This window comes from Schistocerca piceifrons, chromosome 2, assembly GCF_021461385.2.
Source record: "Schistocerca piceifrons isolate TAMUIC-IGC-003096 chromosome 2, iqSchPice1.1, whole genome shotgun sequence".
NCBI classification, from domain to species: Eukaryota; Metazoa; Arthropoda; class Insecta; order Orthoptera; family Acrididae; genus Schistocerca; species Schistocerca piceifrons.
The window spans coordinates 1,115,603,857-1,115,748,035 of NC_060139.1; the positions used below are offsets into that span (position 1 = coordinate 1,115,603,857).

Consider the following 144,179-nt stretch of genomic DNA (forward strand, 5'->3'; position numbering starts at 1 on the left):
GAGTCAGATCATAACATTTCAAATTGGTCCAAAGATAGGCAACTGAGTTTAAGTTTTCAGAAATGTAAATTGGAGCACATCACAAAACAAATAAAAGACAGTATTGTATGACTACATTATCAAATAATCACAGTTTTAATTGGTCAACTCATACAAATATCTGGATGAAATGAAATGGTGACATAGACTCACTTGTAGGCAAAGCAGAATGCAGACTTCAATTCATTGGTAAGATACTGGAAAATGTAATCAGTCTATAGAGGACATTGCTTACAAAATACTTGTGTGGCCCATTCTAGAATATTGCTTAAGTATGACCCATAACAAATAAGGCTAATGGCAGACATTGAATGTATACAAAATAGTGTAGCATGATTGATCATAGATTTATTTGATGCATGGGAGAGCATCAAGAAGCTACTAAAAATTGGAAATGCCAGACAAGTGAAGATAGACGCCAAATATATGACAAAACCCAACTTATGAAATTTCAAGAACCTGTATTAAGTGAGGTATTTAGGGATTATACAATAACCGCATATGTATCACTCCTATAGGGACCATGAAGGCAAGATTAATTACAGCATGCACAGAACCATTTAAAGCATCATTCTTCCCACACTCCACATGAGCATTGAATGGGGAAAAACCATAATGTGTGGTACAACAATGTACTTTGTCGTACAACCCACAGTGGTTTATACAGTGTGCATGGAGACATGGAATCAGTTGACAGTAGCTGGGTAATGGTTCATATTGATTCCCATTTCCCTGTTGCAGTAGGTGATCTCATGCCTCTAATTATTTTTTCATTGCTATCTTAATTTGCATTCTTCAATTCAGTTTATTAACCCTTCTTATCTCTTTGTATTAGGGCAAATGTACAGTTAACTTTTAAGGAATTTGTATTTTCAATTTATCAACTGGAGTTTTGTTTTATATGCAACAGCAATGTTACAAATTATTTGTTTCAGTTTCTTTAGAATAAATTGCTGTTTCACAGGTGCCTTGAAGAAAATAAAAGATCTCGAAAGTGTCTTAATGACAACCGATGGCCTCATGTTGACAAGACAGCTGGTTGCCTTGCAGAGGGCAGGGCTTGACGGTCTGAACATCAGCTTAGACACACTGCAGTCCCAATGCTACAACCAGATCACGAGGAGGAAAGGCTGGGAGCATGTCATGGCTGGCATAGATCTAGCCTTGCAACTTGAATACGACCCTGTGAAGGTATTACTAGTGCAGCTGTCATCGCATGCAGACTTTCATAAGCAAAAGATATAAATCTGTTGTTAAGAATATCAATACAAGAATCACCATTTTAAAGCAGTACGCCCTCACACTCGCCCCCATCACCGCTCCCACCCTCACCCCTGTCTCCACACTGCAGCTGTAAGTGAAGGAAGGTATATTAAGACAGAAGAAGTAAATTTTAGCTGACGATGCTAACAGTTTCATAGTTTATACAACATAAAAAAGTATGCCTTGCAAGTTTACCAATTAAATATCTTATATTTTCCTCCCAAGAGAGTCTTATGAGACTCAAGATCTTTACAGTTTCTCTTTTTTTCTTTTGTGTCTTTAGTTTAAAATAAGTTTCCTCTATTGTGGTGTTGTTTTGAAAAAATACTCGATTGTTTGGAAAAATTATTCTTAATTCTGTAGTCACACTTTTGTTGTGTCTAAGTACTACTGGTTTCAGTAGCAAGTACCAGCATCAGTTCATCTTATTATCAAAAATTTCTTTGCAAAATAAAAGCTGACCACTGTGGCCAAGCGGTTCTAGGTACTTCAGTCTGGAACCGTGCTGCTGCTACGGTCGCGGGTTCGAATCCTGTCTCAGGCAGGGATGTCCTTAGGTTAGTTAGGTTTAAGTAGTTCTAAGTCTGGGGGACTGATGACCTCAGACGTTAAGTCCCATACTGCTTAGAGCCATTTGAACCATTTTGCAAAATAAAAAGCTTCTGTACAACTGCAAACTAGACATACCATTTTCAGGGTGCAGTTCACATCTATTGAAAGCACAACAGTGACCTTTACTTTTAGTAGATAAGACACCTACTGGGGTAAGTGACTTGATGAGTGCACACAAGAAGTTGTCATTTATTCCATATGTAGCTACCATGCAGACTCATATTTTGTATTAGTTTGTCCTTACTCTTCCAAAAGGTTAAACCTTGTCTCTGCAGCCACAGCTTCCTCTCTTCAGCAGTTGTCTTCATCTCCATGTGTGAAGAAAATCCCATTCATTGATCATATTGTTTAAGTAGGATGTTCTCAGTCATCCCCTTGTTTTCTTACCTACGATCTTGCCTTCAGAAATGTTTTTTAAAAGATTATCATCTCCAGTTAAGTGTCCAGTGTATTTTGCTTTGCCCTGGCCTATAACTTTCAGTGGTTCTTTCTTCTCTCCTATTTCCTTTAGTTTTTCTGTCAATGCAGCTAGTTCTTGTACTTCTCCTCCAGAACCACATTTCAGCAGGTTTGAGGTGAGCTTCCTTTGGCTTTTCTAATGTACAGATTTTGCATCTGTGTGTCAGAACACTCCACACAAAGGTCTTTACAAATATTTTCTTAATGTGGAAGCTGATATGTTTATTCAGTTGCAGCTTCTTCTTATTTTGGAAGGAACTCTTCACCTGTGCTTTTCTTTTCTTGAATGCCTTGAAATATTGATAGTTTTCTTGCAAAATGCTACTGAGATAGTGAATTTCAGTTCCTTTCTTGAGTTGCTCATTGCCAGTTCTTGTGTCAGTCCTACCTCCACCTCCTTTCTTGTCTGTAGCCATAACTTTTGTCTTCTTTGTATTCATTTTTAGCTTTAGTTTTACCACTTCTTGATTTAAGGCCTGAAACATTTTATTTAGTTCCTACTCTGATTTACTATTGCGATGTCGTCAATCTGCAGTGTATATGCATGCAATTAAGTTTCCATATCGACATCATGCTCCAAAAACCACTTAACTGTGTGTGGCAGGGGGTACGTCTCATGCCACCAACTGTTCCCCTCTGCCTTGTTCCACTTGTGAACAGTGCTTGGGAAGAGTGACTGTCAGTACGCTTCTGTATTATCTCTAACTTCTCAAATTTTCTTCTCATGATCATTTCGTGAATTGTATATGAGAGAAACTATTATGTTGTCAGACTCTTCTCGGAAACTACTCTCTCGAAATTTGGGTAGTAAATCTTTCCGTGATGCACAACTGCTCTCTTATTGCATCTACCACTGGAGTTGCTGAGCATATCTGTAATGATGTCACAGCGACTAAATGATCCTGTGACAAAACACTCCGCACTTCATTGGATCTTCTTTCTCTCTTCTGTCAGTCCTACTGGGTAAGGACACAGGTAATTTACATTCACTTAAGATTCTTCCTGTGAATCTTAGTCTGGCATCTGCTTTTCTATTGCTGTTTTATGTGGTCATTCCACTTTAAGGTTGCTCTGGATAGTTACTTCTAGATATTTTATGGTAGATTCTGTTTCCAGCAATTTGTCATTAATAGTGTAGTTGTACAGTATTGGATTTCTTCTCCTGTGTGTGTGTGTGTGTGTGTGTGTGTGATATGTTACATTTATTTATGTGCAGGGTCAACTGCCAGAGCCTGCATCATTCACCAATCCTCTGCAGGTCATTGTGCAAATTGATACTGTCTTCTGTTGTTGCTACTTTCTGATGGACAAGTGTAGTACCTGTGAACAATATTAAGAAGCCTCTGACACTTTCAACTGGATCATTTATATGCATTGTAAATGTAATGGTCCTATCGCATTTCCTTGGAGTATTCCAGAAATTACCTTTTGATTCTTGTCATCTTTTCTTTGTTGTTGTTATTACTTCCTTGATGAACATATTAAGGAAGTAAGGTGATAGAAGGCACCCGTCTCTCACTGCCCTTCTGGTTTTCCTTCTTTCATATCCAGTTCAGTACTCTGACTTTTGTATATACTCAAAATTAATCATCTGTCCTTCCACTTTGGACATTACTTCAAGGAATGATGATATAAAGGTAATCTGTTTATTAAACAATATTTTAAAGATACACTATGCTTTCTGATCATATAGTGGCTTGATGATGGAATTTGATACTGAAATTAGTAATCATTAGACAAAATAAAAGTGAAGCTATAATAAAAGAAAGTAATATTTTGGATCATGTCAGTTGTTGTTCCAAACAACAGCACGTCAGGAATAGGTTCAAATGGCTCTGAGCACTATGCGACTTAACTTCTGAGGTCATCAGTCGCCTAGAACTTAGAACTAATTAAACCTAACTAACCTAAGGACATCACACACATCCATGCCCGAGGCAGGATTCGAACCTGCGAACGTAGCGGTCATTCGGTTCCAGACTGTAGCGCCTAGAACCGCACGGCCACTCCGGCTGTCCAGGAATAGGTACTAAATTATTTGTCCGCTGATGACCTCACAGCTTAGAACACTAAAACACAAATGTTAATTGTTTGTTATGTGCCCTGGTGGAGTTTACAACTGTTTACAGTTCACGATTGGCTGTTGGAGATTGGGCGTTAATCACATAGTGTATTTAGTGCACAGTGCAGAAAAAGGCAGTGTCCAGAAAAGTAAACAAGTGTAAAGGCAAAAGTTTCATGACAGGATGTTGTGTCACCATACTTGGAAGACAATTATAGCCAAAGACAGAAATTTAAAAGAAACTGGCTCATTTGAGCTGCGGAGACCTAGTCGAGGATTCTTAGTAGATAATTGTTAGCACAGTAGAATTTACAAAGAGACAATGTCAGTTCGTGTGAGGGAAGGTTGATTGGTAAGTACCTATCAGCTTTCTCATAAAACTCACAATTTGAAGAATACACATCAAGGAAAAGGTAGAAGTCCAACAGTGTCAAATATAGACAATAATATGGATCATCCAACAATTTTGCAAAATCCCCAGTTGTACTTACTTTACTTAATTACTTACTTACTAACCTACTCAGATTTGCTGTGTACCATACAAGGAACTGGTTTCCACTAGTTCACTCGATCAGCTGCCACGTTCTCACCTTCCTCCAAGTTTGTGTCCATGCATTGAAGATTCATTGCAAAAGTTCCAAATGTTAAAAGGTCTTCCTGTACATCTGTATCTGTCCATTGATTTCCACAACAGTGTTGATTTTGGGATTCTTCCACCTTACATGCATAGAACATAACCTGCAATCTTCAGTCTTCTTTCAACAATAATTTTGTGCAGGCTGTCTAGACGTCGTATTCTCAGCACTTCATTGTTTGTAACTTGGTTGGGTTAACATCTTCAGAATTCATCTCTAGCATTGTTGGTGAAAAATATGGAGACTGTGTGCTGATTTTACTGACATTTTCCAAGTCTCACACATATAAACGATAAAGGAGTACAGTCAAAGCTTTGTTGACATATTACAGACCTAATTGCCATATGGACTGATTTTCCAGTTCTGCTGGTGATTTCTGCATCTGTGACCTCATTATTACATATAAAGCTACCGAGATATGGAAATCTGTCAACATCTTGTAGTATCTTCTATTGCACTGTAATCGGGGAAGAGACGAGTAATTTCCACTTACTTTGCACATTCTGTTTGCCTTATCTCTATTAATTTTCAGCCCTACACAATAGGGCATTTAATGAGAAAGCAGATAAAAATTAACTTGATGCCTTCCAAGGAGACGGTCTCTACTAAGTCTCTACTCCTTCAAGTCTGACTATGTAAGTGTAGACCAGACATGGTTTAAATTCAGACAAATAGTATTGACATCAATTATGAGATATATACCAAATAAATTGAAAGGATACCAAATAAATTAAAAGGGTGGTGCACAAAATATGTAAAAACTCAGCTGCGGAAGCAATGAAAAAAAGCATGTCAAAATTTAAAAGAATGCAAAATCTCCAAGATTAGCGATGTTTTACTGAAGCTCGAAACTTAGGGTGGGTTTCAGTGCAAGATGTGTTTAATAGTTCCCATAGTGAAACTTCGTTTTGAAATCTGGAAGAAAATCCAAAGAGGTTCTGGTTGCATGTGTAGTACACCCATGGCAAGACACAACCAATACCTTCACTGCGCAATAGCTGTGGTAATGTTACTGATGACAGTGCTACTAAAGCAGGGTTACTAAACACGGATTTCTGAAATTTCTTCACCAAAGACAACAAAGTAAATATTGCAGTATTCAAATCAAGAACAACTGCAACTGTGAGTAACTTAGTAGTAGCTCTCCTCAGTGTAATAAAGCAGTTATGTTTCTTTCAGAGAATGCTGATACAATAGCTCCATTAGAAATCATATATTGCCGCTCATTTGATAAAGATCCATACCTAGAGACTGAAAAGTTGCTCAGGTCACACCAATGCTCAAGAAAGAAAAGAGGAGTAATCTACTAAATAACGGACTCATATCACTAATGTTGATTTGCATTAGGATTTTGGAACATATATTGTGTTTGAATATTATGAATTGTCTCAAAGATAATGATTCATTGATAAATAGCCAAGATAGATTCAGAAATATCGACCTTTTAAAACACAGCTAGCTCTTTAGCCACACAAAGTAATAAGTGCTGTCGACTGGGGATCTCAAATTGATTCCATATTTGTAGATTTCCAGAAGACTTTTTGAAACAGTTCCTCACAAGCATTTTCTAATCATATGGCGTATTGTCTCAGTTGTGCAACTGGATGTGTGGTTTCCTGTCAGAAAGGTCACAGTTCATAGTAATTGATGGAAAATCGTCAAGTAAAACAGAAGTGATATCTGACATTCCTCAAGGAAGTGTTATAGACCACCTGCTGTTGCTGATCTACATTAACAATTTAAGAGAGAATCTGAGCAGTCCTCTTAGATGATGCTATCATTTACAGTCTTGCAAATCATTTACTGTCTTGTAAAGTGATCAGATGATCAAAATGAACTGCAAAATGATTTAGGCTACCTATCCATATGATGCAATAATAAAAATTGTTATGTCATCCGCATGAGTAGTAAAAGGCATCTACTAAATTTTGGTTACATGATAATTCACGCAGATCTAAAGGCTGTGAAGTCTACTGAATACTTAGGAATTACATTTACAAATAACTTAAATTGGAATGCTCATATAGATAATGCGGTGGGAAAGCAAACAAAAGACTGTGATTTAATAGTAAAACATTTAGAAGATTAGGATTACTAAAGAGACTATCTACAACTATACTTGTCTGTCCTCTTTTGGAGCATTCTGCATGGTGTGGGATCCTTACCAGATAGGACTGACAGAGGACATCATTTAAAAGTTCAAAGAAGGGCAGCTCATTTTGTATTATTGGGAAACAGGAAAGTGCATGCCACAGATATCGCATGTGAATTGGGGTGGCAGTCATTAAAGCAAAAGCATTTTGCTGGAGCAGGTTCTTAAAATTTCAATCATCAACTTTCTCCTCCGAATGTGAAAATATTTGTTAGAGCCCTCTTACATAGGGAGAAATGATCATTGTAATAAAATAAGAGGAATCAGAGCTTGTACGGAAATATTGAAGTGTTTGGTTTTCCTCAAATGCTGTAGGGGGGTGGAATGGTAGATAAATAGGTTGAGGGTGGTTCTCTGAACCCTCTGCCAGCATTTAATTGTGAATTACAGACTAGTCATGCAGATATAGATAGTGTAGATAGGCTTTCAATATTGTGCACTGATTCTCTAATTTTATACATTGCTCAAATACTTTCGTGGCGCTTTGGAGTGACCCCTTTAAAATAACACTTTACCAGTCTTCTTAATATGTATTTTGGTAACCAGGTTGATAAGAAGTTACAACAATACTCTCTTATTACTCCCCAGTTTTGGGTTATATTAATGAACAAGATCGCCGCAGTGTTCCATAACAATTACGGGCTGAAGTTTGCTGCTGATGGAACCAATATGATTTTCTGTGTTTCTGAGCATACAGGTTGTGTACGCTGTTTGGAGTCTGGTGTATGCTGAATCAAATGTTTTTATTGTTGTGATCTTCCATCTGAAGATTGGTTTCATGGAGTTGCCCATGCTAGCTTATCCTGTGTGAACCTCTTCACCTCTGCGTAACTACTGCAGTGTACAATAACTTGAACTTGCTTACTGCAGTCAGTTTTTGGTCACCTACAGTTGTTACCCCCATTATATTCACAGATGACCACATATTGTGGAAATTGCATATTGTAATGTAGGATGCAATAATAACGTACGGAAAGTTTCTGTTGAAAATTACGAATTGTTTAGGAATAAAGGAGATGGCTCACCAAAAGGCAGAAGCACTGTCTCATCGATAGGCACAAGAACAAAAGGTATGTAGAATGAGATTTTCACCGTGCAGTGGAGTGTGCACTGATATGAAACTTCCTGGCAGATTAAAACTGTGTGCCGGACCAAGAGTCAAACTTGGGACCTTTGCCTTTTGTGGGCAAGTGCTCTACCATCTGGGCTATCCATGCACGACTCACGACCCATCCTCACAGCTTTACTTCCACCAGTACCTCGCCTTCTACCTTCCAAACAAAGGTACGTTGCTTGGCGAGCTTCCAGAATGCACTTTCTTTTTCTAGCTGTAGGGAAAACATGCGCGCGCGCGCACACGTGCGCGCACACTCACACACACACACACACATTCTCACATGCGCATGCATGTCTCCTTATGCTGTGGTCGCTCAACTGCCAGCTCTTTACTGGCCCACGGTGAGTGTTCCGGAGTGAGGTGGGGCTTTAGAGTGGGGTAGGATGGGGTGGGTTGAGGCAATGTGAGAGATGGAGAGAGATGGGAGGGGTTTGGAGGGAAGCATTTAGTGGCTCGTGGGAGAGTGGGGAGCCATCTGTGGGCTAGCTAGGGGTGCAGGTAGAGGGGTCAGGCGACAGACAGCTGGGCACTCATAGACTAGTAGACTAGGGTGTGACGTGAGATAACAGCACACAACTAGCTGATTTGGTGGGGGAGAGGGGGGGGGGGGAGTGGCGTGTGTGTGGGGGGGGGGGAGGCAGGGGGCCTGGGAGTTAACTTGGATTTAGGCCAGGAAGCAAAGGATGTGCTGTATGGCTACGAAAGTTGAGTATTCTTAAATAAGATCAGCTGGTGCCAATGTATTGGAAAGTAACTGGCACACAAAGTGCAATTGTGGCTCCTTTTTCTTTGTGAAAGAAGAAAAGAGAGTGAAATCGTCTCATTAGCGAAACAATGGCAAGAGACTACTATTTCTTGTTACTTACACTGCTGCTTTCTTTGATAATGATCAACAAGAACCAAATAATAGACTGTGTATGAGAGAAAATGTTCTGAACGAGAGTTTGTTTCATTTGTATAACATTTTATTCCATCATAGATGCTGCACTTACAGTTTCATATATGCATTGCAGCAGCAGACACAATAAAAGTAGCAATCAGCAGTGCTTAGTTTGTTGAAAGGGTGAAAAATATGCCACCGTCCCAGTTCCACATATCCCCAAAATTTGATTCTGCCAAATTCTGTACTCTCTGAAATCGAATGTTTAATCCCAAGATGAAAGTGAACAAGTTTGATGCAGTATTGCTAACATTGTTTATTACTCATCTTGCTGAATGAAATGCATACCGTGTCCTTTCTGAAAGGTTTGCAGAAGTAATGCACATACACACATACACACACACACACACACACACACACACACACACATGCGCGCAAATGCAAATCACACATACATGACCACTGTCTCTGGCTGCTAGGGCCAGACTGGGAGCAACTGCGCATCATGGGAGAAACAACGGTCATGTGTGTGTGTGTGTGTGTGTGTGTGTGTGTGTGTGTGTGTGTGTGTGTTTTGTCCACTTTGGAAGAAGACTTTCTGATCGAAAGCTTACGCGTTTAGTAGTCTTTTTGTTGTGCTTGTCTGTGACCTAACATCTCCTGTATACTGTGAATAGCAATGTATCTTTTTTATAATATGGTCATTATTCCAGCCTAGATTTTCTATTGTTTGTTTCCTTTTAAGACCTTATAAAGACAGTTACTGACAATTTCTTTTTTCTTATTGGAGAAAAGTAAAACCATATGGGGGCCAGAATTAGATTGTAAATGAATATGGAATAGAGTATTTTTATTCTCCCTGTATGCAGTGTCACACTTCATTTCTGGCAGCACCACCTTCTCAACACATGACTGTCCCCCACCACCTCACCATAGTCTTCAAGTTATATCCTATAGCACTTCTGTGTGGACAAATAGATGAAGGATGTAGTTTAAAACAGTATAACTAAACTTAAAAGTCAAACTGCCCTTTTATAGAGACTGCCATCATTATTTAAACATACTAAACAATATCAAAACAGTCAAAAGAAATTTTTTTTCAAAAGAGCAGAAAATTGTAGTGAAATTCAGGAAAGGATTGTTTTAAATTGTTATATCTTAAATCAATAAGTATGTCAGCATTTCCCAGGATTTTCTGGCTTAATTAAGACTAGGTCATGCCACCACAGTGGTCAGACAGTGGACTTGCCTTCGAGAGGACAACGGACCCGAGTCCCATCGGGCCACCAAAATTTGGCTTTTCCTCGATTTCCCTAAATGATTTAAGACAAATTCTGGGATGGTTCCTTTAAAAAAGATGACATTTGGCTGAGAAAGCTAATTTCTGTGGCAGGTCTGATGACACAGTGCTGGTGGAAGCACGAGTATTTCAGAGCACACCATTCATTGCACATTGTTAAACATAGGGCTCTGCTGCAGACAACCCCTGTATGTTCCCATGTTGACAACACTGTTGAATTACAATTTCTGTGGCTCAGGAGCATTGAGATTGGGCAGTGAATCAATAGAAATGTGTCATCTGGTGGAATCATTCATGTTTCGCATTACACCTGCTTGGCGGTTTTGTGCACATACACTGTCAACAGAGTGAATTGGTTCTTGAAAGGTGCACTTTGCTACAGACGTAGGCCAGTGGGAGCAATATTATGCTATGGAGGACATTCACCTGGTCTTCTGTGGGTCCTGTGGTAGTAACTGAAGGCTCCATAACAGCTTTGTTCTGTGTGACCATTATTGTGCACTGTCTGCACCCTGTCCCTAATGAAGGTGACATGTTTCAACAATATGACTTTCAGTGTCACGATGCCAGAATCAAATTCACCCCTTCTGAATCTGATGGAATACATCTGCGATGCTATCAGATACCAGTTCTGCACCCAGAAACCACTGATCTCCAATTTATGGGAATTACATGACCTGTGCTTAGACATGCGGTGCTGCATAATGCTGGGAACATACCTCACATAATGCTGGGAACATACCTGAAATTTGTTGAACTTGTCCCACACAAAATCACTGCTGTATAGTGTTCCAACAGTGGACAAACACATTATCAAACAGGAGGTCATAGTGTTTTGTCTCATCAGTTTATATATTCAATGCTTGAATGAAAGGTGTGCTCTTTTCCTTTTTTCTGCCATTGCGTGTGTGTGTAAATGAGGATGTTCTACCATTTGGGCTTGTTTATATGAAGGCTGTCAGTGTTACCACCTGCACAGATACTAAATGCTCCTTCTGTGAAGACCTTTTATCTTGAGAACACTTTTAAATTTGTTTCACAAATGGCAGCACAGTTTCAAGAAAGCTTCATAATTTAATGTAATAGTTAAAATAATACCTTCAGCAAAAGATGTGTGCGTTGGAGTGGGGAAAAAGATTGGAGATGTATGTAGTTTAATTTTCGTAAATTGTTAAGAAGGTTAACAGCTTGGCATGCTAAGATAAATTCCCACATTCTCTAAAAAGAGAGAAAAAGATTAATTTAACAGAATCAGTGAGGTATACAAATATAACAACAGACTTGTAGAATCATTATTTTGTAGGTTAGATTAGATTAGATTCAGCTTTTGTTCCAAGACCCAAAACATGAGATGATTCTCATGGGTGAGTAACATGCCAGAAAGTATAACATAAAAAATATAAAACATTTGAATACCCTGATCATTTGTAAGGAGATTGTCAAACTAGGTGAATACAATACAAACTGGAACAGCTAATATTTTCAGAATTGATACGCTGTCAGACTGAAACATTGTTATGCACTATTAATAAATTTATCAAACAAAAAGTACATAATCTTGACTGTTATGACAAAGTGCTCTCAGAACTGAAATCTAACAGACATTCTTATTTAAGCTGGCCTAACAGCCACTGTTAAGATATTCATCTATAGAGTAGGATGAGTTGCCTATCGAAAAGTCTTTCAAACTCTGTTTAAACCAAGCTTTATCTGATACCAAGTTTTTAATGGTGTCTTTCTTCCACAGATGAATTGTGTTGTAATGCGAGATTTTAATGAAGATGAAGTGTGCAGTTTTGTGGAGTTAACAAAAGAGTAAAATGTTGATGTAAGATTTATCGAGTACATGCCTTTCAGCGGCAACAAATGGAATGATGGGAAGATGGTCTACTTTAGTGAAATGCTCCAAATAATTAGAAAGCAGTGGCCTGATTTTGATCCTCTTCCCAATGGGCCCAATGATACCTCAAAGGTACGTGAAGTATTACATATGAACATACATTGAAAATAATTTAATGTTTATGACTTACTACCAATCACAAGAATACTTCACATCTGCTGGTGGTATGAGAGATGGACTGGTTTAGTTACATATTTCTCATCCCATTCAGTAAGTCTGTCCTGGCCTGGGTTTCTCTGCAGCTTTTCTGCAACTCTCCCCATTTCCTAAACCTTGACAATCCTTTTCTTACTTCCCTTTTCCTTCCCCTTCATTGTTTCTGCCAGAAGAAGAAGCCACTGGCTCCGAAAGCTAGCACATTTCCGTAACTTTAAGGGGAGTTAGAAGGGGAAAACATTCTTGTTCTTTTTTTCGGGTTTTTATCTGATTATAAAATTTGCAATTTTCCAAATAAAATGATATGTATATTACTTATAAACTTGCGTGGGAAGTATTTTATTTTATTTTCTAAAATATAATCTACACCAGTTGAAAATGTTAAAATTTTTACATGCATTACTTCAAGACCTAATAAAATCGGTAATTTTTTATATACAGGGTAGTCCATTGATCGTGACCGGGCCAAATATCAAATGAGAAAACTACAAAGAACGAAATTTGTCTAGCTCGAAAGGGGAAACCAGCTGGCGCAATGGTTGGCCTGCTATAAGGCGCTGCCATAGATCAAACTGATATCAACTGTGTTTTTTTAAATAGGAACCCCATTTTTTATTACATATTCGTGTAATACGTAAAGAAATATGAATGTTTTAGTTGGACCACTTTCTTCGCTTTGTGATAGATGGCGCTGTAATAGTCACAAACATATGTCTCATAATTTTAGACGAACAGTTGGTAACAGGTAGGTTTTTTAAATTAAAATACAGAATGTAGGTACATTTGAACATTTTATTTCGGTTGTTCCAATGTGATACATGTACCTTTGTGAACTTATCATTTCTAAGAACGCATGCTGTTACGGCGTGATTACCTGTAAATACCACATTAATGCAATAAATGCTCAAAATGATGTCTGTCAACCTCAATGCCTTTGGCAATACATGAGTAGTTCGCCTTCCGTAATGTTCGCACATGCATTGACAATGCACTGACGCATGTTGTCAGGCATTGTCGGTGGATCATGATAGCAAATATCCTTCAACTTTCCCCACAGAAAGAAATCTGGGGACGTCAGATCCGGTGAATGTGCGAGCCATGGTATGGTGCTTTGATGACCAATCCACCTGTCATGAAATATGCTATTCAATACTGCTTCAACCGCACGCAAACTATGTGCCGGACATCCATCATGTTGGAAGTACATCGCCATTCTGTCATGCAGTGAAACATCTTGTAGTAACATTGGTAGAACATTACGCAGGAAATCAGCATACATTGCACCATTTAGATTGCCATCGATAAAATGGGGGCCAATTATCCTTCCTCCCTTAATGCCACACCATACATTAACCTGCCAAGGTCGCTGCTGTTCCACTTGTTGCTGCCATCGTAGATTTTCCGTTGGCCAATAGTGCATATTATGGCGGTTTAGGTTACTGCTGTTGGTGAATGATGCTTCATAGCTAAATAGAACGCATGCAAAAAATCTTTCATCGTCCCGTAATTTCTCTTGTGCCCTATGGCAGAACTGTACATGACGTTCAATGTCATCGCCATGCAATTCCTGGTGCATAGAAATATGGTACGGGTGCAATCGATGTTGATGTAGCATTCTCAACACTGACGTTCTTGAGATTCCCAATTCTCGCGCAATTTGTCTGCTACTGATGTGTGGATTAGCTGCCCCAGCAGCTAAAACACCTACTAGGGCATCATCATCTTTTGTTGCAGGTCGTGGTTGGTGTTTCACATGAGGCTGGACACTTCCTGTTTCCTTAAATAATGTAACTATCCGGCGAATGGTCCGGACACTTCGATGATGTCATCCAGGATACCGAGCAGCATACATAGCACACGCCCCTTGTGCATTTTGATCACAATAGCCATACATCAACACGATCCCGACCTTTTCCGCAATTGGTAAACAGTCCATTTTAACACGGGTAATGTATCATGAAGCAAATACCGTCCGCACTGGCGGAATGTTATGTGATACCACATACTTACATGTTTGTGACTATTACAGCAGCTGGCTGGAGTGGCCGAGCGGTGCTAGGCACTACAGTCTGGAAATGCGCGACCGCTACGGTCGCAGGTTCGAATCCTGCCTCGGGCATGGATGTGTGTGATGTCCTTAGGTTAGTTAGGTTTAAGTAGTTCTAAGTTCTAGGGGACTGATGACCTCAGAAGTTAAGTCCCATAGTGCTCAGAGCCATTTGAACCATTTTTGACTATTACAGCCCCATCTATCACAAAGCGAAAAAAGTGGTCCAGCTAAAACATTCATATTTCTTTATGTACTACATGAATATCTAATAAAAAAATGGGGATTCCTATTTTTAAAAAATGCAGTTGATATGAGTTTGACCTATGGCAGTGCCATCTAGCAGGCCAACCATAGCGCCATCTGGTTTCTCCCTTCAAGCTAGACGAATTTCGTTCTTTGTAGATTTTTCATTTGATGCTTATTTCGTGAGATATTTGGCCCGGTCACTATCAATGGACCACCCTGTAGAAAGCTGTGGATTGCTGTGTTATGAAGGTTAAGTTATGTGTTTGTATTGGTAGCAGTGTCAAAAATAGGATCGTATCTTTTCATAGTATAAACATGCTTTGTATATCGAAGTGCTAACGTTTTTCCGAGGAAAAGTGACGAATAGACTGGTAAATCTCTCAAAAAGTATAACTCCAAAATGAAGTGTTTTTAAGAAATGTGGGTTTCATGGTAATAAATTTTTGAATGAAGAGAAACATTGTGTTCAGCATGTGGTGTGTGAAGTTACAGACAATGAAATACTGGCAAACTCATGAGTATCTAGCGAAACACCCATTAGTGCTTCGAAGATTAAAATGAAACATAGTGATAACACAGTTATCTCAAAACAAACCTCATGTAAACGGTAGGTTAGGTTATATTCTGATACATTTACACATCCTAATAGGGATGTTATGTGAATGTGTGTGCTGTATGTATGTGGAGGGCCAGTTAGTTTACATGAAGACATTGAGGTATCAAATGGACAAGCCAGGAAACTTATCATTAATTCTGCCAGTTGCAAATATACTCATTCATTTTGGAATTCTGATAAGTGTAAAGATAATTATTTTGAAATAAATGTTAGGTGGTTTTATGGATTGAGAGCTATTGGCAAAGGACACACTGCAGCAGAAACAATGTGTGTCATGATGTATATGCCACGCCCACTTTGTAAAATGGACAAGTATGCAGGATTTATTGGAGCTGCTGTGAAATCTGCTGCATGTGAGTCAATTAAGGGTGCTGCAAATGAAGCTGCTGAAATAAACGATGGTATGATTGACATATCAGTAGCTTTTGGGGCACTTGGTAGAAGCGCAGCTGCAGTTCTAAGAATTCTGTTGCTACAGTGACCAGTGTGGATACTGGAAAGCTAATAGATTTCCAGATTTTAACCAAACATTGTTATAAGTATAAATCAGGGAATGAAGAAGGGCATATCTGTGACAGAAATTATGAAGGACAACTAGTCGTACGGAGGCCTGTGCAGCTGTTGAAATTTATAATCGATCTGTAAACTAAAGGCGAGTGTGTTACACTAAGTTCTTAGGTTAGGCAGACTCAAATGCATATAACAGTGTAGTAGCCACTCATCCTTATGGTGAGAAGCTTATCACAGAAATGGAATGTGTTGGTCATGTCCAGAAGAGGATGGGTACCAGATTGAGGAAGTTGAAACAAAGTTTGAGAGACAAGAAACTTTCAGGTGGTAAGACCATAAGAAGCAGGCTGACAGACAAAATGATTGATGAACTACAACAGTATTATGAGATTGCCATTAGAAATAATACTGAGGATTTGTTGAAAATGAAGCAGGCAGTATGGGCTACCTTCTTCCAGAGACTGTCAGCTGATGATAAACCAGTACACCATCTTTGCCCTCCTGGATCTGGTTCATGGTGCAATTACCGCAATGCCCAGTACTCAAACAGGTCATACAGCCATAAACATTCTATCCCAGCAGCAGTTGTGGATATCATAAAACCTGTTTACAGAGACCTGGCAATCCTGAATTATTGAAGAAGTGTCTGCATTGTCAGACTCAAAATCCCAATGAGTCGTTCAATAATCTTATAGTGTCAGTGTCATCGTAACTGCCGTCTGCGTCACATCTGCTGTGCAGTGAGCTACGCTAGTTTAAGTTTTAACTCTATTTTTCTTACTTGTCACTTCTTCTTCTGTGTGTTTTTGCTTTTAGGAAGCTTTAATTGTCGAGTGCTAGTAATAGTGTTCCATAGATTTTGTGTTTGTTTTGAATACAGTCAGAGAGAGTCCGTTTAGTCAGCCATAGTGCCAGTAGTGCTAGTGTTTGTTTTCAATACAGTCCAGAGACAGGTAGTGCTATTTTCATTGTTTTCTACAGGAAGTGTCTAGTAACCACAGTTTAGTCAACTATCAGCCGCCTTTAGTGAATTAGCAGTCCAGTTATAAGTTGATTAACTCTCTACAGTAAATTGATTTCTTAGTATGGATAGGATGTGTGACTGCTGTGTACGGACACAGGAGGAGCTGGCCACTGTTCGCGAACAGCTGAACGTGTTGATGGTCACGGTTAGCCGTCTTCAGGCTGTTGCCTTGGAGTGTAGCGGCAGTGGGGAGTCTGGTGCGTTGCATGGTACACCCCAGGTGTTACATGCTTCACTTGCTGACCCTTCTGTCGACACATCTTTGTGGGTACCGGGTGCGGTTGGGCCACCCTCTTCCCAAGGGGAGTGGTGGGTTCAGCGGCATTCGCGGCGCACGAGGCGGAGGGTCAGTGTGGAGGCTGGCCGTGTGGCATCGCCCATTCTGCCTGTGAGTGGACATGTGGCCACTCCTTCAGCAAGGTCCGAGCAGGCACATGGGGGGAGGGGTTTATTAGTTATTGGGAGCTCCAATGTTAGGCGGGTGATGGAGCCCCTTAGGGAAATAGCAGAAAGGTCGGGGAAGAAGGTCAGTGTTCACTCTGTCTGCTTGCCAGGGGTCTCATCCGAGATGTGGAGGAGGCCGTGCTGGCAGTGATAGAGAGCACTGGGTGCACCCGACTGCAAATTGTTGCTCATGTCGGCACCAATGACTCCTGCCGTCTGGGTTCAGAGGTCATCCTCAGTTCGTACAGGCGGTTAGCGGAGTTGGTGAAGGCGGAAAGCCTCGCGGGGTGGAATCTGAGCTAACTATTTGTAGTATCGTTCCCAGAACCGATAGTGGTCCTCTGGTTTGGAGCTGAGTGGAAGGCTTAAACCAGGGGCTCAGACGATTCTGCGGAGATTTGGGGTGCAAATTTCTCGACCTCCGCTATCGGGTGGAGAAAAGTAGGGTCCCCCTGAATAGGTCACGCGTGCACTACATGCAGGAAGCGGCTACAAGGGTAGCGGAGTATGTGTGGAGTGCACATGTGGGTTTTTTAGGTTAGAGAATTCCCTCCCTAGGCCCGACAAGACACCTCCTGAGATGCGGCAAGGTAGAAGTAGACAAAATGCAACAGGGAATAACAATATTAATGTGCTAATAGTAAACTGCAGGAGCATCTATAGAAAGGTCCCAGAACTGCTCTGATTAATAAACGGTCACAATGCCCACATAGTACTAGGGACAGAAAGTTGTCTGAAACCAGATGTAAACATTAATAAATTCTAAACTCAGATTGGAATGTATACCGCAGAGACAGGCTGGACAGTGAAGGGGGAGGCATGTTTAAAGCGATAAGAAGTGCAATAGTATCAAAAGAAATTGACGGAGATCCGAAATGTGAAATAATTTGGGTGAAGGTCACGGTTAAAGCAGGCTCAGACATGGTAATTGGATGTCTCTATAGGCCCCCTGGCTCAGCAGCTGTTGTGGCTGAGCACCTGAAGGATAATTTGGAAAATATTTCGAGTAGATTTGCCCACCATGTTATAGTTCTGGGTGGAGATTTTAATTTGCCGGATATAGACTGGGAGACTCAAACTTTCATAACGGATGGCAGGGGCAAAGAATCCAGTGAAATTTTTTAAGAGCTTTATCTGAAAACTACCTTGAGCAGTTAAACAGAGAACCGACTCGTGGCGATAACATATTAGACCTTCTAGTGACAAACAGACCTGAACTATTTGAAACAGTTAACGCAGAACAGGGAATCAGCGATCATAAAGTGGTTACTGCATCAATGATTTCAGCCGTAAATAGAAATATTAAAAAAGGTACGAAGATTTTTCTGGTTAGCAAAAGTGACAAAAATCAGATTTCAGAGTACCTGACGGCTCAACACAAAAGTTTTGTTTTAAGTACAGATAGTGTTGAGGATCAGTGGACAAAGTTCAAAACCATCGTACAATATGCATTAGATGAGTATGTGCCAAGCAAGATCGTAAGAGATGGAAAAGAGCCAGCGTGGTACAACAACCGAGTTAGAAAACTGCTGCGGAAGCAAAGGGAACTTCACAGCAAACATAAACATAGCCAACACCTTGCAGACAAACAAAAATTACGTGAAGCGAAATGTAATGTGAGGAGGGCCATGCGAGGGGCGTTAAATGAATTCGAAAGTAAAGTTCTATGTACTGACTTGGCAGAAAATCCTAAGAAATTTTGCTCTTATGTCAAAGCGGTAGGTGGATCAAAACAAAATGTCCAGACACTCTGTGACCAAAAAGGTACTGAAACAGAGGATGATGGACTAAAGGCCGAAATACTAAATGTCTTTTTCCAAAGCTGTTTCACAGTGGAAGACTGCACTGTAGTTCCTTCTCTAGATTGTCACACAGATGACAAAATGGTAGATATTGAAATAGATGACAGAGGGATAAAGAAACAATAAAAATCACTCAAAAGAGGAAAGGCCGCTGGACCTTATGCGATACCAGTTCAGTTTTACACAGAGTATGCGAAGGAACTTGTCCCCCTTCTTGCAGCAGTGTACTGTAGGTCTCTACAAGAGCATAGCGTTCCAAAGAATTGGAAAAGGGCACAGGTCATCCCCGTTTTCAAGAAGGGACGTCGAACAGAAGTGCAGAACTATAGACCTATATCTCTAACGTCGATCAGTTGTAGAATTTTAGAACATGTATTATGTTCGAGTATTATGACTTTTCTGTAAACTAGAAATCTACTCTGTAAGAATCAGCATGGGTTTCGAAAAAGACGATCGTGTGAAACCCAGCTCGCGCTATTCGTCCACGAGACTCAGAGGGCCATAGACACGGGTTCCCAAATAGATGCTGTGTTTCTTGACATCCGCAAGGCGTTCGATACAGTTCCCCGCAATCGTTTAATGAACAAAGTAAGAGCATATGGACTATCAGACCAATTATGTGATTGGATTGAAGAGTTTCTAGATAACAGAACGCAGCATGTCATTCTCAATGGAGAGAAGTCTTCCAAAGTAAGAGTGATTTCAGGTGTGCTGCAGGGGCGTGTCGTAGGACAGTTGCTATTCACAACGTACATAAATGACTTTGTGAATGACATCGGAAGTTCACTGAGACTTTTTGCGGATGATGCTGTGGTATATCGAGAGGTTGCAACAATGGAAAATTGTACTGAAATGCAGGATGATCTGCAGCGAATTGATGCATGGTGCAGGGAATGGCAATTGAATCTCAATGTAGACAAGTGTAATGTGCTGCGAATACATAGAAAGAAAGATCCCATATCATATAGCTACAATATAGCAGGTCAGCAATTGGAAGCAGTTAATTCCATAAATTATCTGGGAGTATGCATTAGGAGTGATTTAAAATGGAATGATCATATAAAGTTGATCGTAGGTAAATCAGATGCCAGACTGAGATTCGTTGGAAGAATCCTAAGGAAATGCAATCCGAAAACAAAGGAATTAGGTTACAGTACACTTGTTCGCCCACTGTTTGAATACTGCTCAGCAGTGTGGGATCCATACCAGATAGGGTTGATAGAAGAGATAGAGAAGATCCAACAGAGAGCAGCATGCTTCATTATAGGATCATTTAGTAAGCGTGAAAGTGTTACGGAGATGTTAGGTAAACTCCAGTGGAAGACTCTGCAGGAGAGACACTCAGTAGCTCGGTATGGGTTTTTGTTGAAGTTTCGAAAACATACCTTCACCGAGGAGTCAAGCAGTATATTGCTCCCTCCTACGTATATCTCGCGAAGAGACCATGAGGATAAAATGAGAGAGATTAGAGCCCGCACAGAGGCATACCGACAATCCTTCTTTCCACGAACAATACGAGACTGGAATAGAAGGGAGAACCAATAGAGGTACTCAAGGTACCCTACACCGTCAGGTGGCTTGAGGAGTATGGATGTAGATGTAGATGTAGACCAAAAAATGTTTTTCTCGTAATGAAGACACTAAAGTGGGGGTCAGTTATGCTGTTATTGCTTTTAATGATGGCAACATTGGTAGCGTGAAAGTGCTACAACATATGGGAATTAATTCTGGAGCAAACTGCATCAGAGAATTTGAATGGATGGACAAGGTTTGCATTGGTAAAGCAAAGTATGCAGCACAGTTGGCCACTACGGAGTCCAGAAAGAAGAAAACAAGAAAAAACTTAAAAAAGATCAAGAAGATGATATACAGTATGGTGCAGGGTGCTTCTGAGTGACTAAAAATAAAATGTTAAGCATATATTGAGTTACAGTCTATTAAAACTTTAAAAACTCTTCCTGAAAATTTACATTTTCTCTTGCATTTTTCCCTAAATCTCAGAAACTACTTCGAGTAGCGAATTCAAATTTTCAGGGAGTAATAACATACGTATCCTGAGTCTTCTTAACTAAAAGAAAAACATAATGTTATGTATAAATAAAATTATTTAGAATAACATACAAAAAAGTACACAAAATTTTAACTGTGTAATTAAAAAATTGTATTTCCAAAAGCAGTGGCAGAAATGCAATTATTGTAAGACTCAGAACATATAGTTTAATGTGCTGTAAAAGTTTCTTGTCAATGGCTACAGTTGTTCCTGAAATACGGGAAGTTAAGTCACTAAATTTAACATTGTCAGGATAGGGCGTTCAAACTCCCCTTAATGCACGTTTTCTCCTTCCTCCACTTGGTGAGCAACACATTTATAGTATTTTCACAACAGCAGTAGCTATTTTCTTACAATTTCTTTTTGCAGGCATACCATGTCCTGGGCTTCAAGGGATGTGTGGGATTTATTACCTCAATGAGTGAACACTTCTGTGGCACGTGTAACCGTTTACGGATAACAGCTGATGGCAATTTGGAGGTGTGTCTCTTTGGGAATTCAGAGATATCTCTCAGGTGAGTGATGAAACATAGAATAATCGTGTCCAAGTGAAATTTCATGTGAGGAAACCATAAAATTACTAGAAGACTGACAGACTGATCAGTATTTTACGTTCAAGAGGTGAAATTCCAAAACTTCTTATAGACACATTCGTTCCTCTTGTCCTCACATTAGTCGTGGAGTCCGAGTGACCTTTCAGACCTTCAGGAACTTATCCCTCTTTCCTATCTCATGAAGGAACTGATAGTTCCAAATGCTGAGTATAGAATAATACTTTTAAACTGTTTGCCATGCACATTAGGTATATGGTTGGTATATGGAAGAGATAAACTGCAGTTAAATCCAGCAGGTATGAAATGAGTAATCTTTTCTTGAAGTTTTCAGCTTGCACCCTCCTCCCTCCCAGACATACAAACCAGATACCTCTAGCTAAATAATTTGTGAGTATATATAATTTGCCTCTGTCAACATCATGTTACACTAACCTATTTGTGAGATTAAATTAAAGGAAAGTAATCAGGACTGGAAATTATGTAAAGACATTTTTAGCTATGTCCCTTGTTTGTAATAAAGTTAACACAGTATTTCTGTCCATGTGATGGTAACTATGATTTGCCAGCCACCGTTGCCGAGCGGTTCTAGGCACTTCAGTCCAGAACCGCGCGACTGCTATGGTCGCAGGTTTGAATCCTGCCTTGGCTCAGATGTTAAGTCCCATAGTGCCCAGAGCCATTTGAACTGTGATTCATGATTATCAGAGTCTATATGTTCCAAATAAAAATTGGAACTTCATGTGTATAAATGTACAAATTATTAGACAATGGGACCAACAACTGACACTTTTAAATTGATGACTAGACTAAGAGATTAATAATAGGAAAAAAAACTGCAAGATACTTGGCGATAAGTTTGTTTCAGGACAAGGTAAGGGGGGTAGGGGGTGGGAAGAATCAGCTCTCTCTTTGTGAGCATAACAGAAATCCTTTATCAACCGAAGGTAAAATAAGATATAAAAATACAGGGTCAAACAATTAATTTAAGTATCTTAGAAACCAAATGACTAATGAAATTGGAAGCTAAGAAAAGTAAGTTCGTAGTAAGTAGGGTGAAACAAAGGGGCTGCAACATATTGCCATTGTTGTTTGACTTGTCTATCAAAGAAAAAAGAAATGGATCAAAACAAAATAAAAGTGAGAATGGAAATGTATCAGAAGCAGATAGGAATAAGCAAGGAACATATTCTTTAATAAATAAAAAAAAAAACTGACATGTGAGGCAGATGTTCCTACAATTTTATGTTCAAAGCAGAGCAGTCTGTGAAAGCAAAATATTTATGACATTGAAAAAAGAAAATCAGTGAGTGAAAAGTGTGTGTAGGTGAATTGTGGTGAAAGACTGGATATTGGAACTTCTGTTAGGCTGCCCAGTATTAGTTAACTTGGTAGTAAAGGAGCAAGTTTGCAAGGGCAGATAACTGTTTGACTACGTAAAATAGAGTGGGAATATGGAAAAGCTAGTCCAAGATAGGATGAAAAAGATAACAGCAACTTAAAAAATGAATTGATAAGTTACCATGAACCCCATTCCAATCTAGTGAATGCAGTGGTTGACAATATCTTGTGACATTCGCCTATAAGGCTCAAACAATAATTGCTAAATAAAAATACAAAATGTTGACAAGACTGTATCTAAGCTGTCACTCTCTTCTGAAACAAGGGTGTTTAAACCAACAAACACGCAGGAAAGCAGGGACAACTCGCACACTAGAGAAGGATGGGCAGTATCATTGAAGGAGTGAGCAAAAACTGTGTGGAATATGTGTGGTACAAGTAATGATAGTTAAAAAAAAAAAAAAAAAAAAAAAAAAAAAGGAAGAAGAAGAGGAAAAATGTTTATCTGGAAATAAGGGAATAAAAATTTGCCACGTGAAGAGACAATATGGTACTGTGCTGATGAGTGTGTACAAGTGGTGATATACAATATACATTGATAAAGGAACTCTGCATTGGGCCCAGAAGACCACGCAATGCTCTTCGAGAGATGTCCTCTACTATATATCTATGGAGAGTTAGGGGGTCAGTATACAACTCTCCAGGCTGTTATCAACTTCCAGAAGTTGAAGACACTACTTCTCACTTGAGTAGCTCCTCAGCTGTAACTACAAGCAGAGTGTACCCTATTCCAGTCTGTCCACCGAGCAGAATTTCCCGGCTCTACAAGGAATTGAACCTGATCCCTTTCTATGGCACGCCTGTGGCATACTGACTGCATAGCTGTGGCAAGAGTCATAATATACACTTGTGAACAATTGAGTTATAACTATTCTGTTTATTGGGGAGAGAGTATGTATATTGCCACCGTGAATGAAATAGTTTGGTGTATCGTAACTGGAATGTATTCAGACCTCGTACTTGTGTGAGAGCGCAGTGTCTTAGACACTTGTAGTGTTTGTCTTAGCATGAACTAACCGGTGAGCCTTACTTTCTAGTATTTTTAATTATATATCATTACTGGTGCCTCTGGCACTTTTGTGTTGCAATAGCAATAGCTTGCAATAGCAAACATTGAGTCAACCATGGTTTTTGGATTAGAAGTAGAGGTCAGCTGGGTTGACAGTGGGAATAGAGTGATGGGAAGTGGACAATAAGCAGTTATATTGAAGGGTGCATTATTTGATATGTTAAGGTTAATTACAAAACGTGGATTGGAGAATTTTTCACGTTGAGCAGAAGTAAGTTTACAGGACCAGATGTCAAATTACACATGATCAGTGTGAATCCCTATAGTCAGCATGAACACTGGCACACAGAATAATTTATAGGTAGCCTTGCTGTAAATAAAAAATCAGATTTGTGCTGAACTGTCATGAACAAACTGTCACTTCTCTGGAATAAATAGACTCTGATTTGTTAATTACATCTGTGTAAATGAAAAATATAGGAAAACATAGATTGCTGCTTACTGTAAAGGAGACATGTTACATTGTAGACAGGCACAATTAAAAAGGCACTTACACAAAGCTTTCGGCCACAGCCTTCATCAGCAAAAGAGATACAGAGAAACACACACATTCATACACACAGGCAAGCACATGTCACACACATATGACTGCCAACTCCAGCAGCTTGCCCCTAGCTGCTGGACTTGGCAGTTTTTTTTTCTCTGTGTGTGCGTGCGTGCGTGCGTGCGCACGCAATGTGCTTGCTTGTGTGTTGTGCCTGTGTGCAACTTTATTTTCTTTACGGTAAATAGTGATCTATCTTTCCCTGCACTGTTGATATTCCTACCTGGAATTTACATTGTTTAATCAGTGTAAATAAGAAGGACACCGTTACATATATTCTGTCACTTGGAGACTAATACATGAAGTAAGTGGACATTATTTTTTATTGCAGAGGATCTTTGTCACCACTAATTATTAATTTTGTGTTCCAGTTAATTAGACATGCTTTCATCCTTTCCTGGATGTGCTCTTTTTGTTAAATCTTCCTTCAAAAGATCTGATTTACTTCAAATTAATAAACCTGAGTATTCTGAAAAAGGAGGTGCAGCTTACAGCTGCAGTGTGACAGTTGATCACAGGGTGATTTTATCACTGCCACATCGTGGGTACCCATGGGTCAAGACACATATTCTATAAGGGTGTGTAGTCATTGGGCTTTCTTGTACCACAGTGTCAAAGGTGTACTGTGAGCAGATTTATTCAAGGAAAATACTACCACAATCAGCAGAGTGAACTGCTATGGGCAACAGGATATCATTGACAGGGGTTACCACTGACTAGCATGGCTTTAGCAGTGAACAGGTGGGCCACAATGTAGCAAATGACTCACCAACTCAGTGACAGTCAATAAACAGTAACCATTCATGCCACTGGGAACTGTCACCTCTTTGTGGGATACAAACATGCAATCTGCACACTGCTCGTCACAGTTACAAAGATTAGCATTGGTTCGGAACAGCACCAGGGGATGCTCGAAGCATGCAGGAAGGTCGTCTGTCTGATGATTTGCGGTACATATTGCCAAGGTGGCAGGGTGCAAAATAAGGAGTGATCAAAAAACTTCCATTTGAAGGCTGCATAGTTCAGATCAGTATGCCACACACACACACACACACACACACACACACACACACACACACACACACACATATCCATCCGCACATATACCCTGCTTGTGTCTGTATATGTGCGGATGAATATATATGTGTGTGTGTGTGTGTGTGTGTGTGTGTGTGTGTGTGTGTGTGTGTGTGTGTGTGCACGCGTGAGTGTATACCTGTCCTTTTTCCCCCCTAAGGTAAGTCTTTCCACTCCCGGGGTTGGAATGACTCCTTACCCTCTCCCTTAAAAGCCACATCCTTTCGTCTTTCCCTCTCCTTCCCTCTTTCCTGATGAAGCAACTGTGGGTTGCGAAAGCTTGAATTTTGTGTGTGTGTTTGTTTGTGTGTCTATCAACATACCAACGGTTTCATTTGGTAAGTTACATCATCTTTGTTTTTAGATATATTTTTCCCATTTGGAATGTTTCCCTGTATTATATTATATATCAGTGCATTCCTCTCCCACAACTATCCTGCAGACCTTGTCCACAAACAGATCTCCCAAGCAATACATTCCTCCCCACCCAACAACAATGTTACTACCCCCAGACCACACAGAAGCATCCCCCTTTTCACCCAATATTATCCTGGCCTCGAATACGTCAACTAATTACTCTGCCACGGATATGAATTTTTCAAGTCAAGCCCTGAAGTGAGATCATCCCTTGACAATATTCTCCCCACACCACCCAGAGTTGCCTTTTGCTGACCCCCTAACCTCCGTAACATCCTTGTCAAACCCTACAATATTCCCAGACCACCTTCTCTACCCAGCGGTTCCTACCCCTATAACCGACCCCGATGCAAAACCTGCCCCATGCATCCCCCCACAACCAAATACTCCTGCCCCACTACTGGTATAACATACACAACTCAAGGCAGGGCCACATGTGAGACAACACATCATTTATCAGCTGACATGCCTGCACTGCACAGCCTTTTACTTTGGTATGACGACAACTAAACTGGCTGAGTGCGTGAATGGGCACAGACGAACTGTCCGCCTAGGAGATGTCCAATACCCAGTAGCGGAGCATGCCCTCCAGCATAATTCTAGGGACCTAGGAACCTGCTACACCATATGTGCCATTTGGCTTCTCCCACCCAACACCAGTACCTCGGAACTGCGGAGATGGGAACTTGCACTCCAACACATCCTTTCATCCCGCCATCCCCCTGGACTGAACATATGTTAACCAACCTCACTCCCATTTACTCTTTAGTCTTCTCCTCTTTCCCTTTCCTCTTTAGCCATTCACGCATCTTTTCATCCTACACAGTTGCGTTTATCTTTATACTATGTGCCTCTTTACTTCTGTATTCATCCTCCTTGGTTTGAAGCTGGCACAGTAATTACAGCCACCTTGGCTTCCCTCTGACATCCATGCCTCCATCTTTGCTACCCTTCCTGTTTACCTTTCCCCTGTTGCTTCATAACCTGGGTTGTGAATAACTGAATCCACTTTCCCTTCTTCCCCTTTTTCCCCTCTCTCCTTCCTGATGAAGGAACGAAGTTCCGAAAGCTAGGATACGTCAATTTTCTGTTCTGTTTTGTGTATCTATTGGCTGTACTGAGCTGAGGTAAGTACCGGCCAGGCCCTCTATCTCTTTGTTAGCATTTGTTTCATATATATAAACACACACACACACACACACACACACACACACACACACACACACACACACACACACACACACAGACAGGGTGATGCGTATTATCATTTAAAAGCCTCCAAAGCACTGTATATGACCCTGAGACAAGTAATTTAATACAAGACACATGGGATCACAAATGTTGGATACGATACAAATGTTGGGAAATGTGTCAAAAGCGAATGACAAATGTCACCAGATGATGTACCTTGCCATGCTTGCAGTGGTTGAGCCTCTCGGCCTGTCACACTTGATCATCCCAACACAAGTCAAGTATTCATATCATTGTGGCTACGGACACATGTGTGCGACTTTAGTGATGGTGTTCAGGATTTGAGTCTTGCATCTGGCAGGCAGTATTTTTTCATTGTGTTAAACAATTATGTATTTATATTGAAGTTTATTATTTTATTTACCGGTCTTGCAGTTTCCTTGATTTCTTGCAAAGTACAGTACAATGAAAACCTACCATATTGCATAACAAGTAGATGAGTATAAACTTCAGAATAGCATCATTGCCATTAAATGACCTATGTTTTCTTTACTAACTAATGTCTGTAAACAAAAAGAGAAGGGACAGAAGCAAAGAACACAAAATCAGAACTGCTTTTGCTTGATTACAGCAGGGACAATAATTTTGTAACATCTACATTTACAACAGATCATATTTACAAAATGTTTTCGAAATTTGCTCTGTTTGCTCAAATGAAAGTATTGCACTGCTGAATCATTCCTTTACACTCAGCCCCAACTGCTGCACATGCTGTGGGGTATGTCATCTGGTTACGTCATATGTTCAGTGTTTATCACCAATTTTTGGGGTATTTTGAAATGTATAAAAAGGCAAATGCAGAAAGTTATCACATTTTGCTGCACATTACCTGCATCACAGAAAAATAATGTATACAAACCTTCTCAGATTTGCCACTGAATAACTTTGTGCAAGCCTCACAAGATTTCACCAACACAACTGTTCGTCATCTTCAGGTAGTGGTGGGTCCTGTCATCACTGCTGCAAGATGTGACTGGTGATATTCGCACAGCAGAATTCAAATTTGTCAGGCTAGAAGCAGGAGTACGAATGTGTGGACAGGCACTCCCAGTTGGATGGAAATGCCATTCATAGTAGCCTTCTGCTTATGTGTTGTGGGCAATGACTGCACTTCTGGACACTCGTGTGGTTAAAAGCTGAATTAACTCTCTGCAAGGTGCTGCATCAGGTCATACATTGGAGGATCTGGTTTCTACTGTTTTAGTTTCATGGCAGTCAGTGCTGGATTCTGGGCAGTGCTTAGTCAAAATTCCATATTCCTGTTGGTAAGATTGCCCACCGTATGGATACATGCCTCATTCTTAAAAACACAATCCTAGAGTGATGATGCTGAGGATAAAATTTCAGTCCTCTTGGGAAACGTGTGGTGCCCTGTATTCAGGCAGTGCTCTGCTACCACTAATTTACTGGGTGGCATTTTTGTCAGCGCTGTTGAACACAGTGTTCTTGCACAATGTGAGGTGCCTGCCCTATATAAGATTTCCCATAATGGCATCAGATCTTATATATGATCTGTGTTTTCTAAGGTCAAGATTGTCTTTAACTGAACCCAAACAATTCCTTAGTTTTGCTGGTAGACGAAAAACACACTTGATTCTGTTTCTCTTAGCGATTCTTTCTATTTTTGAAAACATGCCACTGAAATATGGCAAGAAAGCCATTTGCAGTGCTTGTCTAAGTATCTTCATTTACATCCCTACACTGAACTTGCTTTGCTCAGAACACATTGCAAATCTGTTTACAAGAATAAACATTCTGCTGGAACACTGTTCTTAGGTGTTACAGTTCACCAGGCAGACTGTCGGTATCTGAGATCACGTGTGCTCTATGTGCCAGGGGGTGTAAGACACTACCACATTGTGCAGGGTGATGGCAACTTTTGGACCGCAAATATAACTCTGCGTATATCAGTTTGCAGTAGAGACTATGCCCCAGTGTTCTGTCAGCTTTTCTTCTAACCGTGACATCCAGGAATGGTAAGCTGCTATCTTATTGTACTTCCACAGTGAACTGAATATTCAGATGGAGCGAGTGCAAATGCTGCAGGAACATAGGTAGCGTCTGTATTATGTGGGCCACACCACAAATGTCTCTTCAGCATTCTGCCAGAAGGAGGAATGTTGGATATTTACTAAGGGAAATAGAGGGTCTCCCATGGGAACACTGTCCACTTGATCAAAGTAGTTGGTGTTACATAAGAAATAGGATGAGGTATGCACATGTTTAAACAGCACCACAATTTCTTTCTCAAACTTGCTGCTAATAATCTCTAATGAGGGCTGCAGGGGCACTTTTGTAAGTAATGATATAACATTTGAGCTAACTAAAAGATCTGAAAGTTCTAGTTTAAGCATCTTCAGGTATTCTATGAAATCCTCTGAATTCTAAATATGATGGTCATAGTCATCCACATGATAAATTTCAAAGCTGTCACGTGGAAATTGCCAGTTGCATCTTGCAGCAGTGATGGTGGAAATCACCACCACCTGAAGATGCCAAAATGTTGTGTCACTGAAATATTGAGGGAGGGACTTGCATAATGTTATCTGGTGGGGAACCCAAAGTGTTTTTGCAACAGATCTATCAGGCAAGCCTGAAAATTCACATATACTCCAAGCAGTAAGTAGCTGTTGTAAAATGGTCACATTAGTGAGGTTGGCAATTAATTAACAGTTTATCAATAAATTCGGCTTCATTTTGCAAGAAATTGTGCTGTGTTCCACTACTCCCTCTTCAACAAAACTAATGTCAGTTTCTGCTCCACCTCTTCAGCCCAAGATCCTATGTATACTCTTGAGCATTTGTGTAAGATACCTGTTTATTTATAAAAATAAAAGTAACTTCTATCATGACTTTCCCATTCTTGTCCAGTGGGTTTGTTATCCTGCTGTTGCCTACTACAGACTACAAGATTACTGTTGAAGATTTCTGCAAAGTTTTTCTTCCTTTTTAGTGTACCAATATTTCACTGTGTGGTAATTGCCTGGTACTGTTTAACGGGTGTTTTAACTGTTGCTTGCCATGATTGGGGCAGCAGTGAGAAGAAAGAAGTAACAACATGCAGGTAAGATACATTACAGCAAATGTAACTCTATAGATAGAAAGAAAATTTCTGCTTAACAAGTCATAGCAAACATAAGAGCAAAATAGAACGAAAAACAACAGTGATAGAACCTGTGTTTTTGTGTAAAATTGGATTTAATTTTTTATTTAGTATTCAGTCTGATTAATGCCCATTGGTCAACAATACATTTCAGCCCTAGAATTTGGTTCTGCAAGGTCCACCAGATAACCATATATGGCTGTTGTAACTCCTTTATTGGACTTCAGAAGTTTTCCAGCAACAAATCTTTTTTTTTTCTTTTTTTTTCTTTTTAAAAGAGAAGCTAAAATGCAGAAAACATCATAAAGGAAACACTCACAGAAAAGCATCAGTGTCCTTGAAACAATGGAAACTCCAGTAGGAATATCAACAATGTTGGAAAAGACAGATTACTACTTACTGGTGAAGGCTGTGGCTGAAAGCTTTATGTAAGTGTCTTTTAATTCTGCCCATCTGCAGCCTAAGGTATCTTCTTTATGGTAAGTAACAGTCTGTCTTTTCCTTCATTATTCATTAGTGTTCTTTGTTTTTATTGCTGTTTAGCAAGCATCATGTGGTATATAAGGGATGCGAATAGCGTCAGATGTTGAATCATCACTCTGGAGGATATGAAGGTGCTGCATATTGGTGTGAGACAGCACTATCTGATGAGAGTTTGAAAGAAACCTCATTGTGGATGTCCATTTGGTCGCCTGGTTAAACCTTGCAACATCTGTATTTTTGGAGTATTTGGATCTGATAGTGGCCTGATGTTGGAAAGTAAGGGCATACTCAAAATCAATGTTCCAGTTGACTACATCAGACCACTACAAGGGAGCATCACTGTGTAGTGTACTGAGTACATTGTAACCTGTTCACGTCTGTGACTGCCATCTGAGAACAAGTACAGTAAACTCTCGTGCAGCTACACTTTTGGCTAGCTAGATTGACACTTGACAAGTTTCAATTTGCATGCACCTGGAGCCAAGCATTTGCTGGTGTTTTTTGGCAATCTAGTGCTAATCAGTGCACTGGTGCGTGTCAAAAGTCCAAGTATTGTCAATTCGTGCGTGTGTTGGTTGAAGCACTAGTGTGTTTCTTATTCGTATTGCATGGTTTCATGCCACTGACATCTATTGGAACTCCTTGTAAGTACAGTACATACAGTATTGTTCTATGCAGCGCAACGTAGTCCTGTCGAAACTGACAATTAGAGTGCGCCGCCTAACACTTTCCACTTGTTGTCAGTACATCAAAGCTGGTGAGCCACCCACAAAAGTTGCTGCAGAGTAGGAGTACAATTACTAATCGGAAGACAAATCGATCAGGAATTGAAAAATTTTGTTCCATCCAAGCACTGGGCAGCGCAGTGAAATCTTGAAAAACAATGAGAAAAGGTGCACATCCTCAGTTAGAAGAGGCATTATTTTTGTGGCACGAATAAATAAGAGCCAAAGGTGTGTCAGTTTCAGGTCCTCTACTTTGTCAAAATGAGCTGATGAGCTGATTGAAGGAAAGAAGCAAGAATTCCTCGGAAGTAATGGCCGGCAGGATCGTTTCAAGAAGCAGCATGGCATTCATGAAATTGCCATCAGTGCCAAATCATTATCTTGGGATGAAGCTGCTACGCTGATTTTAAGAAGAAACTGCACACAATCATTGACAAAGGAGGTTATACTGGCAATCAACTTTACAAATGTGATGAAACTGGGTTGAATTACAAAATGCTGCCAACGAAAACCCTTGCCTCTAAAGAAGAAGAAATGGCTTCCGGATACAAAAATATCAAAGAAAGATTTACTGTCCTCGCTTGCAGTAATGCCACTGGCAATCATAAACTGTGTCTTACTTTAATTGGCAAATCCAAAACACCAAGAGCATTTAGACACCAACCAACCAGTTTGCCACTGAGGTACACGAATCAGTCTTAAGGCATGTATGAACAGTGCCATCTTCAGAGAGTGGTTCCAGGCAGAGTTTGTTCCAGCTGTAGTAAATTACATGGAAGGAAATGGACTTCCTCGAAAAGCGCTACTTCTTGTGGACAATGCTCCTTATCACCCAGGTGATCTGCAAGATGGGGATATCAAAGTTGTATTTCTCCCACAAAATGTCACATCTCTATGTCAACCGATGGACCAAGGTATTCTTGAGGCGATGGAAAAACATTACAGATGCAAGATGCTAGGTGATTGATGCTGCAGATGATTTTGTGGAAGCTCTTAAAAAATCGATGTTTTAAGTGTCATTCATTGATTGCTGAAGCTTGGAGTCTAATTCCTCCACTTCCTCTTGTTGGGTCTTGGAAAAAACTCTTAGATCGTAAGGCAACCAAAGTGGTGGGAAGGAGGAGGCAACACCGAAACTCAAGCTGACATAAATTTGGTAAATTTACTGGAGAAGCTGGTTGTAAAGACACACACTTCGAAGACATTGAAGAGTGGATGGAAAATGGCATTTTTTCATGTGCCTGAGGATGAAATCGTCCAAATTGTGACCGATCATAAAGTGTCAGAAGACTATGTTTCTGACGATGAATCAGAGAAAAATATTCCTCACATATTCTGTTACGAAGTGATCCAAACTGCCCTGGAGTACATCAGCCAACAGGAGGAGACGATTTATCCTGAAATAGTTTGATTTCAACGTTGGAGTTGTATTGTTGCAGCAATAGTTTCTCAAGCAAAAAAACAAAAAAAAGACATTTGTGACTTCGTTACCAAAAAATAAACTCTAATGAAGCATCCTAGAACTTCTATGTCCATAACTTAAAAAGTTTTTTTTTTTTTTTAATTTTTTTGAAAGTTCCTCTAGACAGACTTTTTGTTCCTTTGAGTAATCTCTAGATTTGTTTCATAATTTTGTTCAGTAGTTTATTTTTTATTCAAAAGAGTAGGTAATAAAATTAAAACTCCTGTTTTTTCCTGCTGCCAAATAAGGGAGATTTTTTTCTGTAAGAATGCAAAATAAACGAGCTTTGTTATACAGCATTTAAGAACTTTGAGTTTTCAATCATAGTTTGGTGCCTTTTTAACATGTCAACACAATTTTTTCTGTAAAAAAGTGCAGGGTTATTTGCAACCATATCAGTAACGTTTTACATACCCTACGCACGTTTTACGATCGTATTTCGCAATATTGATGCAATTTGGAGTGTTCACATGTGAAAACAGGGGGACTTTGATTTATCTGAAATTTTCGTTATCAGAACCGGCCACCGTCCCGATCATTTAGGATAAACAGGAGTTCACTGTAATAGACTCCTTGCAACATGCTGTGTCATACAGCTAGGAGCAGCTAGACTGTGGAATTGCCGTCCTGCGCATAGGCTGCCATTAACACCCAAGCAAATGACTGCATGTGAAGTGGTGCCATGATCAAGAAGTACGGACTGCTAATGAATGGCGTCACATTATGTTCACTAATGAGTCCCAGTCCTGCACTGCTCCAAATGACTATCGTGGAGAAGTTTGACAGTGACCCGGGGAGATGGGGAGAGGTCCCATTCTTCCACATTTGGGGGGGGGGGGGGGGGTCACAAAGCAGTTCCATGGTGTGGGGAGCCATTGGGTATGACTTCAGGTCACGGCTTGTAATGGCCGAGGGAACTCTGATGGTACAGCAGTGTGTAATAGTATTGTGGTGCTATTTTTCAACAGGCCAGTGCTTGTCCACATGTAGTATGTGTCTCTTTAAATTGTCTGCATGATGTTGATATACTCCTGTGGCCAGCAAAATCCCCATATCTGTCCCCGATAGAACATTATGGGACCAACATGGCGTCAACTCCATCCCACTGCCTGTATCCATGATTGCAATGTCCAGTTACAACAGTTGTGGATCACCTTTCTCAGGAGGGTATGCAGCAGCTTTACGACATCCTCCCGCACTGTCCAGGCGAGACAGGGTGCATTGCTGTATTGTTAAGTGGGCTCAAACGGATAAGTTCTGTATAAATTTGACTCTGTTTTGTTATCACTGAAATAACATCACATACGCTCTAAATTCGCTATGTTTCAATTTGTTTTCTCCCTACCTTCTGAGTGTCTCACTTTTTTTCAAGCAGTGTAATTTAAGACAGACATAAGAATATGAAAATGGGATGGCATATCACATTGCTATTCAACTATGCCCCTAAGAAAATTGTAAGATAATGGAGAAGAGCAGGTGCACTATTACACTGACTAGAACGTAAACTTAAAGATAGAATTATATTGTGTAACCTATACCGATGACATAATACTAATTGACAAAAACATCACTGATGTGCTAAAGCAATTTGAAATATTAAGGGAGCAAGCTAGGAAAATTGGACTACTAATTTCACCTGGAGAAAAAATTCTTGGATGATACCAAAATGGCACTGGGTGAACTTATATAGGCAATGACATAGTATTCGGTGTTAAAGAGTTTAAATAGTTAGGTGAAAAAGACCACTGAACATCATAATGAAAAGAAGGCCATAGAATCCAGACTTCAGAAAATACAAACTGTCTCTCAGTTAACTAAAAGTATTTTTCCTGGAACTCTAAAATCTAACATTGTACAACAGTGATCAAATTAGAATTTCTTTATGCATGAGAGAGACTCTTTGTCCAACACAAGACATGAAAACAGCAAACTGAATTAGAAGAATGTAAAATTGTAGTAAAAATCTTAGGTCCAAGAATAAAAGGTGGAATACATTACACAGAACCCAGTGTGAAATCTCCAGGCAAATTCCTAAAAACTCTTGTTACAATGTGTCTCCAAAGAATCCAACTTGTGGGACGTACAGAAAGAATGTATCCAAACCGGCAGCTCATTGGATTCCCACATACTTGAAAAATAAGATCCAACTGATGAAAACAAACAGGAAGAGACCTTAAGGAATTGGAATCACCACATTTACAGTATTCTGATGTAGTGATGAGTCACACAGAGTGCAGTTTCACAGTAGCTTGATCGATGCTTGTACTTGTGTATGTAGTATATGGAAGTGTGTACAGCGTCTCTTCTGTTGTACTCACGATATGCTAATTTAGTGGCCGAGCAGTAAACCGGATCCCTACTCGGTTCCAGTGTGCTGTGCTAATTATTCTTCTTCACCTGACATTTATGCTTGGAGCTGCAAGAGAGGCCATTTTCCAGATAGTGCCACAAAAACAACAAATTCTCAGATATCAGTTTAACTTACACTCCTCAACATCATAGACAACATTTCACATTAATATGATGCAGAACACTAGATTAGTGTTAAAATTGCCAGAGTAAACATTGTTCTCCATGTGACAGATTGTCACCCGACGTCCAAAATCGATAAATTTTATATCTCTGCACAGAGAAGCAGCTGGTTGCTCATTGTCATCTGTGGTGCTAATCAATGGGTCGAGCTCGTTGCTGGCACAGCGCCACCTCAGAGTAAGTGGCCCCTCATCCCAGCAGGTGGCGATGTTTTAACACCCGTATAGCTCCCCAGACGTACCGCGTCTGTGGATAACTCCGTCTCTGCACAGAACTTCACACATTTCCTACACAGTTGGCCCTCGTGTCTTTTACACACAATAAATCTTCAAACTTATTTCATTGGCTAAGTTAAATTTCGAGTGTGACATGCTATTTCGTAAAAAATAGTAAACGGTAGACATGGATGTTATTGTGACTCTTTCCTAAGGCAACATTTGTGTATTACACTTGTAGAAGTGCACTGCAACATAAAACAGTAGACCGTAAGTTCAAACAATGGAAACTCCAGGTTGGAATATCAGCAGTGTAGGAAAAGATAGAGTGCTAATTACCATAAAGATGGCACGTTAAAATGCAGACAGGCACAGTTAAGACACTTACACATAAGCTTTTGGCCACAACCTTCATCAGAAAAAGTAATAGAAATACACACCATTCATTCACACAAGCAAGCACACCTCACACACACATGACCGCCGACTCCGACAGCTCAGATCAGAATGCTAGTCTGTAAGTTTGCTACACAATAAAATAATTATTCTGAGCTACAAGAAAAATGGATTCAAAGAACTAAACTGCTTGAAGAGAAAAAAGGGAAGGTCCCTGAAGCAACATAGTTTCACGAGTGTGCATACCAGTGGTAAATTATGAGAGTCGCAACTCTCTGAAATGGATACAAAGGCCACCAGATTGCATTAGCTTTGTTTGTGTCTCGGATTGTTACCGTGAATGGTAGGAGCTATAAGAGATGTGAAGAGTGTAAGATGTTGAGTGATCCCTGTGAAGGGCACAGATGCCCTGTACTTCTGTGAGTCAGCATTATCAGCACGTAGCAAAATTTGAAGGGGCCTAATTGTGTGTCTCCATTTGCCAGGCTGATTGAATTATGCAATATTCAGATTTGTGAGACATTCAGATGTGGTAGTGGCCCCATGTTATACTGCTTGGGAACGTAAGGGCGGCGTGCTTGTCAGCAAGCTTCCGGTTGACCGTGTCTGACGAGCTCATGGGAGAATTGCTGTAATGTACGCCGAGCACATTGTAACCCTTTGACACCTGCACCTGTCATGTGATCAGCAGTGAGTCACATTCTGCAAGACCCACGATGACAGTTGTCAGTGAGTATGACAACGACATAGGGAGAGGGCGTGTGGGGCAGCATCGGATATGACTTCAGGTCACTCTGACAGCACAGCAGTATGTCATGGACATCCTACATCCTCATTTGCTACCTCCATGTCCAACGGAGTTACAAGAGACAGAGCAGTGAAAACATATCCAGTTGTTGACTCACAAAACGGTTTTGAGGTGTGACGCATGTAGTCTTAAGTGAATCATTCATACAAAAAGAAAAGAAGAAGAAGCTAAAGTCAGAATGTGAAAAAATTGGAGAATGGAATAGATATTTGAAGACTTCACACTTGAAACTCCCAGTTTTCCTATTGTGAAAGTGCCTTTGTGACCATATGCATTTCACTGACGATAAACTTTTTTTTCCCCCCCTGGGTCTTGGCTCCATATTTTTTCATCCAGTTGAGTCAGAATACTTGCATAGTATTTGTGAGGTATTGTTTCAGTCTTGCAAGCTAATCTAAAATACAAATCCCTTTTGCATCCTAGAAAACAATGACCACTCTTTCTCTCCGGTGAAGTCACCTTGGCTATTTTTGTGCAACTGCTGTTTCATTTCAGTCATCTCTCATCCACGGGAACAGATTGGTGCATAGAATCAGTTGTGTGTCAGATTGTCCCAAATTGTTTTTCACATTAGGTTGTAGTCAGGCTTCAACAGACATGCCACTCGCTTTCTGGTACGGCCACGGCATCAACTGTTTTGCACATCTTTTTAATTACTGATCTTGCAATATCACACTGTGTTCTTTCTCAGCATTTTCATATTTGATTGTAATTCTAGGAAGTTGTTCATGAGTCATCTTACAGAGACATATGCCACATATGAATTCAGCCAACCATTCCTTAACTGTTGACTATGAAGGAACTCCCCCCATGAACCATGGACCTTACCGTTGGTGGGGAGGCTTGCATGCCTCAGCGATACAGATGGCCGTACCGTAGGTGCAACCACAACGGAGGGGTATCTGTTGAGAGGCGAGACAAACATGTGGTTCCTGAAGAGGGGCAGCAGCCTTTTCAGTAGTTGCAGGGGCAAGCTTTCAGAGCCAGTAGCTCATTCTTCAGGCAGAAGGGTTGAAGTGGAAGGAAGAGGGGTGAAGGATAGGTCTAGGAAAAAGGATAGATTTTGAGAAAGTTATCCAGAACTGCAGATCAAGGGTGACTTTCCAAATGGGATGAGAAGGAAAGACTGATTCCACATCTACATACATACTCCACTAGCCACCATATGGTGCATGGCAGAAGGTACCCTGTCTCACTACAATAGTCTGAATAAAATTACTTGATAGTTGACATCAATCACTTGCTGCAACAATGTTGCCACATTGGCTGCCAGCTACCGTTTGGTTACAGGTGACAACAAACAAGCGGCTCACTTCACAAATTATGTTAAATGTTTAACACAGAGCAATTTTTCTAGTGGCTGGTGCAAGGTATGTCAGAAATGTTGGATACTCTGTCGACTATTGATTTAAAGTGACCAGTGACTGAACTGGGGAAGACGACTCCTTTTGTATCCCTGACTGTAAACTTGTGTCCTAACCCAGCCGAGAAAATTGTGGTCAACAGTCTGCAGCAGTACTAATATCATGATCACTTTGTTCATGGCGATTAAAGCTAACCCTTAAGGGTAAACTCAAGACAACAAAAACTCAATTTCAGGGCTGAAAGCAAATTGAAATTTCTCCATGTCATTTGTTACCTGTAACTATCCTTACACTAGTTGCACATGCTGCCATGTTAGAAACCAGTGAACTGTCCATGTGGGCACTTGGTCGTGGATTATAGATGACTGAGGCAGATTCCAAATGAAGAAATAATGACAGGAAGACAAATAAGACCAAATAGAACAGTCAAAACAATGATGAAAAATGATGCAGCAAATTATTAAAAATAAAAAAATATATATTTAAAGCAATTAATTGAATGAAAATAATAATCACACTGTTTTGGTTAGATTTAGAAATAAAAATTTTGCTACATTGATGAGATTCAAACCTACGACATGCTACACATTAGATTAATCTGCCAACCATTGTGCTATGCCACAGCACTGCATGAAGTATTTATATATGTGAATGTAGTGACCCAGTTGCAACTATGAATTGCAACCTTAAAAATTTCAGTTTCACGCAGTGTAGTGAAAAGCTTATCTAATGTAAGATGATCTCTGTGAATATGATAACTATATGTATGATACTGAATTACACCTTGTGCTGAGTTATTCGGTAGTGTTTGGTTAGTGCTATGAATGAAATGTGTGTCTTTCATTAGCATTGTTAATGTGTGTTGTTTTTGGTGTAGTTATCGCGTGTCATGAAATACATAATAAAAGTGTCGGGCTCATAATTCGGGATACAAATACATCAAGAAAGAATACTGAACCAGGAATTGGAAGTGACTGGCCAATTTTGGTGGAGTTTGGCAACAGCAGACAGTTCAAGTGTGACGCTGACTACTCTTATTGGCGTTTGAAGTGCCAACTATCAAGTAATTTTAATTCGACTGTAGTCAGTTTCTTTCCCGTTCCATCTGCCAATCGAGTAAGGAAAAAGTGAATGTCTATACGCCTCTCTATGAGTCCTAATTTGTCGTCTCTTATCTTCGTGGTCCTTATGCATAATGTATGTTGGTGCAAGCAGAATTGTTCTGCAGTCAGCACAGTGTTCCTCAAAATCCCTCCAGGGATTCCCATTTGAGTTCCAGAAACATCTCCATAATACTTGTATGTTGTTGTTTCAACCTACTGTTAACAAATCTAGTATCCTGCCTCTGAATTACCTCAATGTCTGCTTTAATTCGACCCCTTGTGGATCCCAGACACTCAAACTGTACTCAAGAAGAGATCACACTAGCATCCTATATGTGATGTCCATCACAGCTGAGCCACACTGTATTAAAATCCACCCAACAAACGAAAGATGATTATTCACCTTCCCTACCATGACCCTCACAAGTTTGTTCCATTTCATATCACATTGCAATGTTATGTCCAGATATTGAAACAATGTGACTTCTTCATTCATGACACTACTAATGCTGGATTCTGGCATTATGGATTTGTTTTTCCAACTCATCTGCAGTAACTTATATTTTTCTACATTTATAGTTAGCTGTCATTTATCACACCAACTGGGAACTTTGTCCAAGTCATCTTTTATCCTCCTAAATCACTCAACGATGACACCTTCCATACACCACATCATCGTCAGCAAACAACCACAGATTACTGTCCACTTTGTCCATCAGGTCAGTTATGCACATAGAAAATATGAGTAATAGCGCTCCTATCACACATCTCTGGAACGATCCTAATGATACCCTAGTCACTGATGGACACTCACCGTCGGGATAATGTAGTGGGTTCTATTACTTCAGAAGTCTTTGAGCCACTCACATGTCTGGGAACCTATTCCATTTGCTTGTACCTTTGTTAAAAGTCTGCAGTGAGGCACTATGTCAAATGCTTCTTGGAAATCAAGAAATATGGAATCTGGGTTTGTGAATTTTGTGATGGCAAAGTTAGAGGAGCAATGCATCTGCATTAAATTTTGCGTGAAACTCAAGAAAACCTTTACAGAGACACACCAAATGATGCAGGGAGCCTATAGCGATGAGTGCTTAAGCCATACTCGGTGTTACATATTATTCACACGTTTTAAAAATGGCTTTACAAAAGTCAAAAATGATCCTTGTTCAGGACGCTCTTAGATGTCCCCTGATGATGCTTGTGTCAGGAACGTCAACGAAATTGTGTGTGCCAGTCGAAGATTCACTGTCCGAGAGATTGTAGAAGAATGTAACATTTCAATTGGATCATGTTATGAAATGACACAGCATCTTGGAATGCATTGTGTTGCCGCCAAGTTCATTCCACGGCTCATGAATCAAGACCAAAAAAACTTTTTGGATCTCACAAATGAGAATGAGATGTTCCTTGCGAGAATAGTATGACCCCTGCAGACTTCTTTTTATTTCCAAAGTTGAAAAGGATGAAGTTTCCAATGGTAGATGAGATAGAAGAAAATTCGCAGATGGCACTTTATGCGACCCAGCAAGAGGTGTGTCAAGACCGCTCCTGGAAGTGGAAATGATATTGGGAGCAGTGTATCAATTGTGGAGGAGAGTATTTCGAAGGAGACAATCCATAGTAACTAAAAGATAAGCATAGAAAATTTTGTGGACAAAGTTCTGGAATTTTTTGAACAGACGTCGTATGACAAAAGGGCATGCTGAGTTGCCCATGAGCGATGCTTTGTACTGATTTGTGGACATAAACTTATTGGTCTCTATGAAACTGATTAGATTCAAACCCAGAATATGTTCAAGAATTCTGCAGCAAACTGATATTACAGGTATTGGTCTGTAATTTCGCGGGTCTGTTCTTTCGCCCTTCGTATATACAGGAGACGCCTCTGTATTTTTTCCCCAGTTGCTTAGGTCTTTCTGCTGGGTGAGAGATTCACAATAAATACAAGCTAAGTAAGGGTCCAGTGCCATATAGCACTCTTTGTAAAACCAAATTGAGATTCCATCTGCAACTGGCGACTTATTTGTTTTTAATTATTTAAGGTGTCAGAGATGCTTACGAGGGTGGTTTGAAAAGTTCTTGAAACAGAATAGAAAAAAAGTACTTGGTCACTGAAACTTTGTTGTTTTTCAATGTACCCTGCTTGTAGATTAATTCACTTGGTCCAACAGTGTTCCAATACCTTGATCCCATCTCGACAATGATTTTCCTCCAGGCCTGCAAAATAGTTGTCAACTCAGGCTATCAATTCTTCATTTAAGTGAATCTTCATCCACAAAGAAAAATTTTCAGTTTAGGGAAGAGGCACGTGTGGCAACAATTCATACCTTAGTTTGTGTAATTTTACCATGGCGATGGCACATGCGTGCGAGCGTGCATTGGCTTGATGCTAGATGACGTTCTTCCTTATTAAACCTGGCCTTTTTTGCATATCTTTTGTTGCAATTTGTCCAGAAGGTTAGCATAGTATTCTCCACTAATTGTTTGCCCAGTGGGGAGATAATGTACAAACAGAATCCCCTTCTCATCCCAGAACAGCAACAGAGCCGTGTCACTGCCACAGCTCTCTTCCAAGAGCACTGACATGGCACGTGTTTACAGGTAACAGTCCAACGAATATCATGTGAACAACTTGTGCTAGCGCTGGCCTCTTGTGGTGATTGTTGTTAGGTGTCTTTGTGCTATTGTTAAATGACGGTATGTTTATATGATTCTCTTGCATGAATGATTTCTTAAATGCAAAATTTAAAACATTTATCTCCTACTGCCACACCAGACTGGTCAAGTGACTTGATGGAAACCTTTGACTCACTTAGTGATTTTACATAGGACAATAATTTCCCCTGCTTCTCAGCCAGATCTTTTGCTGAGGTATGACAGTGGTAGTAACCTTTCCTTGTTGCCATTTGGCATTCTCTTTTGAACCAAGAGTGCAGTAGCTTTTCCTTCCTCAGTATTTTCCGAATTTCATTGTTAAACCACAGTGGCTCTTTTGCATCCTTAATTCGTTTACTAGGTACAGACTTGTTGAGAGTGCAATTCACGATCTGTTTAAGCTTTGACCATAATCTCTCTACGTCCATCTTAATGGAAGTAAGTGATGTCAGTTCTGTCTAAGTGAGATGCTAACATCTGCTTATCTGCTCTTTCTGGCATGAACATTTTCCTAGCATTCTTGACTGATTTATTAATTTTTGTAACCTTAGTTGTTATGATGTTATCATGATTATTAATCCCCATCTCTATGCTGAAGTCATTGATGATATCTGGCCTGTTTGTAACTACAAGGTCTAAGATAGTTCCATTGCATGTGGCATGCCAAACTAGGTGCTCAAGACAATTTTCGAAAACCACATTCAAAAGTGCTTCACAAGATTGACTGCACCCCCTGCAATGAAGCCATAGGCTACCATCTATACTCAGTAGGCTAAATTCACCTCCAACTAGTATTGCATGATCTAGGTATTTACGTGCTACTGTCTGTAGACTTTCTTTGAATGGCTCCAAAACTGTCATAGCAGAACCGGGTGGCTGATTAAAACATCCATTAATTAACGTGATTTCACGTAGACTTGTTATACTTCACTGTCACAATCAGCTTTGACCTCAATAGAGACAATGGACACTCCCTCTCCTACAGTGTCTAACCTGCCTTTCCGATATATATTCCATTAATCACTAAATATGTCAGAGCTATCGACTCTGGGTTTCAGCCAGCTCTCAGTTGCTGAGAATAATTTGAGTGCGAGACATTCCTGGATGGCAGTAAATTCGGAAACTGTGTTACAAGTACTTTGACAACTGATAAAATTTTGACAATCTACACTGGAGTGAATTCAAAAGATAAACCTCAACCAACATTGAATGTATCTTGGTGATAAAGAGCCCAAATAAATAAATTGATGTTTTTATTCCATTTCATCTGATTGAATGAAACACACACAGCATAACTACTCAGAAAACAACTATAGTGCTGATTACATTTACTATCATACATGTAGCACTCTGAGAACATTTCACCTTGTCATAGTAGTCCTGTGTTTTGGAACTAGGCAGTGCTTCATTTCACAAAGCGAAAGGAATGGCTTCTGTAAAAAAAAAAAAAAAAAAAAAAAAAAGAAGAGGAAATAGTGGTTGCTGGTGTTTTTAACACTATCATTCAATTTAGTTCCTATTGTGAACTTTGCAGCTAGGATATGTAAATGCTCTGAGACTGCTATTGATAATATCTTTATGAACAAATCTAGGGGAAAAAAGTCATATCACAAAACCAATAGTAAATGGACTATCTGATCACGACGTGCAGCATCTTGTGTTAAATGTTGAAACTTGTCAGGATAAAAAAATATTAAATCTGAGTACAGGAGGATAATAAATAAGCCAGAAATTGAGGAATTCAGGAAATTCCTCAAAGACATGAACTGGAAAGATGTTTACCTGACTCAAATGGAAAATACAAAGCATTTATTAATAAAGTTACCTCCTCATTCGAAAATTGTTTTCCTCTAAGGTAACTCAAATCACACAGAAGTCAAAAGATAAACCATGGATTACACAAGGAATAAAGATATCATGTGGGGCAAAAAGGAGACTGTATCTACTATCTAGGAACATTTCTGATATTAGCATTGTAATGCATTACAAAGAATACTGCAAAATGTTGAATCAAGTAATCCAGAAATCGAAGTAGCTTTATTAAGAGAAAAAGATAATTGTATCGGGCAACAAAATAAGAACTGTATGGGATATAGTGAAGACAGAGAGAAGTGGGGCCAAAAAGGAAGTGGAACAGATAGTTCTAAAAGTAAATGAGACTTTGGTAACAAGTGCATGTAGTGTTGTAAATCTCTTAAGCAAGACTTAATTTTTGTTACTGACGGCTCGGGGTTATCAGGTTCGGTGAATGGTGCAATGGAGTATCTGGGACCAGTCTTTGAAGAACATCGTGTAGAACCTATTTGAGGAACTTTGAATTCCAACCATTGCTTCTCAGTATACTTACTCCTTAATGAAATTTGTTGCAAGTTATATATCTATATTTCCAACAAATAGCTCAATACATATTATCAATACTAGGAATAAGAACAATCTACATAAAGACCTAAAATCACTTATGTTGGTCCAAAAGGGGGTCCAATATTCAGGAACACATATTTTCAATAAATTACCAGCAACCATTAAAAACTTGGTTTCAGATAAAGCACAGTTTAAACAGAGTTTGAATGACTTTTTGATAGGCAATGCCTTCTACTCTATAGATGACTAACCTAACAGAGACTGTTAGGCCAGCTTAAGTAAAAATATGTTAGATTTAAGTTTGGACAGCACTTGGTTGCAACAGACAATATTAGGTATTTTGTGTATGATAAATTTATTAATAGTGCATAACAATGTTTCATTCTGACAGTGTATTAATTCTGTAAATATTAGCTTTTCCAGTTTACTGTATTGTATTCACCTATTTTGACAATCTCGTGACAAATGATCAGGGTAGTATTCATTATATTAAAATGTTTTGTGTTATACATTCTGACATGTTCCACACCCTCGAGAATCATCTCATTTTTTCAGTGTATGTAACGAAAACTGAATCAAATCAAATCCAATAACCATCTCTCGTCATGTAATAACTTCACTTCTTCTTCTTCCCTTGTCGTCTCCTGTTTTTCCAGTACTCGTCCATCTCCTCCTCATAAATTCTATTCGTGTTGTTCTCAATCCCCTATTTCTTCTGCATCGAAAGCCTTTTATTTTTATTTATTTATTTTTTTTATCGAGGTGAGTCTTTACGGACTGCGTGGTAACAACCGACTTCACTCTAGTGCCAGGTCTTGTTCTTGCTCCAGCTTTGACTTCCTGCCAGTATCTTCTGAGCCCCTCCAAGAAGTGCCTTTTTATGCCCTTCAGATAATGGTCCTCACTGTCTTTCAGATGTTGATGCCATGTTAAAACCTTGGTAGTTGGTCACCAATCTTCTAAATTTGTTCCTTTCAGGAATTTCTCTCTGAGATACCAATCTGCTTAAGATCTTTTTCACATTCTTTGAACCATCTCGGCCTCGTTTTCTTACATAGGATGAAACTCCGTATTCTTTTTGTTATTCGATCACCGTCCATTTTCATGAGATGACCATAAAATAACAATCATTTCTTCGTAATGGATGCTGTGATAGGTTCTGTCTTGCTGCAGGAGTCCTCATTTGCTCTCATTCGCCATTGTCCATCGACCCATCTATTACCTTAGGATTTTCCTTAATATCCTACACTCACGCTTTTCCAGCCGCTCAGCTTGACCTTGCCTATTCGTGGTCAAAGTTTTGGATGCTTATAAGCCCTCAGGTTTTACAACTGTATTATAATGTTGGAACTTGGCCCATATACTCATAGACTTTTTGTTATAAGTATTCTTTGTCAGTTGGTATGCTTGGTCTAACTTCCTCATCCCGACAGTTGCTTCTTCTTTTAATCCATTCTCCTGGTGGATGACTTCACCGAGATACCTGAAATTCTTAACTCATCCGATTTTTTCCCAGGTTGGTTATCATCCATTCAGATCCGTCACAGATGTTCGTCATACATTTTGTCTTTTGAATAGAGATCTGGAGTCTAACTTTTTTCAGCAATTTCTGACAGCCTATTTATCTTGTTGACTGCTGACTCTATGTTGTTAGCAAATATGGCCAGGTCAGCTGCAAAATCTAAGCAGTCAATGCACACCCCTTTGTTCTTAGGACCAAGTCTGAACCACTCTTCATTTGTTTCTTCTTGGGCTAATAACTTTCTCCACTCTCGAATGACCTTTTCCAAGACACAATTGAAAAGGAGAGGGATAGTCCATCTCCTCGTCTTATGTCTGTTCTGATTGCAAAGGGTTCAGATACCTCACCCATAAATTTAATTTTTGACACTGTCTTAGCAAGAGTTTGTTTGATCAGCTTTCTTGATGTATTATCCACCCCAAACTTTTCCAAAATATTCATTAATGCCTGTCAGTCGATGGAGTCATATACTTTCTGAAAATCAACAAACAAGACCACATAGTTATTTCTTCCAATTTTTTTTGTACCTGATGATGTTCTTCAGGTTAAAGATCTGTTCTGCGCAAGAATCGCCCTTTCGGAAACAAGCTTGATAGTCCCCAGTCAGTTGGTTACAATAATCTTCTATTCTATTCTGTATCACTTTGGAGAGAATCTTATATGGAACAGATACTAATGAGGTACCCCTATAGTTATTGACATTCTATATATCACCTTTTTTGTGTAGACGATGGATTAAAGCTGACTGCCATTCAGTTGGTATCATCCTAGCTCTCCAGATCTCCTCAAAAAGTTGGACTAGTATATCTAGAGTTTCATTATTTGCCAGCTTCAGTAGTTCCACCACTATTGAATCCTCTCCAGCTGCCTTATTATTCTTAAAGTTGTTGATGATATCTTTGGTCTCCTCTTTACTAGATGGAGATGAGGGGTAGTTTGTGGATTGGGGCACATACAGGGAATCTTTCTTTCGGTTCATCACAATTAAGTAGGTTTTCAAAGTAACGAGACATTATCTTGCAGTTTTCTTTGTTGGTCAGGCCAAGTGTGGTGTGCGTACTGTAAGACCTTCAGTACACACACCATCAGATTATTTGACTTGTTGCTCTAACGAAGTAAGCAAGTGTCAGCAATATGTCTCGTGGTCTTATCATGGCGTGTTTATCTTCTGCCATTAGGTCAGACGATAGAAATGCCAGTTACACGCTTAGAGTAGCAGATTGACGGTGACCAACTTTAAACAGAACTTGATTAATTTTCACATACATTTATTAAAATAATAACAAATATAAAAATTACTTAACTTGGTTCTGGATGCTATTTACAATTGACAATCTGAAGTTCCTTTGGTATTGGTACGTTAATCTTATTCTCACATATATCTCGGATACTTGACAAAAGTGTCTATACATTTATCTTCATGGCTATGTACAGGAAAATGGTAATCTTATTAGGCGCAGACTGAATCTTGACTATGGACTGGTACAGACAATTGTAGAACTCGTACAGACTGGTACAGACTAATGCAGACTGGTACAGACTAATGCAGACTGGTACAGACTGGTGCAGACAAATGCAGACTGACTGATCGAAGGTCTTAACACTTGTTATAATACCTCGCACATTCATGTATCACTGCGCGAGTGTGATGCGCGAGGAGAAAGTGTTCTATGTTAGCAGCAATCTCATTGGCTGCGTTACATATTAATACGCGGATCGGCGGAAGCAGAATTTGGTCCGTCTCTATGCCAGCGCCATCTCGTAGTGCGGAGATGGACGAGCGCTGCGCCTGCGCTGTTGTGCTTAGCGGGGCGCACTCTAGTGGGAAATTTGTGTACGCGCTGAATACGCGGAACTATGTACACAACACTGAGCTTTCCATTTTCGTCTCTAAAACAAAAACTAGGGGCTTGGTATCCTTTCAAATTCAATTTGAACGTCTGATAGAAGTCTCTGACATTGTTTATCTGGAAACGCTGATCGATCTGTTCTAACTGCTGTTTCTCTGCAATGGCTTAGCCCTTCGTAGAGTTCTGGCTGCATATTTTCGAACTTCATGGAATACATCAAAATCATCAGGTCTCCTGGTAGAGTTCCACTTTTTCCATGCACTTGCTGTTTGGGCCACCACCTCACCACAAACCTCATTCCACCATGTATGATTCCTCTTTTTAGCTGTCCGGATTGTAGTATTAGCTGCTTGTTGGATCATGGAGGCAATGTCTGCCCATTTATGGGATTCAACTGTCAGTTACTGGTGGCATTGTTCCAATATGTTTTGATTGATTTTGAGCTTCGCAATATCATATTTATGAATTTTATTTCCGGTTTTCACGGTCTTATTGAGAGGGATGAAATTAATTTTGATCTTGGAGAGGTGATGATCCTTTTAAATTCAGTATTTTATCTGTAAAAAGGTTTCTTTCTATTATTTCTGATTGTTTGATGTTGTTTCTTTCTTATTTCTGTAATCCATGCTATCATTGATTCCTTCTTCCAGAACTACTCATCCAGTAGAGGTCTCTCAAAAAAGATTAATCTTCTTTTAGCCATTACTTCTGATATTTTCTCAAAATTTTTGTAGATCTCCTCATTACTTCTCATTTTCCAGCCATCTGTAGCTTGTATTGCAACCATTATGTTCTAATAATGCTCCTTTGAGGAACCTCTGTTCTGTCCAGCTTATAGTTCATCATTAGGCATCCTCATCCATATAAACATCCTGGTCTTACCACTGTGGGATAGTGTTTTAGTTTTGTTTTTTTAGTTGTACATCTCTTGTTGTAAATATCCTTTGTCAAACGATTTGCTCTCTCCAGTTTGCTGACTCTTGCATCTACTGTTAATTCTTCTAGTCCATTTTGTTGTACAGTTTGTCCAATATATTTAAATTTACTTACTAATGCTATTTTACATTTTTGTTTTTCTAAGAATGTTGATGCATTGTTTGAAATTGTCATCAATGTTGGTTTTTCGGCTGAAATTTTGGGACCAGCTCTCTTTGCTACTTCTTCCAAAAGATTTCTTTCAATAACTGTCTGTCAGATTTTTTGAAAGTATATCAGAATCATCTGCAGAAGCCAGGCAGTTTACCTTAATTCCATTTGTTTTTCGTCCTAAAATTATTGGTTCAATTTTGTGATTTTTTTTTCTCCAAATTCCAGATACTTTCTATTTTTTCTAGAATGCAGTGTTACAGTAAAGGTGATAAACTGTCCCCTTGTCTAACACCAGTTTTTATTTCAAATGGTTGAGATACTTCTCCCATAAATTTAGCTTCAGTCATCCTATTTGCTAGTGTTTTGAGGATTATGTTTGCTTTAACACAAAATTCTTTGATGATTTTACCTATAATTTCTTTGCCTATCAAATCAAATGTTTTCTTGAAACCAATACGTGATACTATTATAGGTTTGGTGATTAACAGTATGTGAAGAATTATCGATTTTCTAATAAACATCTGTTCTGTGCAGGGTATTCTCTTTCTAGAGCTCCTTGAGATTCTCCCAGTTATTTGTCTAAAGTTTCTACAACTCTGTCCAGAGAATTTTTGATAATATTTTGTATACCACTGGCAGAAGTGAGGCATCTCTGCAATTGTTGACATTTTGTGTGTCCCCTTTTTTTCATAGCTGTGGATTAATGCTTTCCATAATCTCTTCAGCTTTCCAAATGTTCTCAAACAGCAGTTTTAGATCATTTGTGTGTTCTGACTATGTCAATAATTTTGCTGCAGTAGAGTCTTCATTTGTTGCTTTGAAGTTTTGGAATGATTTGATGGCTTCATGAATTTATTGCTCTGTTAGTGGAAAATCTTGCTCCAGATGTTGTGGGACTGCTATTATATATTGCTACAATGTGCTGTTATTGTTGTTGTTGTTGTTGTTGTTGTTGTTATTGTTTGGTTGCCTGTTCTTCAGCACTTTCTTTCTGTTACCCTTATCTATTTGCCGCCATTTTAGCCCATTTACCGGTATTTTCAGCTTGTTCTTCACTTATTTGACCTTTTGGTGGCTCCTCTTGAAGAGATCTTATTTCTCAGCATTTAAAATTACATCATCTGCTGCTCTTTCGCAAATGAATTTCATCATGTCCAGTCTAGTTTTTTCATTCATTTAACCATACATCTTCCATGACTCAAGATCCTGAATTTTTGTCCTTAATTCTTGAACAGTCTCATTTCTCTTTTTACGTTTTCCAGATGAATAAACTTTTGGTCCTCAAAGCTAAGATTAGTATCAGTTTTTTTATTTGTTTCTGCCTATGGCTGCTATATCTCTTTAGTTAGAATATTTTCTCTCTGTGTATTTGATTATAGTCTAAGTCTGAATATTTTTATAAGTACATTTATTGCTGTAGCAATGAGTAAAATAAATTGTATTGCACTGCCTGTAGCATGTAGCACCATTTTGACCGTTAGTCCTCTTGCTGTACAAAAAGTAGCTTTGATGATTACTTAATGCAAGTACTTTGTAAGAGCTGTGGAATGGTTAGTATCTGTTTATATTTTCCTGATTAATTCAAGCTCGTCAATGCACATCCTGTGTTAAGGAATTTACTGTGTGTTAAATATAAGCAGTGGATCTATTGGGGTAGTCTTTTTGGTAGAAATATGTCAAGGTGAACAAAACGGGAGATGGTGAAGGAAGAGAGGGAAAAGATCAACATTTGCTTCTCATCAGCAATATAACTGAGTTGCAACATTCAGTGAAAATTATCTGTGACAGGAAGTTGTCAGAAATACATTTTTTGAAGAAACTTTATGTTTGTACAAGCATTTATTAAATTTAAAAAGTTGGATTTCATCTGTTAATACAAAAGATAATGTTTTGCATTGCAGGCATGATGAACCTGTCAAAGATGAAGAATCAGCCAATGATTCTTATTGGAGGATAACAGTATGTATAACTTAAACTTGAGATTCTTGAAAATAAAGCTAGTCAGTATTTCTTAACAGTACTGATTTAAATACATGTAAAAGATCGCTGTTACCTAAATGAAAGTTGACGAGCAAAGTCTTAGTGGACATTTGTATAAAATTGTCATAGGTGTTATTTACAAGAAGAGTAAATAGTTTCAATAGGAATGTGGTGAGACATTTAACAAATGTCATGACCACACATTAATAGGACCTTATAACACTACCATTATGATATTAGTATGCTTTTACGTAAATAACAGAAACCCTGTCTCTATGTTGCCACGTATAACCCTCTTACTAAAATTTAGTTTAGTTTCCAAATAAAATGCACTATGGAAGGATAGTCCTGTTTATAGGAAAAGATAATCAATAGAGTTATCCTTCTTACTGGATTTACCGTGTGTTACGTCTAATGGATAAGTAAATTGGACTATTCACTTCTTTTCCTAAGATCTTACCCAGTGGCTAGATAGAAACACAGTATGAATAATAATATACTGAAGCTAGGACAACTCATTTCCAAGTTCATTTAGTGGTTTAAAACATGTACTTAATGGTCACCAACCTATCCTGGCAATGAAATAGTGAAGTATTGGAGAAGCAGAAATGTGAATTTTGCCTACTTTCTTGCTACTGTTTAGTTTGGCTCTTCAAATAAATTACCCCACTTAAACAATTTTGGGCTACATCTTTATGTATTATGTTTTTAAAAAAGAAAAAGCCCAGTAGATAACTTCAAGGAAGGTAAAAAAAATTAGCCGGGGTGGGGGGGACAACCTTTAGAAAAGCACTTTCCATAATCAAGAAACTTAAATACTTAGACACTAAAGCACACACTTTTTAACTGAACATTTCACTTAAAGAAAACCTCTTTCTTGGTGGAACTTACTTTCAAAAGCTATTATTCTTTGAATTAGCCATCTAACAGGTTCTAGTAACTTGGCTTCACTCTGATTGAATTTTATGTTAGCAAACTATAACACTTTGGTATAGTTAAGAAAACATTTTTATTATTTACGCTAAAGCAATATAAATGGTGCCTCTTTATTTTAACTTGGCACTTCACTCTGATTGAATTTTATGTAAGCAAACTATAACACTTTGCAATAGTTAAGAAAACATTTTTATTATTTACACTAAAGCAATATAAATGGTGCCTCTTTATATTAACTTGGCATTTCATAAGTCTGTAAAACAGGACACTCGGATTAATCAAACACCAGGAAGGATCCCTATACAGATGTATGATTAGGATGAAATGACAGGGTGAGCCAGTTTCCATAAAGTTCAAGAATGATTATTAAAACACAGTTTAAATTAATGGTTCATGCTGTACAAAGGTAAAAATAGAAAAAAATCTTATCTGGTGGCTGTAGGCTTGGGTGTGGCGAACAGCTATGACGGCTACACTACCCACACTACGGCCTGCAAGTTTCTTGCTGTATGGGCTCAATTTCTCTTCTTGGCTTCATTCAGTTTTACATACAGTAGCTCAACAACTCGCAACTATGCTGTAAGCTGTTTGCAGTCTTCAACCGAGGCATTTTTATGAAAATTTGCAGGCAAAGCTTCTGCTCCACAAAGGAGTTACCTCAATCACTGCTGCCTACAGACTGTGTGACTTACTTCCCGCACTTGCTCGAGGTAGCATGCCAATTCGCCTTTCGCACCTTTTGCACTCCCCACAGCTATTTTCGTTTCAAACAAAAGCACACTGGCTTTTACATAACACCTATTTCTTACATTGTTCCTAAGCATGACCATTTCTTAAATTGTCAAATTTACATCAACATGAACAATTTATACACACAAATATTTTTAAATACAAAATGTTATCAAAACATTATCTAGACCCTTGGTATCCTTTGTAGAAGACTTGGGCAGGTTTGTCCCATCCTAGAACACATTATTTTGTTACTTCCCTTCAGATATTCCATTTAGCTACATCTACAATAATTCCCAATGTTCTGCCTTTTGAGGTGTCCAGTGCGGGTTGCTCTCCACTTCCTAGGTGTATTGTATCGAGTTAGCTCCCAGGAGCCGCTCAAAGCACAAACTCTTAGAAGATTCACTCTTCTTGTACTTAAGTCGGCATTGTGCATTATGTATTCAATTCCGATGCAATTTCTGTGCTTCATGGTCAATGTGAAGGTCCAAGGGATACAGTAAAACAACACTGGTGCATCGGAATCTAATACTGGTCTCCCATGAGCCGCTCAAACCACAATACCCTTAGAAGATTCACTCTTCTTGTACTTAAGTCAGCATTGTGCAATAAGTATTCAATCCCAATGCGAGTTCTGTGTTTCATGGTCAATGTGAAGGTCCAAGGGATACAGTAAACCTGCACTTGTGCATCGGAATCGAATACTGGTCTCCCAGGAGCCGCTCAAACCACAAACTCTTAGAAAATTCACTCTTCTTGCACTTAAGTCGGCATTGTCCCTTTTGTATTCAATCCCGATGCAATTTCTGTGTTTCATGGTCAATGTGAAGGTCAAAGGGATACATTTATCGTGCACTGGTGCATCGGAATCTAATACTGGTCTCCCAGGAGCCGCTCAAACCACAAACTCTTAGAAAATTCACTCTTCTTGTACTTAAGTCGGCATTGTCCCTTTTGTATTCAATCCCGATGCAATTTCTGTGTTTCATGGTCAATGTGAAGGTCAAAGGGATACATTTATCGTGCACTGGTGCATCGGAATCTAATACTGGTCAGCCAGGAGCCGCTCAGACCATAAATTCTTAGAAGATTCACTCTTCTTGTACTTAAGTCGGCATTGTGCGTTTGTATTCAATCCCGATGCAATCTCTGTGTTTCATAGTCAATGTGAAGGTCCAAATGATACAGTCAACGTGCACTGGTGCATCGCAATCTAATACTGGTCTCCCAGGAGCCGCTCAAAGCACAAACTCTTAGAAGATTCACTCTTCCGGTACTTAAGTCGGCATTGTGCCTTATGTATTCAATCCTGTTGCAATTTCTGTGTTTCATGGTCAATGTGAAGGGTCAAGGGATACAGTAAACGTGCACTGGTCTATCGGAATCTAATACTGGTCTCCCAGGAGGCGCTCAAACCACAAACGCTTAGAAGATTCACTCTTCTTGTACTTAAGATGGCATTGTCTCATTTGTATTCAATCCCGATGCAATTTCTGTGTTTCATGGGCAATGTGAAGCTCCAAGTAATACAGTAAACCAGCACTGGTGCATTGGAATCTAATACTGGTCTCCCAGGAGGTGCTCAAAGCACAAACTCTTAGAAGATTCACTCTTCTTGTACTTAAGTCAGCATTGTGCAATAAGTATTCAATTCCGATGCAATTTCTGTGCTTCATGGTCATTGTGAAAGTCCAAGGGACACAGCAAAAGAACAATGGTGCATCGGAATCTAATACTGGTCTCCCATGAGCCGCTCAAACCACAAAACCCTTAGAAGATTCACTCTTCTTGTACTTAAGTCAGCATTGTGCAGTAAGTATTCAATCCCGATGCAATTTCTGTGATTCATGGTCAATGTGAAGGTCAAAGGGATACATTTATCGTGCACTGTGCATCTGAACCTAATACTGGTCTCCCAGGAGCCGCTCAAACCACAAACTCTTAGAAAATTCACTCTTCTTGTAGTTAAGTTGGCATTGTGCATTTTATATTCAATCCCGATGCGATACTTGGGTTTCATGGACAATGTGAAAGTCCAAGGGATACAGTAAACCTGCACTGGTGCATCGGAATCTAAAACTGGTCTCCCAGGAGCCGCTCAAAGCACAAACTCGTAGAAGAATCATTCTTCTTGTACTGAAGTCAGCATTGTACCTTTTGTATTCAATCCCGATGCAATATCTGTGTTTCATGGCAACGTGAAAGTCCAAATCATACAGTCAACCTGCCCTGGTGAATCGGAATCTAATACTGGTCTCCCAGGAGCCGCTCAAAACATAAACTATGAGAAGATACATTCTTCTTGTACTTAAGTCTGTATTGTGCATTTTGTATTCAATCCCGATGCAATTTCTATGTTTCATGGTCAATGAGAATGTCCAAAGGATACAGTAAACCTGCACTGGTACATCGGAATCTAATACTGGTCTCCCATGAGCCGCCCAAACCACAAACTCTTAGAACATTCACTCTTCTTGTACTTAAGTCGGCATTGTGCCTTTTGTATGCAATCCCGATGCGATTTCTGTGTTTCATGGTCAATGTGAAGGTCCAAGTGATACAGTAAACCTGCACTGGTGCATCGGAATCTAATACTGGTCTCTCAGGAGCCGCTCAAACCATATACTCTTAGAAAGTTCACCTTCTTGTACTTAAGTCGGCATTGTCCCTTTTGTACTCAATCCCGATGCAGATTCTGTGCTTCATGGTCAATGTGAAGGTCCAAGGGATACAGTAAACCAGCACTGGTGCATCGGAATCTAATACTGGACTCCCATGAGCCGATCAAACCACAAAACCCTTAGAAGATTCACTCTTCTTGTACTTAAGTCAGCATTGTGCAATAAGTATTCAATCCCGATGCGATTTCTGTGTTTCATGGTCAATGTGAAAGTCCAAGGGATACAATAAACTTGCACTGGTGCATCGGAATCTAATACTGGTCTCCCAGGAGCCGCTCACACCACAAACTCTTAGAAAATTCACTCTTTTTGTACTTAAGTCGGCAATGCCACTTTTGTATTCAATCCCGATGCCATTTCTGTGTTTCAAGGACAATGTGAAGGTCCAAGGGATACAGTAAACCTGCACTGGTGCGTCGGAATCTCATACTGGTCTCCCAGGAGCCACTCAAAGCACAAATTCCGAGATGAATCATTCTTCTTGTACTTATGTCAGCATTGTACCTTTTGTATTCAATCCCGATGCAATTTCTGTGTTTCATGGTCAATGTGAAGGTCCAAATGATACAGTCAACCTGCACTGGTGCATCAGAATCTAAGATTAGTCTCCCAGGAGCCGCTCAAAGCATAAACTCTTAGAAGATTCACTCTTCTTGTACTTAAGTCCGTATTGTGCATTTTGTATTCAATCCCTATGCAATTTCTATGTTTCATGGTCAATGAGAATGTCCAAGGGATACAGTAAACATGCAGTGGTTCATCGGAATCTAATACTGGTCTCCCATGAGCCGCCTAAACCACAAACTCTTAGAAGATTCACTCTTCTTGTACTTAAGTCGACATTGTGCCTTTTGTATTCAATCCCGATGCGATTTCTGTGTTTCATGGTCAATGTGAAGGTCCAAGGGATAAAGTAAACCTGCACTGGTGCATCGGAATCTAATACAGGTCTCCCAGGAGACACTCAAAACACAAAGACTCCGAAGATTCACACTTCTTGAGGTTAAGTTTGCATTGTGAGTTTTGTATTCAATCCCGATGCAATTTCTGTGTTTCATGGTCAATGTGAAGGTCCAAGGGATACAGTAAACCTGCACTGGTGCATCGGAATCTAATACTGGTCTCCCATGAGCCGCTCAAACCACAAACTCTTAGAAAATTTACTATTCTTGTACTTAAGTCGGCATTGTCCCTTTTGTATTAAATCCCGATGCAATTTCTGTGTTTCATGGTCAATGTGAAGGTCAAAGGGATACATTTATGGTGCACTGGTGCATCGGAATCTAATACTGGTCTCCCAGGAGCCGCTTAAACCACAAACTCTTAGAAAGTTCACTCTTCTTGTACTTAAGTTGGCATTGTGCATTTTGTATTCAATCCCAATGCGATATGTGTGTTTCATGGACAATGTGAATGTGCAAGGGATACAGTAAACCTGCACTGGTGCATCAGAATCTCATACTGGTCTCCCAGGAGCCGCTCAAAGCACAAACTCCGAGATGAATCATTCTTCTTGTACTTAAGTCAGCATTGTACACTTTATATTCAATCCCGGTGCAATATCTGTGTTTCATGGTCAACGTGAAGGTCCAAATGATACAGTCAACCTGCCCTGGTGCATCGGAATCTAATACTGGTCTCCCAGGAGCCGCTCAAAGCATAAGCTCTTATAAGATTCATTCTTCTTGTACTTAAGTCGGTGTTGTGCATTTTGTATTCAATCCCGATGCAATTTCTATGTTTCATGGTCAATGAGAATGTCCAAGGGATACAGTAAACCTGCACTGGTTCATCGGAATCTAATACTGGTCTCCCATGAGCCGCCCAAACCACAAAATCTTAGAAGATTCACTCTTCTTGTACTTAAGTCGGCATTCAGCCTTTTGTATGCAATCCCGATGCAATTTCTGTATTTCATGGTCAATGTGAAGGTTAAAGGGATACAGTAAACGTGCACTGGTGCATCGGAATCTAATACTGGTCTCCCAGGAGGCGCTGAAACCACTTTCTCTTAGAAGATTAACTCTTCTTGTACTTAAGTGGGCATTGTACATTTTGTATTATATCCCGATGCAATTTCTGTGTTTCCTGGTCAATGTGAAGGTCCAAAGGATACAGAAAACCGGCACAGGAGCATCGGAATCTAATACTGGTCTCCCAGGAGCCGCTTAAACCACAAACTCTTAGAAAATTCACTCTTCTTGTACTTAAGTTGGCATTGTGCATTTTTTATTCGATCCCGATGCGATATGTGTGTTTCAAGGACAATGTGAAGGTCCAAGGGATACAGTAAACCTGCACTGGTGCGTCGGAATCTCATACTGGTCTCCCAGGAGCCGCTCAAAGCAGAAACTCCGAGAAGAATCATTCTTCTTGTACTTAAGTCAGCATTGTACCTTTTGCATTCAATCCCGATGCAATTTCTGTGTTTCATGGTCAAAGTGAAGGTCCAAATGATACAGTCAACCTGCACTGGTGAATCAGAATCTAATATTGGTCTCCGAGGAGCCGCTCAAAGCATAAACTCTTAGATGATTCACTCTTCTTGTACTTAAGTTGGCATTGTGCATTTTGTATTCAATCCCGATGCGATTTCTGTGTTTCGTGGTCAATGTGAAGGTCCAAGGGATAGAGTAAACCTGCACTGGTGCATCGGAATCTAATACAGGTCTCCCAGGAGACACTCAAAACACAAACTCTCCGAAGATTCACACTTCTTGAGGTTAAGTTTGCATTGTGAGTTTTGTATTCAATCCCGATGGAATTTCTGTGTTTCATGGTCAATGTGAAGGTCCAAGGGATTCAGTAAACCTCCACTGATGCATAGGAATCTAATACTGCTCTCCCAAGAGCCGCTCAAACCACAAACTCTTAGAAAATTTTCTCTTCTTGTACTTAAGTCGGCATTGTCCCTTTTGTATTCAATCCCGATGCAATTTCTGTGTTTCATGGTCAATGTGAAGGTCAAAGGGATACATTTATGGTGCACTGGTGCATCGGAATCTAATACTGGTCTCCGAGGAGCCGCTTAAACCACAAACTCTTAGAAAGTTCACTCTTCTTGTACTTAATTTGGCATTTTGCGTTTTGTATTCAATCCCAATGCGATATGTGTGTTTCATGGACAATGTCAAGGTGCAAGGGATACAGTAAACCTGCACTGGTGCATCGGAATCTCATACTGGTCTCCCAGGAGCCGCTCAAAGCACAAACTCCGAGATGAATCATTCTTCTTGTACTTAAGTCAGCATTGTACATTTTGTATTCAATCCCGATGCAATATCTGTGTTTCATGGTCAACGTGAAGGTCCAAATGATACAGTCAACCTGCCCTGGTGCATCGGAATCTAATACTGGTCTCCCAGGAGCCCCTCAAAGCATAAACTCTTATAAGATTCATTCTTCTTGTACTTAAGTCGGTGTTGTGCATTTTGAATTCAATCCCGATGCAATTTCTATGTTTCATGGTGAATGAGAATGTCCAAGGCATACAGTAAACCTGCACTGGTTCATCGGAATCTAATACTGGTCTCCCATGAGCCGCCCAAACCACAAACTCTTAGAAGATTCACTCTTCTTGTACTTAAGTCGGCATTCAGCCTTTTGTATGCAATCCCGATGCGATTTCTGTGTTTCATGGTCAATGTGAAGGTCCAAGGGGTACAGTAAACCTGCACTGGTGCATCGGAATCTAATACTGGTCTCTCAGGAGCCGCTCAAACCACATACACTTAGAAAATTCACCTTCTTGTACTGAAGTCGGCATTGTCCTTTTGTATTCAATCCCGATGCAATTTCTGTGTTTCATGGTCAATGTGAAGGTCATAGGGATACAGTAAACGTGCACTGGTGCATCGGAATCTAATACAGGTCTTCCAGGACACGCTCAAAGCACAAACTCTTTGAAGATTCACACTTTTTGAGGTTAAGTTGGCATTGTGAGTTTTGTATTCAATCCCGAAGCAATTTCTGTGTTTCGTGGTCAATGTGAATGTTCAAGGGATACAGTAAACCTGCACTGGTGCATCGAAATCTAATACTGGTCAGCCAGGAGCCGCTCAAACCACAACCTCTTAGAAGATTCACTCTTCTTGTACTTAAGTCGGCATTGTGCTTTTGTATTCAATCCCGATGCAATCTCTGTGTTTCATAGTCAATGTGAAGGTCCAAATGATACAGTCAACGTGCACTGGTGCATCGCAATCTAATACTGGTCTCCCAGGAGCCGCTTGAAGCACAAACTCTTAGAAGATTTACCCTTCTTGTACTTAAGTCGGCATTGTCCCTTTTGTATTCAATCCCGATGCAATATCTGTGTTTCATGCTCAATGTGAAGGTCTAAGGGTTACAGTAAACTTGCACTGGTGAATCGGAATCTAATATTGGTCTCCCTGGAGCCGTTCATAGTAGAAACTCTTAAAAGATTCATTTTTCTTGTACTTAAGTCGGCATTGTGCTTTTTGTATTCAATTCCGATGCAGATTCTGTGCTTCATGGTCAATGTGAAGGTCCAAGGGATACAGTAAACCTGCAGTGGTTCATCGGAATCTAATACTGGTCCCCCAGGAGCCGCTCAAACCACAATCTCTTAGGAGATTCACTCTTCTTGTACTTAAGTCGGCATTGTGCCTTTTGTATTCAATTGCGATGCGATTTCTGTGTTTCATGGTCAATGTGAAGGTCCAAGGGATACAGTAAACCTGCACTGGTGCATCGGAATCTAATACTGGACTCCCATGAGCCGCTCAAACCACAAAACGTTTAGAAGAATCACTCTTCTTGTACTTAAGTCAGCATTGTGCAATAAGTATTCAAACCCGATGCGATTTCTGTGTTTCATGGTCAATGTGATTGTCCAAGGGATACAGTAAACCTGCACTGGTGCATCGGAATCTAATACTGGTCTCCCAGGAGCCGCTCAAACCACAAACTCTTAGAAAATTCACTCTTCTTGTACTTAGTCGGCATTGTCCCTTTTGTATCAATCCCGATGCAATTTCTGTGTTTCATGGTCAATGTGAAGGTCAAAGGGATACATTTATCGTGCACTGGTGCATCGGAATCTAATACTGGTCTCCCAGGAGCCGCTCAAACCACAAACTCTTAGAAAATTCACTCTTATTGTCCTTATGTTGGCATTGTGCATTTTGTATTCAATCCCGATGCGATATGTGTGTTTCATGGACAATGTGAATGTCCAAGGGATACAGTAAACCTGCACTGGTGCATCGAAATCTCATACTGGTCTCCCACGAGCCGCTCAAAGCACAAACTCCTAGAAGAATCATTCTTCTTGTACTTAAGTCAGCATTGTACCTTTTGTATTCAATCCCGATGCAATTTCTGTGTTGCATGGTCAATGTGAAGGTCCAAATGATACAGTCAACCTGCATTGGTGCATCGGAATCTAATACTGGTGGCCCAGGAGCCGCTCAAAGCATAATCTCTTAGAAGATTCACTCTTCTTGTACTTAAGTCGGCATTGTGCCTTTTGTATTCAATCCCGATGCGATTTCTGTGTTTCATGGTCAATGTGAAGGTCCAAGGGATACAGTAAACCTGCACTGGTGCATCGGAATCTAATACTGGTCTCTCAGGAGCCAGTCAAACCAGAAACTCTTTCAAACTTCACCTTCTTGTACTTAAGTCGGCATTGTCCCTTTTGTATTCAATCCCGATGCAATTTCTGTATTTCATGGTCGATGTGAAGGTTAAAGGGATACAGTAAACGTGCACTGGTGCATCGGAATGTAATACTGGTCTCCCAGGAGGCGCTGAAACCACTTTCTCTTAGAAGATTCACTCTTCTTGTACTTAAGTCGGCATTGTCCATTTTGTATTATATCCCGATGCAATATCTGTGTTTCATGGTCAATGTGAAGGTCCAAGGGATACAGTAAACCTTCACTGGTGCATCGGAATCTAATACTGCTCTCCCTGGAGCCGCTTAAACCACAAACTCTTAGAAAATTCACTCTTCTTGTACTTATGTCGGCATTGTCCCTTTTGTATTCAATCCCGATGCAATTTCTGTGTTTCATGGTCAATGTGAAGGTCAAAGGGATACATTTCTCGTGCACTGGTGCATCGGAATCTAATACTGGTCTCCCAGGAGCCGCCCAAACCTCAAACTCTTAGAAAATTCACTCTTCTTGTACTTAAGTTGGCATTATGCATTTTATATTCAATCCGGATCGATACGTGGGTTTCATGGACAATGTGAAAGTGCAAGAGATACAGTAAACCTGCACTGGTGCATCGGAATCTAATACTGGTCTCCCAGGAGCCGCTCAAAGCACAAACTCCTAGAAGAATCATTATTCTTGTACTTAAGTCAGCATTGTACCTTTTGTATTCAATCCCGATGCAATACCTGATTATCATGGTCAATGCGAAGGTCCAAATGATACAGTCAACCTGCCTTGGTGCATCGGAATTTAATACTGGTCTCCCAGGAGCCGCTCGAAGCATAAACTCTTAGAAGATTCATTCTTCTTGTACTTAAGTCGGTATTGTGCATTTTGTATTCAATCTCGATGCAATTTCTATGTTTCATGGTCAATGAGAATGTCCAAGGGATACAGTAAACCTGCACTGGTTCATCGGAATCTAATACTGGTCTCCCATGAGCCGCCCAAACCACAAATTCTTAGAAGATTCACTCTTCTTGTACTTAAGTCGGCATTGTGCATTTTGTATGCAGTCCCGTTGCGATTTCTGTGTTTCATGGTCAATGTGAAGGTCCAAGGGATACAGTAAACCTGCACTGGTGCATCGAAATCTAATACTGGTCACTCAGGAGCCGCTCAAACCACAAACTCTTAGAAAATTCACCTTGTTGTACTTAAGTCGGCATTGTCCCTTTTGTATTCAATCCCGATGCAAATTCTGTGTTTCATGGTCAATGTGAAGGTCATAGGGATACAGTTAACGTGTACTGGTGCATCGGAATCTAATAGAGGTCTCCCAGGAGACGCTCAATGCACAAGCTCTTCGAAGATTCACACTTCTTGAGGTTAAGTTGGCATTGTGAGATTTGTATTGAATCCCGATGCAATTTCTGTGTTTCATGGTCAATGTGAAGGTTCAAGGGATACAGTAAACCTGCACTGGAGCATCGGAATCTATTACTGGTCAGCCAGGAGCCGCTCAAACCACAAACTCTTAGAAGATTCACTCTTCTTGTACTTAAGTCGGCATTGTGCTTTTGTATTCAATCCCGATGCAATCTCTGTGTTTCATAGTCAATGTGAAGGTCCAAATGATACAGTCAACGTGCACTGGTGCATCGCAATTTAATACTGGTCTCTCAGGAGTCGCTCGAAGCAGAAGCTCTTCGAAGATTCACTCTTCTTGTACTTAAGTCGGCATTGTCCCTTTTGTATTCAATCCCGATGTAATATCTGTGTTTCATGCTCAATGTGAAGGTCCAAGGGATACAGTAAACTTGCACTGGTGAATCGGAATCTAATACTGGTCTCCCTGGAGCCGTTCAAAGTACAAACTCTTAGAGGATTCACTTTTCTTTTACTTAAGTCGGCATTCTGCCTGTTGTATTCAATTCCGATGCAATTTCTGTGCTTCATGGTCAATGTGAAGGTCCAAGGGATACAGTAAACCAGCACTAGTGCCTCGGAATCTAATACTGGACTCCCATGAGCCGCTCAAACCACAAAACCCTTAGAAGATTCACACTTCTTGTACTTCAGTCAGCATTGTGCAGAAAGGATTCAATCCCGATGCGATTTCTGTGTTTCCTGGTCAATGTGAATGTCCAAGGGATACATTAAACCTGCACTGGTGCATCGGAATCTGATACTGGTCTCCCAGGAGCCGCTCAAACCACAAACTCTTAGAAAATTCACTGCTCTTGTACTTAAGTCGGCATTGTGCATTTTGTATTCAATCCCGATGCGATATGTGTGATCATGGACAATGTGTAGGTCCAAGGAATACAGTAAACCTGCACTGGTGCATCGGAATCTCATACTGGTCTCCCAGGAGCCGCTGAAAGCACAAGCTCCGAGAGGAATCATCCTTCTTGTATTTCAGTCAGCATTGTACCTTTTGCATTCAATCCCGATGCAATTTCTGTGTTTCATGGTAAATGTGAAGGTCCAAATGATACAGTCAACCTGCACTGGTGCATCAGAATCTAATACTGGTCTCCCAGGAGCCGCTCAAAACATAAACTCTTAGAAGATTCACTCTTCTTGTACTTAAGTCGGTATTGTGCATTTTGTATTCAATCCCGATGCAATTTCTATGTTTCATGGTCAATGAGAATGTCCAAGGGATACATTAAACCTGCACTGGTTCATCGGAATCTAATACTGGTCTCCCACGAGCCGCCCAAACCATCAACTCTTAGAAGATTCACTCTTCTTGTACTTAAGTCGGCATTGTGCCTTTTATATTCAATCCCGATGCGATTTCTGTGTTTCATGGTCAATGTGAAAGTCCAAGGGATACAGTAAACCTGCACTGGTGCATCAGCATCTAATACTGGTCTCTCAGGAGCCGCTCAAACCACAAACTCTTAGAAAATTCACTTTCTTGTACTTGAGTCGTCATTGTCCCTTTTGTGTTCAATCCCGATTCAATATCTGTATTTCATAGTCAATGTGAATGTCAAAGGTATACAGTAGACGTGCACTGGTGAATCGGAATCTAATACTGGTCTCCCTGGAGCCGTTCAAAGTACAAATTCTTAGAAGTTTCACTTTTCTTGTACTTAAGTCGGCATTGTGCCTTATGTATTCAATCCCGATGCAATTTCTGTGTTTCATGGTCAATGTGAAGGTCCCAGGGATACAGTAAGCCAGCACTGGTGCATCGTAATCTAATACTGGTCTCCCATTAGCCGCTCAAAGCACAATCTTTTAGAAGATTCACTCTCCTTGTACTTAAGTCGTCATTGTGCCTTTTGTATTCAATCCCGACGCAATATGTGTGTTTCATGGTCAATGAGAAGGTCCAAGGGATACAGTAAACCTGCAGTGGTTCATCGGAATCTAATACAGGTCTCCCAAGAGCCGCTCAAACCACAAACTCTTAGAAGATTCACTCTTCTTGTACTTAAGTCGGCGTTGTGCCTTATGTATTCAATCCCGATGCAATTTCTGTGTTTCATGGTCAATGTGAAGGTCCCAGGGATACAGTAAGCCAGCACTGGTGCATCGTAATATAATACTGGTCTGCCAGGAGCTGCTCCAACCACAAACTCTCAGAAAGTTCACTCATCTTGCACTTATGTCGGCATTGTGCATTTTGAATTCAATCCCGATGCAATTTTTGCCTTTCATGGTCAATGTGAAGATCCAAGGGATACAGTAAACCTGCACTGGTGCTTCGGAATCTATTACTGGTCTCCTATGAGCCGCTCAAAGCACAAACTCTTAGAAGATTCACTCTTCTTGTACTTAAGTCGGCATTGTGCATTTTGAATTCAATCCAGATGAAATTTTGCATTTCATGGTCAATGTGAAGGTCCAAGGGATACAGTAAACCTGCACTGGTGCATCGGAATCTCATACTCGTCTCCCAGGAGCCGCACATAGTACAAACTCCGAGAAGAATCATTCTTCTTCTACTTAAGTCAGCATTGTACCTTTTGTATTCAATCCCGATGCAATTTCTGTGTTTCATGGTCAATGTGAAGATCCAAATGATACAGTCAACCTGCACTGGTGCATCAGACTCTAATACTGGTCTCCCAGGAGCCGCTCAGAGCATAAACTCTCAGAAGATTCACTCTTCTTGTACTTAAGTAGGTATTGTCTATTTTGTATTCAATCCCGATGCAATTTCTATGTTTCATGCTCAATGTGAATGTCCAAGGGATACCGTAAACCTGCACTGGTGCATAGGAATCTAATACTGGTCTCCCAGGTGTCGCTCAAACCACCAACTCTTAGAAGATTCACTCTTCTTGTACTTAAGTCGGCATAGTCCCTTTTGTATTCCATCCCGATGCACTTCTGTGTTTCATGCTCAATGTGAAAGTCCAAGTGATACAGTAAACCTGCACTGGTGCATCGGAATCTAATACTGGTCTGCCAGGAGCCGCTCAAATCACAGACTCTCAGATAATTCACTCATCTTGCACTTAGGTCGGCATTGTCCCTTTTGTATTCAATCCCGAAGCAATTTTTGTGTTTCATGGTCAATGTGAAGGTCCAAGGGATACAGTAAATGTGAACTGTTGCATCGGAATCTAATACTGGTCTCCCAGGAGCCGCTCAAAACACAAAATCTTCGAAGATTCACTCTTCTTGTACTTACGTCGGCATTGCCCCATTTATATTCAATCCCGATGCATTTTCTGCGTTTCATGGTCAATGTGAAAGTCCAAGGGATACAGTAAACCTGCACTGGTACATCGGAATCTAATACTTGTCTCCCAGGATCAGCTCAAACCACCAACTCTTAGATTATTCACTGTTCTTGTACAGAAGTAGGCATAGTCCCTTTTGTATTCAATCCCGATGCACTTTCTGTGTTTCATGCTCAATGTGAAAGTCCAAGGGATACAGTAAACCTGCACTGGTGCATCGGAATCTAATACTGGTCTGCCAGGAGCCGCTCAAACCACAAACTCTTAGAAAATTCACTCTTCTGGCACTTATGTCGGCATTGTCCTTTTGTATTCAATCCCATAGCAACTTTTGTGTTTCGTGGTCAATGTGAAGGTCCAAGGAACAGTAAACGAGAACTGGTGCATCGGAATCTAATACTGGTCTCCCAGGAGCCGCTCAAAGCACAAAATCTTCGAAGATTCACTCTTGTTGTACTTAAGTTGGTATTGTGCCTTTAGTATTCAATCCCCATGCAATTTCTGTGTTTCATGGTCAATGTAAAGGTCCAAGCGATACAGTAAACCTGCACTGGTGCATCGTAATGTAATACTGGTCTCCCAAGAGCCGCTCAAAGCACAAACTCTTGCAAGATTCACTCTTCTTGTTCTTAAGTCGGCATTGTCCCTTTGTATTCAATTTCGAAACAATAACTGTGTTTCGTGGTAAATATGAAGGTCCAAGGGATACAGTAAACCTGCACTTGTGCATCGGAATCTAATTCTGGTCACCCTGGTGCCGCTAAAACCACAAACTCTTAGAAGATTCACCTTCTTGTACTTAAGTCGGAGTTGTGCCTTTCGTATTCAATCCCGATGCACTTTCTGTGTTTCATGCTCAATTTAAATGTCCAAGGGATACAGTAAACCTGCACTGGTGCATCGGAATCTAATACTGGTCTGCCAGGAGCCGCTCAAAGCACAAACTCTTAGAAGATTCACTCTTCTTGTACTTAAGTCGGCATTGTGCATTTTGTATTCAATCCCGATGAAATTTTTCGTTCCATGGTCAATGTGAAGGTCCAAGGGATACAGTAAACCTGCACTGGTGCATCGGAATCTAATACTGGTCTGCCAGGAGCCGCTCAAACCACAAACTCTTAGAAAATTCACTCTTCTGGCACTTATGTCGGCATTGTCCCTTTTGTATTCAATCCCATAGCAACTTTTGTGTTTCGTGGTCAATGTGAAGGTCCAAGGGACACAGTAAACGAGAACTGGTGCATCGGAATCTAATACTGGTCTCCCAGGAGCCGCTCAAAGCACAAAATCTTCGAAGATTCACTCTTGTTGTACTTAAGTTGGCATTGTGCCTTTAGTATTCAATCCCCATGCAATTTCTGTGTTTCATGGTCAATGTAAAGGTCCAAGCGATACAGTAAACCTGCACTGGTGCATCGTAATGTAATACTGGTCTCCCAAGAGCCGCTCAAAGCACAAACTCTTGCAAGATTCACTCTTCTTGTTCTTAAGTCGGCATTGTCCCTTTGTATTCAATTTCGAAACAATAACTGTGTTTCGTGGTAAATATGAAGGTCCAAGGGATACAGTAAACCTGCACTTGTGCATCGGAATCTAATTCTGGTCACCCTGGTGCCGCTAAAACCACAAACTCTTAGAAGATTCACCTTCTTTTACTTAAGTCGGAGTTGTGCCTTTCGTATTCAATCCCGATGCACTTTCTGTGTTTCATGCTCAATTTAAATGTCCAAGGGATACAGTAAACCTGCACTGGTGCATCGGAATCTAATACTGGTCTGCCAGGAGCCGCTCAAAGCACAAACTCTTAGAAGATTCACTCTTCTTGTACTTAAGTCGGCATTGTGCATTTTGTATTCGATCCCGATGAAATTTTTCGTTCCATGGTCAATGTGAAGGTCCAAGGGATACAGTAAACCTGCACTGGTGCATCGGAATCTCATACTGGTCTCCCAGGAGCCGCACAAAGCACAAACTCCGAGAAGAATCATTCTTCTTGTACTTATGTCAGCATTGTACCTTTTGTATTCAATCCCGTTGCAATTTCTGTGTTTCATGGTCAATGTGAAGGTCCAAATGATACAGTCAACCTGCACTGGTGCATCAGAATCTAATACTGGTCTCCCAGGAGCCGCTCAAATCATAAACTCTTAGAAGATTCACTCTTCTTGTACTTAAGTCGGTATTGTGCATTTTGTAGTCAATCCCGATGCCATTTCTATGTTTCATGGTCAATGAGAATGTCCAAGGGATACAGTAAACCTGCACTGGTTCATCGGAATCTAATACTGGTCTCCCATGAGCCGCCCAAACCACAAACTCTTAGAAGATTCACTCATCTTGTACTTAAGTCGGCATTGTGCCTTTTGTATTCAATCCCGATGCGATTTCTGTGTTTCATGGTCAATGGGAAGGTCCAAGGGATACAGTAAACCTGCACTGGTGCATCGGAATCTAATACTGGTCTCTCAGGAGCCGCTCAAACCACAAACTCTTAGAAAATTCACCTTCTTGTACTTAAGTCGGCATTGTCCCTTTTGTGTTCAATCCCGATGCAATTTCTGTATTTCATGGTCAATATGAAGGTCAAAGGGATACAGTCAACGTGCACTGGTGCATCTCAATCTAATACTGGTCTCCCAGGAGCCGCTCAAATCCCAAACTCTTAGAAGATTCACTCTTCTTGTACTTAAGTCGGCATTGTGCCTTATGTATTCAATCCCGATGCAATTTCTGTGTTTCATGGTCAATGTGAAGGGTCAAGGGATACAGTAAACGTGCACTGGTGCATCGGAATCTAATACTGGTCTCCCAGGAGGCGCTCAAACCACAAACTCTTAGAAGAGTCACTCTTCTTGTACTGAAGTTGGCATTGTCCCTTTTGTTTCCAAACCCTACGCAAATTCTGTGTTTCATGCTCAATGTGAAGGTCCAAGGGATACAGTAAACTAGTACTGGTGAATCGGAATCTAATACTGGTCTCCCTGGAGCCGTTCAAAGTACAAACTCTTAGAAGATTCACTTTTCTTGTACTTAAGTCGGCATTGTGCAATTTGTATTTAATCCCGATGCAATTTCTGTGTTTCATGGTCAATGTGAAGGTCGAAGGTTCAAATGGTTCAAATGGCTCTGAGCACTATGGGACTCAACTGCTGAGGTCATTAGTCCCCTAGAACTTAGAACTAGTTAAACCTAACTAACCTGAGGACATCACAAACATCCATGCCCGAGGCAGGATTCGAACCTGCGACCGTAGCGGTCTTGCGGTTCCAGACTGCAGCGCCTTTAACCGCACGGCCACTTCGGCCGGCGAAGGTCGAAGGGATACAGTAAACCTGCACTGGTGCTTCGGAATCTAATACTGGTCTCCCAGGAGCCGCTGAAAGCACAAACTCCTAGAAGATTCATTCTTCTTGTACTTAAGTCGGCATTGTCCATTTTGTATTCAATCCCGATGCAATTTCTGTGTTTCATGGTCAGTGTGAAGGTTCAAATGATACAGTCAACCTGCACTGGTGCATTGGAATGTAATAGTGGCCTCCCAGGAGCCGCTCAAAGCACAAACTCTTAGAAGATCACTCTTCTTGTACTTAAGTCGGCATTGTGCCTTTTGTATTCAATCCCGATGCAATTTCTGTGTTTCATGGTCTATGAGGAGGTCCAAGGGATACGGTAAATCTGCACTGGTTCATCAGAATCTCATGCTGGTCGTCCATGAGCCACTCAAACCACAAACTCTTAGAAGATTCACAGTTCTTGTACTTAAGTACACGTTGTGCCTTTTCTATATAATCACAATGCGATATCTGTGTTTCATGGTCAATGTGAAGTCCAAGGGATACAGTAAACATGCACTGGTGCATCGGAATCTAATACTGGTCTCCCAGGACCCGCTGAAAACACAATGTCCTAGAGGATTCATTCTTCTTGTACTTTATTCGGCAATGTCATTATGTATTCAATCCCGATGCAATTTCTGTGTTTCATGGTCAATGTGAAGGTCCAAATGATACAGTCAACCTGCACAGGTGCATCGGAATCTAATACTGGTCTCCCATTAGCCGCTCAAAGCACAATCTTTTAGAAGATTCACTCTTCTTGTACTTAAGTCGGCATTGTGCCTTTTGTATTCAATCCCGATGCGATTTCTGTGTTTCATGGTCAATGTGAATGCCCAAGGGATACAGTAAACTTGCGCTGGTGCATCGGAATCTAATATTGGTCTCCCAGGAGCCGCTCAAGCCACAAACTCCTAGAAAATTCACTCTTCTTATACTTGAGTCGGCATTGTGCCTTATGTATTCAATCCCGATGCAATTTCTGTGTTTCATGGTCAATGTGAAGGTCCCAGGGATACAGTAAACCTGCACTGGTGCATCGGAATCTAATACTGGTCTCCCAGGAGCAGCTCAAACCACCAACTCTTAGAAGATTCACTCTTCTTGTACTTAAGTCGGCATAGTCCCTTTTGTGTTCAATCCCGATGCACTTTATGTGTTTCATGCTCAATGTGAAAGTCCAAGTGATACAGTAAACCTGCACTGGTGCATCGGAATCTAATACTGGTCTGCCACGAGCCGCTCAAAACACAACTCTCAGAAAATTCACTCATCTTGCACTTATGTTGGCATTGTCCCTTTTGTATTCAATCCCGACGCAATTTTTGAGTTTCATGGTCAATGTGAACGTCCAAGGGATACAGTAAATGTGAACTGTTGCATCGGAATCTAATACTGGTCTCCCAGGAGCCGCTCAAAACACAAAATCTTCGAAGATTCACTCCTCTTGTACTGAAGTTGGCATTGTGCCTTTAGTATTTAATCCCCATGCAATTTCTGTGTTTCATGGTCAGTGTGAAGGTCCAAGGGATACAGTGGACCTGCACTGGTGCATCGGAATCTAATACTGGTCTCCCAGGAGCTGCTCACAACACAAACTCTTAGAAGATTCACTCTTCTTGTACTTAAGTCGGCATGGTGAATTTTGTATTCATTCCTGATGCAATTTTTGCGTTTCATGGTCAATGTGAAGGTCCAAGGGCTACATTATACCTGCACTGGAGAATCGGAATCTAATACTGGTCTCCCAGGAGCCGCTCAAAGCACAAACTCTTAGATGATTAACACTTCTCGTACTTAAGTCGGCAGTCCCTTTTGTATTCAATCCCGATGCAGTTTCTGTGTTTCTTGGTCAAAGTGAAGGTTCAAGGGATACAGTAAACCTGCACTGGTGCATCGGAATCTAATACTGGTCTCCCAGGAGGCGCTCAAACCACAAACCCTTAGAAAGTTCACTCTTCTTGTACTTAAGTCTGCAATGTGCCTTTTGTATTCAATCGCGATGCAATGTCTGTGTTTCATAGTCAATGTGAAGTTCCATATGATACAGTCAACCATCACTGGTGCATCGCAATCTAATACTGGTCTCCCAGGAGCCGCTCAAGCACATAGTCTGAGAAGATTCACTCTTCTTGTACTTAAGTCGGCATTGTCCCATTTGTATTCAATCCCGATGCTACTTCTGTGTTTCAAGGTCAATGTGAAGATCCAAGGGATACAGTAAACGCGCACTGGTGGATCTGAATCTAATACTGGTCTCCCAGGAGCTGCTAAAAGCACAAACTCTTAGAAGATTCACTCTTCTTGTACTTAAGTCGGCATTGTCTCTTTTGTATTCAATCCCGATGTAATTTCTGTGTTTCATGGTCAATGTAAAGGTCCAAGGGATACAGTTAATCAGCACTGGTGCATCGGAATTTAATACTGGTCTCCCAGGAGCCGCTCAAAGCAGAAACTCTTAGAAGATTCACTCTTCTTGTACTTACAACGGCATTGCCCCATTTATATTCAATCCGATGCAATTTCTGCGTTTCATGGTCAATGTGAATGTCCAAGGGATATAGTAAACCTGCACCGGTGCATCGGAATCTAATTTTTGTCTCCCAGGATCAGCTCAAACCACCAACTCTTAGATTATTCACTCTTCTTGTACTGAAGTCGGCATAGTCCCTTTTGTATTCAATCCCGATGCACTTTCTGTGTTTCATGCTCAATGTGAAAGTCCAAGGGATACAGTAAACCTGCACTGGTGCATCGGAATCTAATACTGGTCTGCCAGGAGCCGCTCAAACCACAAACTCTTTGAAAATTCACTCTTCTTGCACTTATGTCGGCATTGTCCCTTTTGTATTCAATCCCAAAGCAACTTTTCTGTTTCATGGTCAATGTGAAGGTCCAAGGGATACAGTAAACGTGAACTGGTGCATCAGAATCTAATACTGGTCTCCCAGAAGCCGCCCAAAGCGCAAAATCTTCGAAGATTCACTCTTCTTGTACTTAAACTGGCATTGTGCCTTTAATATTCAATCCCCGTGCAATTTCTGTGTTTCATGGTCAATGTGAAGGTCCAAGCGATACAGTAAACCTGCACTAGTGCATCGGAATCTAATACTGGTCTCCCAGGAGCCGCTCAAAGCACATACTCTGAGAAGAGTCACTCTTCTTGTACTTAAGTAGGCATTGTCCCTTTTGTATTCACTTCCGATGCGGTTTCTTTGTTTCATGGTCAATGTGAGGGTCCAAGGTATACAGTAAACCTACACTGGTTCAATGGAATCTAATACTGGTCTCCCAGGAGTCGCCCAAAGCACAATCTGTTAGAAGATTTACTCTTCTTGTACTTAAGTCGGCATTGTCCCATTTGTATTCAATCCCGATGCAATTTCTGCGTTTCATGGTCAATGTGAAGATCCAAGGGATACAGTAAACGTTCACTGGTGGATCTGAATCTAATACTGGTCTCCCAGGAGCTGCTCAAAGCACAAACTCTTAGAAGATTCACTCTTCTTGTACATAAGTCGGCATTGTCCCTTTTGTTTTCAATTCCGAAGCAATTACTGTGTTTCATGGTCAATAAGAAGGTCCAAGGGATACAGTAAACCTGCACTGGTGCATCGGAATCTAATTCTGGTCACCCTGGAGCCGCTCAAACCACAAACTCTTAGAAGATTCACTTTTCTTGTACTTAAGTCGGAGTTGTGCCTTTCGTATTCAATCCCGATGCAATTTCTGTGTTGCATGGTCAATGTGAAGGTCCAAGGGATACAGCAATACTGCACTGGTGCATCGGAATCTAATACTGGTTTCGCAGGAGCCGCTGTAGGCACAAACTTTTAGAAGATTCACTCTTCTTGTACTTAAGTCGGCATTGTGCAATTTGTAATCAATCCCTATATAATTTCTGTGTTTCTCGGTTAATGTGAACGTCCAAGGGATACAGAAAACCTGCACTGGTGCATCACAATCTAATACTGGTCTCCGAGAAGCCGCTCAAAGCACAAACTCTTATAAGACTCAGTCTTCTTGTTCTGAAGTAGGCATTGTCCCATTTGTATTCAATCCCGATGCAATATCTGTGTTTCATGATCAATGTGAAGTTCCAAGGAATACAGTAAACCTGCACTGGTGCTTCGGAATCTAATACTGATCTCCTATGAGCCGCTCAAAGCACAAACTCTTAGAAGATTTACTTTTCTTGTAGTTTAGTCGGCATTGTGCATTTTGTATTCCATCCCGATGAAATTTTTCGTTTCATGGTCAATGTGAAGGTCCAAGGGATACATTAAACCTGCACTGGTGCATCGGAATCTCATACTGGTCTCCCAGGAGCCGCTCAAAGCACAAACTCCGAGAAGAATCATTCTTCTTGTACCTAAGTCAGCATTGCACCTTTTGTATTCAATCCCGATGCAATTTCTGTGTTTCATGGTCAATGTGAAGGTCCAAATAATACAGTAAACCTGCACAGGTGCATCAGAATCTAATACTGGTCTCCCAGGAGCCGCTCAAAGATAAACTCTTAGAAGATTCACTCTTCTTGTACTTAAGTCGGTATTGTACATTTTGTATTTAATCCCGATGCAATTTCTATGTTTCATGGTCAATTAGAATGTCCAAGGGATACAGTAAACCTGCACTGGTTCATCGGAATCTAATACTGGTCTCCCATGAGCCGCCGAAACCACAAAATCTTAGAAGATTCACTCTTCTTGTACTTAAGTCGGCATTATGCCTTTTGTACTCAATCCCGATGTGATTTCTGTGTTTCATGGTCAATGTGAAGGTCCAAGGGATACAGTAAACCTGCACTGGTGCATCGGAATCTTATACTGGTCTCTCAGGAGCCGCTCAAACCACAAACTCTTAGAAAATTCACCTTCTTGTACTTAAGTCGGCATTGTCCCTTTTGTGTTCAATCCCGATCCAATTTCTGTATTTCATGGCCAATGTGAAGGTCAAAGGGATACAGTAAACGTGCACTGGTGCATCGGAATCTAATACAGGTCTCCCAGGAGACGCTCAAAACACAAACTCTCCGAAGATTCACACTTCTTGAGGTTAAGTTTGTGATTGTGAGTTTTGTATTCAATTCCGGTGCAATTTCTTTGTTTCATGGTCAACGTGAAGGTTCAAGGGATACAGTAAACCTGCACAGGTGCATCGGAATCTAATACTGGTCAGCGAGGAGCCGCTGAAACCACATACTCTTTGAAGATTCACTCTTCTTGTACATAAGTCGGCATTGTGCTTTTGTATTCAATCCCGATGCAATCTCTGTGTGTCATAGTCAATGTGAAGGTCCAAATGATACAGTCGACGTGCACTGGTGCATCGCAATCTAATACTGGTCTCCCAGGAGCCGCTCAAAGCGCAAACTCTTAGAAGATTCACTCTTCTTGTACTTAAGTCGGCATTTTGCCTTATGTATTCAATCCCGATGCAATTTCTGTGTTTCATGGTCAATGTGAAGGGTCAAGGGATACAGTAAACGTGCACTGGTGCATCGAAATCTAATACTGGTCTCCCAGGAGGCGCTCAAACCACAAACACTTAGAAGAGTCACTCTTCTTGTACTGAAGTGGGCATTGTCCCTTTTGTTTTCAAACCCTATGCAATTTCTGTGTTTCATGCTCAATGTGAAGGTCCAAGGGATACAGTAAACTTGCACTGGTGAATCAGAATCTAATACTGGTCTCCCTGGAGCCGTTCAAAGTACAAACTCTTAGAGGATTCACTTTTCTTGTTCTTAAGTCGGCATTGTGCCTTTTGTATTCAATGCCGATGCAATTTCTGTGTTTCATGGTCAATGTGAAGGTCGAAGGGATACAGTAAACCTGCACTGGTGCATCGGAATCTAGTACTGGTCTCCCAGGAGCCGGTGAAGGCACAAACTCCTAGAAGATTCATTCTTCTTGTACTTAAGTCGGCATTGTCCATTTTGTATTCAATCCCGATGCAATTTCTGTGTTTCATGGTCAATGTGAAGGCCCAAATGATACAGTCAACCTGCACTGGTGCTTTGGAATGTAATAGTGGCCTCCCAGGAGCCGCTCAAAGCACAAATTCTTAGAAGATCACTCTTCTTGTACTTAAGTCGGCATTGTGCCTTTTGTATTCAATCCCGATGCAATTTCTGTGTTTCATGGTCTATGAGGAGGTCCAAGGGATACGGTAAACCTGCACTGGTTCATCAGAATCTAATGCTGGTCGTCCATGAGCCGCTCAAACCACAAACTGTTAGAAGATTCACTGTTCTTGTACTTAAGTCCACGTTGTGCCTTTCCTATACAATCCCGATGCGATTTCTGTGTTTCATGGTCAATGTGAAAACCAAAGGATACAGTAAACATGCACTGGTGCATCGGAATATAATACTGGTCTCCCAGGAGCCGCTGAAAACACAATGTCCTAGATGATTCATTCTTCTTGTACTTTCGTCATCAATGTCATTATGTATTCAATCCCGATGCAATATCTGTGTTTCATGGTCAATGTGAAAGTCCAAATGATACAGTCAACCTGCACAGGTGCATAGGAATCTAATACTGGTCTCCCATTAGCCGCTCGAAGCACAATCTTTTAGAAGATTCACTGTTCTTGTACTTAAGTCGGCATTGTGCCTTTTGTATTCAATCCAGACGCAATTTGTGTGTTTCATGGTCAATGAGAAGGTCCAAGGGATACAGTATACCTGCACTGGTTCGTCGGAATCTAATACAGGTCTCCCAAGAGCCGCTCAAACCACAATCTCTTATAAGATTTACTCTTCTTGTACTTAAGTCGGCATAGTGCCTTTTGTATTCAATCCTGATGCAATTTCTGTGTTTCATGGTCAATGTGAATGTCCAAGGGATACAGTAAACCTGCACTGGTGCATCGGAATCTAATACTGGTCTCCCAGGAGCCGCTCAAGCCACAAACTCCTAGAAAATTCACTCTTGTTATACTTAAGTCGGCATTGTGCTTTATGTATTCAATCCCGATGCAATTTCTGTGTTTCATGGTCAATTTGAAGGTCCCAGGGATACAGTAAACCTGCACTGGTGCATTGGAATCTAATACTGGTCTCCCAGGAGCAGCTCAAACCACCAACTCTTAGAAGATTCACTCTTCTTGTACTTAAGTTGCCATAGTCCCTTTTGTATTCAATCCCGATGCAGTTTCTGTGTTTCATGCTCAATGTGAAAGTCCAAGTGATACAGTAAACCTGCACTGGTGCATCGGAATCTAATACTGGTCTCACAGGAGCCGCTCAAACCACAAACTCTTAGATTATTCACTTTTCTTGCACGTATGTCGGCATTGTCCCTTTTGTATTCAATCCCGAAGCAATTTGTGTGTTTCATGGTCAATGTGAACGTCCAAGGGATACAGTAAATGTGAACTGTTGCATCGGAATCTAATACTGGTCTCCCTGGAGCCGCTCAAAACACAAAATCTTCGAAGATTTACTCTTCTTGTACTGAAGTTTGCATTGTGCCTTTTGTATTCAATCCCGACGCAATTTCTGTGTTTCATGATCAACGTGAAGTTCCAATGGACACAGTAACCCTGCACTGGTGCTTCGGAATCTAATACTGGTCTCCTATGAGCCACTCAAAGCACAAACTCTTAGAAGATTCACTCTTCTTGTACTTAAGTCGGCATTGTGCATTTTGTATTCAATCCTGATGCAATTTTTGCGTTTCATGGCCAATGTGAAGGTCCACGGGCTACATTAAACCTGCACTGGCGAATCGGAATCTAATACTGGTCTCCCAGGATCCGCTCGAAGCACAATCTCTTAGATGATTAACACTTCTTGTACTTAAGTCGGCAGTCCCTTTTGTATTCAATCCCGATGCAATTTCTGTGTTTCTTGGTCAATGTGAATGTCCAGGGGATACAGTAAACCTGCACTGGCGCATCGGAATCTAATACTGGTCTCCCAGGAGCCGCTCAAACCACAAACTCTTAGAAAATTCACTCTTCTTGTACTTAAGTCGGCATTGTGCTATTTGTATTCAATCGCGATGCAATTTCTGAGTTTCATAGTCAATGTGAAGTTCCAAATGATACAGTCAACCATCACTGGTGCATCGCAATCTAATACTGGTCTCCCAGGAGCCGCTCAAAGCACAAACTCTTAGGAGATTCACTCTTCTTGTACTTAAGTCGGCATTGTGCATTTTCTATTCAATCCTGATGAAATTTTTCGTTACATGGTCAATGTGAAGGTCCAAGGGCTACAATAAACCTGGGCTGGAGGATCCGAATCTAATACTGGCTTCCGAGAAGCCGCTTAAAGCACAAACTCTTAGATGATTAACTCATCTTGTACTTAAGACGGCAGTCCTTTTTGTATTCAATCCCGATGCAATATCTGTGTTTGGAGGTCCATGTGAAGGTCCAAGGGATACACTGAACCAGCCAGGTGCATCGGAATCTAATACTGGTCTCCCAGAGGCCGCTCAATGCACATACTCTGAGAAGATTCTCTCTTCTTGTATTTAAGTCGGCATTGTCTCTTTTGTATACAATCCCGATGTAATTTCTGTGTTTCATTGTCATGTGAAGGTCCATGGGATACAGTTAATCAGCACTCGTGCATCGGAATCTAATACTGGTCTCCCAGGAGCCGCTCAAAGCACAAACTCTTAGAAGATTCACTCTTCTTGTACTTAAGTTGGCATTGCCCCATTTATATTCAATCCCCATGCAATTTTTGCGTTTCATGGTCAATGTGAAAGCCCAAGCTATACAGTAAACCTGCACTGGTGCATCGGAATCTAACACTTTTCTCCCAGCAGCCGCTTAAACGACAAACTCTTAGAAAATTCACTCTTCCTATACTTAAGTCGGCAGTCCATTTCGTATTCAATCCCGATGCAATTTCTGTGTTTCATGATCAATGTGAAGGTCCAACGGATACAGTAAACCTGAACTGGTGCATCGGAATCTAGTACTGGTATCCCAGAAGCCGCTTAAAGCACAAGCTCTGAAGAGATTCATTCTACTTGTACTTATGTCGGCATATTCCCATTTGTATTCAATCCCGATGCAATATCTGTGTTTCATGGTCAGTGTGAAGGACCAACGGATACAGTAAACCTGCTCTGGTGCGTCGGAACCCAATACTGGTCTCCCAGTAGCCGCTCAAAGCACAAACTCTTAGAAGATTCAGTCTTCCTGTAATTAAGTCGGCATCGTCTCTTTTATGTTTAATCCCGATGCAATTTCTGTGTTTGATGGTCAATGGGAATGTCCAAGGGATACAGTAAACCTGCACTGGTGCACCGGAATCTAACACTTTTCTCCCAGGAGCCGCTCAAACCACAAACTCTTAGAAAATTCACTCTTCTTATACTTAAGTCGGCTTTGTCCCTTTTGTATTCAATCCCGATGCAATTTCTGTGTTTCATGGTCAATGTGAAGGTCAAAGTGATGCAGTTAACCTGCACTGGTGCAACGGAATCTAATACTGGTCTCCCAGGTGCCGCTCAGAGCAGAAATTCTTAGAGGATTCACTCATCTTGTACTTAAGTCGGCATTGTGCCTTTTGTATTCAATCCCGATGCTATTTCTGTGTTTCATGGTCAATGTGATGGTCCAAGGGATACAGTAAACCTGCACTAGTGCATCGGAATCTAATACTGGTCTCCCAGGAGATGATGAAAGCACAAACTCTTAGAAGATTCACTCTTCTTCACATAATTCGGCATTGTTCGATTTGTATTCAATCCCGATGCAATTTCTGTGTTTCATGGTCAATGTGAAGGTCAAAGTGATGCAGTTAACCTGCACTGGTGCATCGGAATCTAATACCGGTCTCCCAGGAGCCGCTCAAAGCACAAACTCTTAGAAGATTCAGTCTTCTTGTACTTAAGTCGGCATTGTCTCTTTTGTATTCAATCCCGATGCAAATTCTGTGTTTCATGGTCAATGTGAAGGTCCATGGGATACCGTTAACGAGCACTGGTGCATCGGAATCTATTACTGGTCTCCCGGGAGCCGCTCAAAGCACTAAATCTTATAAGATTCACCCTTCTTGTACTTAATTCGGCATTGCCCCATTTATATTCAATCCCGATGCAATTTCTGCGTTTCACGGTCAATGTGAAGGTCCAAATGATACAGTAAACCTGCAGCGGTGCATCGGAATCTAATACTGGTCTCCCAGGATCAGCTCAAACCACCAACTCTTAGATTATTCACTCTTCTTGTACTTAAGTCGGCATAGTCCCTTTTGTATTCAATCCCGATGCACTTTCTGTGTTTCATGCTCAATGTGAATGTCCAAGGGATGCAGTAAACCTGCACTAGTGCATCGGAATCTAATACTGGTCTGCGAGGAGCCGCTCAAACCACAATCTCTTAGAAAAATCACTCTTCTTGCACTTATGTCGGCATTGTCCCTTTTGTATTCAATCCCAAAGCAATTTTTGTGTTTCATGGTCAATGTGAATGTCCAAGGGATACAGTAAACGAGAACTGGTGCATCGGAATCTAATACTGGTCTCCCAGGAGCCGCTCAAAGCACAAAATCTTCGAAGATTCACTCTTCTTGTACTTAAGTTGGCATTGTGCCTTTAGTATTGAATCCCCATGCAATTTCTGTGCTTCATGGTCAATGTGAAGGTCCAACGGACACAGTAAACATGTACTGGTGCATCGTAATCTAATACTGGTCTCCCAGAAGCCGCTCGAAGCACAAACTCTTGCATGATTCACTCTTCTTGTTCTTAAGTCGGTATTTTCCCTTTTGTATTCAATTCCGAAGCAATTACTGTGTTTCATGGTCAATGTGAAGGTCCAAGGGATTCAGTAAACCTGCACTGGTTCGTCGGAATCTAATACTGGTCTCCCAAGAGCCGCTCAAATAACAAACTCTTAGGAGATTCACTCTGCTTCTACTTACGTTAGCATTGTGCCTTTTGTATTCAATCCCGATGCAATTTCTGTGATTCATGATCAATGTGAAGTTCAAAGGGATACAGTAAACCTGTACTGGTGCTTCGGAATCTAATACCGGTCTCCCATGAGCCGCTCAAAGCACAAACTCTTAAATGATTAACACTTCTTGTACTTATGTCGGCAGTCCCTTTTGTATTCAATCCCGATGCAATTTGTGTGTTTCATGGTGAATGTGAAGGTCCAGGGGATACAGTAAACCTGCACTGGTGCATCGGAATCTAATTCTGGTCACCCTGGAGCCGCTCAAACCACAAACTCTTAGAAGATTCACTTTTCTTGTACTTAAGTCGGCATTGTGCCTTTTGTACTGACTCCCGATGCAATTTCTGTGTTTCATGGTCAATGTGAAAGTCCGAGGGATACAGTAAACCTGCACTTGTGCATCGGAATCTAATACTGGTATCCCAGGAGCCGCTCAAAGCACAAACTCTTAGAAGATTCAGTCTTCCTGTACTTAAGTCGCCATTGTCTCTTTTGTATTCAATCCCGATACAATTTCTGTGTTTCATGGGCAATGGGAAGGTCCAAGGGATACAGTAAAGTTGCAGTGGTGCACCGTAATCTAACACTTTTCTCCCAGGAGCCGCTCAAACCACAAACTTTTAGAGAATTCACTCTTCTTATACCTAAGTCGGCATTGTCCATTTTGTATTCAATCCCGATGCAATTTCTGTGTTTCATGGTCAATGTGAAGGTCCAAGGGATGCAGTTAACCTGCACTGATGCAACGGAATCTAATACTGATCTCCCAGGAGCCGCTCAGAGTAGAAACTCTTAGAAGATTTACTTGTCTTGTACTTAAGTCGGCATTGTGCCTTTTGTATTCAATCCCGATGCAATCTCTGTGTTTGATGGTCCATGTGAAGGTCCAAGGGATACATTAAACAAGCACAGGTGCATCGGAATCTAATACTGGTCTCCCAGGGGCCGCTCAAAGCACATACTCTGAGAAGATTCACACTTCTTGTACTTAAGTCGGCATTGTTCCATTTGTATTCAATCCCGATGCAATTTCTGTGTTTCATGGTCAATGTGAAGGTCCAAGGGATACAATAAACGTGCACTGGTTGCATCGGAATCTAATACTGGTCTCCCAGGAGACGCTCAAAGCACCAACTCTTAGAAGATTCACTCTTCTTGTACTTATGACGGCATTGTGCCTTTTGTATTCAATCGCGATGGAATTCTGTGTTTCATGGTCAATGTGAAGGTCCAAGGGATACAATAAACGTGCACTGGTTGCATCGGAATCTAATACTGGTATCCCAGGAGCCGCTCAAAGCACAGAATCTGAAGAGTTTCACTCTTCTTGTACTTAAGTCGGCCTTGTCAGTATTGTATTCAATCCCGATGCAATATCAGTGTTTGATGGTCAATGTGAATGACCAAGGGATACAGTAAACCTGTTCTGGTGCATCGGAATCTAATACTGGTCTCCCAGGAGCCGCACAAAGCACAAACTCTTAGAAGATTTACTCTTCTTGCACTTAAGTTGGCATTGTCTCTTTTGTATGCAATCCCGATGTAATATCTGTGTTTCATGGTCATTGTGAAGGTCCAAGGGATACAGTTAATGAGCACTGGTGCATTGGAATCCAATACTGGTCTCCCAGGAGCCGCTCAAAGAGCATACTCTTAGAAGATTCACCCTTCTTGTAATTAAGTCGGCATTGTCCATTTTGTATTCAATCCCAATGCATATTCTGTGTTTCATGGTCAATGTGAAGGTCCATGGGATACTGTTAACCAGCACTGGTGCATCGGAATCTAATACTGGTCTCCCAGGAGCCGCTCAAAGCACAAAATCTTATAAGATTCACCCTTCTTGTACTGAAGTCGGCATTGTTCCTTTTGTATTCAATCCCGATGCAATTTCTGTGTTTCATGGCCAATGTGAAGGTCCAAGGGATACAGTGAACTTGCACTGGTGCATCGGAATCTAATACTGGTCTCCCAGGAGCCGCTCAAACCACAAACTCATAGAAAATTCACTCTTCTTGTACTTAAGTCGGCAGTGTCCCTTTTGTACTCAATCCCGACGCAATTTCTGTGTTGCTTGGTCAATGTGGAGGTCAAAGGGGTACAGTAAACCTGCACTGGTGCAATGGAATCTAATACTGGTCTCCCAGGAGCCGCTCAAAGCACAATCTCTTAGAAGATTCACTCTTCTTGTCCTTAAGTCGGCATTGTCCCATTTGTATTCATTCCCGATGCAATATCTGTGTTTCATGGTCAATGTGAAGATCCAAGGGATACATTAAACGTGCACTGGTGGATCTGAATCTAATACTTGTATCCCAGGAGCCGCTCAAAGCAGAAACTCTGAAGAGATTCATTCTTCGTGTACTTAAGTCGGCATTGTCCCTTTTGTACTCAATCCCGATGCAATATCTGTGTTTCATGGTCAATGTGAAGGACCAAGGGATACAGTAAACCATCACTGGTGCGCCGGAACCTAATACTGGTCTCGAAGAAACCACTCAAACCACAAACTCTTAGAAGATTCAGTCTTCTTGTACTTAAGTCGGCGTTGTGCCTTTTGTATTCAATCCCGATGCAATTTCTGTGTTTCATGGTCAATGTGTTGGTGCAAGGGCCACAGTAAACCTGCACTGGTGCATCGGAATCTAAAACTGGTCTCCCAGGAGCCGCTCAAAGTTCATACTGCGAGAAGATTCACTCTTATTGTACATAAGTCGGCAATGTCCGATTTATATTCAATCCCGATGAAATTTCAGTGTTTCATGGTCAATGTGATGGTCTAAGGGAACAATTAGCCTGCAGTGGTGCTTAGGAATGTAATACCGGTATCCCAGGAGCCGCTCAATGCACAAATTCTTAGTAGATTCACTCTTCTTGTAATTAGGTCGGCATTGTCCCATTTGTATTCAATCCCGATGCAATATCAATGTTTCATGGTCAATATGCAGGTCCAAGGGATACAGTAAACCTGCACTGAAGCATCGGAATCTAACACTTGTCTCCCAGGAGACACTCAAACACAAACTCTTAGAAGATTCACTCTTCTTGTACTTAAGTCGGCATTGTATCTTTTGTGTTCAATCCCTATGCGGTTTCTGTGTTTCATGGTCAATGTGAGGGTCCAAGGTATACAGTAATCCTGCACTGGTGCATTCGAATCTAATACTGGTCTCTCAGGAACCGCTCAAAGCACAAACTCTTAGAAGATTCAGTCTACTTGTACATATGTCGGCATTGTCTCATTTGTATTCAATCCCGATGCATATTCTGTGTTACATGGTCAATGTGAAGGTCCAAGGGATGCAGTAAACGTGCACTCGTGCATCGAAATCTAACACTTTTCTCCCAGGAGCCGCACAAACCACAAACCCTTAGAAAATTCACTCTTCTTGTACTTAAGTCGGCATTTTCCCTTTTGTATTCAATCCCGATGCACGTTCTGTGTATCATGATCAATGTGAAGGTCCAAGAGATACAGTAAACCTGCACTGGTGCAACGGAATCTAATACTGGTCTCCCGGGAGCCGCTCAAAGCACATACTCTGAGAAGATTCACTCTTCTTGTACTTAAGTCGGCCTTGTCCCATTTGTATTCAATCCCGATGCAATTTCTGTGTTTCATGGTCAATGTGAAGGTCAAAGGGATACTGTAAACCTGCACTGGTGCATCGGAATCTAATACTGGTATCCCAGAAGCCGCTCAAAGCACAACTTCCAAAGAGATTCACTCTTCTTGTACTTAGTTCGGCATTGTCCCTATTGTATTGAATCCCGATGCAGCATCTGTGATTCATGGTCTATGTGAACGACCAAAGGATACAATAAACCTGCACTGGAGGATCGGAATCTAATATTGGTATCCCAGGACCCGCTCGAAGCACAAACTCTGAAGAGATTCACTCTTCTGGTACTTAAGTCGGCATTGTGCCTTTAGTATTCAATCCCGATGCAATTTCTGTGTTTCATGGTCAATGTGAAGGTCCAATGGATACAGTAAATCTGCACTGGTTCACTGGAATCTAATAGTGGTCTCCCAAGAGACGCTCAAAGCACAAACTCTTAGAAGATTCACTCTTCTTGTACTTGAGTCGGAATTGTGCCTTATGTAATCAATCCCGATGCAATTTCTGTGTTTCATGGTCAATGTGAAGGGCCAAGGGATACAGTAAACCTGCACTGGTGAAACGGAATCTAATACTGGTGCCCCATGAGCCGCACAAAGCACAAACTCTTAGAAGATTCACTCTTCTTGTACTTAAGTCGGCATTGTGCATTTTGTATTCAATCCCGATATAAGTTCTGTGTTTCAAATTCAATGTGAAGGTCCAAGTGATACAGTAAACCTGCACTGGTGCATCGGAATCTAATACTGGTCTCCCAGGAGACGCTCAAACACAAACTCTTGGAAGATTCAATCTTCTTGTACTTAAGTCGGCATTGTCTCTTTTGTATTCAATCCCGGTGGGGTTTCTGTGTTTGATGGTCAATGTGAGGGTCCAAGGGATACAGTAAACCTGCACTGGTGAAACGGAATCTAATACTGGTGTCCCATGAGCCGCACAAAGCACAAACTCTTAGAAGATTCACTCTTCTTGTACTTAAGTCGGCATTGTGCATTTTGTATTCAATCCCGATGCAATTTCTGTGTTTCATGGTCAATGTGAAGGTCCAAGGGATACAGTTAACCTGCACTGGTGCATCGAAATCTAATACTGGTATGCCCGGAGCCGCTCAAACCACAAACTCTTAGAAAATTCACTCTTCTTGCACTTATGTCGGCTTTGTCCCATTTGTATTCAATTCCAAAGCAACTTTTGTGTTTCATGGTCAATGTGAAGGGCCAAGCGATACAGTAAACCTGCACAGGTGCATCGTAATCTAATACTGGTCTCCCAGGAGCCGCTCAAAGTACAAACTCTTGCAAGATTCACTCTTCTTGTTCTTAAGTCGGCATTGTCCCTTTTGTATTCAGTTCCGAAGCAATTACTGAGTTTCATGGCCAATGTGAAGGTACAAGGGATACAGTAAACCTCCAATGGTGCATCGGAATCTAACTCTGGTCACCCTGGAGCCGCTCAAACCACAAAATCTTAGAAGATTCACTTTTCTTGTACTTAAGTCGGCATTGTGCCTTTTGTGTTCAATCCCGATGCAATCTCTGTGTTTGATGGTCCATGTGAAGGTCCAAGGGATACACTAAACAAGCACAGGTGCATCGGAATCTGATACTGGTCTCCCAGGAGCCGCTCAAAGCACATACTCTGAAAAGATTCACTCTTCTTGTATTTAAGTCGGCATTATTCCATTTGTATTCAATCCCGATGCAATTTCTGTGTTTCATGGTCAATGTGAAGGTCCAAGGGATACAATAAACGTGCTCTGGTGCATCGGAATCTAATACTGGTCTCCCATGAGAGGCTCAAAGCACACACTCTTAGAAGATTCACTCTTCTTGTACTTATGGCGTCATTGTGCCTTTTTGTATTCAATCGCGATGGAATTCTGTGTTTCATGGTCAATGTGAAGGTCGAAGGGATACAGTAAACGTGCACAGGTGCATCGGAATCTAATACTGGTATCCCAGGAGCCGCTCAAACACAGACTCTGAAGAGTTTCACTCTTCTTGTACTTAAGTCGGTCTTGTCCCTATTGTATTCAATCCCGATGCAATATCAGTGTTTCATGGTTAATGTGAAGGACCAAGGGATACGGTAAACCTGCGCTGGTGCATCTGAAGATGATACTGGTCTCCCAAGAGCCGCTCAAAGCACAAACTCTTAGAAGATTCACTCTTCTTGTACGTAAGTCGGCATTGTGCCATATGTATTCAATCCCCACGCAATTTCTGTGTTTCATGGTCAATGTGAAGGGCCAAGGGATACAGTAAACCTGCACTGGTGCATCGGAATCTAATACTGGTCTCCCAGGAGCCGCTCAAACCACAAACTCTTAGAACATTCACTCTTCTTGTACTTAAGTCGGCAGTGTCCCTTTTGTACTCAATCCCGATGCAATTTCTGTGTTTCTTGGTCAATGTGGAGGTCAAAGGGGTACAGTAAACCTGCATTGGTGCAATGGAATCTAATGCTGGTCTCCTAGGAGCCGCTCAAAGCACAATCTCTTAGAAGATTCACTCTTCTTGTCCTTAAGTCGGCATTGTCCCATTTGTATTCAATCCCGATGCAATATCTGTGTTTCATGGACAATGTGAAGATCCAAGGGATACATTAAACGTGCACTGGTGGATCTGAATCTAATACCTGTATTCTAGGAGCCGTTCAAAGCACAAACTCTGAAGAGATTCATTCTTCTTGTACCTAAGTCGGCATTGTTCCTTTTGTACTCAATCCTGATGCAATATCTGTGTTTTATGGTCAATGTGAAGGTCCAAGGGATACAGTTAACCTGCACTGGTGCAACGGAATCTAATACTGGTCTCCCAGGAGCCGCTCAGAGCAGAAACTCTTAGAAGATTCGCTCTTCTTGTACTTAAGTCGGCATTGTGCCTTTGGTATTCAATCCCGATGCAATTTCTGTGTTTCATGGTCAATGTGATAGTCCAAGGGCCACAGTAAACTTGCACTGGTGCATCGGAATCTAATACTGGTCTCCCAGGAGCCGCTCAAAGCTCATACTGTGAGAAGATTCACTCTTCTTGTACATAAGTCGGCAATGTCCGATTTATATTCAATCCCGATGCAATTTCTGTGTTTCATGGTCAATGTGATGGTCCAAGCGATACAGTAAACCTGCACTGGTGCATCGGAATCTAATACTGGTATCCCAGGAGCCGCTGAAAACACAATCTCTGAAGAAATTCACTCTTCTTGTATTTAAGTCAGCATTGTCCCTTATGTATTCAATCCTGATGCAATATCAGTGTTTCATGTTCAATGTGTAGGGCCAAGGGATACAGTAAACGTGCACTGGTGCGTCGGAACCTAATAATAATCTCCCAGGAGCCGCTCAAAGCACAAACTCTTAGAAGATTCAGTCTTCTCGTACTTAAGTCGGCATTGTCTCTTTTGTATTCAATCCCGATGCATATTCTGTGTTACATGGTCAATGTGAAGTTCCAAGGGATACAGTAAACGTGCACTGGTGCATCGGAATCTAACACTTTTCTCCCAGGAGCCGCTCAAACCACAAACTCTTAGAAAATTCACTCTTCTTGTACTTAAGTCGGCATTGTCCCTTTTGTATTCAATCCCGGTGCAAGTTCTGTGTATCATGGTCAATGTGAAGGTCCAAGGGATAGAGTAAACCTGCACTGGTGTTACGGAATCTAATACTGGTCTCCCAGGAGCCGCTCAAAGCACATACTCTGAGAAGATTCAGTCTTCTTGTACTTAAGTCGGCATTGTGCCTTTTGTATTCAATCCCGATGCAATTTCTGTGTTTCATGGTCAATGTGAAGTTCCAACGGATACAGTAAATCTGCACTGGTTCACTGGAATCTAATAGTGGTCTCCCAAGAGACGCTCAAAGCACAAACTCTTAGAAGATTCCTTCTTCTTGTACTTGAGTCCACATTGTGCCGTATGTAATCAATCCCGATGCGATTTCTGTGTTTCATGGTCAATGTGAAGGGCCAAGGGATACAGTAAACCTGCACTGGTGCATCGGAATCTAATACTGGTCTCCCAGGAGACGCTCAAACACAAACTCTTAGAAGATTCACTCTTCTTGTACTTAAGGCGGCATTGTCCCATTTGTATTCAATCAGGATGGAATTTCTGTGTTTCATGGTCAATGTGAAGGTCCAAGGGATACAGTGAACCTCCACTGGTGAAACGGAATCTATTACTGGTCTCCCAGGAGCCGCTGAAAGAACAAAATCTTCGAAGATTCACTCTTCTTGTACTTAAGTTGGCATTGTGCCATTAGGATTCAATCCCCATGCAATTTCTGTGTTTCATGGTCAATGTGAGGGTCGAAGGTATACAGTAACCCTGCACTGGTGCATTCGAATCTAATACTGGTCTCCCAGGGGCCGCTCAAAGCACAAACTCTTAGAAGATTCACTCTTCTTGTACTTAAGTCGGCAGTCCCTTTTGTATTCAATCCTGATACAATTTCTGTGTTTCATGGTCAATGTGAAGGTCCAGGCGATACAGTACACCTGCACTGGTGCATCGGAATCTAATACTGATATCCCAGGAGCCGCTGAAAGCACAATCTCTGAAGAAATTCACTCTTCTCGTATTTAAGTCAGCATTGTCCCTTATGTATTCAATCCTGATGCAATATCAGTGTTTCATGTTCAATGTGAAGGACCTAGGGATACAGTAAACGTGCACTGGTGCGTCGGAACCTAATACTAATCTCCCAGGAGCCGCTCAAAGCACAAACTCCTAGAAGATTCAGTCTTCTTGTACTTAAGTCGGCATTGTCTCTTTTGTATTCAATCCCGATGCATATTCTGTGTTACAAGGTCAATGTGAAGGTCCAAGGGATGCAGTAAACATGCACTGGTGCATCGGAATCTAACACTTTTCTCCCAGGAGCCGCTCAAACCACAAGCTCTTAGAAAATTCACTCTTCTTGTACTTAAGTCGGCATTGTCCCTTTTGTATTCAATCCCGATGCAAGTTCTGTGTATCATGGTCAATGTGAACGTCCAAGGGATACAGTAAACCTGCACTGGTGCAACGGAATCTAATACTGGTCTCCCAGGAGCCGCTCAAAACACATACTCTGAGAAGATTCACTCTTCATGTACTTATGTCGGCATTGTCCCATTTGTATTCAATCCCGATGCAATTTCTGTGTTTCATGGTCAATGTGAAGGACCAAGGGATACAGTAAACGTGCACTGGTGCATCGGAATCTAACACTTTTCTCCCAGGAGCGGCTCAAACCACAAACTCTTAGAAAATTCCCTCCTCTTGTACTTAAGTCGGCATTGTCTCTTTTGTATTCAATCCCAATGCAACTTCTGTGTTTCACGGTCAATGTGAAGGTCCAAGGGATACAGTAAACCTGCACTGGTGCAACGGAATCTAATACTGGTCTCTCAGGAGCTGCTCAGAGCAGAAACTCTTAGAAGATTCACTCTTCTGGTACTTAAGTCGGCATTGTGCCATTTGTATTCAATCCCGATGCAATTTCTGTGTTTCATGGTCAATGTGAAGGTCCAATGGATACAGTAAATCTGCACTGGTTCACTGGAATCTAATAGTGGTCTCCCAAGAGACGCTCAAAGCACAAACTCTTAGAAGATTCCCTCTTCTTGTACTAGAGTCGGGATTGTGCCGTATGTAATCAATCCCGATGCAATTTCTGTGTTTCATGGTCAATGTCAAGGGCCAAGGGATACAGTAAACCTGCCATGGTGCATCGGAATCTAATACTGGTCTCCCAGGAGGCGCTCAAACACAAACTCTTAGAAGATTCACTCTTCTTGTACTTAAGGCGGCATTGTCCCACTTGTATTCAATCAGGATGCAATTTCTGTGTTTCATGGTCAATGTGAAGGTCCAAGGGATACAGTGAACCTACAATGGTGAAACGGAATCTATTACTGGTCTCCAAGGAGCCGCTCAAAGCACAAACTCTTAGAAGATTCACTCTTCTTGTACTTAAGTCGGCATTGTGCATTTTGTATTCAATCCCGATGCAGTTTCTGCGTTTCTTGGGCAATATGAATGCCCAAGGGATACAGTAAACCTGCACTGGTGCATCGGAATCTAATACTGGTCTCCCAAGAGCCGCTCAAAAAACAAACTCTCAGATGATTAACTCTTCTTGTACTTAAGTCGGGAGTCCCTTTTGTATTCAATCCCGATGCAATTTCTCTGTTTCATGGTCAATGTGAAGGTCCAAGCATCGAGATCTAATACTGGTATGCCAGGAGCCGCTCAAACCACAAACTCTTAGAAAATTCACTCTTCTTGCACTTATGTCTGCATTGTCCCATTTGTATTCAATCCCAAAGCAACTTTTGTGTTTCATGGTCAATGTGAAGGACCAAGGGATACAGTAAACTTGAACTGGTGCAGCGGAATCTAATACTGGTCTCCCAGGAGCCGCTGAAACACAAAATCTTCGAAGATTCACTCTTCTTGTACTTAAGTTGGCATTGTGCCATTAGGATTCAATCCCCATGCAATTTCTGTGTTTCATGGTCAATGTGAGGGTCCAAGGTATACAGTAATCCTGCACTGGTGCATTCGAATCTAATACTGGTCTCCCAATAGCCGCTCAAAGCACAAACTCTTAGAAGATTTACTCTTCTTGTACTTAAGTCGGCAGTCCCTTTTGTATTCAATCCTGATACAATTTCTGAGTTTCATGGTCAATGTGAAGGTCCAAGCGATACAGTAAACCTGCACTGGTGCATCGGAATCTAATACTGGTATCCCAGGAGCCGCTGAAAGCACAATCTCTGAAGAAATTCACTCTTCTTGTATTTAAGTCACCATTGTCCCTTATGTATTCAATCCTGATGCAATATCAGTGTTTCATGTTCAATGTGAAGGACCAAGGGATACAATAAACGTGCACTGGTGCGTCGGAACCTAATACTAATCTCCCAGGAGCCGCTCAAAACACAAACTCTTAGAAGATTCATTCTTCTTGTACTTAAGTCGGCATTGTCTCTTTTCTATTCAATCCCGATGCATATTCTGTGTTACATGGTCAATGTGAAGGTCCAAGGGATACAGTAATCGTGCACTGGTGCATCGGAATCTAACACTTTTCTCCCAGGAGCCGCTCAAACCACAAACTCTTAGAAAATTCACTCTTCTTGTACTTATGTCGGCATTGTCCCTTTTGTATTCAACCCCGATGCAAGTTCTGTGTATCATGGTCAATGTGAAGGTCCAAGGGATACAGTAAACCTGCACTGGTGCAACGGAATCTAATACTGGTCTCCCAGGAGCCGCTCAAAGCACATACTCTGAGAAGATTCACTCTTCTTATACTTAAGTCGGCATTGTCCCATTTGTATTCAATCCCGATGCAATTTCTGTGTTTCATGGTCAATGTGAAGGTCGAAGTGATACAGTAAACCTGCGCTGGTGCATCGGAATCTAATACTGGTATCCCAGGAGCCGCTCAAAGCACAAACTCTGAAGAGATTCACTCTTCGTGTACTTAAGTCGGCATTGTCCCTATTGTATTCAATCCCGATGCAATATCTGTGTTTCATGGTCAATGTGAAGGACCAAGGGATACAGTAAACTTGCACTGGTGCATCGGAATGTAACACTTTTCTCCCAGGAGCCGCTCAAACCACAAACTCTTAGAAAATTCCCTCCTCTTGTACTTAAGTCGGCATTGTCTCTTTTGTATTCAATCCCGATGCAACTTCTGTGTTTCATGGTCAATGTGAAGGTCCACGGGATACAGTAAACCTGCACTGGTGCAACGGAATCTAATACTGGTCTCCCATGAGACGCTCAAAGCACAAATTCTTAGAAGATTCCCTCTTCTTGTACTTGAGTCGGCATTGTGCCGTATGTAATCATCCCGATGCAATTTCTGTGTTTCATGGTCAATGTGAAGGGCCAAGGGATACAGTAAACCTGCACTGGTGCATCGGAATCTAATACTGGTCTCCCAGGAGACGCTCAAACACAAACTCTTAGGAGATTCACTCTTCTTGTACTTAAGGCGGCATTGTCCCACTTGTATTCAATCAGGATGTAATTTCTGTGTTTCATGGTCAATGTGTAGGTCCAAGGGATATAGTGAACCGGCACTGGTGAAACGGAATCTATTACTGGTCTCCCAGGAGCCGCTCAAAGCACAAACTCTTAGAAGATTCACTCTTCTTGTACTTAAGTCGGCATTGAGCATTTTGTATTCAATCCCGATGCAATTTCTCCGTTTCTTGGGCAATATGAATGCGCAAGGGATACAGTAAACCTGCACTGGTGCATCGGAATCTAATACTGGTCTCCCAAGAGCCGCTCAAAGAACAAACTCTTAGATGATTAACTCTTCTTGTACTTAAGTCGGGAGTCCCTTTTGTATTCAATCCCTATGAAATTACTGTGTTTCATGGTCAATGTGAAGGTCCAAGGGATACAGTAAACCTGCACTGGTGTATCGAAATCTATTACTGGTATGCCAGAGGCCGCTCAAACCACAAACTCTTAGAAAATTCACTCTTCTTGCACTTATGTCGGCATTTTCCCATTTGTATTCAATCCCAAAGCAACTTTTGTGTCTCATGGTCAATGTGAAGGTCCAAGGGATACAGTAAACGTGAACTTATGCAGCGGAATCTAATACTGGTCTCCCAGGAGCCGCTGAAAGCACAAAATTTTCGAAGATTCACTCTTCTTGTACTTAAGTTGGCATTGTGCCATTAGGGTTCAATCCCCATGCAATTTCTGTGTTTCATGGTCAATGTGAAGGCCCAAGCGATACAGTAAACCTGCACAGGTGAATCGTAATCTAATACTGGTCTCCCAGTAGCCGCTCAAAGCACAAATTCTTGCAAGATTCACTCTTCTTGTTCTTAAGTCGGCTTTGTCCATTTTGTATTCAGTTCCGAAGCAATTACTGTGTTTCATGGTCAATGTGAAGGTCCAAGGGATACAGTAAACCTCCACTGGTGCACCGCAATCTAACTCTGGTCACCCTGGAGCCGCTCAAACCACAAACTCTTAGAAGATTCACTTTTCTTGTACTTAAGTCGGAGTTAAGCCTTTCGTATTCAGTCCCGATGCAAATTCTGTGTCGCATGGTCAATGTGAAGGTCCAAGGGATAAAGCAATACTGCACTGGTGCATCGGAATCTAATACTGGTCTCGCGGGAGCCGCTGAAGGCACAAACTCTTAGAAGATTCACTCTTCTTGTTCTTAAGTCGGCATTGTGCAATTTGTATTCAATCCCGATATAATTTCCATGTTTCATGGTTAATGTGAACGTCCAAGGGATACAGAAAACCTGCACTGGTGCATCGCAATCTAATACTGGTCTCCGAGAAGCCGCTCAAAGCACAAACTCTTAGAAGAATCAGTCTTCTTGTTCTTAAGTAGGCATTGTCCCATTTGTATTCTATCCCGATGCAATCTCTGTGCTTCATGGCCAATGTGAAGTTCCAAGGGATACAGTAAACCTGTACTGGTGCTTGGGAATCTAATACTGGTCTCCCATGAGCCGCTCAAAGCACAAACTCTTAGAAGATTCACTCTTCTTGTACTTAAGTCGGCATTGTGCATTTTGTATTCAATCCCGATGCAGTTTCTGCGTTTCTTGGGCAATATGAATGCCCAAGGGATACAGTAAACCTGCACTGGTGCATCGGAATCTAATACTGGTCTCCCAAGAGCCGCTCAAAAAACAAACTCTCAGATGATTAACTCTTCTTGTACTTAAGTCGGGAGTCCCTTTTGTATTCAATCCCGATGCAATTTCTCTGTTTCATGGTCAATGTGAAGGTCCAAGCATCGAGATCTAATACTGGTATGCCAGGAGCCGCTCAAACCACAAACTCTTAGAAAATTCACTCTTCTTGCACTTATGTCTGCATTGTCCCATTTGTATTCAATCCCAAAGCAACTTTTGTGTTTCATGGTCAATGTGAAGGACCAAGGGATACAGTAAACTTGAACTGGTGCAGCGGAATCTAATACTGGTCTCCCAGGAGCCGCTGAAACACAAAATCTTCGAAGATTCACTCTTCTTGTACTTAAGTTGGCATTGTGCCATTAGGATTCAATCCCCATGCAATTTCTGTGTTTCATGGTCAATGTGAGGGTCCAAGGTATACAGTAATCCTGCACTGGTGCATTCGAATCTAATACTGGTCTCCCAATAGCCGCTCAAAGCACAAACTCTTAGAAGATTTACTCTTCTTGTACTTAAGTCGGCAGTCCCTTTTGTATTCAATCCTGATACAATTTCTGAGTTTCATGGTCAATGTGAAGGTCCAAGCGATACAGTAAACCTGCACTGGTGCATCGGAATCTAATACTGGTATCCCAGGAGCCGCTGAAAGCACAATCTCTGAAGAAATTCACTCTTCTTGTATTTAAGTCACCATTGTCCCTTATGTATTCAATCCTGATGCAATATCAGTGTTTCATGTTCAATGTGAAGGACCAAGGGATACAATAAACGTGCACTGGTGCGTCGGAACCTAATACTAATCTCCCAGGAGCCGCTCAAAACACAAACTCTTAGAAGATTCATTCTTCTTGTACTTAAGTCGGCATTGTCTCTTTTCTATTCAATCCCGATGCATATTCTGTGTTACATGGTCAATGTGAAGGTCCAAGGGATACAGTAATCGTGCACTGGTGCATCGGAATCTAACACTTTTCTCCCAGGAGCCGCTCAAACCACAAACTCTTAGAAAATTCACTCTTCTTGTACTTATGTCGGCATTGTCCCTTTTGTATTCAACCCCGATGCAAGTTCTGTGTATCATGGTCAATGTGAAGGTCCAAGGGATACAGTAAACCTGCACTGGTGCAACGGAATCTAATACTGGTCTCCCAGGAGCCGCTCAAAGCACATACTCTGAGAAGATTCACTCTTCTTATACTTAAGTCGGCATTGTCCCATTTGTATTCAATCCCGATGCAATTTCTGTGTTTCATGGTCAATGTGAAGGTCGAAGTGATACAGTAAACCTGCACTGGTGCATCGGAATCTAATACTGGTATCCCAGGAGCCGCTCAAAGCACAAACTCTGAAGAGATTCACTCTTCGTGTACTTAAGTCGGCATTGTCCCTATTGTATTCAATCCCGATGCAATATCTGTGTTTCATGGTCAATGTGAAGGACCAAGGGATACAGTAAACGTGCACTGGTGCATCGGAATCTAACACTTTTCTCCCAGGAGCCGCTCAAACCACAAACTCTTAGAAAATTCCCTCCTCTTGTACTTAAGTCGGCATTGTCTCTTTTGTATTCAATCCCGATGCAACTTCTGTGTTTCATGGTCAATGTGAAGGTCCACGGGATACAGTAAACCTGCACTGGTGCAACGGAATCTAATACTGGTCTCCCATGAGACGCTCAAAGCACAAATTCTTAGAAGATTCCCTCTTCTTGTACTTGAGTCGGCATTGTGCCGTATGTAATCATCCCGATGCAATTTCTGTGTTTCATGGTCAATGTGAAGGGCCAAGGGATACAGTAAACCTGCACTGGTGCATCGGAATCTAATACTGGTCTCCCAGGAGACGCTCAAACACAAACTCTTAGGAGATTCACTCTTCTTGTACTTAAGGCGGCATTGTCCCACTTGTATTCAATCAGGATGTAATTTCTGTGTTTCATGGTCAATGTGTAGGTCCAAGGGATATAGTGAACCGGCACTGGTGAAACGGAATCTATTACTGGTCTCCCAGGAGCCGCTCAAAGCACAAACTCTTAGAAGATTCACTCTTCTTGTACTTAAGTCGGCATTGTGCATTTTGTATTCAATCCCGATGCAATTTCTCCGTTTCTTGGGCAATATGAATGCGCAAGGGATACAGTAAACCTGCACTGGTGCATCGGAATCTAATACTGGTCTCCCAAGAGCCGCTCAAAGAACAAACTCTTAGATGATTAACTCTTCTTGTACTTAAGTCGGGAGTCCCTTTTGTATTCAATCCCTATGAAATTACTGTGTTTCATGGTCAATGTGAAGGTCCAAGGGATACAGTAAACCTGCACTGGTGTATCGAAATCTATTACTGGTATGCCAGAGGCCGCTCAAACCACAAACTCTTAGAAAATTCACTCTTCTTGCACTTATGTCGGCATTTTCCCATTTGTATTCAATCCCAAAGCAACTTTTGTGTCTCATGGTCAATGTGAAGGTCCAAGGGATACAGTAAACGTGAACTTATGCAGCGGAATCTAATACTGGTCTCCCAGGAGCCGCTGAAAGCACAAAATTTTCGAAGATTCACTCTTCTTGTACTTAAGTTGGCATTGTGCCATTAGGGTTCAATCCCCATGCAATTTCTGTGTTTCATGGTCAATGTGAAGGCCCAAGCGATACAGTAAACCTGCACAGGTGAATCGTAATCTAATACTGGTCTCCCAGTAGCCGCTCAAAGCACAAATTCTTGCAAGATTCACTCTTCTTGTTCTTAAGTCGGCTTTGTCCCTTTTGTATTCAGTTCCGAAGCAATTACTGTGTTTCATGGTCAATGTGAAGGTCCAAGGGATACAGTAAACCTCCACTGGTGCACCGCAATCTAACTCTGGTCACCCTGGAGCCGCTCAAACCACAAACTCTTAGAAGATTCACTTTTCTTGTACTTAAGTCGGAGTTAAGCCTTTCGTATTCAGTCCCGATGCAAATTCTGTGTCGCATGGTCAATGTGAAGGTCCAAGGGATAAAGCAATACTGCACTGGTGCATCGGAATCTAATACTGGTCTCGCGGGAGCCGCTGAAGGCACAAACTCTTAGAAGATTCACTCTTCTTGTTCTTAAGTCGGCATTGTGCAATTTGTATTCAATCCCGATATAATTTCCATGTTTCATGGTTAATGTGAACGTCCAAGGGATACAGAAAACCTGCACTGGTGCATCGCAATCTAATACTGGTCTCCGAGAAGCCGCTCAAAGCACAAACTCTTAGAAGAATCAGTCTTCTTGTTCTTAAGTAGGCATTGTCCCATTTGTATTCTATCCCGATGCAATCTCTGTGCTTCATGGCCAATGTGAAGTTCCAAGGGATACAGTAAACCTGTACTGGTGCTTGGGAATCTAATACTGGTCTCCCATGAGCCGCTCAAAACACAAACTCTTAGAAGATTCACTCTTCTTGTACATAAGTCGGCATTGTGCATTTTGTATTCAATCCCGATGCAAGTTCTGCGTTTCATGGTCAATGTGAAGGTCCAAGGGATACATTAAACGTGCACTGGTGCATCGGAATCTAATACTGGTCTCGCAGGAGCCGCTCAAACACAAACTCTTGGATGATTAACACATGTTGTACTTAAGTCGGCAGTCCCTTTTGTATTCAATCCCGATGCAGTTTCTGTGTTTGGAGGTCCATGTGAAGGTCCAGCGGTTACACTAAACCAGCACAGGTGCATCGGAATCTAACACTGGTCTCCCAGGAGCCGCTCAATGCACATACTCTGAGAAGATTCACTCTTCTTGTATTTAAGTCGGCATTGCCCATTTATATTCAATCCCGATGTAATTTCTGTGTTTCATGGTCATGTGAAGGTCCACGGGATACAGATAATCAGCACTGGTGCATCGGAATCTAATACAGGTCTCCCAAGAGCCGCTCCAAGCACAAACTCTGCGATGACGAACTCTTCTTGTATTTAAATCGGCAGTCATTTTGTATTCAATCCCGATGCAATTTCTGTGTTTCATGATCAATGTGAAGGTCCAAGGGATACAGGAAACCTGCTCTGGTGCAACAGAATCTAATACTGGTATCCCAGGAGCCGCTCAAAGCACAAACTCTGAAGGGATTCATTCTTCTTGTACTTAAGTCGGCATATTCCCTTTTGTATTCAATCCCGATGCAATATCTGTGTTTCATGGTCAATGTGAAGGACCAAGGGATACAGTAAACCTGCACTGGTGCGTCGGTACCTAATACTGGTCTCCCAGTAGCCGCTCAAAGCACAAACTCTTAGAAGATTCAGTCTTCCTGTACTTAAGTCGCCATTGTCTCGTTTGTATTCAATCCCGATGCAATTTCTGTGTTTCATGGTCAATGGAAATGTCCAAGGGATACACTAAACAAGCACAGGTGCATCGGAATCTAATACTGCTCTCCCAGGAGCCGCTCAATGCACAAATTCTTGGAAGGTTCACTCCTCTTGTACATAATTCGGCATTGTTCCATTTGTATTCAATCCCGATGCAATTTCTGTGTTTCATGGACAATGTGAAGGTCCAAGGGATACAGTAAACGTGCACTGGTGCATCGGAATCTAATACTGGTCTCCCAGGAGACGCTCAAAGCACAAATTCTTAGAAGATTCACTCTTTTTGTACTTAAGACGGCATTGTGCCTTTTGAATTCAATCGCGATGGAATTTCTGTGTTTCATGGTCAATCTGAAGGTCGAAGGGATACAGTAAACCTGCATTGGTGCATCAGAATCTAATACTCGTATGCCAGGAGCCGCTCAATACACAGACTCTGAAGAGATTCACTCTTCTTGTACTTAAGTTGGCATTGTGCGTTTAGTATTCAATCCCAATGCAATTTCTGTGTTTCATGGTCAATGTGAAGGTTCAAGCGATACAGTAAACCTGCACTGGTGCATCGTAATCTAATACTGGCCTCTGAGAAGCAGCTCAAAGCACAAACTCTTAGAAGATTCACTCTTCTTGTATTCAATTTGGCATTGTACCATTTATATTCAATCCCGATGCAATTTCAGCGTTTCATGGTCAATGTGAAGGTCCAAGGGATATAGCAAACCTGCACCGGTGCATCGGAATCTAATACTGGTATCCAGAGAGCCGCTCCAAGCACAAACTCCTCGATGATTAACTCTTCTTGTACTTAAGTCGGCAGTCACTTTTGTATTCAATCCCGATGTAATTTCTGTGTTTCATGATCAATGTGAAGGTCCAAGGGATACAGTAAACCAGCACTGGTGCATCGGAATCTAAAACTGGTATCCCAGGAGCCGCTTAAAACAAAGACTCCGAAGAGAATCATTCTTCTTGTATTTAAGTCGGCATATTCCCATTTGTATTCAGTCCCGATGCAATATCTGTGTTTCATGGTCATTGTGAAGGACCAAGGGATACAGTAAACCTGCACTGGTGCGTCGGAATCTAATACTGGTCTCCCAGGAGCCGCTCAAACACAATCTCTTGGAAGATTCAGTCTTCCTGTACTTAAGTCGCCATTGTCTCTTTTGTATACAATCCCGATGCAATTTCTGTGTTTCATGGTCAATGGGAAGGTCCAAGGGATACAGTAAACCTGCACTGGTGCACCGTAATCTGACACTTTTCTCCCAGGAGCCGCTCAAACCACAAACTCTTAGAAAACTCACTCTTCTTATACTTAAGTCGGCATTGTCCCTTTTGTATTCAATCCCAATGCAATTTCTGTGTTTCATGGTCAATGTGAAGGTCCAAATGCTACAGCAAACCTGCACTTGTGCATCTGAATATAATACTGGTCTCCCAGGAGACGCTGAAAGCACAAACTCTTAGAAGATTCACTCTTCTTGTACTTAAGACGGCTTTGTGCCTTTTGAATTCAATCGCGATGGAATTTCTGCGTTTCATGGTCAATGTGAAGGTCCAAATGATACAGTCAACCAGCAGTGGTGCATCGGAATCTAATACTAGTCTCCCAGGAGCCGCTCAAATCACAAACCCTTCGGAGATTCACTCTTCTTTTACATATGTCGTTATTGTGCATTTTGTATTCAATACCGATGCAATATCTATGTGTCATGCTCAATGAGAATGTCCAAGGGATACAGTAAACGTGCACTGGTTCACCGGAATCTAATACTGCTCTCCCATGAGCCGCTCAAACCAAAAATTCTTAGATGATTCACTCTTCTTGTATTTAAGTCGCCATTGTGCCTTTTGTATTCAATCCCGATGCGATGTCTTTGTTTCGTGGTCAATGTGTAGGTTCAAGGGATATAGTAAACCTGCACTGGTGCATCGGAATCTAAAACTGGCCACTCAGGAGCCGCTCACACGACAAACTTTTAGAAAATTCACCTTCTTGTACTTAAGTCGGCATTGTCTTCTTTGTATTCAATCCCGTTGCAATAACTGCGTTTCATGGCCAATGTGAAGGTGCAAGGAATACAGTAATCCTGCACTGGTGCATCGGGATCTAATACTCGTCTCCCAGGAGCCGCTGAAGTCACAAACTCTTACAAGATTCACTCTTCTTGTACATAAGTCGGCATTGTGCATTTTGTATTCAATCCCGATGCAATTTCTGTGTTTCATAGTTAATGTGAAGGCCCAAATGATACAGTCAACCTGCACTGGTGCATCAGAGTCTAATACTGGTCTCCCAGGAGCCGCTCAAATCACAAACCCTTCGAAGATTCACTCTTCTTTTACATAAGTCGGCATTGTGCATTTTGTATTCAATCCCGATGCAATTTCTGTGTTTAATGGTGAATCTGAAGGTCAAAGGGATACTGTAAACGTGCTCTGGTGCATCGGAATCTAATACCGGTCTCCCAGGAGACGCTAACACCACGAACTCTTAGAAGATTCACTCTTCTTGTATTTAAGTCGTCTTTGTGCCTTTTGTATTCAATCCCGATGCGATTTCTGTGTTTCATGTTCAATGTGAAGGTGCAAGGGATACAGTAAACCTGCACTGGTTCATCGAAATCTTACACTGGTCTCCCATGAGCCGCTCAAACCACAAACTCTTAGAAGATGAACTCTTCTTGTACTCAAATCGGCATTGTGCCTTTTGTATTCAATCCCGATGCGATGTCTGTGTTTCATGGTCAATGTGAAGGTCCAAGGGATATAGTAAACCTGCACTGGTGTATCGGAATAAAATACTGGTCTCCCAGGAGCCGCTCAAAGCACAAAATCTTTGAAGATTCACTCTTCATGTACTTAAGTCGGCATTGTCCCTTTTGTATTCAGCCCCAATTCAATTTCTGTGTTTCATGGTGAATGTGCACTTCCAAGGGTTACAGTAAACCTGCACTGGTGCATCGGAATCTAATACTGGTCTGCCAGGAGCCGCTCCAACCACAAACTCTTAGAAGATGAACTCTTCTTTTACTCAAATCGGCATTGTGCCTTTTGTATTCAATCCCGATGCGATATCTGTGTTTCATGGTCAATGTGAAGGTCCAAGGGATACAGTAAACCTGCACTGGTGCATCGGAATATAATACTGGTCTCCCAGGAGCCGCTGAAAGCACAAACTTCTAGAGGATTCATTCTTCTTGTACTTTAGTCGGCATTGTCCATTTTATATTCAATCCAGATGCAATTTCTGTGCTTCATGGTCAATGTGAAGGTCCAAGCGATACAGTAAACCTGCACTGGTGCATCGGAATATAAAATTGGTATCTTAGGAGCCGCTCAAACCACAAACTCTTAGAAAATTCACCGTATTGTACTTAAGTCGGCAATATGCCTTTTGTATTCAATCCCGATCCAATTTCTGTGATTCATGCTCAATGTGAAGGTCCAAGGGATACAGTAATCCGGCACTGGTGCATCGGAATCTAATACTGGACTCCCAGGAGCCGCTCAAAGCACAAACTCTTAGAAGATTCACTCTTCTTGTACTTAAGCCGGTATTGTGCATTTTGTATTCAATCCCGGTGCCATTTCTATGTTTCATGGTCAACGAGAATGTCCAAGGGATACAGTAAACCTGCACTGGTTCATCGGAATCTAATACTGGTCTCCCATGAGCCGCTAACACCACGAACTCTTAGAAGATTCACTCTTCTTGTATTTAAGTCGTCTTTGTGCCTTTTGTATTCAATCCCGATGCGATTTCTGTGTTTCATGGTCAATGTGAAGGTGCAAGGGATACAGTAAACCTGCACTGGTTCATCGAAATCTTACACTGGTCTCCCATGAGCCGCTCAAACCACAAACTCTTAGAAGATTCACCCTTCTTGTATTTAAGTCGCTATTGTGCCTTTTGTATTCAATCCCGATGCGATGTCTGTGTTTCATGGTCAATGTGAAGGTCCAAGGGATATAGTAAACCTGCACTGGTACATCGGAATCTAAAACTAGTCTCTCAGGAGCCGCTTAAACCACAAACTCTTAAAAAATTCTCCTTCTTGTACTTAAGTGGGCATTGTCCTTTTGTATTCAATCCCGATGCAATTTCTGTGTTTAATGGTCAATGTGAAGGCCAAAGGGATACAGTAAACGTGCTCTGGTGCTTCGGATTCTAATTCAGGTCTCCCAGGAGACGCGCAAAGCACATACTCTTCGAAGATTTACATTACTTGTGCTTAAGTTGGTATTGTGAGTTTTGTATTCTATCCCGATGCAATTTCTGTGTTTCATGGTCAATGTGAAGGTCCAAGGGTTACAGTAAACCTGCACTGGTGCATCGGAATCTAATACTGGTGTGCGAGGAGCCGCTCCAACCACAAACTCTTAGAAGATTAACTCTTCTTGTACTTAAATCGGCATTGTGCCTATTGTATTCAATCCCGATGCGATTTCTGTGTTTCATGGTCAATGTGAAGGTCCAAGGGATACAGTAAACCTGCACTGGTGCATCGGAATGTAATACTGGTCTCCCATGAGAAGCTCAAACCGCAAACTCTTAGAAGGTTCACTCTTCTTGTACTTAAGTCGGCATTGTCGCTTTTGTATTCAATCCCGATGCAATTTCTGTGTTTCATGCTCAATGTGATGGTCCAATTGATACAGTAAACCTGCACTGGTGTATCGGAATCTAATACTGGTCTCACAGGAACCGCTAAAAGCACAAACTGCTAGAGGATTCATTCTTCTTGTACTTAATTCGGCATTGTCCCTTTTGTATTCAATCCCGATGCAATTTCTGTGTTTCATGGTCAATGTGAAGGTCCAAGGCATACAGTAAACCTAATACTGGTTTCTCAGGAGCCACTCAAACCACAAACTCTTAGAAAATTCACCTTCTTGTACTTATGTCGGCATTGTCCCTTTAGTATTCAATTCCGATGCAAGTTCTGTGTCTCATGGTCAATGTGAAGGTCAAAGGGATACAGAAAACGTGCACTGGTGCCTCGGAATGTAATACAGGTCTCCGAGGAGACGCTCAAAGCACAAACTCTTCGACGATTCACACTTTTTGTGCTTAAATTGGCATTGTGAGTTTTGTATTCAATCCCGATGCAATTTCTGTGTTTCATGGTCAATGTGAAGTTCCAAGGGATACAGTAAACCTGCACTGGTGCATCGGAATCTAATAGTGGTCTCCCAGGAGACGCTGAAAGCTCAAACTCTTGGAAGATTCACTCTTCTGGTACTTAAGAGCGGCATTGGGCCTTTTGTATTCAATCGCGATGGAATTTCAGTGTTTCATGGTCAATGTGAAGGTCGATGGGATACAGTAAACTTGCACTGGTGCATTGGAATCTAATACTGGTATCCCAGGAGCCGCTCAAAGCACAAACTCTGAAGATATTCACTCTTCTTATACTTAAGTCGGCATTGTCCCTATTGTATTCAATCCCGATGCAATATCTGTGTTTCATGGTCAATGTGAAGGACCAAGGGATACAGTAAACCTGCACTGGTGTATCGGAATCTAATACTGGTTTCCCAGGAGCCGCTCAAAGGACAAACTCTTAGAAGATTTACTCTTCTTGTACTTAGGTTGGCATAGTCTCTTATGTATTCAATCCCGATGTAATTTCTGTGTTTCATGGTCAATGTGAAGGTTCAAGGGATACAGTTAAACAGCACTGGTGCATCGGAATCTAATACTGGTCTCCCAGGAGCCGCTCAAAGCACAAACTCTCAGAAGATTCACCCTTCTTGTACTTAAGTCGGCATTGTCCCTTTGTATTCAATCCCGATGCAAGTTCTTTGTATCATGCTCAATGTGAAGGTCCAAGGGATACAGTAGACCTGCACTGGTGCATCGGAATCTAATACTGGTCTCCCAGGAGCCGCTCAAACCACAAACACTTAGAAAATTCAGTCTTCTTGTACTTAAGTCGGCATTGTCCCACTTGTATTCAATCCCGATGCAATTTCTGTGTTTCATGGTCAATGTAAAGGTCCAAGGGATACAGTAAACCTCCACTGGTGAAACGGAATCTAATACTTATCCCCAGGAGCCGCTCAAAGCACAAACTCTTAGAAGATTCACTCTTCCTGTACTTAAGTCGGCATTCTGCATTTTGTATTCAATCCCGATGCAATTTCTGCGATTCATGGGAAATGTGAAGGTCCAAGGGATACAGTAAACCTGCACTGGTGCATCGGAATCTAATACTGGTCTCCCAAGAGCCGCTCAAAACCCAAACTCTTAGATGATTAACTATTCTTGTACTTAAGTCGGCAGTCCCTTTTGTATTCAATCCCGATGCAATATCTGTGTTTCATGTTCAATGTGGAGGTCCAAGGGATACCGTAAACCTGCACTGGTGCATCGGAACCTAATACTGGTCTCCCAGGAGCCGCTCAAAGCACAAAATCTTATAAGATTCATCCTTCTTGTACTTAACATGGCATTGTCCCTTTTGTGTTCAATCCCGATGCAATTTCTGCGTTTCATGGCCAATGTGAAGGTCCAAGGGATACAATAAACCTGCACTAGTGCAACGGAATCTAATACTGGTCTCGCAAGAGCCGCTAAAACACAAACTCTTAGAAGATTCACACTTCTTGTACTTAAGTCAGCATTGTGCCATATGTATTTAATCCCCACGCAACTTCTGTGTTTCATGGTCTATGTGAAGAGCCAAGTGATACAGTAAACCTGCACTGGTGCATCAGAATCTAATACTGGTGCCCCATGAGCCGCTCAAAGCACAAAATCTTATAAGACTCACTCCTCTTGTTCTTACGTCGGCATTGTCCCTTTTGTATTCAATCCCTATGCGATTTCTGTGTTTCATGGTCAATGTGAAGGACCAAGGGATACAGTAAACTTGCACTGGTGCATCGGAATCTAATACTAGTTTCCCTGGAGCCGCTCAAAGCACAAACTCTTAGAAGATTCAGTCTTCATGTACTAAAGTCGGCATTGTCTCTTTAGTAATCAGTCCCGATGCATATTCAGAATTTAATGGTCAATGTGAAGGTCCAAGGGATACCGTTAACCAGCACTGGTGCATCGGAATCTAATACTGGTTTACCAGGAGCCGCTCAAAACGCAAACTCAGAAGAGAGTCACTCTTCTTGTACTGAAGTCGGCATCAATGTGAAGGGCCAAGTGATACAGTAAACCTGCACTGGTGCATCAGAATCTAATGCTGGTCTCCCATGAGCCGCTCAAAGCACGAAATCTTAGAAGACTCACTCCTCTTGTTCTTATGTCGGCATTGTCCCTTTTGTATTCAATCCCGATGCATTTTCTGTGTTTCACGGCCAATGTGAAGGTCCAAGGGATGCAGTACACTTGCACTGGTGCATCGGAATGTAACACTTTTTTCCTAGGAGTCGCTCAAAACACAAACTCTTTGAAAATTCACGCTTCTTGTACTTAAGTCGGCATTGTCCCTTTTGTATTCTATCCCGATGCAAGTTCTGTGTATCATGGTCAATGTGAAGGTCCAAGGGATACAGTAAACCTGCACTGGTGCATCGGAATCTAATACTGGTCTCCCAGGAGCCGCTCAAACCACAAACTCTTAGAAAATTCAGTCTTCTTGTACTTAAGTCGGCATTGTCCGCCTTGTATTCAATCCCGATGCAATTTCTGTGTTTCATGGTCAATGTAAAGGTCCAAGGGATACAGTAAACCTCCACTGGTGAAACATAATGTAATACTTGTCTCCCAGGAACCGCTCAAAGCACAAACTCTTAGAAGATTCACTCTTCTTGTACTTAAGTCGGCATTGTGCATTTTGTATTCAATCCCGATGCAATTTTTGCGAGCCAGGGGCAATGTGAAGGTGCAAGGGATACAGTAAACCTGCACTGGTGCAACGGAATCTAATACTGGTCTCCCAAGAGCCGCTCAAAACACAAACTCGTAGATGATTAACTCTTCTTGTACTTAAGTCACCAGTCCCTTTTGTATTCAATCCCGATGCAATGTCTGTGTCTCATGTTCAATGTAAAGGTCGAAAGGATACAGTAAACCTGCACTGGAGCATCTGAACCTAATACTGGTCTCCCAGGAGCCGCTCAAAGCACAAACACTTAGAAGATTCAGTCTTCTTGTACTTAAGTCGGCATTGTCTCTTTTGTAATCAATCCCGATGCATATTCTGTATTTCATGGTCAATGTGAAGGTCCAAGGGATACCGGTAACCAGCACTGGTGCATCGGAATCTAATACTGGTCTCCCAGGAGCCGCTCAAAACACAAACTCGGCAGAGATTCACTCTTCTTGTACTTAAGTCGGCATTGTCCCTATAGTATTCAATCCCGATGCAATAACTGTGTTTCATGTTCAATGTGAAAGACCAAGGGATACAGTAAACTTGTTCTGGTGCGTCAGAACCTAATACTGGGCTCCCAGGAGCCGAACAAAAGACAAACTCTTAGAGGATTCAGCCTTCTTGTACTTAAGTCGGCACTGTCTCTTTTGTATTCAGTACCGATGCATATTCTGTGTTTCATGGTCAATTTGTAGGTCCAAATGATACAGTCAACCTGCAATGGTGCATCGGAATCTAATACTAGTCTCCCAGGAGACGCTCAAAGCACAAGCTCTTAGAAGATTCACTCTTCTGGTACTTAAGTCGGCACTGTGCATTTTGTATTCAATCCTGATGCAATATCTGTGTTTCACAGGCAATGTGAAGGTCCAAATGATACAGTCAACCTGCACTGGTGCATCGGAATCTAATACTGGTCCCCCAGGAGCCGCTCAAATCACAAACTCTTAGAAGAATCACTCTTCTTGTAGTTAGGTCGTTATTGTGCATTTTGTATTCAATCCCGATGGAATTTCTATGTTTCATGGTCAATGAGAATGTCCAAGGGATACACTAAACGTTCACTCGTGCATCGGAATCTAATACAGGTCTACCATGAGAAGCTCAAACCACAAACTCTCAGAAGGTTCACTCTTCATGTACTTAAGTAGGCATTGTGCCTTTTCTATTCAATCCCGATGCGATTTCTGTGTTTCATGGTCAATTTGAAGGTCCAAGGGATACAGTAATCGTGCACTGGTGCATCGGAATCTTATACTGGTCTCCCAGGAGCCGCTGAAGGCACAAACTCTAAAAGATTCACTCTTCTTGTACTTAAGTCGGCACTGTGCATATTGTATTCAATCGCGATGCAATTTCTGTGTGTGTCATAGTCAATGTGAAGGTCCAAATGATACAGTCAACCTGCACTGGTGCATTGGAATCTAATACTGGTCTCCCAGCAGCCGCTCAAATCACAAACTCTTAGAAGAATCACTCTTCTTGTAGTTAAGTCGGTATTGTGCATTTTGTATTCAATCCCGATGCAATTTCTATGCTTCATTTTCAATGAGAATGTCCAAGGGATACAGTAAACGTTCACTGGTGCAATGGAAACTAATACTGGTCTCCCATGAGAAGCTCAAACCGCAAACTCTTAGAAGGTTCACTCTTCTTGTACTTAAGTCGGCATTGTCCCTTTTGTATTCAATCCCGATGCAATTTCTGTGTTTCATGCTCAATGTGATGGTCCAATTGATACAGTAAACCTGCACTGGTGAATCGGAATCTGATACTGGTCTCCCTGGAGCCATTCAAAGTACAAACACTTAGAAGATTCACTCTTCTTGTACTTAAGTTGGCATTGTGCCTTGTGTATTCTATCCCAATGCAATATCTGTTTTTCATGGTCAATGTGAGGGTACAAGGGATACAGTAAACGTGAACCGGTGCATCGGAATCTAATACTGGTCTCCGAGGAGACGCTCAAAGCACAAACTCTTCGAAGATTCACACTTTTTGTGCTTAAATTGGCATTGTGAGTTTTGTATTCAATCCCGATGCAATTTCTGTGATTCATGGTCAATGTGAAGTTCCAAGGGATACAGTAAACCTGCACTGGTGCATCGGTTTCTAATACGTGTCTGCCAGGAGCCGCTCAAACCGCAAACTCTCAGAAGATTCACTCTTCATGTACTTAAGTCGGTATTGTGCCTTTTGTATTCAATCCCGATGCAATTTCCGTGTTTGATAGTCAATGTGAAGATTCAAATGATACAGTCAACCTGCACTGGTGCATCGCAATGTAATACTGGTCTCTCAGGAGCCGCTGAAAGCACAAACACCTAGAGGATTCATTCTTCATGTACTGAAGTAGGCATTGTCCCTTTTGTATTCAATCCCGATGCAATTTCTGTGTTTCATGGTCAATATGAAGGTTCAAGGGATACAGTAAACCTGAACTGGTTCATCGGAATCTAATACTGGTCTCCCATCAGCCGCTCAAACCACAAAATCTTAGAAGATTAACTCTTCTTGTACTTAAGTCGGCATTGTGCCTTTTCTATTCAATCCCGATGCGACTTCTGTGTTTCATGGTCAATGTGAAGTTCCAAATGTTACAGTCAACCTGCACTGGAGCATCGGAAATTAATACTGGCCTCCCAGGAGCCGCTCAAAACACAAACTCTTAGAAGATCACTCTTCTTGTAGTTAAGTCGGTATTGTGCATTTTGTATTCAATCCCGATGCAATTTCTGTGTTTCATGGTCAATGTGAAGGTCCAAGGCATATAGTAAACCTGCATAGGTGCAATGGAATCTAATGCTGGTCTTCCAGGAGCCGCTCAAAACACAAACCCATAGGAGATTCACTCTTCTTGTACTTAAGTCGGAATTGTCCTTTTTGTATTCAATCCCGATGCATATTTCTGTGTTTCATGGTCAATGTGAAGGTCCAAGGGATACAGTAATCCTGCACAGGTGCAACGGAATCTCATACTGGACACCCAGGAGCCGCTCAAAGCTACAACTCTTAGAAGATTCTCTCTTCTTGTACTTAAGTCGGCATTGCCCCTTATGTATTCCATCCCGATGCAATTTCTGTGTTTCATGGTCAATATGAAGCTCCACGGGATACAGTGAACCTGCACTGGTGCATCGGAATCTAATACTGGTCTCCCAGAAGCCTCTCAAAGCACAAACCCTTAGAAGATTCACTCCTCTTGTACTTAAGTCGGCATTTCCCTATTGTATTCAATCCCGATGCAATTTCTGTGTTTCATGGTCAATGTGAAGGTCAAAGGGATACAGTAAACGTGCACTGGTGCATCGGAATCTAATACAGGTCATCCAGGAGAAGCTCAAATCACAAACTATTCGTTGATTCACACCTCGTGTGCTTTTGTTGGCATTGTGAGTTTTGTATTCAATCTCGATGCTATTTCTGTGTTTCATGGTCAATGTGAAGGTGCAGGGGATACAGTAAAGCTGCGCTGGTGCATCGGAATCTAGCACTGCTCAGCCAGGAGCCGCTCATACCACAAACTGTTAGAAGGTTCACTCTTCTTGTACTTAACTCGGCATTCTTCCTTTTGTATTCAATCCCGATGCAATTGCTATGTTTCATATTCAATGTGAAGGTCCAAATGACACAGTCAACCTGCACTGGTGCATCGGAATATAATACTGGTCTCCCATTAGCCGCTCAAAGACAAACTCTGAGAAGACTCACTCTTCTTGTTCTTACGTCGGCATTGTCCCTTTTGTATTCAATCACGATGCGATTTCTGTGTTTCTTGGTCAATGTGAAGGTCAAAAGGATACAGTAAACCAGCACTGGTGCATCGGAATCTAATACTGGACACCCAGGAGCCGCTCAAAGCTCAAATTCTTAGAAGATTCACTCTTCTTGTACCTAAGTCGGCATTGTCCCTTATGAATTTCTTCCCGATGCAATTTCTGTGTTTCATGGTCAATGTGAAGGTCCAAGGGATACAGAAAGCCTGCACTGGTGCATCGGAATCTAACACGGACTCCGAGGAGCTGCTCAAAGCACAAAGTCATATAAATTTCACTCTTCTTGAACTTAAGTAGGCGTTGTGTATTTTGTATTCAATCCCGATGCAATTTCTGTGTTTCATGGTCAATGTGAAGGTCCAAGGGATACAGTAAACCTGAACTGGTTCATCGGAATCTAATACTGGTCTCCCATGAGCCGCTCAAACCACAAACACTTAGAAGATTCACTCTTCTTGTACTTAAGTCGGCATTGTGCATTTTCTATTCAATCCCGATGCGATTTCTATGTTTCATGGTCAATATGAAGGTCCAAATGTTACAGTCAACCTGCACTGGAGCATCGGAAATTAATACTGGTCTCCCAGGGGCCACTCAAAGCACAAACCCTTAGAAGATTCACTCATCTTCTACTTAAGTGGGCATTGTGCCTTTTGTATTCAATCCCGATGCATGTTCTGTGTTTCATGGTCAATGTGAAGGTCGAAGGGATACAGTAACTCGGCACTGGTGCATCGGAATCCAATACTGGTCTCCCAGGAGCCACTGAAAATACAAACTCCTAGAAGATTCATTCTTCTTGTACTTAAGTCGGCATTGTCCATTTTTTATTCAATACCGATGCAATTTCTGTGGTTCATGGTCAATGTGAAGGTCCAAATGATACAGTCAACCTGCACTGGTGCATCCGAATGTAATACTGGCCTCCCAGGAGCCGCTCAAAGCACAAACTCTTAGATGATCACTCTTCTTGTACTTAAGTCGGCATTGTGCCTTTTCTATTCAATCCTGATGCGAATTATGTGTTTCATGGTCAATGTGAAGGTACAAGGGATACAGTAAACCTGCACTGGTGAATCGGAATCTAATACTGGTCTCCCTGGAGCCGTTCAAAGCACAAACACTTAGAAGATTCACTCTTCTTGTACTTAAGTTGGGATTGTTCCTTTTGTATTCTATCCCAATGCAATACCTGTTTCTCATGGTCAATGTGAGGGTAGAAGGGATACAGTAAACGTGAACCGGTGCATCGGAATCTAATACTGGTCTCACAGGAACCGCTAAAAGCACAAACTCCTAGAGGATTCATTCTTCTTGTACTTAATTCGGCATTGTCCCTTTTGTATTCAATCCCGATGCAATTTCTGTGTTTCATGGTCAATATGAATGTCCAAGGGATACAGTAAACCTAATACTGGTTTCTCATGAGTCACTCAAACCACAAACTTATAGAGAATTCACCTTCTTGTACTTAAGTCGGCATTGTCCCTTTAGTATTCAATTCCGATGCAATTACTGTGTCTCATGGTCAATGTGAAAGTCAAAGGGATACAGAAAACGTGCACTGGTGCATCGGAATCTAATACAGGTCTCCGAGGAGACGCTCAAAGCACAAACTCTTCAAAGATTCACAATTTTTGTGCTTCAATTGGCATTGTGAGTTTTGTATTCAATCCCGATGCAATTTCTGTGTTTCATGGCCAATGAGAAGGTCCAGGGGATACGGTAAACTTGAACTGCTTCATCGGAATCTAATACTGGGACCCATGAGCCGCTCAAACCACAAACTCTTAGTAGATTCACTTTTCTTGTACTTAAGTCGGCATTGTGCCTTTTCTATTCAATCCCGATGCGATTTCTGTGTTTCATGGTCAATGTGAAGGTACAAGGGATACAGTAAACCTGCAACGGTGCATCCGAATCAAATACTGGTCTCCCAGGAGCCGCTGAAGGCACAAACTCTTAGAAGATTCACTCTTCTTGTACTTAAGTCGGCACTGTGCATTTTGTATTCAATCTGGATGCAATGTCTGTGTTTCATGCTCAATGTGAAGGTCCAAGTGATACAGTTAACCTGCACTGGTGGTTCGGAAAGTAATACTGGTCTCCCTGGAGCCGTTCAAAGTACAAACTCTTAGAAGATTCACTCTTATTGTGATTAAGTCGGCATTGTGCCTTGTGTATTCAATCCCAATGCAATTTCTGTGTTTCATGATCAATGTGAAGGTCCAAGGGATACAGTAAACCTGCCCTGGTGCATCGGAATCTAAAACTGGTCTTTCAGGAGACGCTGAAAGCACAAACTCCTAGAAGATTCATGCTCCTTGTACTTAAGACGGCATTGTTCATTTTGTATTCAATTCCGATGAGTTTTCTTTGTTTCATGGTCAATGTGAAGGGCCGAATGACACAGTCAACCCCTTCACTGGTGCATCGGAATGTAATACTGGTCTGCCAGGAGCCGCTCAACCCACAAACTCTTAGTAGATTCACTCTTTTTGTACCTAAATCGGTTTTGTGCCTATTGTATTCAATCCCGATGCAATTTCCGTGTTTCATGGTCAATGAGAAGGTCCAAGGGTTACACTAAACCTGCACTGTTGCATCGGATTCTAAAACTGGTCTCTCAGGAGCCGCTTAAAGCACAAACTCCCAGATGATTCATTCTTCTTGTACTTAAGTCGGCATTGTGCTCTTTCTATTCAATCCCGATGCAATTTCTGTGTTTCATGGTCAATGTGAAGGTGCAAGGGATACAGTAAACCTGCGCTGGTTCATCGGAATCCAATACTGGTCTTCCAGGAGCCGCTGAAGGCACAAACTCCTAGAGGATTCATACTTCTTGTACTTAAGTCAGCATTGTCCCTTTTGTATTCAATCCCAATGCAATTTCTGTGATTCATGGTCAATGTGAAGGTCCAATTGATACAGTAAACCTGCACTAGTGCATCGGAATCTAATACTGGTCTTCCAGGAGCCGCTCAAAGCACAAACTCTTAGAAGATTCACACTTCTTGTACTTAAGTCGGCATTGTTCCTTTTGTATTTAATCCCGATGATATTTCTGTGTTTCATGGTCAATGAGAACGTCCAAGGGATACAGTAAACCTGCACTGGTTCATCGGAATCTAATACTGGTCTCCCAAGAGCCGCTCAAACCACAAACTTTTTGAAGATGTACTCTTCTTGTACTTAAGTCGGCATTGTGCCTTTTGTGTTCAATCCCGATGCGATTTCTGTGTTTCATGGTCAATGTGAAGGTCCAAGGGATACAGTAATCCTGCACTGGTGCATCGGAATCTATTACTGGTCTCCCAGGAGCCGCTCAAACCACAAACTCTTAGAAAATTCGCTCTTCTTATACTTAAGTCCGCGTTGCCCCTTTTTTATTCAATCCCGATGCAATTTCTGTGTTTCATAGTCAACGTGAAGGTCCAAATGATACAGTCAACCTGCACTGGTGCATCGCAATCTAATACTGGTCTCCCAGGAGTCGCTCAAAACACAAAATCTTTGAAGATTCACTTTTCTTGTACTTAAGTCGCCATTGTGCCTTATGTATTCAATCCCGAAGCAATTTCTGTGTATCATGGTCGATGTGAAGGTCCAAATGATACAGTCAACCTACACTGGTGCATTGGAGTCTAATACTGGTCTCCCATGTGCTGCTCAATCCACATATTCTTAGAAGATTCACTCTTCTTGTACTTAAGTCGGCATTGTGCCTTTTGTCTTCAATCCCGATGCAATTTCTGTGTTTCATGGTCAATGTGAAGGTCCAATTGATTCAGTCAACCCGCACTGGTGCATCGGAATCTAATACTGGTCTCTCATAAGCCGCTCAAAGCACAAACTCTTAAAAGATTCACTCTTCTTGTACTTAAGTCGGCATTGTGCCTTTTGTATTCAATCCCGATGTGATTCCTGTGTTCCATGGTCAATGTGAAGGTCCAAGGGATACAGTAAACCTGCAATTGTGCATCGGAATCTAATACAGGTCTCTCAGGAGCCGCTCAAACCACAAACTCTTAGAAAATTCACCTTCTTGTACTTAAAACGGCATTGTCCCTTTTGTATTCAATCCCGATGCAATTTCTGTGATTCATGGTCAATGTGAAGTTCCAAGCGATACAGTCAACCTACACTGGTGCATTGGAGTCTAATACTGGTCTCCCATGTGCTGCTCAATCCACATATTCTTAGAAGATTCACTCTTCTTGTACTTAAGTCGGCATTGTGCCTTTTGTCTTCAATCCCGATGCAATTTCTGTGTTTCATAGTCAATGTGAAGGTCCAAATGATACAGTCAACCTGCACTGGTGCATCGGAATCTACTACTGGTCTCCCAGGAATTGCTCAAAGCACAAACTCTTCGAAGATTCACTCTTCTTGTACAGAAGTCTTTAATGTGCATTTTGTATTCAATCCCGATGGAATTTCTATGTTTCATGTTCAATGAGAATGTCCAAGGGATACAGTAAACCTGCACTGGTTCATCGGAATCTAATACTGGTCTCTCATGAGCCGCACAAACCACAAACTCTTAGAAGATTCACTCTTCTTGTATATAAGTCGTCATTGTGCCTTTTTTATTCAATCCCGATGCGATGTCTGTGTTTAATGGTCAATTTGAAGGTCAAAGGGATACAGTAAACGTGCTCTGGTGCATCGGAATCTAATACGGGTCTCCCAGGAGGCGCTCAAAGCACAAAATCTTCGAAGATTCACACTACTTGTGCTTAAGTTGGCATTGTGAGTTTTGCATCCAATTCCGATGCAATTTCGGTGTTTCATGGTCAATGTGAAGGTCCAAGGGATACAGTAAACCCGCACAAGAGCATCGGAATCTATTACTGGTCTGCCAGGAGTCGCTCCAACCACAAACTCTTAGAAGATACACTCTTCTTGTACTTAAGTCGGCATTGTGCCTTTTGTATTCAACGCCAATGCAATTTCTGTGTTTCATACACAATGTGAAGGTCCAAGGGATACAGTAAACATGCACTGGTGCATCGGAATCTAATACTGGTCTCCCAGGAGCCGCTCAAAGCACAAACTCTTAAAAGGTTCACTCATCTTGTACTTAAGTCGGCATTGTCCCTTTTGTATTCAATCCCGATGCAATATCTGTGAATTATGGTCAATGTGAAGTTCCAAGCGATACAGTTATCCTTCACTGGTGCATGGGAATCTAATGCTGGTCGTCCAGGAGCCGCTGAAGGCACAAACTCTTAGAAGATTCACTCTTCTTATACTTAAGTCGGCATTGTGCATTTTGTATTCAATCCCGATGCAATTTCCGTGTTTCATAGTCAATGTTAAGGTCCAAATGATACAGTAAACCTGCACTGGTTCATCGGAATGTAATACTGGTGTCCCAGCAGCCGCTGAAAGCACAAACTCCAAGAGGATTCATTCTTCTTGCTCTTAAGTCTTCATTGTCCCTTTTGTGTTCAATACCGATGCAATTTCTGTGTTTCATGGTCAATGTGAAGGTCCAAATGATACAGTCAATATGCACTGGTGCATCGGAATCTAATACTGGTCTCCCAGGAGCCGCTCAAACCACAAACTCTGAGGAGGTTCACTCATCTTGTACTTAAGTCAGCATTGTGCCATTTGTATTCAATCCCTATGCGATATCTGTGTTACATGGTCGTTGTGAAGGTCCAAGCGATACAGTCAACCTGCTCTGGTGCATCGGAATCTAATACTGGTCTCTCAGGAGCCGCTCAAACCACAAACTCTTGGAAAATTCACCTTCTTGTACTTAAGTCGGCATTGTGCCTTTTGTATTCAATCCCGATGCTATTTCTGTGATTCGTGGTCAATGTGAAGGTCCAAGGGATACAGTAATCCTGCACTGGTGCATGGGAAACTAATACTGGTCTCTCAGGAGCCGCTCAAACCACAAACTCTTAGAAAATTCACCTTCTTGTACTTAAGTCGGCATTGTGCACTTTGTATTCAACACCGATGCGATTTCCGTGATTCATGGTCAATGTGAAGGTGAAAGGGATACAGTAAAGGTGCACTGGTGCATCGGAATCTAATACTGGTCTCTCAGGAGCCGCTCAAACCACAAACTCTTGGAAAATTCACCTTTTTGTACTTAAGAAGGCATTGTCCTTATTTTATTCAATCCCGATGCAATTTCTGTGTTTCGTGGTCAATGTGAAGGTCAAAGGGATACAGCAAACGTGCACTGGTGCATCGGAATCTAATACAGGTCTCCCAGGAGACGCTCAAAGCACAAACCTTTCGAAGAGTCACACTTCTTGTGAGTTTTGTATTCAATCCCGATGCAAGTTCTTTGTTTTATGGTCAATGTGAACGTCCAAAGGATACAGTAAAACCGCACAGGTGCATTGGAATATAATACTGGGTTTCCAGGAGCCGCTCAATGCAGAAAATCTTAGATGATTCACTCTTCTTGTACTTAATTCAGCATTGTGCCTTATGTATTTAATCCCGATGCAATTTCTGTGTATCATGGTCAATGTGGAGGTCCAAATGGTACAGTTAACCTGCACTGGTGCATCGGAATCTAATACTGGTCTCCCATATGCCGGTCAAAGCACAAACTCTTAGAAGATTCACTCTTCTTCTACTTAAGTCGGCATTGTGCCTTTTGTATTCAATCCCGATGCGATTTCTGTGTTTCATGGTCAATGTGAGGGTCCAAGGGATGCAGTAGACCTGAATTGGTGCATCGGAATCTAGTACTGGTCTCTCAGAAGCCGCTCAAAACACAAACTCTTAAAAGATTCACTCTTCTTGTACTTAAGTCGGCATTGTGCATTTTGTATTCAATCCCGATGTGATTCCTGTGTTTCATGGTCAATGTGAAGGTCCAAGGTATACAGTAATCCTGCACTGGTGCATCGGAATCTAATACTGGTCTCCCAGGAGCCGCTGAAGATACAAACTCTTAGAAGATTCACTCTTCTTGTACTTAAGTCGGCATTGTTCATTTTGTATTGAATCCCGATGCAATATCTGTGTTTCATGGTCAATGTGAAGGTCCAAGGTATACAGTAAACCTGCACAGGTGCATCGGATTCTAAAACTGGTCTCCCAGGAGCCACTCAAATCACAAACTCTTAGAAGGTTCACTCTCCTTGTACTTACGTCGACATTGTCCATTTTGTATTCAATCCCGATGCGATTTCTGTGTTTCATGGTTAATGTGAAGGTCCAAGGGATACAGTAACCCTGCACTGGTGCATCGGAATCTAATACTGGGCTCCCAGGAGCCGCTGACAGCACAAACTCCTAGAGGATTCATTTATCTTGTAATTAAGTCGGCATTGTCGCTTTTGTATTCAATTCCGATGCAATATCTGTGTTTCATGATTAATATGAAGGTCCAAATGATACAGTCAACCGGCACTGGTGCATCGGAATCTAATACTGGTCTCCCAGGAGCCGCTCAAACCACAAACACCTTAGAAGATTCACTCTTATTGTATTTAAGTCGCCATTGTGCCTTTTGTATTCAATCCCGATGCGATGTCTGTGTTTCATGGTCAATGTGAAGGTCAAAGGGATACAGTAAACGTGCTCTGGTGCATCGGAATCTAATACAGGTCTGGCAGGAGACGCTCAAAGCACATACTCTTCGAATATTCACATTACTTGTGCTTAAGTTGGCATTCTGAGTTTTGTATTCAATCCCGATGCAATTTCTGTGATCCATGGTCAATGTGAAGGTCCAAGGGACACAGTAAACCTGCACTGGTGCATCGGAATCTAATACTGGTCTCCCAGGAGCCGCTGAAATCACAAACGCCTAGAGGATTCATTCTTCTTGTACTTTAGTCGGCATTCTCCATTTTGTATTCAATCCCGTTCCAATTTCTGTGTTTCATGGTCAATGTGAAGGTGCAAATGATTCAGTAAACCTTCACTGGTGCATCGGAATCTAAAACTGGTATCTCAGGAGCCGCTCAAACCACAAACTCTTAGAAAATTCACCTTCTTGTACTTAAGTCGGCATTGTCCCTTTTGTATTCGATCTCCACGCAATTTCTGTGTTTCATGGTCAATGTGACGGTCAAAGGGATACAGTAAACGTGCACTGGTGCATTGGAATTTAATACAGGTCTCCCAGGAGACGCTCAAAGCTTAAAGTCTTTGAAGATTCACACTACTTGTGCTTTAGTTGGCATTGTGAGTTTTCTATTCAATCCCGATGCGATTTCTGTGTTTCATGGTCATTGTGAAGGGCCAAAGGATACAGTAAGCCTGCACTGGTGCATCGAAATCTAATACTGGTCTGCCAGGAGCCGCTCAAACCACAAACTTCTTGTACTTAAGTTGGCATTGTACCTTTTGTATTCAATCCCGATGCAATTTCTGTGTTTCATGGTCAATGTGAAATCCAAGGGATACAGTAAACCTGCACTGGTGCATCGGAATCTAATACGGGTCTCCCAGGAGCCGCTGAAGTCACAAACTCTTAGAAGATTCACTCATCTTGAACTTAAGTCGGCATTTTCCCTTTTGTATTCAGTCCCGATGCAATTTCTGTGTTTCATGGTCAATGTGAAGGTCCAAGGGATACAGTAAACCTGCACCAGTGCATCGGAATCTAATACTGGTCTCCCATGAGCCGCTCAAACCACAAACTTTTAGAAGATTCACTCTTCTTGTACTTAAGTCGGCATTGTGCCTTTTGTATTCAATCCCGATGCAATTTTGTGTGTTTCATGGTCAATGTGAAGGTCAAAGGGATACAGTAAACGTGCACTGGTGCATCGGAATCTAATACAGGTCCTTCAGGAAGCGCTCAAAACTTAAATTCTTCGAAGATTAAAACTACTTGTGCTTAAGTTGGCATTGTGAGTTTGGTATTCAATCCCGATGGGATTTCTGTGTTTCATGGTTAATGCGAAGGTCCAAGGGATACAGTATGCCTGCACTGGTGCATCGGAATCTAATACTGGTCTGCCAGGAGCCGCTCAAACTACTAACTCTTAGATGATTCACTCTTCTTGTACTTAAAACGGCATTGTGCCTTTAGTATTCAATCCCGATGCAATTTCTGTGTTTCATGGTCAATGTGAAGGTCCAAGGGATACAGTAAACCCGCACTGGTGCATCGGAATCTAATACTGGTCTCCCAGGAGCCGCTCAAACCACAAAGTCTTATAAGATTCACTCTTCTTGTACCTAAGTCGACCCTGTCCATTTTGTATTCATTCCCGATGCAATTTCTGTGTTTCCTGCTCAATGTGAAGGTCCAAGGGATACAGGAAACCTGCACTGTTGCATCGGATTCTAATACGTGTCTGCCAGGAGCCGCTCCAACCAGAAACTCTTAGAACATTCACTCTTCTAGTACTTAAATCGGCATTTTGTATTCAATCCCGATGCAATTTCTGTGTTTCATGGTCAATGTGTAGGTCCAAATGATACAGTCAACCAGCACTGGTCCACCGGAATCTAATACTGGTCTGCCAGGAGCCGCTCAAAGCACAGACTCTTAGAAGAATCACAGTTCTTGTACTTAAGTCGGCATTGTGCCTTTTCTATTCAATCCCGATGCAATTTCTATGTTTCATGGTCAATGAGAATGTCCAAGGTATACAGTAAACCTGCACTTGTGCATCGGAATCTAATACTGGTCTCCCATGAGCCGCTCAAACCACAAACTCCTAGAAGAGTCACTCTTCTTGTACTTAAGTCGTCATTGTGGCTATTTTATTCAATTCCGATGCGATTTCTGTGCTTCATCGTCAATGTGAAGGTCCAAAGGATACAGTAAACCTGCACTGGTGCATCGGAATCTAATACTGGTCGCTCAGGACCCGCTCAAACCACAAACTCTTTGAAAATTCACCTTCTTTAACTGAAGTCGGCATTGCCCCATTTGTATTCAATCCCGATGCAATTTCTGTGTTTCATGGTCAATGTGAAGGTCAAAGGGATACAGTAAACGTGCACTGGAGCATCGGAATCTAATACAGGTCTCCCAGGAGACGCTCAAACACAAACTCCTTGAAGATTCACACTACTTGTGCTTAAGTTGGCATTGTGAGTTTTGTATTCAATCTCGATGCAACTTCTGTGTTTCATGGTCAATGCGAAGTTCCAAATGATACAGTAAACATGCACTGGTACATCGAAATCTGATACTGGTCTGCCAGGAGCCGCTCAAAGCACAAACTCTTAGAAGATTCACTCTTCTTGTACCTAAGTCGACCCTGTCCATTTTGTATTCATTCCCGATGCAATTTCTGTGTTTCCTGCTCAATTTGAAGGTCCAAGGGATACAGGAAACCTGCACTGTTGCATCGGAATCTAATACGTGTCTGCCAGGAGCCGCTCCAACCACAAACTCTTAGAACATTCACTCTTCTAGTACTTAAATCGGCATTTTGTATTCAATCCCGATGCAATTTCTGTGTTTCATGGTCAATGTGTAGGTCCAAATGATACAGTCAACCAGCACTGGTCCATCGGAATCTAATACTGGTCTGCCAGGAGCCGCTCAAAGCACAGACTCTTAGAAGAATCACAGTTCTTGTACTTAAGTCGGCATTGTGCCTTTTCTATTCAATCCCGATGCAATTTCTATGTTTCATGGTCAATGAGAATGTCCAAGGTATACAGTAAACCTGCACTTGTGCATCGGAATCTAATACTGGTCTCCCATGAGCCGCTCAAACCACAAACTCCTAGAAGAGTCACTCTTCTTGTACTTAAGTCGTCATTGTGGCTATTTTATTCAATTCCGATGCGATTTCTGTGCTTCATCGTCAATGTGAAGGTCCAAAGGATACAGTAAACCTGCACTGGTGCATCGGAATCTAATACTGGTCGCTCAGGAGCCGCTCAAACCACAAACTCTTTGAAAATTCACCTTCTTTAACTGAAGTCGGCATTGCCCCATTTGTATTCAATCCCGATGCAATTTCTGTGTTTCATGGTCAATGTGAAGGTCAAAGGGATACAGTAAACGTGCACTGGAGCATCGGAATCTAATACAGGTCTCCCAGGAGACGCTCAAACACAAACTCCTTGAAGATTCACACTACTTGTGCTTAAGTTGGCATTGTGAGTTTTGTATTCAATCTCGATGCAACTTCTGTGTTTCATGGTCAATGCGAAGTTCCAAATGATACAGTAAACATGCACTGGTACATCGAAATCTGATACTGGTCTGCCAGGAGCCGCTCAAAGCACAAACTCTTAGAAGATTCACTCTTCTTGTACTTAAGTCGGCATTGTCCATTTTGTATTCAATCCCGATGCAATTACTGTGTTTCATGCTCAATTTGAAGGTACAAAAGGTACAGTAAACCTGCACTGGTGAATCGAAATCTAATACTGGTCTGCCTGGAGCCGTTCAAACCACAAACTCTTAGAAGATTAGCTCTTCTTGTACTTAAGTCGGCATTGTGCCTTTTGTATTCAATCCCGATGCAATTTTGTGTGTTTCATGGTCAATGTGAAGGTCAAAGGGATACAGTAAACGTGCACTGGTGCATCGGAATCTAATACAGGTCTCCCAGGAAGCGCTCAATACTTAAATTCTTCGAAGATTAAAACTACTTGTGCTTAAGTTGGCATTGTGAGTTTGGTATTCAATTCCGATGGGATTTCTGTGTTTCATGGTTAATGTGAAGGTCCAAGGGATACAGTAAGCCTGCACTGGTGCATCGGAATCTAATACTGGTCTGCCAGGAGCCGCTCAAACTACTAACTCTTAGATGATTCACTCTTCTTGTACTTAAAACGGCATTGTGCCTTTAGTATTCAATCCCGATGCAATTTCTGTGTTTCATGGTCAATGTGAAGGTCCAAGGGATACAGTAAACCCGCACTGGTGCAACGGAATCTAATACTGGTCTCCCAGGAGCCGCTCAAACCACAAAGTCTTATAAGATTCACTCTTCTTGTACCTAAGTCGACCCTGTCCATTTTGTATTCATTCCCGATGCAATTTCTGTGTTTCCTGCTCAATTTGAAGGTCCAAGGGATACAGGAAACCTGCACTGTTGCATCGGAATCTAATACGTGTCTGCCAGGAGCCGCTCCAACCACAAACTCTTAGAACATTCACTCTTCTAGTACTTAAATCGGCATTTTGTATTCAATCCCGATGCAATTTCTGTGTTTCATGGTCAATGTGTAGGTCCAAATGATACAGTCAACCAGCACTGTTCCATCGGAATCTAATACTGGTCTGCCAGGAGCCGCTCAAAGCACAGACTCTTAGAAGAATCACAGTTCTTGTACTTAAGTCGGCATTGTGCCTTTTCTATTCAATCCCGATGCAATTTCTATGTTTCATGGTCAATGAGAATGTCCAAGGTATACAGTAAACCTGCACTTGTGCATCGGAATCTAATACTAGTCTCCCATGAGCCGCTCAAACCACAAACTCCTAGAAGAGTCACTCTTCTTGTACTTAAGTCGTCATTGTGGCTATTTTATTCAATTCCGATGCGATTTCTGTGCTTCATCGTCAATGTGAAGGTCCAAAGGATACAGTAAACCTGCACTGGTGCATCGGAATCTAATACTGGTCGCTCAGGAGCCGCTCAAACCACAAACTCTTTGAAAATTCACCTTCTTTAACTGAAGTCGGCATTGCCCCATTTGTATTCAATCCCGATGCAATTTCTGTGTTTCATGGTCAATGTGAAGGTCAAAGGGATACAGTAAACGTGCACTGGAGCATCGGAATCTAATACAGGTCTCCCAGGAGACGCTCAAACACAAACTCCTTGAAGATTCACACTACTTGTACTTAAGTTGGCATTGTGAGTTTTGTATTCAATCTCGATGCAACTTCTGTGTTTCATGGTCAATGCGAAGTTCCAAATGATACAGTAAACATGCACTGGTACATCGAAATCTAATACTGGTCTGCCAGGAGCCGCTGAAAGCACAAACTCTTAGAAGATTCACTCTTCTTGTACTTAAGTCGGCATTGTCCATTTTGTATTCAATCCCGATGCAATTACTGTGTTTCATGCTCAATTTGAAGGTACAAAAGGTACAGTGAACCTGCACTGGTGAATCGAAATGTAATACTGGTCTGCCTGGAGCCGTTCAAACCACAAACTCTTAGAAGATTAGCTCTTCTTGTACTTAAGTCGGCATTGTCCGTTTTGTATTCAATCCCGATGCAATTTCTGTGTTTCATGCTCAATTTGAAGGTCCAAAAGATACAGTAAACCTGCACTGGTGTATCGGAATCTAATACTGGTCTGCCAGGAGCCGCTCCAACGTCAAACTTTTAGAAAATTCACCTTCTTGTACTTAAGTCGGCATTGTCCGTTTTGTTTTCAATCCCGGTGCAATTTCTGTGTTTCATGGTCAATGTGAAGGTCAAAAGGATACAGTAAACGTGCACTGGTGCATCGGAATCTAATACAGGTCTCCCAGGAAGCGCTCAAAGCTTAAAGTCTTCGAAGTTTAAAACTACTTGTGCTTAAGTTGGCATTGTGAGTTTTGTATTCAATCCCGATGCAATTTCTGTGTTTCATTGTCAATGTGAAGGTCCAAGGGATACAGTAAACCTGCACTGGTGCATCGGAATCTAATACTGGCTCCCAGGAGCCGCTGACAGCACAAACTCCTAGAGGATTCGTTCATCTTGTACTTAAGTCGGCATTGTCCCTTTTGTATTCAATTCCGATGCAATTTCTGTGTTTCATGGTCAATGTGAACGTCCAAGGGATACAGTAAACCTGCACTGGTGCATCGGAATTTAATACTGGTCTCTCAGGAGCCGCTCAAACCACAAACTCTTAGAAAATTCACCTTAATGTAATTAAGTCGGCATAGTCCTTTTGTATTCAATCCCGATGCAATTTCTGTGATTCATGGGCAATGTGAAGGTCCAAGGGATACAGTAATCTTGCACAGGTGCATCGGAATCTAATACTGGTCTCCCAGGAGCCGCTGAAGGCACAAACTCTTAGATAATTCACTCTTCTTGTACTTAAGCCGGTATTGTGCATTTCGTATTCAATCCCGATGCAATTTCTGTGTTTCATAGTCAATGCGAAGGTCCAAATGATACAGAAAACCTGCACTGGTGCATCGGAATCTAATACTGGTCTCCCAGGAGCCGCTCAAACCACAAAGTCATATAAGATTCACTCTTCTTGTACTTAAGTCGTCATTGTGCGTTTTGTATTCAATCCCGATGCGATTTCTGTGTTTCATCGTCAATGCGAAGGTCCAAATGATACAGTAAACCTGCACTGGTGCATCGGAATCTAATACTGGTCTCCCAGGAGCCGCTCAAACCACAAAGTCTTATAAGATTCACTCTTCTTGTTCTTAAGTCGTCATTGTGGCTTTTGTTTTCAATCCCGATGCGATTTCTGTGTTTCATCGTCAATGTGAAGGTCCAAAGGATACAGTAAACGTGCACTGGTGCATCGGAATCTAATACAGGTCTCCCAGGAAGCGCTCAAAGCTTAAAGTCTTCAAAGATTAATACTACTTGTGCTAAAGTTGGCATTGTGAGTTTTGTATTCAATCCCAATGCGATTTCTGTGTTTCATGGTTAATTTGAAAGTCCAAAAGATACTGTAAACCTGCACTGGTGAATCGGAAACTAATACTGGTCTGCCTGGAGCCGTTCAAAGTACAAACACTTAGAAGATTCACTCTTCTTGTACCTAAGTCGGCCTTGTCCCTTTTGAATTCATTCCCGATGCAATTTCTGTGTTTCCTGCTCAATGTGAAGGTCCAAGGGATACAGAAAACCTGCACTGGTGCATCGGAATCTAATACGTGTCTGCCAGGAGCCGCTCCAACCACAAACTCTTAGAAGATTCAGTCTTCTTGTACTTAAATCGGCATTGTGCATTTTGTATTCAATCCCGATGCAATTTCTGTGTTTCATGGTCATTGTGTAGGTCCAAATGATAGTGTCAACCTGCACTGGTCCGTCGGAATCTAATACTGGCCTCCCAGGAGCCGCTCAAAGCACAAACTCTTAGAAGAATCACTGTTCTTGTACTTAAGTCGACATTGTGCCTTTGTATTTAATCCCTATGCAATTTCTATGTTTCATGGTCAATGAGAATGTCCAAGGTATACAGTAAATTTGCACTGGTTCATCGAAATCTAATACTGGTCCCCCATGAGACGCTCAAACCACAAACTCTTAGAAGATTCACTCTTCTTGTACTTAAGTCGGCATTCTGCATTTTGCATTCAATCCCGATGCAATATCTGAGTGTCATAGTCAATGTGAAGGTCCAAATGATACAGTCAACCTGCACTGGTGCATCGCAATCTAATACTGTCTCCCAGGAGCCGCTCATAGCACAAACTCTTAGAAGATTCACTCTTCTTGCACTTAAGTCGACATTGTGCCTAATGTATTCAATCCTGATGCAATTTCTGTGTTTCACGGTCAATGTGAAGGTCCAAGGGATACAGTAAACCCGCACTGGTGCATCGGAATCTAATACTGGTCTCCCAGGAGCCGCTCAAACCACTAACTCTTAGATGAATCACTCTTCTTGTACTTAAGTCGGCATTGTGACTATTGTATTAAATCCCGATGCAATTTCTGTGTTTCATGGTCAATGTGAAGGTCCAAGGGATACAGTAAACCCGCACTGGTGCATCGGAATCTAATACTGGTCTCCCAGGAGCCGCTCAAACCACAAAGTCTTACAAGATTCACTCTTCTTGTACCTAAGTCGTCCTTGTCCCTTTTGTATTCATTCACGATGCAATTTCTGTGTTTCCTGCTCAATGTGAAGGTCCAAGGGATACAGTAAACCTGGACTGGTAAATCGGAATCTAGTACTGGTCTCCGTGGAGCCGTTCAAAGTACAAACTCTTAGAAGATTCACTCTTCTTGTACTTAAGTCTGCATTGTGCTTTTTGTATTCAATACCGATGCAATTTCTGTGCATCGTGGTCAATATGAAGGTCCAAGGGATTCAGTATACCTGCAGTGGTGCATCGGAATGTAATACTGGTCTCCCAGGAGCCGCTGAAAGCACAAACTCCTAGAAGATTCATTCTTCTTGTACGTAAGTCGGCATTGTCCCTTTTGTATTCAATCCGAATGCAATTTCTGTAATTCATGGTCAATGTGAAGATCCAAGGGATACAGTAAACCTGCACTGGTGCATCAGAATGTAATACTGGTCTCCCAGGAGCCGCTGAAAGCACAAACCCCTAGAAGATTCATTCTTCTTGTACTTAAGGCGGCATTGTCCCTTTTGTATTCAATCCCGATGCAATTTCCGTGATTCATGGTCATTGTGAAAGTCCAAGGGATACAGTAATCCGGCACTGGTGCATCGGAATCTAATACTGGTCTCCCAGGAGCCGCTGAAGTCATAAACTCTTAGAAGATTCACTCTTCTTGTACTTATGTCGGTATTGTGCATTTTGTATTCAATTCCGATTCAATTTCTGTGATTCATAGTCGATGTGAAGGCATAAATGATAGAGTCAATCTGCACTGGTGCATCGGAATCTAATACTGGTCTCCCAGGAGCCGCTCAAAGCACAAACCCCTCGAAGATTCCCTCTTCTTTTACATAAGTCGGTATTGTGCATTTTGTATTCAATCCCGATGCAATTTCTATGTTTCATGGACAATGAGAATGTCAAAGGGATACAGTAAACCTGCACTGGTTCATTGAAATCTTATACTGGTCTCCCATGAGCCGCTCAAAGCACAAACTCTTAGAAGATTCACTCTTCTTGTATGTAAGTCGCCATTCTGCCTTTTGTATTCAATCCCGATGCGATGTCTGTGTTTCATGGTCAATATGAAGGTCAAAGGGATACAGTAAACGTGCTCTGGTGCATCGGAATCTAATACAGGTCTCCCAGGAGACGCTCAAAGCACATACTCTTCATAGTTTCACATTACATGTGCTTAAGTTGGCATTGTGAGTTTTGTATTCAATCCTGATGCAATTTCCGTGTTTCATGGTCAATGTGAATGTCCAAGGGATACAGTGAACCTTCACCGTTGCATCGGAATCTAATACTGGTCTGCCAGGAGCCGCTCCAACCACAAACTCTTAGATGATTCACTCTTCTTGGACTTAAGTCGGCATTGTCCATTTTGTATCCAATCCCGATGCAATTTCTGTGATTCATGGTCATTATGAAAGTCCAAGGGATACAGTAATCCGGCACTGGTGCATCGGAATCTAATACTGGTCTCCCAGGAGCCGCTGAAGTCACAAACTCTTAAAAGATTCACTCCTCTTGTACTTAAGTCGGTATTGTGCATTTTGTATTCAATCCTGAAGCAATTTCTATGTGTGATGGTCAATGTGAAGGTCCTAGGGATACAGTAAACCTGCACTGGTGCATCGGAAACTAAAACTGGTCTTCCAGGAGCAGCTGTAAGCACAAACTCCTAGAGGGTTATTTCTTCTTGTAGTTAAGTCGGCATTGTCCCTTTTGTATTCAATCCGAATGCAATTTCTGTGTTTCATGGTCAATGTGAAGGTCCAAGTGATACAGTAAACCTGCACTGGTGCATCGGAATCTAATACTGGTCTGCCAGGAGCCGCTCCAACCACAAACTCTTAGAAGATTCACTCTTCTTGTATTAAGTCGCCATTGTGCCTTTTGTATTCAATCCCGATGAGATGTCTGTGTTTCATGGTCAATATGAAGGTCAAAGGGATACAGTAAACGTGCTCTGGTGCATCGGAATCTAATACAGGTCTCCCAGGAGACGCTCAAAGCACATACTCTTCATAGATTCACATTACTTGTGCTTAAGTTGGCATTGTGAGTTTTGTATTCAATCCCGATGCAATTTCCGTGTTTCATGGTTATGTGAAGGTCCAAGGGATACAGTAAACCTGCACCGGTGCATCGGAATCTAATACTGGTCTGGCAGGAGCCGCTCCAACCACAAACACTTAGAAGATTCACTCTTCTTGTACTTAAGTCGGCATTGTCTCTTTTGTATTCAATCCCGAAGCAATTTCTGTGTTTTATACACAATGTGAAGGTCTAAGGGATACAGTAAACCTGCACTGCTGCATCGGAATAAAATTCTGGTCTCCCAGGAGCCGCTCATAGCACAAACTCATAGAAGATTCACTCTTCTTGTACTTAAGTCGGCATTGTTCATTTTGTATTGAATCCCGATGCAATATCTGTGTTTCATGGTCAATGTGAAGGTCCAAGGTATACAGTAAACCTGCACAGGTGCATCGGATTCTAAAACTGGTCTCCCAGGAGCCACTCAAATCACAAACTCTTAGAAGGTTCACTCTCCTTGTACTTACGTCGACATTGTCCATTTTGTATTCAATCCCGATGCAATTTCTGTGTTTCATGTTCAATGTGAAGTTCCAAGGGATACAGTAAACCTGCACTGGTGCATCGGAATCTAATACTGGCTCCCAGGAGCCGCTGACAGCACAAACTCCTAGAGGATTCGTTCATCTTGTACTTAAGTCGGCATTGTCCCTTTTGTATTCAATTCCGATGCAATTTCTGTGTTTCATGGTCAATGTGAACGTCCAAGGGATACAGTAAACCTGCACTGGTGCATCGGAATTTAATACTGGTCTCTCAGGAGCCGCTCAAACCACAAACTCTTAGAAAATTCACCTTAATGTAATTAAGTCGGCATAGTCCTTTTGTATTCAATCCCGATGCAATTTCTGTGATTCATGGGCAATGTGAAGGTCCAAGGGATACAGTAATCTTGCACAGGTGCATCGGAATCTAATACTGGTCTCCCAGGAGCCGCTGAAGGCACAAACTCTTAGATAATTCACTCTTCTTGTACTTAAGCCGGTATTGTGCATTTCGTATTCAATCCCGATGCAATTTCTGTGTTTCATAGTCAATGCGAAGGTCCAAATGATACAGAAAACCTGCACTGGTGCATCGGAATCTAATACTGGTCTCCCAGGAGCCGCTCAAACCACAAAGTCATATAAGATTCACTCTTCTTGTACTTAAGTCGTCATTGTGCGTTTTGTATTCAATCCCGATGCGATTTCTGTGTTTCATCGTCAATGCGAAGGTCCAAATGATACAGTAAACCTGCACTGGTGCATCGGAATCTAATACTGGTCTCCCAGGAGCCGCTCAAACCACAAAGTCTTATAAGATTCACTCTTCTTGTTCTTAAGTCGTCATTGTGGCTTTTGTTTTCAATCCCGATGCGATTTCTGTGTTTCATCGTCAATGTGAAGGTCCAAAGGATACAGTAAACGTGCACTGGTGCATCGGAATCTAATACAGGTCTCCCAGGAAGCGCTCAAAGCTTAAAGTCTTCAAAGATTAATACTACTTGTGCTAAAGTTGGCATTGTGAGTTTTGTATTCAATCCCAATGCGATTTCTGTGTTTCATGGTTAATTTGAAAGTCCAAAAGATACTGTAAACCTGCACTGGTGAATCGGAAACTAATACTGGTCTGCCTGGAGCCGTTCAAAGTACAAACACTTAGAAGATTCACTCTTCTTGTACCTAAGTCGGCCTTGTCCCTTTTGAATTCATTCCCGATGCAATTTCTGTGTTTCCTGCTCAATGTGAAGGTCCAAGGGATACAGAAAACCTGCACTGGTGCATCGGAATCTAATACGTGTCTGCCAGGAGCCGCTCCAACCACAAACTCTTAGAAGATTCAGTCTTCTTGTACTTAAATCGGCATTGTGCATTTTGTATTCAATCCCGATGCAATTTCTGTGTTTCATGGTCATTGTGTAGGTCCAAATGATAGTGTCAACCTGCACTGGTCCGTCGGAATCTAATACTGGCCTCCCAGGAGCCGCTCAAAGCACAAACTCTTAGAAGAATCACTGTTCTTGTACTTAAGTCGACATTGTGCCTTTGTATTTAATCCCTATGCAATTTCTATGTTTCATGGTCAATGAGAATGTCCAAGGTATACAGTAAATTTGCACTGGTTCATCGAAATCTAATACTGGTCCCCCATGAGACGCTCAAACCACAAACTCTTAGAAGATTCACTCTTCTTGTACTTAAGTCGGCATTCTGCATTTTGCATTCAATCCCGATGCAATATCTGAGTGTCATAGTCAATGTGAAGGTCCAAATGATACAGTCAACCTGCACTGGTGCATCGCAATCTAATACTGTCTCCCAGGAGCCGCTCATAGCACAAACTCTTAGAAGATTCACTCTTCTTGCACTTAAGTCGACATTGTGCCTAATGTATTCAATCCTGATGCAATTTCTGTGTTTCACGGTCAATGTGAAGGTCCAAGGGATACAGTAAACCCGCACTGGTGCATCGGAATCTAATACTGGTCTCCCAGGAGCCGCTCAAACCACTAACTCTTAGATGAATCACTCTTCTTGTACTTAAGTCGGCATTGTGACTATTGTATTAAATCCCGATGCAATTTCTGTGTTTCATGGTCAATGTGAAGGTCCAAGGGATACAGCAAACCCGCACTGGTGCATCGGAACCTAATACTGGTCTCCCAGGAGCCGCTCAAACCACTAACTCTTAGATGAATCACTCTTCTTGTACTTAAGTCGGCATTGTGACAATTGTATTAAATCCCGATGCAATTTCTGTGTTTCATGGGCAATGTGAAGGTCCAAGGGATACAGTAAACCCGCACTGGTGCATCGGAATCTAATACTGGTCTCCCAGGAGCCGCTCAAACCACAAAGTCTTACAAGATTCACTCTTCTTGTACCTAAGTCGTCCTTGTCCCTTTTGTATTCATTCACGATGCAATTTCTGTGTTTCCTGCTCAATGTGAAGGTCCAAGGGATACAGTAAACCTGGACTGGTGAATCGGAATCTAGTACTGGTCTCCGTGGAGCCGTTCAAAGTACAAACTCTTAGAAGATTCACTCTTCTTGTACTTAAGTCTGCATTGTGCTTTTTGTATTCAATACCGATGCAATTTCTGTGTATCGTGGTCAATATGAAGGTCCAAGGGATTCAGTATACCTGCAGTGGTGCATCGGAATGTAATACTGGTCTCCCAGGAGCCGCTGAAAGCACAAACTCCTAGAAGATTCATTCTTCTTGTACGTAAGTCGGCATTGTCCCTTTTGTATTCAATCCGAATGCAATTTCTGTAATTCATGGTCAATGTGAAGATCCAAGGGATACAGTAAACCTGCACTGGTGCATCGGAATGTAATACTGGTCTCCCAGGAGCCGCTGAAAGCACAAACCCCTAGAAGATTCATTCTTCTTGTACTTAAGGCGGCATTGTCCCTTTTGTATTCAATCCCGATGCAATTTCCGTGATTCATGGTCATTGTGAAAGTCCAAGGGATACAGTAATCCGGCACTGGTGCATCGGAATCTAATACTGGTCTCCCAGGAGCCGCTGAAGTCATAAACTCTTAGAAGATTCAGTCTTCTTGTACTTATGTCGGTATTGTGCATTTTGTATTCAATTCCGATTCAATTTCTGTGATTCATAGTCGATGTGAAGGCATAAATGATAGAGTCAATCTGCACTGGTGCATCGGAATCTAATACTGGTCTCCCAGGAGCCGCTCAAAGCACAAACCCCTCGAAGATTCCCTCTTCTTTTACATAAGTCGGTATTGTGCATTTTGTATTCAATCCCGATGCAATTTCTATGTTTCATGGACAATGAGAATGTCAAAGGGATACAGTAAACCTGCACTGGTTCATTGAAATCTTATACTGGTCTCCCATGAGCCGCTCAAAGCACAAACTCTTAGAAGATTCACTCTTCTTGTATGTAAGTCGCCATTCTGCCTTTTGTATTCAATCCCGATGCGATGTCTGTGTTTCATGGTCAATATGAAGGTCAAAGGGATACAGTAAACGTGCTCTGGTGCATCGGAATCTAATACAGGTCTCCCAGGAGACGCTCAAAGCACATACTCTTCATAGTTTCACATTACATGTGCTTAAGTTGGCATTGTGAGTTTTGTATTCAATCCTGATGCAATTTCCGTGTTTCATGGTCAATGTGAATGTCCAAGGGATACAGTGAACCTTCACCGTTGCATCGGAATCTAATACTGGTCTGCCAGGAGCCGCTCCAACCACAAACTCTTAGATGATTCACTCTTCTTGGACTTAAGTCGGCATTGTCCATTTTGTATCCAATCCCGATGCAATTTCTGTGATTCATGGTCATTATGAAAGTCCAAGGGATACAGTAATCCGGCACTGGTGCATCGGAATCTAATACTGGTCTCCCAGGAGCCGCTGAAGTCACAAACTCTTAAAAGATTCACTCCTCTTGTACTTAAGTCGGTATTGTGCATTTTGTATTCAATCCTGAAGCAATTTCTATGTGTGATGGTCAATGTGAAGGTCCTAGGGATACAGTAAACCTGCACTGGTGCATCGGAAACTAAAACTGGTCTTCCAGGAGCAGCTGTAAGCACAAACTCCTAGAGGGTTATTTCTTCTTGTAGTTAAGTCGGCATTGTCCCTTTTGTATTCAATCCGAATGCAATTTCTGTGTTTCATGGTCAATGTGAAGGTCCAAGTGATACAGTAAACCTGCACTGGTGCATCGGAATCTAATACTGGTCTGCCAGGAGCCGCTCCAACCACAAACTCTTAGAAGATTCACTCTTCTTGTATTAAGTCGCCATTGTGCCTTTTGTATTCAATCCCGATGAGATGTCTGTGTTTCATGGTCAATATGAAGGTCAAAGGGATACAGTAAACGTGCTCTGGTGCATCGGAATCTAATACAGGTCTCCCAGGAGACGCTCAAAGCACATACTCTTCATAGATTCACATTACTTGTGCTTAAGTTGGCATTGTGAGTTTTGTATTCAATCCCGATGCAATTTCCGTGTTTCATGGTTATGTGAAGGTCCAAGGGATACAGTAAACCTGCACCGGTGCATCGGAATCTAATACTGGTCTGGCAGGAGCCGCTCCAACCACAAACACTTAGAAGATTCACTCTTCTTGTACTTAAGTCGGCATTGTCTCTTTTGTATTCAATCCCGAAGCAATTTCTGTGTTTTATACACAATGTGAAGGTCTAAGGGATACAGTAAACCTGCACTGCTGCATCGGAATAAAATTCTGGTCTCCCAGGAGCCGCTCATAGCACAAACTCATAGAAGATTCACTCTTCTTGTACTTAAGTCGGCATTGTTCATTTTGTATTGAATCCCGATGCAATATCTGTGTTTCATGGTCAATGTGAAGGTCCAAGGTATACAGTAAACCTGCACAGGTGCATCGGATTCTAAAACTGGTCTCCCAGGAGCCACTCAAATCACAAACTCTTAGAAGGTTCACTCTCCTTGTACTTACGTCGACATTGTCCATTTTGTATTCAATCCCGATGCAATTTCTGTGTTTCATGTTCAATGTGAAGTTCCAAGGGATACAGTAAACCTGCACTGGTGCATCGGAATCTAATACAGGTCTGCCAGAAGCCGCTCCAATCACAAAGTCTTAGAAGATTCACTCTTCTTGTACTTAAATCGGCATTGTGCCTTTTGTATTCAATCCCGATGCGATTTCTGTGTTTCATGGTTAATGTGAAGGTCCAAGGGATACAGTAAACCTGCACTGGTGCATCGGAATCTAATACTGGGCTCCCAGGAGCCGCTGACAGCACAAACTCCTAGAGGATTCATTCATCTTGTATTTAAGTCGGCATTGTCCCTTTTGTATTCAATTCCGATGCAATTTCTGTGTTTCATGATTAATGTGAAGGTCCAAATGATACAATCAACCGGCACTGATGCATCGGAATCTAATACTGGTCTCTCAGGAGCCGCTCAAGCCACAAAGTCTTCGATGATTTACACTACTTGTGCATAAGTTGGTATTGTGAGTATTGTATTCAATCAGGATCCAATTTCTGTGTTTCATGGCCAATGTGAACGTCCGAGGGATACAGTAAACCGGCACTGGTGCATCGGAATCTAATACTGGTCTGCCGGAAGCAGCGCAAACCACAAACTCTTTGAAGATTCACCCTTCTTGTACTGGATTCGGCATTGTGCTTTTGTATTCAATCCCGATGCCATAGTCGTGTTTCATAGTCAATGTGAACGTCCGAGGGATACAGTAAACCTGCACTGGTGCATCGGAATCTAATACTGGTCTGCTAGGAGCCGCTCCAACCACAAACTCTTAGAAGATTCACTCTTCTTGTACTGAAGTCGGCATTGTGCATTTTGTATTCAGTCCCGAAGCAATTTCTGTGTTTTATACACAATGTGAAGGTCCAAGAGATACAGTAAACCTGCACTGGTGCATCGTAATAAAATTCTGGTCTCCCAGGAGCCGCTCAAAGCACAAACTCATAGAAGATTCACTCTTCTTGTACTTAAGTCGGCATTGTCCCTTTTGTATTCAATCACGATGCAATTACTGTGTTTCATGGTCAATGTGAAGTTCGAAGGGATACAGTAAACCTGCACTGGTGCATCGGAATCTAATATTGGTCTGCCAGGAGCCGCTCCAACCACAAACTCTTAAAAGATTCACTCTTCTTGAACTTAAATCGGCATTGTGCTTTTTGTAGTCAATCCCGATGCGATTTCTGTGTTTCATGGTCAATGTGAAGGTCCAAGGGATACAGTAAACCTGCACTGGTGCATCGGAATCTAATACTGGTCTCCCAGGAGCCGCTGAAAGCACAAATTCCTAGAGGATTCATTCTTCTTGTACTTTAGTCGGCATTGTGCCTTTTGTATTCAATCCCGATGCGATTTCTGTGTTTCATGGTGAATGTGAAGGTCCAAGGGATACAGTAAACCTGCACTGGTGCATCGGAATCTAATACTGGTCTCCCAGGAGCCGCTGAAAGCACAAATTCCTAGAGGATTCATTCTTCTTGTACTTTAGTCGGCATTGTCCATATTGAATTCAATCCCGATGCAATTTCTGTTTTTCATGGTCAATGTGAAGGTCCAAATGATACAGTTAACCTGCACTGGTGCATCGGAATCTAAAACTGGTATCTCAGGAGCCGCTCAAACCACAAACTCTTAGAAAATTCACCTTCTTGTACTTAAGTCGGCATTGTCCGCTTTGTATTCAATCCTGATGCAATTTCTGTGATTCATGGTCAATTTTAAGGTCCAAGGGATACATTAATTCGGCACTGGTGCATCGGAATCTAATACTGGACTCCCAGGAGCCGCTCAAAGCACAAACTCTTTGAAGATTCACTCTTCTTGTACTTAAGCCGGTATTGTGCATTTTGTATTCATTACCGGTGCAATCTCTATGTTTCATGGTCAATGAGAATGTCTAAAGGATACAGTAAACCTGCACTGGTTAATCGGAATCTAATACTAGTCTCCCATTAGCAGCTAAAACCACAAACCCTTAGAAAATTTACCTTCTTGTACTTAAGTCGGCGTTGTCCCTTTTGTATTCAATCTCCATGCAATTTCTGTACATCATGGTCAATGTGACGGTCAAAGGGATACAGTAAACGTGCACTGGTGCATTGGAATTTTACAGGTCTCCCAGGAGACGCTCAAAACTTAAAGTCTTCCAAGATTCACACTACTTGTGCTAAAGGTTGCATTGTGAGTTTTGTATTCAATCCCGATGCGATTTCTGTGTTTCATGGTCAATGTGAAGGTCGAAGGGATACAGTAAGCATGCACTGGTGAATCGGAATCTAATACTGGTCTGCCAGGAGCCGCTGAAACCACAAACTTCTTGTACTTAAGTTGGCATTGTGCCTTTTGTATTCAATCCCGATGCAAATTCTGTGTTTCATGGTCAATGTGAAATCCAAGGGATACAGCAAACCTGCACTGGTGCATCGGAATCTGATACTGGTCTCCCAGGAGCCGCTCAAACCACAAACTCTTAGAAGATTCACTCTTCTTGTACTTAAGTCGGCATTGTCCATTTTGTATTCAATCCCGATGGAATTACTGTGTTTCATGCTCAATTTGAAGGTCCAAAAGATACAGTAAACCTGCACTGGTGAATCGGAATCTAATACTGGTCTTTCTCTAGCCGTTCAAAGTACAAACTCTTAGAAGATTCACTCTTCTTGTGTTAAGTCGGCATTGTGCCTTTTGTATTCAATCCCGATGCAATTTCTGTGATTCATGGTCAATGTGAAGGTCCAAGGGATACAGTAAACCTGCACTGGTGCATCGGAATCTAATACTGGTCTCCCAGGAGCCGCTGAAAGCACAAACTCTTAGAAGATTCATTCTTCTTGTACTTAGGTCGGCATTGTCCATTTGGTATTCAATCCCGATGCAATTTCAGTGTTTCATAGTCAATGAGAAGGTCCAAATGATACAGTCAACCTGCACTGGTGCATCAGAATGTAATACTGGCCTCCCAGGAGCCGCTCAAAGGACAAACCCTTAGAAGATCACTCTTCTTGTACTTAAGTCAGCATTGTGCCTTTTGTATTCTATCCCGTTGCAATTTCTGTGTTTCATGGTCAATGAGAAAGTCCAAGGGATACGTTAAACCTGCGGTGGTTAATCGGAATCTAATACTGGTCTCCCATGAGCCGCTCAAACCACAAACTCTTAGAAGATTCATTCTTTTTGTACTTAAGTCGGCATTGTTCCTTTTGTAATCAATGCCGATACGATATCTGTGTTTCATGTCCTATGTGAAGGTCCAAGGGACACAGTAAACCTGCACTGGTGCATCGGAATCTAATACTGGTCTCTCAGGAGCCGCTCTAACCACAAACTCTTAGAAAATTCACCCTCTTGTACTTATGTCTGCATTGTGCCTTTTGTATTCAATCCCGATTCAATATCTGTGCTTCATGGTCAATGTGAAGGTCCAAGGGATACAGTATAAATGCACTGGTACATCGGAATCTAATACCGGTCTCCCAGGAGCCGCTGAAAGCACAAACTCTTAGAAAATTCACCTTCCTGTACTTATGTCGGCATTGGCCCTTTTGTATTCAATCCTGATGCAAATTCTGTGTTTAATGGTCAATGTGAAGGTCAAAGGGGTACAGTAAACGTGCTCTGGTGCATTGGAATCTGATACAGGACTCCTAGGAGCCGCTTAAATCACAAACTCTTCCAAGATTCACATTACTTGTGCTTAAGTTGGCATTGTGAGTTTTGTATTCAATCCCGATGCAATTTCTGTGTTTCATGGTAAATGTGAATGTCCAAGGGATACAAAAAACCTGCACTGGTGCATCGGAATGTAATACTGGTCTGCCAGGAGCCGCTCCAACCACAAACTCTTAGAAGACTCACTCTTCTTGTACTTAAGTCGGCATTGTGCCTTTTGTATTCAATCCCGAAGCAATATCTGGGTTTCATACACAATGTGAAGGTCCAAGGGATACAGTAAACCTGCACTGGTGCATCGGAATAAAATACTGGTCTCCCAGGAGCCGCTCAAACCACAAATTTTTAGAGAATTCACCTTCTTGTACTTAAGTCGGCATTGTCAATGTTGTATTCAATCCCGATGGAATTTCTGCGTGTCATGGTCAATGTGAAGGTCCAAGGGATACAGTAAACCTGCACTGGTGCATCGGAATCTAATACTGGTCTCCCAGGAGCAGCTGAAAGCTCAAACTCCTAGAGGATTATTTCTTCTTGTACTTAAAACGGCAATGTCACTTTTGTATTCAATTCGGATGCAATTTCATTGTTTCATGGTCAATGTGAAGGTCCAAGGGATACAGTAAACCTGCACTGGTGCATCGGGATCTAATACTGGTCTCTCAGGAGCCGCTCAAACCACAAAATCGTAGAAAATTCACCTTCTTGTTCTTAAGTTGGTAATGTCCCTTTTGTATTCAATCCCTATGCAATTTCTGCGATTCTTGGTCAATGTGAGAAGCCAAGGAATACAATAATCCTGCACTGGTGCATCGGAAATAATACAGGTCTCCCAGGAGCCTCTGAAGCCACAAACTCGAAGAAGATTCATTCTTCTTGTACTCAAGTCGGCGTGGTGCTTTCTGTATTCAATCCCGATGAAATTTCTGTGTTTCATAGTCAATGTGAAGGTGAAAATGATCCAGTATATCTGCTCTGGTGCATCGGAATCTAAAACTGGTATCTCAGGAGCCGCTCAAACCACAAACTCTGAGAAAATTCACCTTCTTGCACTTATGTCGGCATTGTCCCCTTTGTATTCAATCCCGATGCAATTTCTGTGATTCATGGTCAATTTTAAGGTCCAAGGGATACAGTAATTCGGCACTGGTGCATCGGAATCTAATACTGGACTCCCAGGAGCCGCTCAAAGCACAAACTCTTTGAAGATTCACTCTTCTTGTACTTAAGCCGGTATTGTGCATTTTGTATTCATTACCGGTGCAATCTCTATGTTTCATGGTCAATGAGAATGTCTAAAGGATACAGTAAACCTGCACTGGTTAATCGGAATCTAATACTAGTCTCCCATGAGCCGCTAAAACCACAAACCCTTAGAAAATTTACCTTCTTGTACTTAAGTCGGCGTTGTCCCTTTTGTATTCAATCTCCATGCAATTTCTGTGATTCATGGTCAATGTGAAGGTCCAAGGGATACAGTAAACCTGCACTGGTGCATCGGAATCTGATACTGGTCTCCCAGGAGCCGCTGAAAGCACAAACTCTTAGAAGATTCATTCTTCTTGTACTTAGGTCGGCATTGTCCATTTGGTATTCAATCCCGATGCAATTTCAGTGTTTCATGGTCAATGTGAAGGTCCAAATGATACAGTCAACCTGCACTGGTGCATCAGAATGTAATACTGGCCTCCCAGGAGCCGCTCAAAGCACAAACCCTTAGAAGATCACTCTTCTTGTACTTAAGTCAGCATTGTGCCTTTTGTATTCTATCCCGTTGCAATTTCTGTGCTTCATGGTCAATGAGAAGGTCCAAGGGATACGTTAAACCTGCGGTGGTTAATCGGAATCAAATACTGGTCTCCCATGAGCCGCTCAAACCACAAACTCTTAGAAGATTCATTCTTTTTGTACTTAAATCGGCATTGTTCCTTTTGTAATCAATGCCGATACGATATCTGTGTTTCATGTCCTATGTGAAGGTCCAAGGTACACAGTAAACCTGCACTGGTGCATCGGAATCTAATACTGGTCTCTCAGGAGCCGCTCTAACCACAAACTCTTAGAAAATTCACCCTCTTGTACTTATGTCGGCATTGGCCCTTTTGTTTTCAATCCTGATGCAAATTCTGTGTTTAATGGTCAATGTGAAGGTCAAAGGGGTACAGTAAACGTGCGCTGGTGCATTGGAATCTGATACAGGACTCCCAGGAGCCGCTTAAATCACAAACTCTTCCAAGATTCACATTACTTGTGCTTAAGTTGGCATTGTGAGTTTTGTATTCAATCCCGATGCAATTTCTGTGTTTCATGGTAAATGTGAATGTCCAAGGGATACAAAAAACCTGCACTGGTGCATCGGAATGTAATACTGGTCTGCCAGGAGCCGCTCCAACCACAAACTCTTAGAAGACTCACTCTTCTTGTACTTAAGTCGGCATTGTGCCTTTTGTATTCAATCCCGAAGCAATTTCTGGGTTTCATACACAATGTGAAGGTCCAAGGGATACAGCAAACCTGCACTGGTGCATCGGAATAAAATACTGGTCTCCCAGGAGCCGCTCAAACCACAAATTTTTAGAGAATTCACCTTCTTGTACTTAAGTCGGCATTGTCAATTTTGTATTCAATCCCGATGGAGTTTCTGTGTGTCATGGTCAATGTGAAGGTCCAAGGGATACAGTAAACCTGCACTTGTGCATCGGGATCTAATACTGGTCTCTCAGGAGCCGCTCAAACCACAAAATCGTAGAAAATTCACCTTCTTGTACTTAAGTTGGCAATGTCCCTTTTGTATTCAATCCCGATGCAATTTCTGCGATTCTTGGTCAATGTGAGAAGCCAAGGAATACAGTAATCCTGCACTGGTGCATCGGAAATAATACAGGTCTCCCAGGAGCCTCTGAAGGCACAAACTCGTAGAAGATTCATTCTTCTTGTACTCAAGTCGGCGTGGTGCTTTCTGTATTCAATCCCGATGCAATTTCTGTGTTTCATAGTCAATGTGAAGGTCAAAATGATCCAGTATATCTGCTCTGGTGCATCGGAATCTGATACTGGTCTCCCAGGAGCCCCTCAATGCACAAACTCTTAGAAGATTCACTCTTCTTGTACTTAAGTCGTCATTGTGCATTTTGTATTCAATCCCGATGCGGTTTCTGTGTTTCATGGTCAATGTGAAGGTCCAAGGGATACAGTAAACCTGCACTGGTGCATCGGAATCTAATACAGGTCTCTCAGGAGCCGCTCAAACCACAAACTCTTAGAAAATTCACCTTCTTGTACTTAAGTCGGCATTGTCCCTTTTTTATTCAATCCCGATGCAATTTCTGTGTTTCACGGTGAATGTGAAGGTCAAAGGAATACAGTAAACGTGCACTGGTGCATCGGAATCTAATACAGGTCTCCCTGGACACGCTCAAAGCACAAACTCCTTGAGGATTCACACTACTTGTGCTTACGTTGGCATTGTGAGTTTTGTTTTCAATCCCGATGCAATTTCTGTGTTTCATGGTCAATGCGAAGGTCCAAGGGATACAGTAAACCTGCACTGGTGCATCGGAAACTAATACTGGTCTGCCAGGAGCCGCTCGAAGCACAAACTCTTAGAAGATTCACTCTTCTTGCACTTAAGTCGACATTGTGCCTTATGCATTTAATCCCGATGCGATTTCTTTGATCCAGGTCAATGTGAAGCTCCAAGGGATACAGTAAACCTACACTGGTGCATCGGAATCTAATACTGGTCTCTCAGGAGCCGCTTAAACCACAAACTATTCGATGATTCACACTACTTGTGCATAAGTTGGTATTGTGAGTTTTGTATTCAATCAGGATGAAATTACTGTGTTTCATGGCCAATGTGAAGGTCCAAGGGATACAGTAAACCTGCACTGGTGCATCGGAATCTAATACTGGGCTCCCATGAACCCCTCAAACCACAAACTCTTAGAAGATTCACTCTTCTTGTACTTAAGTCGTCATTGTGCCTTTTTTATTCAATCCCGATGCGATATCTGTGTTTTATCGTCAATGTGAAGGTCCAAGGGATACCGTAAACCTGTACTGGTGCATCGGAATCTAATACTGGTCTCTCAGGAGCCGCTCAAACCACAAACTCTTAGAAAATTCACCTTCTTGTACTTAAGTCGGCATTGTCCCTTTTTTATTCAATCCCGATGCAATTTCTGTGTTTCACGGTGAATGTGAAGGTCAAAGGAATACAGTAAACGTGCACTGGTGCATCGGAATCTAATACAGGTCTCCCTGGACACGCTCAAAGCACAAACTCCTTGAGGATTCACACTACTTGTGCTTACGTTGGCATTGTGAGTTTTGTTTTCAATCCCGATGCAATTTCTGTGTTTCATGGTCAATGCGAAGGTCCAAGGGATACAGTAAACCTGCACTGGTGCATCGGAAACTAATACTGGTCTGCCAGGAGCCGCTCGAAGCACAAACTCTTAGAAGATTCACTCTTCTTGCACTTAAGTCGACATTGTGCCTTATGCATTTAATCCCGATGCGATTTCTTTGATCCAGGTCAATGTGAAGCTCCAAGGGATACAGTAAACCTACACTGGTGCATCGGAATCTAATACTGGTCTCTCAGGAGCCGCTTAAACCACAAACTCTTCGATGATTCACACTACTTGTGCATAAGTTGGTATTGTGAGTTTTGTATTGAATCAGGATGCAATTACTGTGTATCATGGCCAATGTGAAGGTCCGAGGGATACAGTAAACCTGCACTGGTGCATCGGAATCTAATACTGGTCTGCCAGAAGCAGCGCAAACCACAAACTCTTTGAAGATTCACCCTTCTTGTACTGAAGTTGGCATTGTGCCTTTTGTATTCAATCCCGATGCTATATCCGTGTTTCATAGTCAATATGAAGGTCCAAGGGATACAGTAAACGTTCACTGGTGCGTCGGAATCTAATACTGGTCACCCAAGAGCCGCTGAAAGCTCAAACGCCTAGAAGATTCATTCTTCTTGTACGTAAGTCCTCATTGTCCATATTGTATTCAATCCCGATGCAAATTCTGTGTTTCATGGTCAATGAGAAGGTCCAAGGGATACGTTAAACCTGCGCTGGTTAATCGGAATCTAATACTGGTCTCCCATGAGCCGCTCAAACGACAAACTCTTAGAATATTCATTCTTTTTGTACTTAAGTCGGCATTGTTCCTTTTGTAATCAATGCCGATACGATATCTGTGCTTCATGTCCTATGTGAAGGTGCAAGGGATGCAGTAAACCTGCACTGGTGCATCGGAATCTAATACTGGTCTCTCTGGAGCCGCTCAAACGACAAACTCTTTGAAAATTCACCCTCTTGTACTTAAGTGTGCATTGTGCCTTTTGTATTCAATCCCGATTCAATTTCTGTGCTTCATGGTCAATGTGAAGGTCCAAGGGATACAGTATAATTGCACTGGTACATCGGAATCTAATACCGGTCTCCCAGGAGCCGCTGAAAGCACAAACTCCTAGAAGATTCATTCTACTTGTGCTGATGTCGTCATTGTCCATTTTGTATTCAATCCCGATGCAATTTCTGTGTTTCATGGTCAATGTGAAGTTCCAAATGACACAGTCTACCTGCACTGGTGCATCGCAATCTAATACTGGTCTCCCAGGAGCCGCTCAAAGCACAAACTCTTAGAAGATTCATTCTTCTTGCACTTAAGTTGACATTGTGCCTTATGTATTCAATCCCGATGCAATTTCTGTGTTTCATGGTCAATGTGAAGGTCCGAGGGATACTGTAAACCTACACTGGTACATCGGAATCTAATATTTTGTCTCCCAGGAGCCGCTCAAACCACAAACTCTTAGAAGATTCACTCTTCTTGTACTTAAGTCGGCATTGTCCCTTTTGTATTCGATCCCGATGCAATTTCTGTCCTTCATGCTCAATTTGAAGGTGCAAAAGATACAGTAAACCTGCACTGGTGAATCAAAATCTAATAGTGGTCTCCCTGGAGCCGTTCAAATTACAAACTCTTAGTAGATTCACTCTTCTTGTACTTAAGTCGGCATTGTCCATTTTGTATTCAATCCCGATGCATTTTCTGTCCTTCATGCTCAGTTTGAAGGTCCAAAAGGTACAGTAAACCTGCACTGGTGAATCAAAATCTAATAGTGGTCTCGCTGGAGCCGTTCAAAGTACAAACTCTTAGTAGATTCACCCTTCTTGTACTTAAGTCGGCATTGTGCCTTTTCTATTCAATCCCGATGCAATTTCTGTGATGCATGGTCTATGTGAAGTTCCAAATGACACAGTCAACCTGCACTGGTGAATCGGAATCTAATACTGGTCTCCCAGGAGCCGCTCAAAGCACAAACCTTTCGAAGATTCACTCATCTTTTACATAAGGCGGTATTGTGCATTTTGTATTCAATCCCGATGCAATTTCTATGTTTCATGGTCAATGACAATGTACAAGGGAAACAGTAAACCTGCACTGGTTCATCGGAATCTAATACTGGTCTCCCATGAGCCAGTCAAACCACAAAGTCTTAGAGGATTCACTCTTGTTGTATTTAGGTCGCCATTGTGCCTTTGAATTCAATCCCGAAGCGATGTCTGTGTTTCATGGTCAATGTGAAGGTCCAAGGGATATAGTAAACCTGCACTGCTGCATCGGAATCTAAAACTGGTCTCTCAGGAGCCACTGAAACCACAAACTCTTAGAAAATTCACCTTCCTGTACTTATGTCGTCATTGGCCCTTTTGTATTCAATCCTGGTGCAATTTCTGTGTTTAATGGTCAATGTGAAGGTCAAAGGGATACAGTAAACGTGCTCTGGTGCATCGGAATCTAATACAGGACTCCCAGGAGCCGCTTAAATCACAAACTCTTCCAAGATTCACATTACTTGTGCTTAAGTTGGCATTGTGAGTTTTGTATTCAATCCCGATGCAATTTCTGTGTTTCATGGTAAATGTGAATGTCCAAGGGATACAAAAAACCTGCACTGGTGCATCGGAATGTAATACTGGTCTGCCAGGAGCCGCTCCAACCACAAACTCTTAGAAGACTCACTCTTCTTGTACTTAAGTCGGCATTGTGCCTTTTGTATTCAATCCCGAAGCAATTTCTGGGTTTCATACACAATGTGAAGGTCCAAGGGATACAGTAAACCTGCACTGGTGCATCGGAATAAAGTACTGGTCTCCCAGGAGCCGCTCAAACCACAAACTCTTAGAAGATTCACTCTTCTTGTACTTAAGTCATCATTGTCCGTTTTGTGTTCAATCCCGATGCAATTTCTGTGTTTCATGGTCAAAGTGAAGTTCCATGGGATACAGTAAACCTACACTGGTGCATTGGAATCTAATACTGGTCTGCCAGGAACCGCTCCAACCCAAACCCTTAGAAGATTCATTTTTCTTGTACTTAAGTCGGCATTGTCCCTTTTGTATTCAATCTCGACGCAATTTCTGTGTTTAATGGTGAATGTGAAAGTCAAAGGGATACAGTAAACGTGCTCTGGTGCATCAGAATCTAATACAGGTCTCCCAGGAGCCGCTTAAAACACAAACTCTTCGAAGATTCACTTTACTTGTGCTTATGTTGGCATTGTGAGTTTTGTATTCAATCCCGATGCAATTTCTGTGTTTCATAGTAAATGTGAAGGTCCAAGGGATACAGTAAACCTGCATTGGTGCATCGGAATCTAAAACTGGTATCTCAGGAGCCGCTCAAACCACAA

The 144,179-nt window shown here is 41.6% G+C and overlaps 1 pseudogene; it reads left to right on the forward strand.

Moving 5' to 3' along the window:
* The first annotated feature begins 719 nt into the window (after positions 1 to 719).
* LOC124776174 lies at positions 720 to 51,252 on the forward strand (annotated as a pseudogene).
* The last annotated feature ends 92,927 nt before the right edge of the window (positions 51,253 to 144,179 follow it).